General features: G+C 38.8%; 6 protein-coding genes across 6 annotated transcripts; 4 read left to right on the forward strand and 2 right to left on the reverse strand.

The window, feature by feature from the left end:
• The first annotated feature begins 7,735 nt into the window (after positions 1–7,735).
• On the forward strand, positions 7,736–34,972 carry LOC125233951 (protein ENL-like). Its single transcript, XM_048140125.1, has 3 exons — positions 7,736–7,930; positions 30,801–30,978; positions 33,009–34,972. The coding sequence occupies exons 1-3, from the start codon at positions 7,901–7,903 to the stop codon at positions 33,620–33,622; spliced, it is 822 nt and encodes a 273-aa protein (XP_047996082.1). The 5' UTR covers positions 7,736–7,900; the 3' UTR covers positions 33,623–34,972.
• Positions 34,973–38,088: 3,116 nt separating this feature from the next.
• Positions 38,089–39,170, forward strand: LOC125233963 (UPF0729 protein AAEL015238). Its single transcript, XM_048140135.1, has one exon. It carries the CDS (start codon positions 38,338–38,340, stop codon positions 38,602–38,604), a length of 267 nt encoding a protein of 88 aa, XP_047996092.1. The 5' UTR covers positions 38,089–38,337; the 3' UTR covers positions 38,605–39,170.
• Positions 39,166–55,236, reverse strand: LOC125233962 (46 kDa FK506-binding nuclear protein). The gene is made up of 8 exons (XM_048140134.1): positions 55,051–55,236; positions 54,205–54,432; positions 48,182–48,345; positions 47,596–47,747; positions 46,537–46,756; positions 45,714–45,890; positions 44,831–45,003; positions 39,166–39,870 (listed from the first exon to the last, which is right to left on the reverse strand). The coding sequence occupies exons 1-8, from the start codon at positions 55,058–55,060 to the stop codon at positions 39,789–39,791; spliced, it is 1,206 nt and encodes a 401-aa protein (XP_047996091.1). The 5' UTR covers positions 55,061–55,236; the 3' UTR covers positions 39,166–39,788.
• A 2,699-nt stretch (positions 55,237–57,935) lies between these two features.
• LOC125233973 (40S ribosomal protein S17) lies at positions 57,936–59,658 on the forward strand. Its single transcript, XM_048140153.1, has 3 exons — positions 57,936–58,087; positions 58,228–58,379; positions 59,390–59,658. Exons 1-3 carry the CDS (start codon positions 58,085–58,087, stop codon positions 59,634–59,636), a joined length of 402 nt encoding a protein of 133 aa, XP_047996110.1. The 5' UTR covers positions 57,936–58,084; the 3' UTR covers positions 59,637–59,658.
• Positions 59,659–60,617: 959 nt separating this feature from the next.
• Positions 60,618–89,715, forward strand: LOC125233855 (ubiquitin carboxyl-terminal hydrolase 3-like). The gene is made up of 11 exons (XM_048139992.1): positions 60,618–60,852; positions 61,970–62,114; positions 62,609–62,873; positions 66,949–67,114; positions 72,153–72,331; positions 76,352–76,497; positions 79,313–79,418; positions 80,082–80,204; positions 84,095–84,237; positions 84,905–85,027; positions 85,438–89,715. Exons 1-11 carry the CDS (start codon positions 60,762–60,764, stop codon positions 85,589–85,591), a joined length of 1,641 nt encoding a protein of 546 aa, XP_047995949.1. The 5' UTR covers positions 60,618–60,761; the 3' UTR covers positions 85,592–89,715.
• A 4,072-nt stretch (positions 89,716–93,787) lies between these two features.
• On the reverse strand, positions 93,788–95,584 carry LOC125234103. The gene is made up of 2 exons (XM_048140286.1): positions 95,504–95,584; positions 93,788–95,320 (listed from the first exon to the last, which is right to left on the reverse strand). Exons 1-2 carry the CDS (start codon positions 95,535–95,537, stop codon positions 93,810–93,812), a joined length of 1,545 nt encoding a protein of 514 aa, XP_047996243.1. The 5' UTR covers positions 95,538–95,584; the 3' UTR covers positions 93,788–93,809.
• Positions 95,585–140,329: the final 44,745 nt, after the last annotated feature.

The following is a 140,329-nucleotide window of genomic DNA, read 5'->3' on the forward strand; positions in this document are numbered from 1 at the left end:
TACAAAAAAGGTCCGTGGAAAATGATTCTACTTATTGTTTTCAGGATGAATTTACTGTAAAGAAATATTGTATGCATAATTGCCTATAATGTCACTGTCACTGTCACCAAATGTCACTGTTCTGGACGTAAGTGCATGCTGTACTTATAAAAATACCAAAATCACTATAAGTGTGCCGTTAAGATTTGAGGAGTTCGGTTCTGACCATCATCAGCATTTCCACTTCACCAAATGTCACTGTTCTGGACGTAAGTGCATGCTGTTCTTATAAAAATACCAAAATCACTATAAGTGTGCCGTTAAGATTTAAGAGTTAAGAGTTCGGTTCTGACCATCATCAGCAGTTCCACTGCACCAAATATCACTGTTCTAGACGTAAGTGCATGTTGTTCTTACAAAAATACCAAAGTCACTATAAGCGTGCCGTTCAGATTTGAGGAGTTCCGTTCTGACCATCATCAGCAGTTCCACTGCACCAAATGTCACTGTTCCGTACGTAAATGCTGTTCCTTAAAAAACACAAAAATCACCATATGTGTGCCTTTCAGATTTGAGGAGTTCCCTCGATTTCTCCAGGATCCCATCATCAGAACTGGGTTCTGAGAAAATGGGACCAATCTGTATGCATACACTATGTAACATAATTGCCGAAGATAAATCCTACGGCTTATACATTACCTTCTATAGTACCTTTAATTTTCATGGTGTTTATTTAAAAAAAAAAAGGAAGTGGTATTCGTAACCGCTATTCGATACCGGTTATGCTCTTAAATGGATCACCAGCATTAATGTTACACCCTGTATACATTCAATCAAAAAAAATTTTTTCAAAGTCGGTCCAGTAACGACGGAGATATTAGAGCAAACATTAAAAAAAACATACAGACGAATTGAGAACCTTCCTTCCTTGAGAGATTTGAGGCGGCGGTTAAAAAAATAAAATTAATGCTAAAACTAAATATAAAAAATCTCACCTAGAGAACTGACCTCTGGAAGTCGACCCAGGATGCTGGCGGCGTTGCCCCTTTGCACCGCTAAATTTATTTTTTGGGCAAAGAAAGACCCTGCCCTGTAGTCCCCCGAGACACCTATTAGATTTTTTGATTCTAGAAATTTTCAGTATGACCTAAGTATTATGTATTATCTACCAATCTAACTGATCTTATCATTTCAGGATTCAAAGAAAAGCTAGCTTCCGATATAATATAAGCAATTATTGATTAATTATAACGTTATTGTGTCGCTAAGGTATATATTTACTGATAAAATAAATCATGGATTCATCATCGAGTTTCATACATTATTTTAGAAAATTACTGATTATATGTATATGATAATTAATTCTACCTACACCAATACCAGCTGAAATAGTACGAAATGAGACGCCAATAAATATCATTTTTTCGGCCAAAATGTTAAAAGAACATTACAATCACTAACTTTCCTTAAATTCTTAAGGCTGATGCATGTGTTAGAAAATACTATTATGAATTGATAACCATGGTTGTCTATTGTTTGCCCGACAGTCATTTAACATAATATTCATTTGCCCGAATCTAACTTGCCTGAATTTCATTTGCCCGAATGATTTGTTTACCATAAAAATCATATGACATACTCGTTGTTTATCCGAATATTACCTTCCATAATCATACAATGCCATACTATTTGTTAGCCATATTATTAAGTGCAATAATATGGTTTCATAGAATATTCAAACGCCATAAGCAATTATTGCCATATTAATTGTTGCCCATATTATTACCTAACCTAACCTACTTTCTTATAGCAGTTTCATTTTCCAGGGGTCACAGTTCTAACCTAACCTAACCTACTTTTCCAGCAGTTTCATTCTCCAGGGGTCACAGTTCTAACCTAACCTAACCTACTTTCTGATAGCAGTTTCATTTTCCAGGGGGTCGCAGTTCTAACCTAACCTACAGTACTGTCTGATAGTATTTTCATTTTCCGGGGGGTCACAGTTCTAACCTAACCTACTTTCTGATAGCAGTTTCATTCTCTAGTCCTTCTAGTACCTATTATAGTAGTTTTCGATTCTGCCAAAGCACATTATGGAAATTGACTTTTCTGGACGTTAATTTGTATGACAAATGATGGTATGGAATGTGGTAATTACGGATTTCGATGATTCTGACAAATGACATTATGGAAACTGACTTTATGGGAAACAAAGTTTCTGACACTAGATTAATATAGTAAACAATGATTATGGCATAAGATGTTATGAGAAACAATATTATGATTGTTGAATAGGATGGCAAATAAAATTATGGCAAATGAAATTCTGGCAAATGGGGGTATCCCGATAACCATCATTGCCAGACCATTTCCGCAGATCAATGCAGACACATGGAAGCGGTCCGTCGAAAATGAGCTACGAGCGGCTGGTTTAAGCTGGAGCGAGGCCACGAGGGTCGCTGACTCAGAGCAAAAAATACTTAAATCTGTGCTTAAAACCCTTTTTCTTAAATCTGGGGTCGCTGAAGATAGGAAGGCGTGGCGCGAGCTTGTGAAGGCCCTTTGCACCTCGGGTGCCTTAGGACTTACAACAACAACAATATGCAGACATTCAATGTCGATTACTAACTCATTATTCCAAAATTTAATCATAGTCATAGTCATTTATTTTATAAAGCCAATTTACATTCACAGTCTTGCAACTCTGGGCTCTTGGTCCACTATCCACTATGCAGATAACAACTCCGATGTATATAAAACCGGCCAAGTGCGAGTTGTACTCGCGTTGCAAGGGTTCCGTACACTACAAGAAGGGCTTAAGCGCCTCCTTTTTAGTAGGAACTTAAGTCATTTTTGCGAATAATCGATATTTTGAACAAAACGAAACAGAAATGAGTTTATATGTAATATTCAAACGCGCTCACACAATTTCAAGAGATTTGGTAACTCCTTGCAGCGGCAGTGAGTGATATTCGTAATTTGAGTTTTTTTTCTTTTAAATCATGTAAGTTAGTGTTTACAACTTTACACTGCATGTTATTGCAATTACACAATACGTACCGAAAGACATCAATATAAGATATCTATCTTTAAACTGATATCATCTATAAATTGTCAATTCCGCGAAAAAGTTTGTTTTTGCCTCAAACAATCAGTGTTTTGCTAAACATGCATGGTCGAAAGAGCGAGTGAAGTTCTTGAATTCGACTTTACACGGCTGGCCAAATGTCCAAATACTTATATATCAGCAGTAAGTACCTATCAGGATCGAACCGCAATTTATGTATATGTCGCTCTTTAAGTTTAGGGTACGTATATTCAAATGCACAAACGCTTACGATAACATCGTTATCGTAGCTATCTATCTCTGTCTTTCCGTATTGGCGCGACAGAGTCAGACTGTATTTCGATAGGCGTCTATTAGCATCGACCGGGCCAGTGGGATATAACGGACCGGGACATAAAAGGTACCGAGGTAGGGAAGGTAGGGAAGGTGAAGGTACCGAGGTAGGGTGGTGGGTGGTACGCGTGTTTTCGGGTCAATTGTGAAACATTGGGCTATTAGTATGAACGTATGAGTTTATTTTTAGGGTTCCGTAGTCAACTAGGAACCCTTATAAATTCGCCATTTTATGTCCGCTCGTCTGTCCGTCCGCGGATAATGTCAGTAACCGTTAGCACTAGAAAGCTGAAATTTGGTACCAATATGTATCAAGCACACAAAGTAGTAAAATAAAAAAATTGAAAAAAATGTTTTTTAGGGTACCCCCCCCCCCCCCCCCCCTATACGTAAAGTGGGGAGTGTTTTTTTTTTGTTCATTTCAATCCTAACGTGTGATATATTGTTAGAGAGGTATTTAAAAATGAATACGGGTTTTCTAAAATCATTTGTTGAAAATGTTCATATTTTCGGAAATAAAATTTCGCTCCTAAAGTTAAAAAAATGTGTCCCCCCGTCTAACTTTTGAACCATAAATTTAAAAAATATGAAAAAAATCACAAAAGTATAACTTTATAAAGACTTTCTAGGAAAATTATTTTGAACTTGATAGGTTTGTTTTGAAAAAAATACGGGAAACTACGGAACCCTACACTGAGCGTGGCCCGACACGCTCTTAGCCGGTTTTTTTTAAATTATCAAGATCTTTTTACATGACGAAAGCAAAACGTATTACTTGCTTACTAGTGCTTACATTGCGTTTATTTTAAGCACGCAGTAGGTATGAAATAGCAGGCGACTAATAGCTCTATCGGTAACTCTTTGCCATCAGGGGCCCGTTTCTCGAAAGGTACAAGCCTTGTATTACAAGTGTGTTTCCATGACAACCCATACGATTTGACAGTTCGCGCACTTGTAATACAAGGCTTGTACCTTTCGAGAAACGGGCCCCAGGTGATCCGTAATCTTTTTTGAGACCAACGTAATGTTACAAACTTACAAATTCTCATGTTACACTCGTTGGACTTAAGACTCCGTGGTATTCTTTATACACCGTGTTATTTCTGTATCGGTTAACTTCAACGCTTCATTAACAGTTGAATGAAGGAATAAGTGTGAGAGAACCTTAAGAATAACATAAAAGTTTGTGTCAAGTATCTGACGACATATATAAATAACATTAGGAAGTAGTAAAGTGTCATACACTATTGAACCATTAAATCTACAATAATTCGATAACGATAACAATTAAAACACCTGTCAACTTGGTAACTTGTTGTGTTTCTTCGAGAAATTAATTGTACCTATTTGACCTAAAGAACCTCTCCTTAAAGTTAACGGAAATCAATAAAAACAAGTTGTATACTATAAACTATAAATAAACACTTAGTGATTGAGAACAAGCGCCTGATACAATTGTGATAGCAATAGCAGTTACCTGTGTTCTACGTTGTATGCTGATAATTAGTACAGCGTGTAAAATTGTAAATTCAATACGAGAAAAAGATGAATCCAGATATAGAAATAATTTCTATAATCATTAATTATTTTTTTAGGGTGGCTTATTAAAGATAGCCAGATCTTTAAGTTCGAATTGAAACCATTGATGTGCTGTCTTGTTGAAATATTTAACCCTTCGGCTGTCCAAAATCAAAGCCTAGCAAGTGCATTTACCGAAATTTTACAGGAGAGGCAAACAAAGATTTTGTTAAAAAAAATTAGTACCAAAGACCTTTTTCTCACAAGACTTGGTTTTATATAAAGAAGTATAACTTGCTTTACAAGACAAACTGTTGAAACTAAATGTATGTGTCTATTTAGAACTTTTATGTGCCTTACTAACAATTAATTACAAAAAAATAATAGTATTGTTTCGTCAATTACAAAACAAAAAGCTAGCAAGTGGTCTTACTAAGTATTTTAAATGGTTAATTTTCGCATTATCCCGGCATTTGCCACGGCATTTGCCACGGCTCATGAGAGCCTGGGGTCCACTTTGACAACTAATCGCAAGATTTGGCGTAGGAACTAGTTTTTACAAATGCGGCTGCCATCTTACCTTCCAACCCGAAGCGTAAGTAGGCCTTATTGGACTTAGTCCGGTTTCCTCACGTTTTTTCCTTCACCGAAAAGGGACTAGCAAATATCAAAATGTCGTTTCGTGTCTGATCACATTATAATATTTGTTTGATGGGATCATAATAACAAAAGGCAACATTATTAGACAATTAATTAAATTTTATGCATAAAACAAAAATCAGTCATCGGGTAAACAATAGGCTACTTGACCCTTTTTATAGTTTGTCTTATAGCATTACTTACTATCCAATTAACGGAAAAAAATATCACTATATTTTATTATGGCTTATAAACCGCAAAAAAATATTTTTAAAGAATACGTTTACGTAATATTTCAGGCAAAAACAACATCAGCCATGTCATCTATAAATTTTCTGTGAATGAAGTAATTCAGTGCGAAAACAACACTTTCTGACAATTTAAGTACGAGGCATAAAGGTATTATGTAATGTCAGCGATTGATTTGACATGAATTCTATGAGGTCACTACATGGCCGACAGAGTTTTCGGTGGCCAAAAAAATTTATTCACATTTTTTAATTAAAAATACGTAACATCGTACACATTTAATAGGTACCCAAAATATTACAGAAGACAATTATTTATTGTGCCAAATTAGATATGAGTCTAGTAGCCTATTCGCCTCCAGTTTAAAGATCATCCGATAGTCATTAATTGGCAATCGACTCCAAAAATCACGCCTTGTTTCTGGCATTAAGGGCACTAATTTGCAACTAGAGTGTCCTTTTTTAACACGATAGTTTCATATGTAACACACGCCATATACTGCACATCAACAACCTGTTACAAGCACTAGGTACTACTGGCAGTTATTCCTTTAGGTAGATTGGAAAGGCATAATTGTTAGAACTATTTTAAGTTGCTCCTATCGTCAAATATATATAAGTAGGTTAAGTAGGTACCTACGTAAAATAGATCGCAAAAATAATGTTAAAAAGCATTCCGAATGTTAATACCTCGATCCAAGCCCCATTAAAACATCACAAATAAAAATACGTAGACATCGTACACATATAATAGGTACCCAAAATATTACAGAAGACAATTATTTATTGTGCCAAATTAGATATGAGTCTAGTAGCCTATTCGCCTCCAGTTTAAAGATCATCCGAAAGGTCATTAATTGGCAATCGACTCCAAAAATCACGCCTTGTTTCTGGCATTAAAGGCACTAATTTTGCAACTAGAGTGTTCTTTTTTTAACACGATAGTTTCATATGTAACACACGCCATATACTGCACATCAACAACCTGTTACAAGCACTAGGTACTACTGGCAGTTATTCCTTTAGGTAGATTGGAAAGGCATAATTGTTAGAACTATTTTAAGTTGCTCCAATCGTCAAATATACATAAGTAGGTTAAGTAGGTACCTACGTAAAATAGATCGCAAAAATAATGTTAAAAAGTATTCCGAATGTTAATACCTCGATCCAAGCCCCATTAAAACATCACAAATAAAAAACCACAATTCAGCACCACAAACACTTTTGCGATCGCCACACACAATATTAAATAAGTATAATATCACGGGCTAAAACAACGAACATAATGAGAATGACTATCTAAAAGCAGCTGCTAAAATTCGTCTCCATCGATCACTTTTATTCATCATGCGTCCGCGCAGCAGCGCAAAGTACGACAAACTAGAAACTTCAGGTTGAAACTCGTTCCCTAAATTCGGATCCCGAACGGAACAAACGCGCGGCGGGGGGGCGCGGGAACGGCGACCGTTTGAATTCAAACTTCACTCATTACTGACTTGCTATGTTTTATTTATTGTTATATTTGAATTCCTTGTTCAACCCTTCGGCAATTTTTAAAATTTAAAACCTAGTATGGGACAATTCCATATTCAAAAACCTAGTATGTTCCGTTTACAAACTCAGAAACCTAGTATAGCATGCACTTACTAGGTTTTTGGACTTGAAAATGTTACTTACTAGGATTTTGATTTTGATATTTGCATGTAAGATATGCACTTGCTAGGTTTAGAGGGTTCCGTAACTTTGATTCTAATTGAGATAGAAATACAGGTGTTTTTGCATTAGACGCAGCTCAAAATTTGAGGCAGATTGATTAAAAAAACGTATTTTGACAAAAAATGTCCCTTGCTAGGTTTTGATTTTGGACAGCCGACCTGTCATGCGTCTGCGCATGTGACGTCACCCCCGCGCGCCCCGCCCCGCGCTGTCATTCAATGATTCAGTGATAAACACAACTCGAAGGTGCGCCCTCGTCCGTCGCCGCCGCTCGCAGCTCGCCCGCTCCGACCCATGAGCTCATGAGGCCCGTGTAGTGACAGTGAAGCCACGAGCATGACGGTGGCTTGCGCGCAACCGTCGCCGCAGGAACAACGGCGGTTTTACCACATTCTAGAAAATGACTGAAGGTCGTCAACATGACAAGGCGGTGAGTATGAGTATTTATGCCAAAGCAAACTTCGGCGACAATACCGGATCGCGTACGCCGTCCGTGACTGAGAATGTTAGTTATGCTGACGATTAGTAAGTAATCTAGTTTTTCGCTGTTGCTACGTTATGAGTAGGTATTTATACCGGCTTTCCGCACGTGAAGATGGTACGCATCAACATGTGCTTGTACCAGTGTACGTATACTTTCCTTATCATTCTTATCAAATAAATGGAAATTACTGATTAAGTCGGTGTAGTTTAAAATGTTTAGGTACAGTCGATTTCGCAAACATATTCTTGGACCAAGGACACAAGAAAATTATAAATGATCGTGTTTACATGACTAAGAACTTAATAAGTATAAGTAGTAACAAATAGGTGTTCCCACTTACATACTTAGGCCAGTTAGGCCTACCTAACCGACGTTTGCAAATTGCTGGTATTTTTCACTTATACCACAGCTTATACTTTAATTAAGGCGCAATTGGAATTGCCGATTTATTTATCTTATTTTTAATTAAACATTTCAAACACGTTACAAAAATATCAAGTGATAATAAATTGTAACGTATGAAAGTTATGAACAGGCCCTTAGGATGTTAAATATTAATTCTTAGTTAAGTAGATTCGTAATTTCGTTCGGAGGTCAAGATGCTGGTTTATCAATGAGGCAACCTGACCTGTAATGTAAAGGGGTCAAAATACCTAATTCTTTTATAACACCTCACACCTTTTATATGACGGTCAACCAAGTCTTGGCACAAAGAAGGCGCGAAATTCCAATTTTCTACGGGAATTAAACCTTCGCCCCTACATTTTCAATCAATTTTTAAGTGTTATGGCTCGTAATTATGATTCCGCCAACGCAACGTCAAGTTTAAGGTACCGGCCACACCAGACCGTCGCGTGTCTCGGGGGCCTCGGGGCGCGCAAGGGACGTCTCCGCCACGCCGCCTCAGTGTAATTTAACGAGGTGGCGGCGGCGCGGTGGCGGCGACGGGGCGCGGCGTCGCTTGAGGCGCGTCTTACGTCTTTCCTATACAAAATGTACTGAGGAGACGTTTTTTAAATTACACTGAAGCGGCGCGGCGCAGGCGGCGCAGGCAACTCAAGCGACGCGCCGCTAGCAGACACAACTCGAGCGTCGCCCAGCAGGCCTAGCACATGATGGCCGCGAGAGTATGTCGCCGCGAGATAGACTACCTGTCCTTATGTCATTAATACAATTAGACAAAGACGTGTCATCTATCTCGCGGCGACATACTCCCGCGGCCATCATGTGCTAGGCCTACAGGTGGCGCGCCGCTTGATATATAGGATGTATTATTTTATCAGCAACAAAAATATGTGATGATATTGAATTAAGGCAAAACAGGACATATAAACGCTCTCCATTATTTCCTCCCTGGTTTATACCTATGTACTTATTATTATTATCAATATCTGTGTCGCACGTCGCACCGTTTTGCTTTTTTGGCATGTTTGTTTTTACCAACGCAAAAACGACGGAGTGGTATAAGTTTGACGTGTCTGTCTGTCTGTATGTCTGTGTGTGTGTGTATGTCTGTGGCATCGTAGCTACCAAACGGATGAACCGATTTAGATTTAGTTTTTTTTTTTGTTTGATAGCTGAATTAGTCAGGGTCGGGAGTGTGCTTAGCCATGTTTCGTGATAATCGGTCCACTGTGTCGGGGTTTTTTTTTCTATTTTTTTATGTTGTGGTTAGGTTATTAAAGAAACAAGTTGAGCCTTTCAGTTGGTCAAAACGGCTAAATTTAATTTGCCACAAAGAAAGACGTGGTATGGTATTCAAAACTGAGATCAATTATTAGCCAAAATATCGAAACGGTCCGACACAGATTATTTCATCATTATCCTGATTGAGAGGAAGTTTTTGAGAAGGAAACAATCGGGAGCGAAATCTCGATTTTTGTATTTTTCATTAAGTACGCAGGATTTCTCGCCTGAGCAGCAATTGTCCTTATCGCATCAAATTTAGGGGCGGGGTTTTAGTGTCTAAATTCGTACACTGAAATAAAGTGATGATACTATATAATTTGATAAGAATTTATTTTTAAAACATTAAATAATTAAAACATTAAAGACATTCAATGTATAATCTAGTGAAGTGAGAAGTTATTGATATAACAGAATTTTGCACAAAATAGGTTCACCCCTTTGATGTTAAAAACGCCGCCACTCCAAAACAAACGAACCGCACACGAGCAGACGACATTGAATTCTATTGCGCGGCGCGAAGGTCGAAAGCCGCGCCCGCACCTGGCCGTGTAGGTAGCCAAGAGGCTGCACGTGCTTTTTCCTTTGAAATCGCCGACGACGCAGCTGTGAACGCAGGTGCCGCCTTCCGCTATCTCTTTTATTTATATTTCTGTTTCAACGGTTAGCCGTTTGCCAGCCGGCAATGAAGGTTGTTTTTTATAACCGAGTTCAAAAAAAGGAGGAGGTTCTCAATTCGACTGAATGTTTTTTTAGGGTTCCGTAGTCAACTAGGAACCCTTATCGTTTCGCCATCGCCATGTCTGTCTGTCCGTCCGTCCGTCCGTCCGTCCGTCCGCGGATAATCTCAGTAACCGTAAGCACTAGAAAGCTGAAATTTGGTAACAATATGTATATCAATCACGCCAACAAAGTGCAAAAATAAAAAATGAAAAAAAAATGTTTTATTAGGGTACCCCCGCCCCCTACATGTAAAGTGGGGGCTGATTTTTTCATTCCAACCCCAACGTGTGATACATTGTTGGATAGGTATTAAAAAATGAGTAAGGGTTTACTAAGATTGTTTTTTTGATAATATTAATATGTTTCCGCAACAAAATCAGCCTGTATAATGACGCATCGCGCCGTGTTTTCGCCTCTTATGTGTAATTTAGATTGCGTCCGCGCCCCGTCCGCGCCTCGTCCTCGCCACGCCCGCGCCCCGCCACGTCCGTTGTGTTTATTTTAGACGTAAGACGCGCCCCCAGGCGGCGCGGCGCGCGCCACGCCGCCGCCACGCCGCCTGGGGCGCGCCTTACGTCCTTCCTATACAAAATGTACTGAGGAGACGCTTTTTGAATTACACTCAGGTGGCGTGGCGCCGACGTCCGTTGCGCGCCCCGAGACACGCAACGGTCTGATGTGGCCGGTCCCTAAGAAGGCACGCGTTTCATGAAGTCAATAGGGAACTTTACTGTTCTTAAAATAAAATATTTTTACTATTTATTTATTAGTAATTTATTTTTAATATTATTACCTTGCACGAAATAAAGCATCAGATAATTATAAGAAAAACGTGAACAGCTCTTATTTTAAAATCCAATTTCTATTTAATAAGTCAGGTAGAAATATATAAAGTAACTGAATTGACCGTGACGTCACTCAATTCGATTTCATATTGATTCCATATTAGCGAGTCGTTCAAATTCGTTTTGACAGTTCTTAAAAAGAAGCTGATTTGACTAGGAGGCAAGTAGCTATTGGCCGCTGAGCCCTACATTTTTCAAATTTGCCGCCTTTTTTTGTGCCAAGATTTGGTTGACCTAGCTAGCTATTTATTAGCTAGTGTAAAGTGCCATTAGCTACTGATTATTAATCAATCATAAGACCATAAGTGTACACCCTATTGTACGTGTCTCTAAAACTACCCTCCTCTTAACATGTATAGCCTGTCTGTTAGTGTTAATTTTAAGGAATTTATAAATAAATAAATAAATATAAGTATAACTCCTGTAAACTGATAGTCTTCATAAACGAATACTTTGCTTAGAGCGTGCGCTGCGCTGCTGTGTCTTCAATTTTACAGAATATAATATATAATATACTAGCTTTTTCCCCGCGGCTTCGCTCGCGTTAGAAAGAGACAAAAAGTAGCCTATGGCACTCTCCATCCCTTCAAATATCTCCACTTAAAAAATCACGTCAATTCGTCGCTCCGTTTTGCCGTGAAAGACGGACAAACAAACAGACACACACACTTTCCCATTTATAATATTAGTATGGAAGTATGGATAGTACAAGTGTCAAAATTGGAGGTTGTGGGTACAAATCAAATCAGCAGATTTTCGTTTCAGTGGGAAGCTCAGACCATTACCTAGGCGGTTTTATTTGCTTGCCTTATTATTTATATGAACACTACCTACGATATTCTATAAGTAATTGATTATTACGAAACGCTTAATTAGGGACGATAATTGAGAAGAAAGAAACGCACGATATCCTAACGAGAAACAAACAATATCCTAAATAGATTTTTCTGTTGGTTAATTTGGACAATGGACAATGTTCGACCTGACGAACATCACTATTGTACCCTCTTGGTATTTTTTACTGAATCACGAATCTCCAATGATTTTGATCCACGTGTATTGAGCACCGAGAGGAGGCTTGAACTCACGACTTTGACTATTTTTCGCTAAATTAAGCGTTAAAATATTGTGTGGGTCTCACCTCACGACCGCAAAATGTATGGTTGGTATTTTGGTACCAACACGCACTTCAAACTCTGAAGATGCAGACGAGAAAGCGTTCTTCTCATAATAGTGTACCCCGACCGCAAACAATAGTTATTTGTTTTACAAGGGGTCAAAGTTATTGATGAACCGCACGTTCCAATATTAATACCCAAGCAAGCGAAATATTCTCATATTAAACCATTTGAACCGCGAGCATAGCGTTCAACCCTTTTTGAACGGAATGGAGAATGAAAGGGGTAAAGTCTAGGTAAACTTAAATGGATAATTATGATATGGTTAATTCATGTTGTTTTTTTTTCATAGCCAGTCCTTCATATCTAAAAAACATTGCCGGTTATAAAAATTACACCTTGCATATACGTTACCATAGCAAAACTGTAATTATTTTAGGTATGGAACACCATACATTTATTACAAGACTACTGACTAGTAATATAACTATTATTTACGCTGATAAAAGTATTTTCATCACATTTGCTGTTTAAAGGTATCATTGCGTCTACGTGTACTGAAGCATAATGTACTATTTTATTCCCAAGGGAATAATGGATTTAGTTTTAAAAATTAATATAATCCGTACAATTACTTCAGGCAAAGGATGTTTCAATCTGCCAAGGATTTTTATTGCACAACCAAAATTTTACTATGTATTAAGCTGTAAAATATATTATACGGTATGAAAAATGCATTTTATTTATGTTTTACAATTATTTCAGTGTGTTTTGCATTTATTTCGTAAAATTTAACTAAGATAAATTGTTATAATTTACAATCTGACAATATGCTCTCTACTCGCGCTTAACCGCGGGCGTACGCGAGGCACCCACCGTTGCCTAGCAACGGAGAGTACAACAGATCAAAATAAAGTACAATTTTAGTTCAATTATATGATTTATATGCTTTTTTGAACGTTGCATTTAATTTATATGCAGTATTTTCGTGTTTGTTTTCGTTCAAAAAGTGTTTGTTATCAAAAACAATGGATTTAATATGAATAATCTGATGTAGATCAAGATACACTACTGGTCGCGCCGCCGGTTGAAGGTTTTGCCTTATGACTGTTTCCTCTGTATTTTTCTCTCAAATGTGATGAAAAACATTGTGTGTAACTCGGGGAGTATGAATATTACTAACTCGAGTCTTTAAATCGCTCCGGCAAGCCGTCGCGATTTAACTTACTCTCGTTAGTAATGTTCAACTTCCTCCCCTTGTTGCACAATGTACTATTACCTTCTCAATAATGATACGAGTATATAAAGTACCTAATGATTGTGTATTCTTGCTGAAACGAGTATATTTAATACAAAATCAATTTGATTAATGATGTCCTTTTACTTATATCTTTCCGTGTGATTAATCTATATAGTTAATCAAGACATTCAACTTTTAGTTCCTTCTAAAAACAATTGTAATTGTTTTCTATGAAAATATTTTAATTGAATTAGCTAGGTAAAAATTTTAATCGTTTTTTTTATTAAACCGGTATCAGCTCGAGCCGGGGCAGCCGCCTTTTCTACTGTTTCATGGGGAACTATCTGCCTAGGGGCGCTAGATCTTTAAATCCGTATTTCACCTCAGTCATTTAATTGTGCTTTAAGAATACAGGAAAAATAAGATGTAATAATAAGCAGCATATAACCTGAAATTAAAGAGTGACAACATCGTAGTGTCGCTGTAGTTCCTTTCAAATCAAAATGTGTGAAAAAACCATAAAAACGTGACGAATTACGATGTTGCCACTTTTTTATGTCTACCTACTCTTTTTCGCTAAGCTGTACCTAACAACCTGCCTGTGTGGCCTGTGTGGTGACGGGTTACGAATTTCACCACCCCCTTTCTTCCCGTGGGTGTCGTAGAAGGCGACTATGGGATATGGGTTAAATTGTGGCGTAGGCGAGAGGCTGGCAACCTGTCACTGCAATGTCACAGTTTCGTTTTCTTTCAACCCCTTTTTTGCCAAGAGTGGCACTGAAGCTTTAGTAGTTTCATGTGTTCTGCCTACCCCTTTATGGGATATAGGCGTGATTGTATGTACTGTCCGCGCACGAGTTCCGTGCATTCGGGGGCTGAGGTAAAGGGAGGGTGTACCCCGCGCCCGTGCGTCGCATCGCTCCCCACGCTCGCCCGAAAACAGTGTTGGGGACGAATTGAATGCAAATTTATCGAATCTTGTCGCTACACACTCTCCCAAACTTAGTTTATTTTTGTGGTAAAAACCACATATTTTTTACTTAAGTACCTAATTCTCTAGTCGTAAAGTTTATTGTTACGCACCATCTGCAATTCTGCACGTTTGTGTTATTGATGTTAGCGTCATATTATTATCGTTACGTGTTTATTACCTCTCTTTTTCGTTTTGTCTAATACCTTTTGTCGGGTCTTTATCGGCATGAGAAAGCGATGCCATCTGCTTGCAGTATACAATTGAATAAAAAATATTTTTTTAAACACATACTAATCCGGTTATTATGATTAAATATATAACTATATTATAATTGCACTAGTTTTATTTACTTCATTATATCAATTGTACGTAAATATAGAATTAAAAGTGGATTATTAATTTTAATTTGATTAAAATAACTTAGTTCATAGTACCTAATCTGCCCTACGAAAATACGTTGCATATCATCGACAACTATATCGACAAATTCACAGCTCTCGGTCATGTCACCCAACATTCCTAACATTCCTTCCGCGTGCACGGAACTCGTGCGCGGACTGTATGTACCTAACAAATTAGTAAGCAATATTATTGTAACACAATAATTTGATTAGCAGGAACTAGCAGCACACAGCACAGCACGGGCAAGCACGTCCGATTCTAGGCTTATCTCATTCCACGAATTTTGAATTTATAACGTGACCTATACTTGGACTTTTCTAACGAAACAAAGGAAAATTACTTAAGATTAGTTTCCGGCTATTTGGAGGAAACAGTCGGTAAAAATAGCCAAGGTCATTTGCGTCACATCGGTAACGTCTGACAATATGTGCGAGTATTCATCCTGGTAGGTGTAACCATAAAAATGGTCACTCGAGCAATTTCGTCACTACTTTGAAAAAATCCTGTATCTGACACTGTTATTCAAAGTTGAATGAAACGCAGTAACTCTATTTGCATCGTACATAGTTACTACATAGTTTTTTTTTTTTTCGAAGTACAAATAGTGACGATTTAGTGCAGTGCAAATATAAATAAAACTTATTTGGCTAGCCGATATTGAAAATAATGTTGTATTCCGCTTCTTAAAAGGGGCTAGGTAGGTACACCAGAAAATTAGATGATGCGATGATTGATTGAAGCGAATGGGAAGTTGACCATGCTCTTCTTTGTCTTATATGTATGTTCTTGTGAATCAATCATTCATTTATTTTTTAGCTAGCTCCCTATCGCTCTTATGTAGTGGCACGAGTCAGACTGCGTTTCGATACTTTCGATCACCTCGTAACGTCAACGATTGTCATTTCAGTAGGCCTAGCACATGATTGCCGCTAGAGTATGTCGCCGCGAGATAGATCACACGTCTTCTTCTAATTGTATTAGATCTCGCGGCGACATACTCTCGCGGCAACCATGTGCTAACACTGCAGGTAGTTCATGCATGTACGAGTAAGCATTGTGGTATGAAAACTATGAAATGGATTGTGATTCGCTATCTTTATGGTCGGCACGTGTTGCTTACACGGACATTGTAATACATACACGACGGTTTCTTTATATTTACATGTATACATACAGGTGCTTCATGAATATACTACTGTATAGTGTATATGTTATGGACCAAGTGATAAATCGGGCATTATACATAATGCCCGGGCATTATGAATAATGCCCATTGTGAGTGGGCAGTTTGATAATAACTTTTCAAATAATTAGATTGCCCGGGCATTATGCATAATGCCCATCCTCTGTTGGGCAAAGTAATAATAACACATCGGACAGCTCAATTTTGCCCGGGCATTATACATAATGACCATCCTATGTTGGGCAAAGTGATAATAGCATATTGTATAGCTGAATTTTGCCCGGGCATTATACATAATGCCCATCCTCTGTTGGGCAATGTGATAATAACATATCGAATAGCTAAAGTTTGCCCGGGCATTATACATAATGCCCATCCTCTGTTGGGCAAAGTAATAATACAACATACAATCAACATCAACATACAATCACGCCTGTTTGCCATAAAGGGGTAGGCAGAGCACATGAAACTGCTAAAGTAATAATAACACACCAAATAACAGAATGGGATATGGGTTAAATTGTGGCGTAGGCGAGAGGCTGGCAACCTGTCACTGCAATGTCACAGTTTCGTTTTCTTTCAACCCCTTATTTGCCAAGAGTGGCACTGCAGCTTTAGTAGTTTCATGTGTTCTGCCTACCCCTTTATGGGATACAGGCGTGATTGTATGTATGTAAATAACAGAATTTTGCCCAAGAATAGACATTTTATAGATTTTTTTTTTATTTTATTTACACAAAGAAAATTACACAGTATGAGCAACCATACTAATATTATAAATGGGAAAGTAACATTACGCCCGCGGCCTGCTGAATGGATCACCGGAATCTGGCCACCGCAGTTTCCCCTTTTTAACCGACTTCAAAAAAGGAGGAGGTTCTCAATTCGACTGAATGTTTTTTTTTTTTTATTTTTTTGTATGTATGTTCCTCGATATCTCCGAGAATTGTGGACCGATTTTCAAAATTTTTTTTTTGATCGAACGGGTATAACCCCGAGATGGTCCCATTGGCACCAAGTCAGGGTCTGATGATGGGATCCTGGAGAAATCGAGGGAACTCTTCAAATGTTATAGGCACATGTAATGTTTTTAGTGTATTTTTCAAAGGTAAACCAGTATTTACGCCTGATGGTAATAATTTTATGTGGCTGAGCTGATGATGGAAGGTCAACTCCTCAATGGTTAGGAGTTAAAGGATAATTCTTTCACTAGTGTACATGTATTCGGACTGATACGTATAATATCAATAGGAACCACTAAAAATCAACAAATAAATAAACTTTTTAACAAAAAATAAAACCGCCTTCAAAAATAAGCGCGTTACAAAACACGGAGAAACTAAAAAGCAAAAAATAATAAACCTTTGAATTCAGATTTCTTGTCGTATTGCAATAATCTAAACATCCAAATTATAAACAAATCAATTATTTTTGGAGTCGGTGCCAGCCTGCGTATGGTTGGGTGGGGCAAACAGGCAATAGCAAGGCGACGAACAGGTCTGGTACCGACTGCAAAAATAATTGATTTGTTTATAATTTGGATGTTTAGATTATTGCAATACGACAAGAAATCTGAATTCAAAGGTTTATTATTTTTTGCTTTTTAGTTTCTCCGTGTTTTGTAACGCGCTTATTTTTGAAGGCGGTTTTATTTTTTTCGACAACCTTTCCGACAACCAACAGAGCCACTCTTCAAGTGTTGCTCTGTTGTCGCACCGTGTGTGCGCCCGTTTTGCAGGGCCCACAGGGGACAAGTCCGACATAGACCGCAGAGCAGAGCTCGCCTCCAGCCTTAGTGAGACATAGATGATGTCGGGGGAGGGTGAGAGCCATAAGGCAGAGCTACCGGTAAGCGCTATCATAAAAGTGTACTTTCACGAATGGCAAAGATGATGAAACATGATGTTCAAGTGTCCCTTTCTTGCTATTAATGTAATGCTTTAAGGCTTTAATGTATTTTACAATAAATTAAAAAAAATGGCTTATTGATAATGCCTTCTATGACATCAATGAATTCCTTGAAATGTAATATTTAGCGCGATAATGTATTTAAATTATATAGAACACATTTATAAATTTTATAATTTAATTCTTAGAGTAATAAGAATTACTTAGTAATAATGAATGTTTATGTTTCTGACGTGTAATGTATAAATGTGCAATATCAATAAATATGAATATGAATATTGTAGGAGAGGGATAAAATAGCACGAGGTAGTATCAAAAACCAATTGTTATTAAACTTAAATGATGAACTAGCTCTGCAGAATGCCTCCACAAACATTGTGCCGCGGTAGGCGGGGCCGGGTTATAATATTGTACCATTTGCAAATGGTGGTCAGTTGGCTTAGTCGGGTTCTGGTACTCTCGAAGCAGAAAAAGGGGGGTTAACTTATTACGGGCAGCTGCAGTATCATAATGCCCGGGCAATGTGATAAAAAATGGCGTTCAGGCAAACTTGTTAAACTTATTATCAAATTGCCCAACAATCACGTAGCAGTATCATAATGCCCGGACAATGTGATAAATGGCGTTCAGGCAAACTTGTTAAACTTATTATCGAATTGCCCAAAAATCACGTAGCATTATCATAATGCCCGGGCAATGTGATAAAAAATGGCGTTCCGGCAAACTTGTTAAACTTATTATCACATTGCCCAACAATCACGTACAGTATCATAATGCCCGGGCAATGTGATAAGAAATGGCGTTCGGGCAAACTTGTTAAACTTATTATCAATTTGCCCAATGGTCACGTAGCATTATCATAATGACCGGGCAATGTGATAAAAAATGGCGTCTAGACAATGATTAATCACTTTGCCCAATATGGCTAGGCATTATTCATAATGCCCGGGCATTATACATAATGCCCTTATTAATCACTTGGTCCATAACATATACATACAAAATGGTAGGAATTAGTAGATTGTTTAACCAAGGGGGTTCACCTGAGCTAAACACTTTTCGTGTCAAATATAAGGAAAACTACAGTAGGTATATAGGTATTTCTTGATGGCCACTCTAATTAACAATTTAGATAAAAGTATCGTTATTTATGAAATAGGGAATTAAATATCGGAATAGAAATTGCATTGAACTAAATTTAACCAATTTTAAATTCTTTATCCTGAGATAAAATATCTTGGAGGAAAAACTACAATATTTTAAAAACATACATATAGCACTTTTTATAAAAACATCAACTCACTTTCCGAGCATGAGATATGAAAAAAAAAATTACTACAATAAATCGGCAAAAGAAAACAAACGATCGACAGCCCATTGGCTATCAGTTTTGCATGATGACGTGCCAAATACAGGGACCTAAGTAAATATTGCCTGTCATAATAATTACACCCCGTATTTCGTCATGAACACGCGTTCAATTGAATCCTCAATAGCTCGGCGATGCTATCGCAGTCCGCACGTTGACCTTCCCTGATTGAAGGGCATTATGGCAGATTGGCAGTTATATATGTATCTATTCTGATATCATAACAGTCATAACATAACCACTCTGCACTAGTGCCTAGTGCAATGCAATGCTAGGATGTAGCGTAGGCGAGATGCTGGCAACCTGTCACTGCAATGCCACAATAGTTATTTAAAAAAATTGTGTTTCACTTGGCGGCATAGTTTGTTTAACCTTCGTGCCTTGAAACCCTCGCAACGCTCAAGATTCCACTTTTTGAACCACACGCTACGCTCGCGGTTCAATATTGGAATCTTTCGCTTGGTCCGGTATCAATATTAGCACGTGCGGTTAAACAACTTGGCCCCCATGTAAAACACAAATATGTTTCACCACACCGACACGCTCAAAATACTGACTATAAAACATCAAACTAAATTACATCTATCAATTTACTCAATATTTATGATTCAGAATCATCAGTTATAGGTAAATCCTACCAGCCAGCTCAAGATGTCAAGTTAAAAGTTGTATGAAATTACTTTGCACTCTTGTGGATAAAATGCAATTTTGCTATCTGTTTTCGAATAGCAAAGTGCGCCGGGCCTTTACCAGTTGGTGTGGTGAAATAGTTATTTGTTATACAAGGGGGCAAAGTTGTATTTTAACGCCGAATGTGGAATTGAAAAACCAGCAAGTGAAAGGATTCTATAGTTGAACCACGAGCGAAGCGAGTGGTTCGAGAGAATAGAATCCTGAACTTGCGAGTTTTTTAACACACGAGAAGTAAAATACATTTGCACCCGAGTGTAACACAAAACTTTTCCCCTCACTATAGCGAGGAAACTACGACGAAAAAATGCGTTTATCACTGCTTCCAGTAGTTCCACAGGTGGTAAATCATCTTTATTACTAGATTCACCTACTTTTATCAATTTTAAAGCAGTTAATTTGTCTTTATTCAAGGTCAAATTACTTTACCCACTAGTGGATAAAATGCGTTTTTACCCGCTGGTATTAAAGGACAAAACACGTGTTTCCGAGCTAGTGAGGGGAAATTCAAATTACTTTTCTTTCAACCCTTTAACTGCTAAGAGTACCCCTTTATGGGACTGAAACTTGAGTAATTTCATGTGCTCTGCGGGCTCTGCCTACCCCTTTAGCGGATACAGGCGTGATTGAATGTACTACACTAGTGCAATGCAGACATGCTAGGATAATTGATATTTTTCCCCTCACTAGCTCGGAAACACGTGTTTTGTCCTTTAATACCAGCGGGTAAAAACTAATTTTATCCACTAGTGGGTAAAGTAATTTGACCTTGAAAAAAGTCAAATTAACTGCTTTGAAATTGATAAAAGTAGGTGAATCTAGTAATAAAGATGATTTACCACCTGTGGAACTACTGGAAACAGTGATAAACGCATTTTTTGCGTTGTAGTTTCCTGGCTATAGTGAGGGGAAAAGTTTTGTGTTACACTCGGGTGCAATAGTTATTTGTTATACAAGGGGGCAAAGTTGTATTTTAACGCCGAGTGTGGAATTGAAAGACGAGCAAGTGAAAGGATTCTATAGTTAAACCACGAGCGAAGCGAGTGGTTCGTGAATAGAATCCTGAACTTGCGAGTTTTTTAACACACGAGAAGTAAAACACATTTGCACCCGAGTGTAACACAAAACTTTTCCCCTCACTATAGCCAGGAAACTACAACGCAAAAAATGCGTTTATCACTGCTTCCAGTAGTTCCACAGGTGGTAAATCATCTTTATTACTAGATTCACCTACTTTTATCAATTTTAAAGCAGTTAATTTGACTTTATTCAAGGTCAAATTACTTTACTCACTAGTGGATAAAATGCGTTTTTACCCGCTGGTATTAAAGGACAAAACACGTGTTTCCGAGCTAGTGAGGGGAAAATGTATTTTACTTCTCGTGTTTTAAAAAACTCGCAAGTTCAGGATTCTATTCTCGAACCACTCGCTTCGCTCGTGGTTCAACTATAGAATCCTTTCACTTGCTCGTTTTTCAATTCCACACTCGGCGTTAAAATACAACTTTGCCCCCTTGTATAACAAATAACTATTATCGCATGCGGAGTACATGACCTCTTCACATCAAACCATATCTTTAGTGATCCCGGATTAAGCATTAATACAGGCGTTTCATCGATAATGTAAACGAACCTATCAACCTACCCTCATCGTCATATATTGGTCCTTTTTAGTAGTGTAAACAGTATTTGAAATACCAGACAATACTTTCGTCGCAGTATAAAGTACTTAGTGATTTATATAGGATTGACAATCTTCATACTTAAATACTATTGTAACTAGTAACTACACGATGATGCCTACAAATTTATTTTATTCAAAATGTGTATTGACGTAAAATAAAAACACGTTTACTAAGATCGTTTTTTGATAATATTAATATTTTCGGAAATAATCGCTCCTAAAGGAAAAAAAGTGCGCCCCCTCCCCTCCCCCCTCTAACTTTTGAACCATATGTTTAAAAAATATGAAAAAAATCATAAAAGTAGAACTTTATAAAGACTTTCTAGGAAAATTGTTTTGAACTTGATAGGTTCAGTAGTTTTTGAGAAAAATACGGAAAACTACGGAACCCTACAGCTACACTGAGCGTGGCCCGACACGCTCTTGGCCGGTTTTTTGTATGGGCTTTGTCTGTTCCGGTAGATATCATCCTTGGTATTACGAATCATGTGTTTCGAATTAATGTAGAAGGAAGTAACGGGAGGGGAAAACCGAGGAAAAGGTGGATGGATTGTGTGACAGATGATATGAAACAAAAGCAAGTGAATGATGAGATGACGGACGATAGAGAGGTATGGAAGAAAGACATGACCCCAAATGATTGGGATAAGGGCAGGCGAATGATGATGACTTTCGACTCAGTACCAAAGTACGTAGTTACAGTAATATGAGTAACAATGTTTATTGGTTGATTGATCTCAATCTGAGTGTGAGTACAATGATCAATCATTTAGGATTAGGACAAACGCTTTGTAAATTGGCAACTTGAGACTTTCTTTGAACTTCCTTCTTAAGGCCGACGTATGAATAGTATAGCTGTAAGATGAACGCATTAAATATAATAGGGATACCTACACTGGCGGCTCGATGCGAATATAATATAGGTACTACGTTGTAGTATTTTATGCAACTGGCGTTTGAGGTCGAAAAGGCGAGTGGCGTGAGAAAAGACGCCACGAGTATTTTTTGACTCGGTTAAACACCGTTGTATTATAATGTGTCCAATGCGCGCAGCGACGTAGACGCATTGATGATTTAATTTAATTATAAATTGCGAAATCGCGCGGCCCTGCCGCTGCCGGCAAATTGACACGATGGCAGATTCTAAACAGGGTCAACCCATCGTAAACGAGTTCCTCGCTTTTCTGCAAGAGAAAAATAAACTGCTGCGGGAAGGAGCGATGGATGCGGCGACTGCTGTTCAGATGTCTTCGCGCGCGTCGAAGTTCACCGTGGAAGACATCTGTGTAGCGAAGAAAGTGTTGTGTGAGTTCCTTGGAATAGCCGGCACCTATGTACCTCACCGAAGAGGAGACGAAACTGGGAAGAAGAGCCTGGAGGACATAATGAAGATCCTCAAAGACTTCAACGACCGGATTCCGGAGTTTGTGGCGACGGATATCTCCAACATTTCGTCGTACAATCCGGACAACGTCGACGTCAGATGCTTGTTTAAGGAAATCGTGGCCCTAAGAACAAGTTTAGCCGAAATGAATACGAAGTTTGAAGCTAGCCTAATTACTATTTCTGAGTTACGTGAAGAAATAAAATGTTTGCGAATTGCCCCAACTCAGACAGCGGCTTCAAATTTCAAGTCTGATAATCGACCTGCTGACAAGTCGGTTTGTTTGCCTGTTGCCGGCGCAGTAAAATGTGTCGCACGCGCCGATCCGCCGCCCGCGCGCCCCCGCGCGTCCGGCCGCCACATGTCCCAACAAACTCGCGTCAGCGTGCATATGCTGACGTTGTCGGTGAGTCCGTCGCAACGAACCGGGTAAATGCACCTGTAAAGGTATCACGGGCTCCTATTGTGGAAAAGTCTGCCCGCACGAATGTGGATGAGGAGGGATTCACATTGGTGCAAAAGAAGAGCAAGGCGCGCAGGGCGCCTCGTAAGACTATGTGTGGCAATGCGGAACCAGTGAATTCAGGTCTACGGATTGCTACGCCGAGTAGGGCGCTCTACGTGTCGCGCTTGCACTACTCCGCCGGGGCTGATGAGGTGGTGGAGTACGTTCGCCAGAAGACTGGCTACACGCTGAGAGTGTTCCAGCTACAGTCGCGCCACTACGTGCACTTCAGTTCGTTTGTGTTGCGAGTGCCACGGCCGCTGCAGGACGCCATCGCGAGTGCAGACTTCTGGCCGAAGGGCGTGGTGTTTCGGCGGTTCCGGGGCAACCTGCCGAACCCTACGCCGTGTCAGACGACGCAACGGAGCCACGCTGTTACCACAGTATAAAGCAGTAATAACTCTTCTAACAAACTTCACTCCGCGCGGTGTGTCGAAAACTACTCTCCATATGCACCGAATACATGCGAAACTGGTAAGTATTGGGCTGGACAGTCGGGGCCGCGTTCGCGCGCTGTGTTGACGTGTTGAGTTCGGGAGAAAATGACGTCTGCACCGAAGATATATTTTCGTTACTGTAGTGTTTATGGGTGTATGGAGAACAGTTCTCAAAATGCGGAAATGTCAGAATATTATTTAGAATGCCTAGACACCCAGAAAAGTAAGTGGTTGTTATATTTTTGCAGTGTTAGGTACATTATTGCTTACGTAAATGGCGTAAAAGTGAGATTTAAAGCTAGAATGACACATTCAAATCAATAAGGATTTATCTGTAACGTCATTTAGGTAGATGCTGCGATCTATCTAGCTCGAAAGTTTGGTACCTACTTAAATATTGTGCAAACATCTATTCAAACATTTTATGTAAATACGATTTCGTCAGTATTTAAGAAACAAACATGTACTTGAATCTTTATTAGATAAAAAGGTAGAAAGAGCGTTGGTACTAGCATAGCGCCATACACAGTTACTACGAGTAGGACAGTAGCACAGGTACAACCCTGCGTGACCTTGCGCAGTAGTAACGACCGCGTCGCCGCTGCCGGAGATTAACTACTGATTTATCTTTATACTGTGCTGTTACGTCGTCGCCTAAATAGAATATTGTTTTTTTTTTGTCTGATTTTTACTGTTGTGCTATATTTATACCTATTGTTTTTATTTTTTAGTTTCACAGTGCTTTGGTTTTACTGTTATGCTGTGTAACTTATTTGAATAATAAATAAATAAATAAATAAATAAATAAATAAATAATACTTTTTCTACGACCATGCACTTACTTTTTCATAGTTTTCTAGAATAACTTTCGTGTAATTTGCATTGTTTCCTGTATTTTGACTTGTCAGCCTCCCCTCTGTTCCCACGCACCCTGTCGCTCGCACTCTCCCGCGCCGCCGCCAGCCCCCGGCGACCCGCGCCCCCGCTATATCAATTTAGTTTGGAACGTCTTACTTGGTCTTACCAAGGACGATTATAAAGGACCAGCAGAGTCCATACTAAATACCGTACCCCGTTGGCAGCCGTAAATCTATGTCACTAGATGTCACTAAGAGTGTCATTTGAATAAAAATGTCGTTTTTTTTTAAATACGCACGCGGTAGTTCAACGGCATTACAAGTGATACAGTGAAAAGTATATAGATGACGCTAGGGGCCCGTGTCATGTTTCAGTCCCTGTTTACAACGCAAGCCATCGTTCTTATTTTGAATTATGACAATCATGCAAAAGAGTACCATACCATACTGTCAAATTTTCTATCTCTTTCATTTTGAGCGTGACGTCAATGATTAGTCATATTACTTTCAATATATTTAAAATTTAGATTTTAATGAGGCCATTTCGAACGGTGTTTATGATAGATATCATATTGACAATCAATCTCCTGACCGTCTCGCTCACACCAATCCTATCCTATATTTGAACAAGTGCGACCGAAACAGTTGAGTATTATTGAAGATTTTTGAATGTCTAAAATCTTATTGGTAGAACGTTGTCGAAAACCCGCTTTTTCCATAAAGTGTTGGCGCGACGTCAAGTGGGTGATAGGCGTACGAGCAAGTACGCGTTGGATGGTCGACTACTATGCGCGGCGGTTTTTACGCGTACTTTGACCGTTTTCACATTATCCGATCCGATATCGGATGTCGGAAGGATTTCAATAGAAACAATCCAAGATGGCGCCTGTAATGTATGGATTATCGTTCCGATATCCGATATCGGATCGGATAATGTGAAAACGCACTTACGGTGACACATAATCGAAAAAGGTCGTCGAGCCATAAGTACGCATACTTGCTCGTATCGTACGTCTATCGCCCACTTCAGACTGCGTTTCGATCGGCGTTTAGCGTCAATGATTATCAGCTCGGCTTCATGGCTTTACGAACCTTAGCTCGGACCATCGAATATGAAACTTATAAACTTCTTTATACACAAGGGTATAAAGAAGTTTACAACCAGGTGCTCCATGATACCATTGCACCAATCTGTCGCCAGCACCGCTACACTTCAACGGCCAAGTCACACAACATCCATACTAATATTATAAATGGGAAAGTGTGTATGTCTGTTTGTTTGTCCATCTTTCACGGCAAAACGGAGCGACGTATTGACGTGATTTTTTAAGTGTAGATAGTTGAAGGGATGGAAAGTGACATAGACTACTTTTTGTCTCTTTTTATATCCCCCCACTTCCTTAGAATGGAGGATGGAAGTTTGTGGAGAGATTTTCGAATTTAACGCGAGCGAAGCCGCGGGCAAAGGCTAGTTAACTATAATAATAAAGAAATTGCAGTAAGGAACTTTATGTAGATTTTATTACTTTTTAGAGATAAACAAGCAGCTCCATCGAGACAGCTATTTTTTACAGAATGTTTTTGGTGGGATATACATAGGCATAGGTATATAACACTAACAAGGTATCTATTGTCTTAGTCCGTTTTCACATTATCCGATCCGATATCGGATGTCGGAAGGATTTAATTGGAAAAAATCCAAGATAGCGCCTGTAATGTATGGGGTATCAGTCCTACATCCGATATCGGATCGGATAATGTGAAAACGCATTTAGTCTCATTAATTATTACTTATGTCAGAGTTTAGGTTTATACGAGTACCAAACGAGTAGTATACGAGTAGAAAATATATTACCAAAACAATACAAACTATCATTAATTTATTATAAAAACGTAATCCAAAGTGCCACACCTAGTCGGCCAGTGCATGGCCGACGCTGCCGATGGTTAGGTTGCTCGGAGTGACATACAAGAAACGCTGAACTATCCGCGTTGTGTCCAAGACGAAGCCTGACCGACGAAGCTAGCAAGTCTCTCTACATGTTAGCTGAAGTACTGTCAAACCGTTCACTGTGATTACTCAGATTATTATAAGCAGAATGATCTTCGAATGAACTTTCTGGACAATTGAGATGCATGGGCGCAGTCGAAACCAGCTCGCCCCTTCAGCCGTGTCCCGTTGAAAATCGGAAAGATTCTTTTCTTTAGCACATTTAATGTTTACAAATTGGATTCGCCTTCTGTCACCTAAACTGGTAAATTTATGTATGCGGTCATTGGTCATACAATTATTAATTTATACAGTTATTAATTCTGTATCTCTACTCGCATTGCTGCTGCGATTCTAAAATATTTAATATCCATATTATGAATATTCAATAAATCATACAATGACATTTGTGATGTGACATGGATGTCACATCTGTTGGCACAATGATTGCGTTTTGTTGAACGTATATTTGAGCTCAACATATAGGTTTATTATCACTAAGTATATTATATTAATGAACAACGAAACGGATGTGACATTTTCCTAGTCCACCAACGTCATCTAGTCATTTTATTTGGCAATAATTAGACAACATGCGAACAAACTTAGCCAGCGAAGCGATCACAACTACGTCGAGGCCGACCAAAAAATATAATTTGTAAAAATTGTGTTTTGAGCGAATATTTTGATATTAAAATATAGTTTTTTGATAGTTATTCATAGTATAATATAAAAACAAGTAAAAATATGGGTGAAAATATGTTTTTTTCCACTCCCGGGTTACGAAACAACGCCATCTAGTTTTAAAGCAAAAACTAAGCTTTTTTCAGGGGTACGCTTTTTTGTATGGGCTATATCAGTCTAGTATTAAATGGTCCTTGGTCTTACTTAGGGCTTCTAACCTCCAAAGTAAGTTTGACGTCATATTTTTGGACATAGTATTCGGCGGTTAAATTTCAAAATTAGGTAAATGTCGAACCTGATCCATGTTGATAAAATATTACTTACCTACTTTCAGTCGTCATCAATATAAGGCCTTTCGTCTATTTTTTTTAATACTACGTCGGTGGCAAACAAACATACGGTCCGCTTGATGGAAAGCGGTCACCGTAACCTATGGACGCCTGCAACTCAAGAAGTGTCACATGCGCGTTGCCAATGCCAACCCATTAGAAACTTGTACACTCCCTTTTGCTGTGTTAAGTACACAGCAAAAAGGAATGTACACGTTCCAAGGAGGGTTCGGGTTGCCGACGACTCAAAGGACAAGAGACGGAACAAATTTAGTTCCGTAGATCCTTCCGTCACCGCACCCTCGTTGAGCTCTGGCAGCCTTACTCACCGGCAGGAACACAACACTATGAGTAGGGTCTAGTGCTATTTGGCTGCCGTCTTCTGTAAGGCGGAGGTACTTCCCCAGTTGGGCTCTGCTCTAGATCCGACCTGCCACATTTTTGGCAGAGAAATTGCGATACCCCAGAAATAAATAGGTTTAGGTACCTTGATTAATTACTCACTCAGATAGTTAAGAAGTAGGTAAGTATTGCATTCGAACAGGTACTATTATTTTGATTTGTAATTCCTAGCAAAAATTTCAGTAATTATTTTGTAGGTATAACAATCATGCCTTTATCGAACTCAGCAGTGCATTAAAAACGGTAATTTGCCTACGGATCGTAAATACTTTTCATTGGCATGAAATTGCCTAGGAATTGGTGTTTGCTTGGCTCTGTAATAACAGCCATTATTAAAATGACATTTGAATAGGTTTAGTTGTAAAGGACACGTCGGTAACATCAGTAATATCAGTATCGACTATCGAGTGACCAGTGGATGTTGTAATCGTACAGCATGGACGATGATCAAAAAGTAAGTATACCTACAGCACACCACGGACACTGGCGATCAAATATATTGAAAGAGGCGCATTACTAGCACACAGTCTTAGCTCGTGTAGGTGAACGCGTACTATGCTTGTATGAGTGAAATATGACAGGTCGACTGTTCGTGTTTTTGACAAGGTAACCGAGAGGGGGTGGGCGGCACTTTCAGCGGGGAGCGGGAGTGGCCATACTGTACGATAGTACTCTTTATTATACTGTGCCTACAGTGAGATGGACGAAGTACGACATATCATATTAAGGGTCGCACACGACACAATGACGACAACATACCTTACCTCATGTTATAGTATTGCAATAAGCATAATTATAAATTAGGCGTGTTAACCGCAGTTATATGTATTACCAAATACTAGGTAAGTATTTACCTACCTACATATAATATAAATGAAATATGACGCTCGTTGCTGATCGAGTAAACTCATTCATCACTGAAACATAATAAAATATTAAATTACAATCGGACGGAGTGCCACTCTGTAGACACCAATTTTATTCTACCCATGCAGTTTCGTAAGAGCCTTCACAGTAAATAAACAACCATGGTACGTATAAAACCTATCTTAAGAAGTGTAAAATTTACTGGCTGCTATAACGTAGGTTATAAAAAAAATACAAATATGCATTATGTCGTAAAATTGCATGTGCAGTTTAGGTACATGCTCTGTCGGTTCTTGCCTAGAGTATTTTTCCGATATTTCCACATTTGATCTGTGAATTCTGATATTTATAAAGTGAGTTTAGTAAGGTTTTAGTACTGTGAAAAAATCACCCTGCCGGACAAAGTTGTTGACAAATATTGAGTGTTGTGTGCGCCCAAAGAAACAAAACTTTTGATGTCGAATCCCTTCTATTTTCATAGCAGATAAAAACTACTAAACGCTAAAGTTGTAAGTAATTTGCACAAAGCCGTGTTTATCGCCAATTATTTACAAATCTGCGAAACCCTGTACTTAAGTGGAGAGGTTATGCATTGTCTCAAATCAAGGAAGTAGGTACTCAGCGACCTTCGTGTCTTAACACACTGCTGTGGCCTTGACCTTTCAAGATTCTAACGTAATTTAACTAGAATTAGACAAAGTAAACTCTAAATTACTTTCCCGTGTAGTGACGCTACGAATGACGGCATCCCTTTTCCTCTCCCTTGGGTGTCGTAGAAGTCGATTGTCAATAAGTTCAATTGTGTTGAGAGCGATGGGATAGCTACTTACGATTGCAGTGCAATGAACAATTTCGTTTCCTTTTAAACCTTTTATTGCTAAGAATGGTACTGAAACATGGTCAAAACTGGGCACTCGTGTTCAGTGGACACATACGGCACTGTAGTTAATAGTTAAAAACATGGAACATATTTCGATTATCTGAAATTACCCGCCAGTCGAAATGACGCCACGCATTCTTCAGAAACGTTTCATAATGCCAAGTTATCTGCCTCTTTTCTTTTCCTCATTTATTTAGGTTTGATGGATCAATTATTCACTGTTTAACAAAACTGTCCAGTAAAATGGTATTTTCTTTTAAGTACAACAAACTGTTCAAACATTATTATTACCTATACTACATCGACAAATGACGTGGTGTGGAGTCAGCCTGTAATGTAAATATACATCACCAGCTAAAATACATTCCCAAATTAAATGTAAAATAAGAAGGTATTTATTGGTGGGTCTGGGTGTGATAAAATTAATTAAAAAACGTTACGTTTCGTTTTCCATTGAACGTGTGACGTTCCACGAGTAAAGGTTGTCCTATGGTGGTCTGCGTTTACGCCGCGGTTATCAATGACGCGCAAACTAATTTTTCTTCCCGTCACATTTTTTAAACAAGTTGTGTCTACATAAAACTTCTACTACTCGTTGGATTGCACATTTATTGTAGTCAAAATAGAATTATGAATAGCAAACCATATTTCTCATTCCAGATGTGCATACGCATCTGGCTGGAGGTGGGTCACGCGTGCGAACCGCAACGGTCGTCGTCGGGCCGCGCGGACTGGCGGGTGTGGGTCCGCGGCGTCGCCGGCGCTGACATCAGCAACTTCGTGCATAAGGTGGTGTTCCATCTCCACCCGCCCACAGAGTTCGTTTACCCTAAGAGAGGTTAGTTTGTACTAAAGCTGTACAATGATCCTATTCCCGGCACCAAAATGTAACGTAATAAATACTGGAGATGAGTGTTCCGAGCCATACTTTCCTTGTTGGAAATATATCATGTCTTATCGTCAGCGACACCAGCAACTTTGTGAATAAGGTGGTGTTTCATTTACACCCGCCCACGAAGTTCGTTTACCCTAAGAGAGGTGAGTTCGTACCTACTGAAGCGACACAATGATCCTGGTTAGGGCACCAAAATGTAACGTAACATGGAGATGAGTGTTCCGAGCCATACTTTCCTTGCTGAAAATACCTCAGCAATGTCGTACATAAGGTGATGTTCCATCTCCACCCGCCTCCGGAGTTCGTTTACCCTAAGAGAGGCGAGTTCGTACTAAAGCTATACAATGATTCTTGTCAGAGCACCCAAATGTAACGTAACAAATAATAGAGCTTCTACGATCAGAGCCAATATGTACCTTGGAAATATATCGTCTCTTATCGTCAGCAACACCAGCAATCAGCATACAATGATCCTGGTCAGGGCACCAAAATGTAACGTAAGATCAGTGTTCCGAACCATACGTTCCTAATTTCATGGCCGTTCCTTACTAGAAATGGTCCAGCTCTTATCTTTAGCAACTTTAGCAACTTCGTGCATAAGGTGGTGTTCCATCTACATCCGCCTACGGAGTTCGTTTATCCTAAGAGAGGTGACTTTATACGGAAGCCGTAAAAAGATCCTGGTGAGGGCACCAAAATGTAACTCTACAAACTACAAACTTCATGTATAAAGTGTTATTCAGTAATATGAAGCTGGTTATGCAATTTAAACCTGACCCTAATGATCCTGGTCAATGCATCAATATTCAACGTCATTTTTAAAAATACTGCTAATTATGAAGAAAGTGCTTAAAATGGATCGTATTGCTCATAAAGTAAGAATATTAGATATGTCTGCTACTTTTTCTATATCTATTTTTTTTTACTTGACCGTTCCATGGCTGGCGAAAAGATATTACATTACATGCATAATGGTCATTGCATAACTTCGTGCAAAAGGTGATCTTCCACCTTCACCCGCCCATAGAGATCGTTTAGCTAGAAAATAAGACGTTCGTGTTATATTAAAAACTCGCCAGGGTGAATTAATGATGTTAGTCACGGGCGTCACGGCAACAAAATGTAATATCTACACTATGGCAAAGAAAAGAGATTAGAAGTATTAGAACCAAGTTAATTGCGTATCTTAATTATTTATATTGACAGGCGCAGCGTAGACAAAGGCCGATAATGAACATGCCATTATGACTGAGTGTTTATTATCTACACTTGTATGTCTACGTGGAAACTTCAATTTATATAATGAACAAGCTTATTTAAACCATCCTCTTCATGGCATACACAATCATGAGTACAAACTCATGCAGCCGAAAATGACATCGTGGTATGCTTAATAATCAGACCAAAGCCCAAAATTACCCAGATATACAGTCTTATCTGATTAGCTAGACAGTTCTAAACTTTAGAACATTTTATTAGGTACGAAAAATAAACACTGCTCTAATGATGATTTCATAATTAAATCTAAATTTACCTAATTTTAAGACAACTGGACAACTAGGCACCATCTAATGTTGCATGTGCGGTCATTGCTAATGTTACAGTAGTAGAGTACAAATCACTGTGACTGTTGCGATAGATTTTTATGAGGATACCAAAAACACTTATATTTTACATTAAATAAATATCTATTGTAGGCATTAAATATGTGTAATGACTGTAATGAGCGTTTGCGAAGAAGCAGTCGTCTGAGTAATATTTAATTTATTTAAAAACACTTATTTATTTATTTGATAACATATTTCAATGACATAAACATGTTTAACGGCTCATAAAGTCATATCACCTTTATCAGAATACACATTAAGCACGGCTTTAATCGCAGCCGGATGCCAACTGTATTGTTTTCTCTATAACGTGAGATAATTTCATTTATATTACTTAAATTACATCACCACTTTTCGTATTTTCAGTTCTCCAAGAGCCGCCATATGAGATTCAAGAGTCTGGCTGCGCGTCCATCGAAATCCCTATCCACGTGTACCTGAAATACAACGCCAAGCCAAAGAGGATCCGGCTAAAATACAGCCTGTTGATAGAGAACAGCGCGCGAAGCTCAGAGTCCCGGTGTATCTACTACGACTTCGGGAACCCGCCCGAGGAGCTCCGCCAGTGTCTCATGAGGGCTGGAGGCGAAGTCATCGCCAGAACGGGCGCGCTCACACACCCCGGCAGCTTGCTGGTAGTGCTCTCCGACAGCGGCGAGGAGCGACCGCGACACAGAAAACAAAAGAAGTACGAATTCGTCGAACCCATTCAGACCAAAGAGAATTACGAGAAGAAAGCGTACGACTGCACAAAGTGCGAATCGTCCGTGGATTTCAGAAGTTTGCTGAGACAGGTGTCGATGACGGAGGATGAGATAAAGCACGTATCGCAGCTGTATTTATCGTACAGTAGTTATGAGAAGTCCGGTGACGCGCTGCCGCTGCCGCCGCTATCGGACCCGATTTATCAGGTGCCGGAGCTGCCAGCCTCGCTGCGCCGCGCGCTTACCAGCGTCGAGGCCGACTATGCGATGCAGTGACCCCTGAGCTCTGTATTCACAGGCTTGCAAGAGCAGAATCACATTCATATTTCTCAACTCTCGCCCATGCATGACTGATGTGATGTGAATACAGGGCTTTACACAGAGTGAATCACTCAAGCGAAGCAGTAGGTATACGACGTATTACCTAATAATTATTATTTTGCAATCAATAATAAGTATACCTACTGGATCGCTTGAGAACCGTTCTCGGCCAAATTTTTTGCAACTAACACAATGGGTAATAGTTGCCACCGCTCAGTAAGTCAATCTCGTAGTCTACGGTGCCATTTGACACTTGCCATTACAGTTATCTTTATACCGTTCTTATTTTAATTACGTTTATAACTAGCTATAATTGTTGTTAATGTGTTTGTCCGAAGATTTATTTATTTTGTGTTATCATTATGAAGTTGTTTAAGTTACGATACGTTATAGTCATATAAAAGTTCAAGAGTAATATATTTTTTACGATAATTTAGTCTGTTACTAAGTGTGCTGTGACTAAGATCTCAGATTACTTGTTTTCACTAAGGACATCTTAGGTGATAGAGGTGCTAGAGTATTTTTAACTCAAATTCTATCTATATTTCTATACATAGTAGGTAGGTAAGCAGTTTTGCGGCGCAACATGTTTTTGGCTGGTTTATATTATTATGTTTACGTATAATTTACGTTTGTTAAATATAATGTATATAAATTATAACGGAGTTTTGTTGTCGACTGTTAGTTATGTCTGAGATGTAACTCAGACATAACTAACAGTCATCAAATATTGTGCAACTGCCAAGGGGTTGTCAACAATCATGAATTTCATTTAATAAATACCTATTATACATATAATAGCGAAGTACCCACGTCACCGCGTTCGTCTGGTCCAGAATGTGTGTTCCGATATTTGTGCGGATATTTGAGAGCCTTTAGCTTTAGCAACTCCGATATACAGGGTGAAATAAAAAAGGACCATTCAAACTTTGGATAGCAACCATATAGCATATGGGACAAATGCTGAAATCGCGTAAAAAAAATTGGCATAGAAATAAGCGGCACCATGACAGTCGAAATGTTTCATACATTTCAGCCAATTTTTTTTCGCGATTCAGCATTGGTCCCATAATAAAAGTTTTTCATTATGACCTCAAAAGTCGCTATGCAAAGTTTGAACGGTCTTTTTTATTTCATCCTGTATCTGATGGCGACTGTATGTACCTTACAGCGATGCCACACTGCTTCGTGGGTTCGTGGGTATATAAGTGTTATTTATTACCTTTAACCATCTTTCTGCTAAGAGGTACAGTAAAATAATGAAATAACGTTTTTTTTTCTCTGTTACTAATAGCAGGAAATGTTCTCAAATAAGGTAAATAAGTAGAGAATACCTGTCGAAAAGAATCGAAATTTTACGCAATATTTTTACATTTGTAGATCATTAAAATTAAGCCATCTAGCTGCTAAACGTGGCAGAGACATATAATTATATACGTAAAGCTTTCTCGGTCCTTCGTAAGAGCACTGAAGGCCCGGCGACCAGATAGATGTAATTAGGTAGTAATAAAATAAATCCTGTTTTAAACACATTTATAGTACAGTCCTGGCAACAGGTAGTCAAATATATGGTACATCATTTTAATACAGATTTAGCGTCTCGTCTGTTTTGTTAACTTGTATTATAAAAATCTAAAATAATTTGACTTAGTAAGTTACATTTCCTAAATAATTTAACTATTTTTCTAGGCATAATACCTACACCAATAGAATTTCAACCTTATGAGTCGATTATAGGGTTCTTATTTGATTGAAGTTTGTCAAGCTGAACGAATTTGAATGTTTTTATATTTGCTTTTTTGGAATAATCCCGGCGGGGCATGGAAAAGGGTTAAATATGAGACCTTTATTAATACCTTCAAGCAAATCTTGTCACTAGAAAAAGGCGCGAAATTAAAAAATATAAACTTTTTCCCTATGTTTCGCCTTTAGTGGATCTACTCGTCCCATTAAAGGATCAAGCTAGGAACACACTACGCGGACGTCCGTCGTGAATCGACCGCGGACGGGAATCTGGACAATGGAAATACACGTAGCCGTGCAAACTATCGGTCGACGGACGCGGACGTGGCCTTGAGCGCACGGACGTCCGATCGAAATCTGGCTCTCTGGATGTTTTGTTCCGTGCACACTGATAGGTCGCGGTCGCGGTCGTTTTACGACGGACGTCCGCGTAGTATGTTCCTAGCTTCAAGCTAGGAACATACTACGCGGACGTCCGTCGTAAATCGACCGCGGACGGGGATCTGGACAATGAATATACACTTAACCGTGCAAACTATCGGTCGACGGACCTGGACGTGGCCTTGAGCGCATGGACGTCCGATCGAAATCTGGCTCACTGGATGTTTTGGTGACCGTGCACACTGATCGGTCGCGGTCGCGGTCGATTTACGACGGACGTCCGCGTAATAGTATGTTCCTAGCTTAAAGCAAGGAACACACTACGCGGACGTCCGTCGTGAATCGACCGCGGACGGGGATCTGGACAATGGAAATACACATAACCGTGCAAACTATCGGTCGACGGACGCGGACGTGGCCTTGAGCGCACGGACGTCCGATCGAAATCTGGCTCTCTGGATGTTTTGTTCCGTGCACACTGATAGGTCGCGGTCGTGGTCGTTTTACGACGGACGTCCGCGTAGTATGTTCCTAGCTTTAACCGTGCAAACTATCGGTCGACGGTCGTGGACGTGGCCTTGAGCGCATGGACGTCCGATCCAAATCTGGCTCGCTGGATGTTTTGGTCCGTGCACACTGATCGGTCGCGGTGGCGGTCGATTCACGACGGACGTCCGCGTAGTATGTTCCTAGCTTTAAAGAGTGTTCATTGAGTCTGGCAAACACTTCAATCTCCCTAGTATGTAATACGAATGTATGTATCACATTACGAATTTAAAGTTATTAATTTTGAAAATGTTCTAAGTATGTTGACAAGAAATATAAAGTTGGTTGTGAAGAAATGGTGTTTACTTTTTTTTAATTATTTTACCTTTCTGTGGAAAATAATAACCAAATTCTAAGCTTCTTAAATGATATTTGGTTTGGGCCGCTTGATACCACACGTATTATACAGGTTACGTTACGTACCCTGTAGGTGGACTGTTAGAAGTCTGGTGCGTATCCATTCATCATGTTATTATAGAATTTATGGGGTTCCAAAATGTTCCAATTTTAAAACATTTCCAAAAAATTGGGCATAGGCATTTATTTATTTAAACTTTATTGCACAACCAAAGAAACATGTACAAATGCCAAAAGGAATTCTCTACCAGTCAACCAGGTACATTGTACGGGTACCAATAATATACTGTGCAATAATAGAGTGTGGCTAATGAAATATTGCCCCAACTTTTGGCGGGAAATTCAAAAAATCTAGGGCTGGTCACACTTGGTATAGTAGGAGATATAGTTTTGATACTAGAAAATATTTTTGTTTTCTGTGCACACTTATATTGAAAATCAATAGAAATTGCTAATATATGTACAGAAATTTGTCAAAATCTGTTAGCATTTTACGATGTTTATTGGCATTTAAATATTAATAATTAACGTGTATTACAAGTAGTAATGGGGAATGGATGAAAAAATTAAAAGTGCCTGTTCAAATCCTGGCTCGTACCAATGAGTTTTTCGGAACTTACGTACGAAATATCATTTAATATGTACCACTAGCTTTACGGTGAAGGAAAACATCGTGAGGAAACCTGCATACATCAGCGAAGAAATTCAAAGATTTATGTGAAGTCTCCAAACCCGCATTGGACTAGCGTGGAGACTATATAGCCCGAGCCCTCTCAGACATGAGAGGAGGCCTGTGCCCAGCCAGTGGAACGTATATAGGCTAAATTATATTATTTATTTTATTTTTTATATTTTTATATCAAATTACTACTGACCAGTCACTTCACTGATTTCTTCTAAATATTGGTTTTTCGTACGTAAGTCGTTACGTTCCAATATTTTTATTTTATTAATGCTTTCCAGAGCTTCGAGTTTCTCCTTGTCTTTACACTCTTATCCTGTTTATGAGATTTAAGTTTTATTATATTCACATACTTAATCAAAGTTATAGGCAAATGTTAGAACTAGTACTTAAAGTATCAAAATATTAATAGAGCACCAACCTACTATATTGTTTACGACTTGTAAACATTGCAGTTTTTCATTATATACCGCTTCACGTCGACTTCGCTCTTGGTTGTAATTATTTATTAGCTTAAACAGCAAATTGCGGACCTCGCTTGGTATCGTCATTGTTATAATATTTAAGATTTACCCTTAATAACCCGCGAACAATTTGAATAAGTGACATAAATTGACAGCAGACTTTTAGCCTTTTTTTTTAAACCATAGACAATTGGTGATACCACGAGGAAATATCTGTCAACAATATTTGGCTAGCCAGACTCTAAAGGGAAATGTAATGTAAATGTGATAATAAATAACTTATCCGCAACAATAAAGTGAAGAGAATTTGGAATTGCAAATTACAACTGTTATTTGAAGTCTCTAATATATGCTTATTTAACCATTCCACTCTATGAAACGGCATTGATAAAAACGACGCGGAAATCTCGAATATTCTGAATAATCAATTTACTCACGTATTTCGACGATTATTCAGATACGTAACACAGTTATACAAGTTTGAATTGTGATTCAACATGGTTTGTGTGCCTTGCTTCATTATCCCCGTGCTGCTGTTCATCTGGCACAGATTTATTCAGCCATATGTGCTGCGATTCTGGAATCCTTGGGCAGTAAAGGACGCGGACGGGAACGTAGTCAAGACGGAAACGCCCTTCAGTTGTGAAGGAGGAGTTTGTATGTTCGGAAAGAAGAAGTTAGAGAACAAAGCAGATGAAGACAAGAACAATGAAATATCAAAAGAGGAGAAAGAAAAATGCAATGAGCGACTAAAAGCAGAATAGTTTGTTGATGTTTGATTTCCATTGTTTCACAAGTTATGTATTGTTAGAGCAAATGCATTTAGCCATTTACCACGTAAATTTACATACTGTAGACTTGTTTTTGTAACATTATGTGATTCCATGTTATTTAATTCAATTTTATTCATGTTAAGGAAATAAAAAGTTTAAGTTATCTAATATTGGACATGTCAGCTAGATTAATTTGAATGTTAATTAATTGCACTTTGCTGCAGGAAGTATTTCTGTATATTTTGTTGTAAAGAAGGTGGACAAGTTTTTTTACACACAAAGTCAAAATTAAATAGGATAGTCAAATGTTTTTTGTTTAACTTCCGTAATTTTTCAAGAGTTGTCCTCTACATACTAACCCTTCAAGTGGCATATGTCATTGTCAGAATAGTAAAGTACAACCTTTGTTTCTGTGTTGATATTTGATAGATCTGTTGGGGGAAGGAAGGTCATTTTAGAGAAGATACATATTCATTACATGAACCAATTTGGATGCATTCAATAAATGAACACGATTTTTCTGCTATCTGTTGTGAAATAAAACAAAGGTAATGGAATTCGGAAATTTTATTTTTGCCATTCTATTGCCATGATTTCATAGTGACAAAAAATTGCTTGTGTGAAAGTTTGAAGTTAAAGAAAAAAATGACAGATTAAAACAAATGGCAACATAAAATACAGGTAATATTTATAATTCTATTAAATTACAAAAGGCTTTTAATTACTAAAACTGCCAAATGAATGTAGATCTTCTACTGATGATGATGATAGAAACTATTTTATTACAATTCAGTGTTTAAAATAACATATATTATTGAATTACAAGTCAATGAAAATACTCATAATTATGTCCAGCAGGGTTCTTATAATCTAACTTAAACAAGCTTACAGTCTAACGCGAGTATGAAGTTTCTGCAATGGGATTAGGGATTTATTACAAATTGTGCAATAACATTGCAGACACTTCACACAAGTACCTTAAACATAAGCAAACAATGGTCTGATAAAGCAAGGTAGTTTCATCCTAAACTAGTCAATAGAAGGAAAAATATAATAATAAAAAACCTTGCATTACCAAACCATGATCAAACAATCCTCTCATTCATGGCAACATTCAACAACCTCGGCGGATCCGAAACAAGTGTCTGTGACACTGGCAACACAGCTTCTTACACTTATTTAACATTCTTCAGTTCCACTTCGAAGACTAGGGTGGAATTTGGCGGAATCACTGGAGGGGAGCCTTTAGCACCGTACCTGAGAACAGATGGATATAAATTGAAACATGTTTATCCATACTAATATTATAAATGCGAAAGTAACTCTGTCTGTCTGTCTGTTACGCTTTCCCGCTTAAACCACGCAACCGATTTTGATGAAATTTGGAACAGACAATCTTTAGACCCTGAGACAGAACATAGGCTACTTTTTATTTCGAAAAAAAGGGATGAAGGGGTTGAAAAAGAGGTTGAAAGTTTGTATGGGATTTCTTAATTTTAAATGATAAAACCATGAAACTTTATATTTTAGCACTTGATAAGAAATCATTAAACATATATTTAAAGTCACATACAGGTCGAACGCGATTAATTAACATTATTTTTACCTTTAAAATAAACATGGTGGGAAATAAACATTAACTAAAAGCGGGTAGATTATATTTATTTGTCTACCCCGAACATTTATATAAATTAATATCGGGTAGTTTTGTGTTGTTTACATCTCCGGTGACATTTTGCTGGGACGTCAGTCTTCCGCGACCACGGCCACGTGCAACCTGGCCGAAACGTTGGGAAAAAAGGTAAAAATAATGTTAATAAAATTAATCGCGTTCGACCTGTATGTGACTTTAAATATGTGTACAAAGCGCGAGAACTTAAAGTGTTATATCATTAAACATCTTGATAAGGGATAGGGATAGGGATAGCGATAGGGATAGCGATAGGGAAAGCGATAGGGATAGCGATAGGGATAGCGATAGGGATAGCGATAAGGATAGCGATAGGGATAGCGATAGCGATAGCGATAGCGTTAGCGATAGCGATACGGATACGGATACGGATAATATGGGTATCGTTAGAGGGATACGGATAATCGGTCGGCGGTCTCTTACAATCAATGTGCTCTAAGACGATCGTTGTTTGCTTGCTTGAAGATTACGTTTGCGATAAGTATAAGCAAAATGTAAAAAATTGTAAGGGATAATAGAAAAAAGTACTTTTTACCCACCGATCATAGTGTCGAAATACGGGCTATGTGGGATGTTTATAAAGGTTCCCCCAGCGTATATAGAATTACCTACGCTGTGGTCGATGTGTAATATTTCTACAATCATTGCAAGCAAAAGTATTATGTGCAATCGAAATAATCGCAGATAAATATACCTACAGAGAAACCTACGGTCCCTACGGATCCAAATGAAAATCTTAATGAATACTTTTATTACGCGGGCGAAGCCGCGGGTAAAAGCTAGTATTTTATAAGTAGAACAGATTAATATTACTAACTATTTGTCATATATTGCAATCATTATAAAAAAATGAGTAATGACTAATATCAGTTGTATCCGATTTTAACAAAAATTTAGCAGTTTCATGTGTGTTCTGCATAGCCCAGTTATATTTTCTTCAAATTAAGCTTTATTGTATGAAAGTCGGATCATGGGTCAAATTCAATAGCCGGGTCCACACTGGCCGAGCAGCCTCAAGGGCAGAAATTTCGTGAATGCGCGCAATTTGCTCGGCAACATGGCGGCCGTCAGTCAGCTATTGAAAATAGTTATGCAAGACACACATCGTTCGCGACGCTGCTTGGTCAGTGTAGACACAGTATAAGGAATATTCAGTAGTTAATCTCCGGCAGGTAGATGCGGGCGGTCTCTACTGCGCAAGGTCACGCAGGGTTGAACAAAATTACTTTAAAGTTAATCAATCAACTTCGTACAAAGTAAGTTGTTGTTATCTAATAGGTACTATTAGGTAACTGTAAGTATTAGTGTAACAATACCACACCAGTCAATATTGAATACACAAAAAAATATTATTCATATATTAGTCTCATAAGCGCAATATACTAGATTGTGTAACGATCCCGAGCAAAATGAGATATTCACGGGGACGGCTTTTCACATCACGTATGTGGTAATTTATATGTTATACTTAGATATTATTTAAAACAAAAACGCACTTTCTACTACGTACCATTCAAGTAGGTACGTGTTTTTTTCTTAAATACTGACGAAATAGTATTTACATAAAATGTCTGAATAGATGGTTCCACAATATTTAACTGTACCAAACTTTCGAGATAAGATAGATCGCATCATCTACCTAAATAAAAAACAAGTATTTGGTTACAAAGTAATTAATGTCGTTACAGGTAAATCCTTATTGATTTTAATGCATCACTATATCTCACTTTTACCTAACGCTGCAAAAATATAAGTATAAAAATTGGCCAAGAGCGTGTCGGGCCACGCTCAGTGTAGGGTTCCGTAGTTTTCCGTATTTTTCTCAAAAACTACTGAACCTATCAAGTTCAAAACAATTTTCCTAGAAAGTCTTTATAAAGTTCTACATTTGTGATTTTTTTCATATTTTTTAAACATATGGTTCAAAAGTTAGAGGGGGGGGGGGGACGCACTTTTTTTCCTTTAGGAGCGATTATTTTAGAAAATATTAATATTATCAAAAAACGATCTTAGTAAACCCTTATTAATTTTTAAATACCTATCCAACAATATATCACACGTTGGGGTTAGAATGAAAAAAAAATATCAGCCCCCACTTTACATGTAGGGGGGGTACCCTAATAAAACATTTTTTTCCATTTTTTATTTTTGCACTTTGTTGGCGTGATTGATATACATATTTGTACTAGGGCTCCCGGTCGCGTCCGTGTTTCGTGTACCCGTTGCCGGGTATCCGTTCCCGTGTTACACGAATCCGGATTTCTGGCCCGTTTGGAACGGGTAATTAGGGACCGTGTAATTAAAGTCCGGGTACCCGTGTAGTCCGTGTGTCCGGATCGACGGACTCTAAAAACCCGCGGGTCCGATCCGTTCTCGACGTATATAGTGATGCTTGATGATCGTTCGCGTTCTTGGTTCAAGCGAATATGAAAATCAGTTTAAAGAACCAAAAATGATAAAACCTTTATAACTAAAACGAGAAATGGACAGCGGAGCAATTGTGACTGGGGGACAAATTTTAACTACTCGATTTTTTTCCATGTTTTAAATTTTAGGTATTATTATATAGGGCACGCGTTTTCAGTGGCCTAAATTATTATAATGTCAGAAAGCATGAAACTTGGTATGCACATAGCTTTGACGTTCATAAGAATATATAGAAGTAGAAACACGCCGAGGAGTCAATCTCTTCCCCCCACTATTATATCCCATTTTTAGCGTTTTAAAATTTTCACGAAAGCTATTAAAGGTTTTGATAAGTAAATATTACGAGTAGGTACTTACCAGAAATATGTCTAGGAGAAGTACCATGAAATTCTCTACAATATTTCCATTTTAAGTATATTACTAACAGTCGGTAGTGCTACCCCTACTCATCCCATTAGTAGTTAAACACAAATATTATGCGGGGGCTTAAGCATTATTTTGAAAATGATGAGTTAAAGCTATATACCTTAAAAGACAGTATTGTAGAATTTTTTTATGGAGAATATACTTTTCCTAAATATCGTGATTATAGCTTTCACGGTTTTCATGACAATATAAAAAAAAACTGAAGATAATAATATAAAAATGAGGGAAAAGAGGGGAAACATTGACACTTCGGCGTCTGCGTACTTTTATTTTTTTCTGTTAAGTGTTTGTAAGTTATCTATATACATGTCAAGTCTCATGCTTTTTGTCACACCCTATCCGACTAGCTCAAGTTAAGAACCAGGACTATGGATACATATTCACTTCAAAGTGGTTCCCTCTAAAATAACAAAAAAAAATACCATTCTTAACTAGGTATTTGTAAAACAGCGCGGCTACATCTAGAACTTTTCAAACAAAAGGTTTGTCCATGTCAAAGGGAAGCGGAGTGTGAGGTTTGAGTGTCATTATTATCAGTAAAAATCACCACGGGTATTGGTTATTGTGCCGCCCACAAGTCATTATTATTACCTTTGTCTTCTCATGCGACGTTAATTCTACTAACTTCTTAGATAAAAACGAATAACTCGATAGTTCAAATACATTTCCTTAATTTGAAAGATATTTATGAAATAAAACTGTGGAAACTGAGTGTCACCCGTTGACCAAGGACGCTGTAAAGTGTTCGAAACGTTGGGATGAATAGTAAATTCAGGATACGCGATATAACCCGTTTCCATAGTTATGTATTTATCTATTTAAGTATGTATATCGTCGCTTAGCACCCATAGTACAAGCTTTGCTTAGTTTGGGGCTAAGTCGATCTGTTACTTGTGTATAAAACCAATTCGTATTCGTTCGCTAAATTAATATAAATTTTAAATTTCACCTATTTTTTAAATACAAACCGGCACGGCAATAAGTCGATCGGTCCGCCGGCCGCCTCGTGTGTTCAATACCCGAACGGTGCCGAAGTCCGTGCGTCCGGCCGTCCGGCCCCGAACGCTGATTCGGCACTACACGCGCGAACGGCACTACACGGGAACGGACTTCGGCGGGTTCGGGTAGTTCGGACGCTTAGCACCGCCGGGGTTAAGGGGCCGGGCGCACGGATCGGCGGGTAGTAACGAATATCCAGAGCCCTAGTGCTAACGGTTACTGAGATTATCCGCGGACGGACGGACGGACGGACGGACGGACGGACGGACAGACAGACATGGCGAAACTATAAGGGTTCCTAGTTGACTACGGAACCCTAAAAACCACTTACTTTTCTGGAAGTCTAGGAATTGTGAAGAATGTTATATCCGGATTTTTAGAACTGTTCTCCATACATCCATAAACACTACAGTAACGAAATGACCTCGGCACTGACGTCATTTTCACACACTCATCAAAACAGCGCGCAAACGCGGCCCCGACTGTCCAGCCCAATAATTACCAGTTTCGCATGTTTTCGCTGCATGCGAGGGGAGGGAGGGGGACACACCGCGCGGCGTGAAGTTTGTAAGAAGAGTTATTACTGGTTTATACTGTGGTGTAGACCCGGCTGCTAAGCAAGATTAATAAAAAATCTTAATTTAATACGGAAGATTGTAAGTTAAAAAAACTTACGCCATGTTGGGTGGGCAGACAATGCGCCTCTTGCCGCCAACCTTCATGCCACTGATGCCGACGTCCCAGCCCGTGATCACCTCTTTGGCGCCCAGGCGGAACTTGAAGCCGGGCCCCTTCAGGCAGTTGTCGAACATCTTGTTGTTGGACCTTAGGCGGCCTTCGTAGTAAACCTGGATAAAGATTTTTACGTTAAATGCTATGCCCATATCTTTGATAAATACGAAAAAGAGGGGAAACAAATGGTGGTTCATTAAAACACAGTCAAAGAGTGTTTTAAATTGATACAAGTTGCAATGTACCTCTTCACACGAGCAAGTAAAATCGATACTAATATTATAAATGGGAAAGTGTGTGTGTCTGTTTGTTTGTCCGTGTTTCACGGCAAAACGGAGCGACGAATTGACGTGATTTTTTAGTGGAGATAGTTGAAGGGATGGAGAGTGACATAGGCTACTTTTTGTCTCTTTCTAAAGCGAAGCTGCGAGCAAAAGCTAGTACTTTATATTAGGGTGTTGCTTAGACTTCAATTTAAAAATGTTCTATGTGTCACCTCCTAAAAAAAAGACGAACAATTTGAGGGGATGAGACATACAATAGAACATTAAATTTTAACTTTCATAAAATAAGCAACATTCTAAGCACCAATCATATGTATTGTTAAAAATGCGTGTAAAGTGACTTTCTTAAATATTGTCCTGCCATTTCCTATCACTGTAGCACAAGCATTACGCATTACCTTTCACTTATTAGAAATAGCGATATTTAATATAGCACTGCAGAGTTAGCTTGGTCTGATTACAACCAAAAGTCTTATTGCTCTTCCCTTCTTCTTAGAATGTAAACCATTTAATAAAAGACTGTAAGAATATTTACAACTAACCATAACATTTTTTCCTGGCTTGGCAACTGGTCCGTTTCCGACTTTCAAGTCTTCGATGGCCACTCCCCCGCTGATGGTCTTCTTTTCTTTCTTTTCGACTTGTCCGTTTTGTTGGGCTTCCTTCTTGGCCTCTGGCTTCTTTTTTTCTTTCTGCTGTTGATCGCCTTTACCATCCTTCTGTAATTTATTAAAGTCATATGTAGGTATATGTAGTTTTTTTATTTTATTTGCCGATTATAAAAGATAGGGAAAGTTTGAATACGTAGACGAAAAAATTTGCTTTGTGCGCTTAGTTCATGTTCGTATTTTCTCCTGGTAACAACAGATTATGAACAGAAAATGTATATGGAGATGATGAGTTTATGGATTCAACAAGTCACTCGATCATTTCCATACATTACTCCACATTTAAATGGCGTTTCTTATTATGTCCACAGTCCACACAAAACGAGCTACCCACCTGGCACGAATGTACCCACCCGGACACACAACACGGCCACAACGCGACACGACAACGCGACGGCGCGCGGGGGGGGACAACGAGGCTTTCTTAGGGACTATCACACACAGGCGACGCATGTCCTAAGACGCGGAATGGACATCAGCGCCGCGCCGCCCGAGTGCGACGCGTCGCTTGAGGCGCGTCTTACGTCCTTATACAAAATGTACTGAGACGTTTTTTAAATTCACTCGGGCGGCGCGGCGCTGACGTCCGTTCCGCGTCTTACGACGTGCGTCGCCTGAGTGTGGGTTGCAGCTTAGTGGATCCAACTAACATTCCAATGGGTTAGGGATGTCTCAAGAACTGCACAATATTACCAACCTTAGGCTTATCAAGTCCATTGACCTGCGGCTCCTTGCCCTCCTTCTGCAGCTTCTTCTTGAGGCGCCTGCGGGCCGACTTGCTCAGCTTGGACGTGTCGACCTTGGCCTCCTCCTTGCTGGTGTCGAGGGTGGTCTCTGCCTCATCCGAGGAGTCTTCCTCTTCCTCGCCTTCCTCGTCTTCAGCTTCCTCCTCATCATCATCATCCTCTTCTTCATCGCTGTGAAAGAAATAGGTACATATAGTTAGAATGTAAGATCTTTGTGCTAGAAGTATATTTTTTTTAACAAAATCACATATTAGTTTCTATAGCAATTATATTCCACACAGAGCGCGGCAATGTGCTCATGCGGTAGATTCAGTGTTGATGTACATTGGTCCAGGTAGGCATGAAATACACACAAGCGACATAAGACATAAGACGCGGAACGGACGGACGTATAATGATAAAATGGGATTACCCACGCGCTGGTTCAGTACAATCCTGAAGGTCACACGCGTTGGGCTCCAGGAGTCCTTAAGGAAGGCAAAACATCGGCCTGAGTGGAGAGCACTGCAATGTACCGCTGTAAGTCGCTACTTATGGTGGTCACGACCCTCAGGTCATGAGGTTTCGACGAAGAAGAAGAAGAATGATAAAAAACGTCTCCTCAGTACATTTTGTATAGGAAAGATCTACAGTCAACCAATTGGAACCCTAGGCCACTGTAGAACTATGTTAGAGTGGCATTATAAATCAGATTGTATGAATCTCTTGATTGATGATGAAATTGGTTGACTGTACGCTTCATAAGTCTTGTAAAACGCCTCTTATGTCTTCCGTCTTTCCTATACAAAATGTACTGAGGAAACGTTTTTTAAATTAGACTCGAGCGAAGCGGCGCGGGCACGCAAACGCGTCTGTTCCACGGCTTACGTCGCTTGTGTGTGGATCAAACCGTAGGTTGCCCGGCCGAGGCATGTCTACATTGAACATTTGCCCAATATTTTCTACATTGAAGATTTGCTATTTGTGTGGACCCAACCATTAAATTACTAATAATTAAAGCTCTCTATTACCTATCACTATCCTCAGCAGTGGTGTTTAGCTTGAAGGACTCATCATTGTCATCTGTGTCCAGGTCTTCACCGTCAAGGATCTTCTGGAGCTGATCCTCGCCATCATCATCAGAGTCTGAGCTGTCGTCGGCTTGGGCAGCTTTCTCGTCCTTCTGTTAAGCAAAAAGCAATAGCTATTTAATGGAATAGTAACAAACGGCCGATCAGCTCTCGGCTAGTACGAGCGAGGGTTACTGTACGCCATTATGCACAATTTATCTCTCGGTCTCTCGGTGTACTACTGTACTAAATGTCATAAAAGAACGAACTAGTACACTTCGGAGATTGTACTAGTTGGGAGCGATTTTTTCAATGAACGAGCAGGCACAACTCTAATTATGGCTAGAACAGCAGTATGAAGAGTTGAATTTGCCAAATAGGAGTCATCTATTTACTTATTACTTCACAGCAATATGGGGTGTCTCACCAAGTGTGGTGATCTGATGACTCATGATAAAGAGGTAAATTTTTCCCATGAAATAGTCTTGACATATGGGAAAGTATCCAAATGAATGGATGACAACAATGTGTGACTATGGCAGTTTACCTTTTGTTTTTTGGCATTTTTCTCATTGCTGTTCTCCAGTTTCCTCTTAGCCGCAGACACCAGAGTGGGTGCCTCATCCTCTTCCTCCTCATCACCTTCAGACTCCTCCTCCTCGTCCTCAAACTCAGGGTCCAGGTAGCCGGTTAAGTGGACATTACACTTTCCTGCAAGTATTTGTTGTGATGAAGGAAGTTTTATATGTATTATGTATGCAATGCACACTTTCTAAATGCATTTTTTTTTCATCAATTTATTATTTAACATTACCAGGGACTACTCCGCGATTCATTATATCGCCGCACTATGTACACTGGTCAAAAAGAGAAATAAAAAAACAAAGTGTGATGTAAAGCTGCATTTTTGGTATGTTATTTGGGGTCCTTGGGGGAATGTAGGACTATATTTTGCAAGCAAAAAAATGGTGTGCTAACTTCGTAATTTAAAAAAAAAAGTAAAAAAATCAGACTTTTTTTGGTATTTGCCGTTTTATTAAAAAACTATGCATTTTTGGTCAAAAGTTGCTTTGTAATGTTGAAAGCGCATTAAATTCCAAACAGTTTGACATCTTTTGTATCAATGTCCGTCAAATATTTTTTGAGATATGAAGCGTCAAAAAAAGAACATTTTTCCCCTTTCTATGAAAATATTCATTTTGCTAATATTTTGAGACAGATATCAGCAAAACAACTCAGACTATTACATAAATTGTAAAATAAAAATGTAGAAAATTTCACTAGCTTTCATTTAAGACCAAAAGTGTGCCAGTTATTTAAAAAAATAGGATTATATCGTAAGTCTAGTATAACTGGATCAGAAATAATCGGTGGATGGTAATGGCCAAATGGGATAGTTTACATATATTTACAGGAGGTGTAGCGGAGAATGAATTATGATTATTTGGGGGCTGTTCAAGTATTACTCAGTCACATATTTGCGTATATCAAATCAACATTTATTTAGTTAGTTAAGTTTACGGTCAGAAAGACCTCAGGATCGACGCTTGGCGGAAAAAAATATTTACGAGTAGAAAACCCTCATTAATTGAATCAGATTGTTCCGAAATTGTTCTTGTACGGACTGGTTTTTAAAGCATATCACTGAGGGTCAATAACATCGATGCAATCTCACGAGCGTTGTCGTTTGTCGTGGACGTGCCTGAATCATAGTATTCTCCGTTTAACGAAATATCAGTACATAGACTACATAGTATGTGTTGTATTGCACGCGCAGGTCTCTCACCGCCGCGCAGGTGTAGTCGAACCATAACTCGACAGTATATACACTGAGGAACAGCTGTCTTTTTGCGCTGTCACTAGTTTTGCGTTGTCACTACATTTGGCGAATCTTCTAGCCAACAGGTTTGCCCTTACTGCGGTGGCTCGCCTCTGCCTTTCTATGTCCTCCTGGTCTTTTAAACTGGACAAGATGTGACCAAGATATCTGACTTCGTGTACTCTCCGCAATTGAACTCCATCAAGCAAAAGAGGTGGTACATGTGTGGGCATATGTGCTGCCTCCATGAGCATAAATTCAGACTTGTCCGGATTGTATCTCATGTTATGCTGGCTTGCGTATCTCTCGCATTCTGCAAGTATCTTACGCATAGCTCCCACAGATGGTGCTAGTAGGACCATATATTATCGTCTGCATATGCGATGTGATTTATCATTTGCCCATTGATGGAGCAGCCAACCTCGGTACTGGTCAAAGCCTGCGACAGCCCATCCATGTACACGCTGAAGAGAGCCGGAGACATACTGCCTCCTTGTCTCACGCCACAGTTTAGCCCGCTCAGTAATAACTCTTCTAACAAACTTCACTCCGCGCGGTGTGTCGAAAACTACTCTCCATATGCACCGAATACATGCGAAACTGGTAAGTATTGGGCTGGACAGTCGGGGCCGCGTTCGCGCGCTGTGTTGACGTGTTGAGTTCGGGAGAAAATGACGTCAGCACCGAAGACATAATTATTTTCGTTACTGTAGTGTTTATGGGTGTATGGAGAACAGTTCTCAAAATGCGGAAATGTCAGAATGTTCTTTAGAATTCCTAGACACCCAGAAAAGTAAGTGGTTGTTATATTTTTTGCAGTGTTAGGTACATTATTGCTTACGTAAATGGCGTAAAAGTGAGATTTAAAGCTAGAATGACACATTAAAATCAATAAGGATTTATCTGTAACGACATTTAGGTAGATGCTGCGATCTATCTAGCTCGAAAGTTTGGTACCTACTTTTTATTTTTTTTTATACAACGTCGGTGGCAAACAAGTATACGGTCCGCCTGATGTAAAGCGGTCACCGTAACCTATGGACGCCTGCAACTCAAACAGTGTCACATGCGCGTTGCCACCCCATTAGAAACTTGTACACTCCCTTTTGCTGTGTGCCTACTTAAATATTGTGCAAACATCTATTCAAACATTTTATGTAAATACGATTTCGTCAGTATTTAAGAAACAAACACGTACTTGAATCTTTATTAGATAAAAAGGTAGAAAGAGCGTTGGTACTAGCATAGCGCCATACACAATTACTACGAGTAGGACAGTAGCACAGGTACAACCCTGCGTGACCTTGCGCAGTAGTAACGATTTATCCGTCGCCGCTGCCGGAGATTAACTACTGATTTATCCTTATACTGTAACTGTCAGCATCGGTAAGAGGATAGTTAGTGTAGCGGCTACTCCGTCTGATTCGCAAACGTGAGGTCCCCGGTTCCAATTCCAAGAATGACATATCTTTTTGTATTTTTTCTTGTTTTACTCTGATATTTTTTTTTATTATAATATTTATAATTAAGAAAAGTAACAAATTTTTATTATAATATTTATAATAAAGAAATCTTTGCTTAAATGAACATGAGGTATAAAGAAAAAGAAAGGCACTTTGCTAAAAATAAAATTATTTATTTACTTAAACATAAATTTTCGTAACGTTTATTAATAAACTTCAAAATAATAACACGAGCTTTTTTATAGTCATACTTGTTGTGGAGAATTTCTGGCCAAAAGCTGCACTTTTGGATGGAAGCAAGCCGCTTTGCATGGTGATATTAGACATCATAGTAAACGATTTTTTCCGAAAATATTGAAATTTCATCCCTTAGGAAACCGAGCGTAGCGAGGTGTTTTATGAAAATGAAAAAATTCTATCTTTTTATTGTATCGTCCGATTTTGACAAAACGTATCTCAAATGAAAGGTATTGCTTTATGTAATTAAAAAAAAAAAAAATTATAAAAAAAGTAAGAAAAAACTTTAAAAAAGTAAATTTACGTCTCACACAGCTCACACTGAATAGCTTCAAAGAATGACAGACAAAATGTACAATGTCGATATATGAGTTTTTTTTATATCAAAGACAGATAAATTCATAGTTGAAAACTAAAGACCGCATCGAAATCGGATTAGCGTTTTTTAAGATACAAGTTGCCAAAGTTGGGAAAATTTGCTTTATATGGCCACTTTGAAATTCCTTTGCCAGAAAGTCAGAAATAGTATATTTTTCTTACACCGAAAAGTACATAGTGACAGTGCAACTCAAAATTAAATAAAAAATTCCGAGGATATCATAATTTCATGCCTTAGGTTAGGACGACGAGCGTAGCGAAAAAAAATCTTATTTTTTTGTACGTCGTCCGATTTTGACAAAACATATTTCAATTGAAAGGTATTGTTTTATGTAACTGTATATGTGTGTATGATGTCTATTACAAATGCATACTTATAACTGTAAGAAAAATATAATGTTTCTGACTTTCTAGCTAAGGAATTTATAAGCGACCATATAAACAAACTAAGCCAACTTTGACAACTCGTATCTTAAAAACTACTGATCCGATTTCGATTCGATTTTTAGTGCTGATTATAATCATGAATCTATTTTTCTTTAATAAAAAAAAACATATATCGATATTATACATCGTGTCTACCGTTTTTTGTACGAAAATTTAAGTTTTTTTTAATCTTACATTTTTCCAATTTTTTTCAATATTTTTTTTTGAGTTACATAAAGCAATACCTTTCAATTGAAATATGTTTTGTCAAAATCGGACGACGTACAAATTTTGTTTTTCGGTTTTCTTAACAGACTTCGCTACGCTCGTCGTCCTAAGAGATGAAATTATGATATATCCTCGGAATTTTTAATTTTATTTTGAGTTGTACTGTCACTATGTACTTTTTTGTGTAAGAAAAATATATTATTTCTGACTTTCTGGCAAAGGGATTTCAAAGTGGCCATATAAAGCAAATTTTCCCAACTTTGGCAACTTGTATCTTAAAAAATGCTAATCCGATTTCGATGCGGTCTTTAGTTTTCAACTATGAATTTATCTGTTTTTGATATAAAAAAACTCATATATCGACATTGTACATTTTGTCTGTCATTCTTTGAAATTATTCAGTGCGAGACGTAAATTTACTTTTTTTATACATTTTTTTTTTCAATTACATAAAGCAATACCTTTCATTTGAGATACGTTTTGTCAAAATCGGACGATACAATAAAAAGATAGAACTTTTTTCATTTTCATAAAACACCTCACTACTAGGGAATGCAGAACCGGTACCAGTCCCAGAACCGTGACTGAGATTTCCGGTACTGGGAAAGAACCGGTAAATCCCGGTTCTTCCGTAATTTTTGGTACTGAGGGTTTACTAGTACATTTGTTGAGGTTACATACCTACAATTTAATGTTCCTACTATACAACTCATGATTTAAATAATTCATATGACCTATTATTTTATTCCGTCCTCTTGACTTCGGCGGCAAGTGATTAGAGAGTCGAGTAGGTATAGGACCTATACCTATGGTTTTTATAAACAGACAACAAGTTAGGCGCGAACAATACTTAATTTTCTATGATTCAACTTCAAATCATACTTATTTTTCTAATATTCAATTATATATATAAAAAAAGTAAAAAACAACAATATAACTGTTTTTCAAACATATTAAAAAAAATCCGGACCTGGGTCTCGAACTCGGGATCATAGACGTGCAAGTCAAATACACTAACCCCTAAGCCAAAAAACAAGGAGCCGCCCGGCTCAAAATATTGAATCATATTCAGATATGGTTACTCGGCAATGTAATTAATTATTATCTCACTAGACGGCACTTTTAAACATTGAAAATAGCGCCATCTGTAAATAACTCGAAAACTAAGAGGTACCAGCGACGATAACTCGCGTTAAGTAGGCCGTGTAGCGATGTACTGAGTTACATGTCTTCCTTTATTTAGTTTAGTCTATGGTCTTACTGACCTTTATTTGCACTAAAACTAAAGCAAAATAAATTTTATACAATGTTATATTGCAATATATATCATATCATGAAGTATTTTGCAGATATTTGTCACAAAATATTGGCAAAACGCTACATTTTATAAATGCATCAAAAATTAACCTTTTTTGACGCTTCATATCTCGAAAACTATTTGACGGACATTGATAAAAAAGATGTCAAACTGTTTGAAATTTAATGCGCTTTCAACATTACAAAGCAACTTTTGACCAAAAACGCATAGTTTTTTAATAAAAAAATAAAAACCAAAAAAAGTCCGATTTTTTTACTTTTTTTTTTAAATTACGAAGTTAGCACACTTTTTTTTTGCTTGCAAAATATAGTCTTACATTACCCCAAGGACTCCAAATAACATACCAAAAATCCAGCTTTACATCACACTTTGTTTTTTTAGCCGATTTTCATGTAAGATTTGACCGATGTAATGATAATTCCAGAAAGATTGGAACGTTTCTGCGTAACTACGTCCAATTAATATAGCCTCTGTACAGTGAAGCCATTTTCATGAACAAATTGCAGATATGCATATAATTGTAAGGTAGGTATTTATTACCACTTTCTTACAAAAAAATTTTACTAGAGTAGATAAAGTAGATTAATATATTTCCTGTAATATTTAGTTAACTTATGAAATGATCATCCCTCTATCTGTTGTTCAAATTGTTAAAGCCTTTAAAAACAATTTTTATAGTATTCCTAACAATTACAACTTACCATTTGTCAAAAATGAAATGGCATCTCCTGATTTGAAGTACAGGTCCAAAGGTACTTGGATATTCTTGTTCTTCTGGAGCGTGCAGACCAGGAAGTTCTTCCCGTCCACCACTACCATAACCTGGCACGGGTCATTATCACCTGTGGAGATGTCCATCGCCGCCTGGGATATGTGGAACGGCTTTTCCACCACTTGGGTGTACCGTTTGTTCGGTTCCATAATCAGTCCTAGTAAATAATATTTAATTTAAATACAAACTTGTAATCATACCTCTTATACAGTCTATTCAGACAACAAAAAACAAGTATTTCTTTGATCATATAAAAAATTTACTACTTTAACTTTAGTACTTATACTACATAAATACATTGCCTGATTTCATTATTTAAAACACTAAGGTTATTATAACGTTTATAATGAGCGTTAACATGCCATAACTTGTATCTGTCCTCCAACAGCTGATTTTGGAAAATAGAACATGGGTTCTGTACGTTGTTCTCAAGAAAGGTTGCTTAAAATCATGTACAGGTTCAGAACTGCTAATTATTGTAATTAACTATTTCGTGAAATAACAATCGAAACATGTTTAAATGTCACAGCTTATTCAAAATCCAGCGGTTGTGGTGCACGTGCAGGTATATGCGCTTTAAAGTATGGGTAGGTAGATGTGCGATGACATGTCTCCGAGTTGAACGATTTCTAGGATTAGATTTAGTGCAGACAGATAAAGCTACAGTAATAGGCATTAAACATTGAAATATTTCGAAAACGGTATGGGTTTCCACAAGAAACATGCTATCGGGTGGAAACACGTGGTGGCGATCTTGCCGGTTAAAATTACTTACCCCAAAACATGGTGGATAAAGATTCAATGGTAACGGCGAAATAAAAACTGTAAATAGGAGTTCCAAGTTCTGGAACTGTATTGACACAAAAGTTCTGCAATAACGCTTTAAAATCACAATGCTTTCAATTTAATTTGGAACTGAACACGGCGCGAACTCGGAATGGCAGGCCGGGAACGAACATGCCACAGATAAAACAGGTTTTTGAACACAATATCATAGACAATTATTTTTCTCACTGAGTTAAGCTAGGAACATACTACGCGGACGTCCGTCGTAAATCGACCGCGGACGGGAATCTGGACAATGGAAATACACATAACCGTGCAAATTAAGCTAGGAACATACTACGCGGACGTCCGTCGTAAATCGACCGCGGACGGGGATCTGGACAATGAAGCTAGGAACATACTACGCGGACGTCCTTCGTAAATCAACCGCGGACGGGAATCTGGACAATGGAAATACACATAACCGTGCAAACTATCGGTCGACGGAGGTGGACGTGGCCTTGAGCGCATGGACGTCAGAACGAAATCTGGCTCGCTGGATGTTTTGTTCCGTGCACACTGAAGCTAGGAACATACTACGCGGACGTCCGTCGTAAAACGACCGCGACCGCGACCTATCAGTGTGCACGGAACAAAACATCCAGAGAGCCAGATTTCGATCGGACGTCCGTGCGCTCAAGGCCACGTCCGCGTCCGTCGACCGATAGTTTGCACGGTTATGTGTATTTCCATTGTCCAGATTCCCGTCCGCGGTCGATTTACGACGGACGTCCGCGTAGTGTGTTCCTAGCTTGATCGGTCGCGGTCGCGGTCGATTTACGACGGACGTCCGCGTAGTATGTTCCTAGCTTGAATATACACTTAAGCTAGGAACATACTACGCGGACGTCCGTCGTAAATCGACCGCGGACGGGAATCTGGACAATGAAATTACACATAAAGCTAGGAACATACTACGCGGACGTCCGTCGTAAAACGACCGCGACCGCGACCTATCAGTGTGCACGGAACAAAACATCCAGAGAGCCAGATTTCGATCGGACGTCCGTGCGCTCAAGGCCACGTCCGCGTCCGTCGACCGATAGTTTGCACGGTTATGTGTATTTCCATTGTCCAGATTCCCGTCCGCGGTCGATTTACGACGGACGTCCGCGTAGTGTGTTCCTAGCTTAAACGTGCAAACTATCGGTCGACGGACGTGGACGTGGCCTTGAGCGCATGGACGTCCGATCGAAATCTGGCTCGCTGGATGTTTTGTTCCGTGCACACTGATCGGTCGCGGTCGCGGTCGATTTACGACGGACGTCCGCGTAGTATGTTCCTAGCTTTAGTTAATATATGTCCCTTTGATGTTTCGATACAGGTACATAGAATCGTCCCACGATAAGTTTGCAACGATTTTCACACCCTCGCCAGTGCAGATGTTATTTTAAACGTCAAACTTTGATGAAATTGTGACGTTTACTTAACCCTTGCAGAGGCGGGGCTATTAAAATTATTCTCTTTGGATCGGACGTCCATGCGCTCAAGGCCACGGCCACGTCCGTCGACCGATAGTTTGCACGGTTAAAGCTAGGAACATACTACGCGGACGTCCGTCGTAAAACGACCGCGACCGCGACCTATCAGTGTGCACGGAACAAAACATCCAGAGAGCCAGATTTCGATCGGACGTCCGTGCGCTCAAGGCCACGTCCGCGTCCGTCGACCGATAGTTTGCACGGTTATGTGTATTTCCATTGTCCAGATTGCCGTCCGCGGTCGATTCACGACGGACGTCCGCGTAGTGTGTTCCTAGCTTAAGCTAGGAACATACTACGCGGACGTCCGTCGTAAATCGTCCGCGACCGCGACCGATCAGTGTGCACGGAACAAAACTTCCAGCGAGCCAGATTTCGATCGGACGTCCACGAGCTCAAGGCCACGTCCACGTCCGTCGACCGATAGTTTGCACGGTTATATGTATTTCCATTGTCCAGATTCCCGTCCGCGGTCGATTCACGACGGACGTCCGCGTAGTGTGTTCCTAGCTTTAAGCTAGGAACATACTACGCGGACGTCCGTCGTAAAACGACCACGACCGCGACCTATCAGTGTGCACGGAACAAAACATCCAGAGAGCCAGATTTCGATCGGACGTCCGTGCGCTCAAGGCCACGTCCGCGTCCGTCGACCGATAGTTTGCACGGTTAAGCTAGGAACATACTACGCGGACGTCCGTCGTAAATCGACCGCGGACGGGAATCTGGACAATGGAAATACACATAACCGTGCAAACTATCGGTCTACGGACGTGGACGCGGCCTTGAGCACATGGACGTCCGAACGAAATCTGGCTCGCTGGATGTTTTGTTCCGTGCACACTGTTCGGTCGCGGTCGCGGTCGTTTTACGACGGACGTCTGCGTAGTATGTTCCTAGCTTTATGTGTATTTCCATTGTCCAGATCCCCGTCCGCGGTCGATTCACGACGGACGTCCGCGTAGTGTGTTCCTTGCTTTAACGTCGAAAGAGAGAATTTGTAAAGCTAGGAACATACTACGCGGACGTCCGTCGTAAAACGACCGCGACCGCGACCTATCAGTGTGCACGGAACAAAACATCCAGAGAGCCAGATTTCGATCGGACGTCCGTGCGCTCAAGGCCACGTCCACGTCCGTCGACCGATAGTTTGCACGGTTATGTGTATTTCCATTATCCAGATTCCCGTCCGCGGTCGATTTACGACGGACGTCCGCGTAGTGTGTTCCTAGCTTAACTCGTGTCGATATAAAAAAAAAACACTATTAGGTTGTGTTTCAATTTAGCGTCACTTTTTTTAATTTGTCATTTCCGCACTCGTATCGTAATGTATTAATTATTCATTATATTACTCCATAATAATATTTAATTGAAATTAAAAGATCGTGCAAAAGTAGCTTAATCGTTTTTATTTACAATCTGTGCGGCTTTGACGTGTTAAGCGCCATAGACAATAGATTCTTTTCTGTTAACTGTCAGAGACGGCAACAGTAATTCCTAACCATGGTGACTATTTTATTTTAGTTAAATCCCGTTTTATCTTTCCAATCTCTTCAATATGTGCTATATTAGTGTACTTTACAAAATTCTGTGTGGAAACGATTCTTGCTATGTCTATATTTACCCTATAACCTGACACATTCCAGGGTCGCGTCAGGACTAAGACTGTAAAGAAGGCAGCCAAAATCATTATTGAGAAATATTACACAAGGTTGACCCTTGATTTTGACACCAACAAGAGGATATGTGAGGAAATCGCTATCATTCCTACGAAGCCCCTTCGTAACAAGATCGCCGGGTAAGTCGAGATGTCATGTTTTGATTACACTTAAGGTTATACTTTTTGTCTCATTATGATTTATTTTCTTATTCTCATTCCACTTTATTTGCCTTAAGATTTCCACGGTTATTTCCAACCTTAATACTATCCATTAGAAAATTGATGTCGAAATTGTATACTTCTGAAATTAAAAAAAAATCAAAAATGTAGGGCACTAAACAATATTCATAGAAATAGACTTAGTTACTACTTCTGATTAGTATAATTTACTGACAGGCAATGATTGCAGTTTAATAAAAATAATTAACAACATAATTTGGGTGTGGGTGTCTGTCGATTTGTTCCAGAACTTCAAGATACATTCATAACCTTAATTCATTACATTGGGCATCAGTTTTATTTTCTACACACTGATTTACAGTCAACATATGAAATATAGATATGGATAAAGTGCCAAAAATATGTTTCCACAAGCTTAACTATAAAGCAAAAGTTGTGTGTATACATATTTTTAGCACTTTGTTCGCATCCATATTTTAATACCTTGAACTGGCATTTGGTGTTGTATCACATAATGATAATACCACTAGTTTTAGATTGTACTGTATTCTGTGGAAATCTCATCCCAGTAGCACCCTTTGAGTTACGCCGTGTCTTGCGTGGGCGACGGTCGCGCGACCGTCGCCGTCGCGTCTCATACTTCCATACCGATAAGGTTTGATTTCATATGCGTCGCATCGCCGTCGCGCGACCATCGCGCGACCGTCGCCCACGCAAGCCATGGCGTTATATTGCTAGCTGATTTGTATGAAAGTTCTATTTTTGATATATGACAGGCTTTTTCATTGCCACCTATTTATTTAAGGCATTTGTAAATGAATTTAGATGAAAGTTCATTGACCTTCATATCCCTTTCTCTTTGCAAATTATTAGTTTAGTAAGACAAAGTGGCAATATGTTTTTATAAGTTTATTTTTTTGTAAGTATTTAGACCATTATTTAGTTTAATTTCTATGTTTTTTTTGTAGGTTTGCCACCCACTTGATGAGGCGTCTCAGGAACTCCCAGGTCCGCGGAATCTCCATCAAACTGCAGGAGGAGGAGCGTGAGAGACGTGACAACTACGTCCCTGAAGTCTCCGCCTTGGAGCATGACATCATTGAGGTTGATCCCGACACCAAGGAAATGTTGAAGATGCTTGATTTCAACAACATTAATGGCCTCCAGCTGACGCAGCCGGCTACCTCGGGTGGTTATGGTGGCAGACGTAATTAAGGATAATAAACATTAAAATATACCAGTTGTTTTATTTTTATTTTTCTTAATATATGCTGAAGTAAAATATGCACAAAGCAAGTTGAAGAGCAGCAAGGTTTATTATAAAGACAAAGAGGAGAATAAATTATAATTTATTGCTTGGGACTTAATACCTCCTGTTTATACTTACTTTCTATTTAACATATTGTATGTGACTCAAGTATGTGCTAGGTTCAGTAACAAACAGACAAAAGGTTAAAGCAAAAAGTTAGTGTACAAAATCGAAGCTATGTATGTGTGTGTGATGTATGTATGTAACAAGGGAGCAAACAGAGATATTTACGGCGAGGGCGATTGAATCCTGAACGAAGCAAAGGAGTCCATAATTGAGTCCTGAGCGTAGCGCCGGATTCAAAATTAGAATCCTGAGCGTAGTGAGGGATTAGAGTATTAACGCCATGAGACACAGTAGTGTGTAAAATATTTCTCATCACCTATGAGAAAATTTATTTTATATACATAATATAAATACGTTATTGAAACTTAAACAAAATGTGTCCATGAAAAGAAAAGTATCACTTTGCTCCCTCATAATTAGGGAAGAAAAGTGCCAATTTATTCACTCCAAGCAGGGTAGAAAAGACCCCTTTCCGAAATGGTAATGTCAAAATAAATATCCCCCCTTGTATGCCCCTTGTCTTGACTCTTGAACTTTGTGTCAAATTCGAAATGCTTTTTATGCTTGAAATTCCCGCCTCGGGCAGTAAGCGTGTTCTACAAAGGAGCAAAAGTAATTTTATCAACTGGCAACATGAGTATAATATTGGTTATTAAATTTGAAATTAGGTAAATAATGTAAAATTTTGTATGATTAAAGTTTAATCGAATACTTATTGATAAATACAGTCAAACATGTACGTTTGCCAATACATAGGAATTATTCTTTCATATCTTGATATCTTCAAACTAAAAACGTTGCATATGGCAACCCACTTTAATTGTTGTGTTTGCTTTTGCTCCCTAGCTCGATCTCATTCGTTTTGTGAGCTCGAGAGAGTTGTGATAGAAATCTATTTCATTTCCATGAGTTCTAAATTAAGCTTATATTATTTTTATTCGGTTAGATCATACCTATTATGAAGAATGGAATGTTCCCATTTGTTAGATAACGTCAAGGTGGACAGCGACCTCATCACAGAAGACACCTCAGTCACAAAGAACTGGGATTGTTCAGGTAATGACTTAATTTGTTAACAAACTATGACTTGGGTTTCATGTTTTGAAATATGCGTTGTGGTTGAGACGCCACGTCGCATTTATTAGGGTTAGTTTGAAAAATCAATACAGCGAAGTTTTATTAATCAGCTGTTATCATGGGACGCAGAGGGGTAGGGGAAGTGGGAGGCACGGGGCGGGGCGCGGGGTACTCGAATGACCGTGAATGATGAGAATGTCGCGTTACCTGCCGCGATATGTTAAAAATATTGCTATTTTATGCTGAAATGTTATGATAATAGCATGCGTTCGATTATGGTATGAAACTAATCCTAGACATGGATATGCTATGTTGCGCATTTAGGGTTTTTCCTCAAACATTTGCTTTATAGACAAATATCGTTTTCCGTAAACTCCAAATGGAATGAGTCAGAATCGCAATACAATATGTGATCAGCCAAATATATTATGATGTTTAGTTAATTTCGTATTGCGCAGTGTGTTGATCTAGAAATTCTAGAAAACACTCCAATAGCTTCACAAGGAGATAGTACGAACTTTACAAGTAGATGTCAAGATAACTTATAAAACGTAGCATTACAAAAATCTATTTTTTTTCTACCATTTCCTGTATAAGAAATCAGTACCTATTACAGCACTTCTGTAAAGGATGGTATTCTGCAAGTCTTATTACTTGGTACAAAGTGCATTGCAATATTTGCAATAGAACACATTTCCACTCTGTGCAAAAACTGTGTGTTTTTTATATTTTATTAAATAAATTGAAATTGAAATTGAAATTGAAAAACACATGGTATCAGGATTTTGGACAGGTGGAATATCCTGATTTCAGTATGACAGTGTAATGTAGCCTAAAGTGGTCTTATAAATAAATAAACATTGGGGGACACCTTACACAGATCAACCTAGCCCCAAACTATAAGCATAGCTTGTATTATAGGTGCTAGAGGACAATAAAATTTTTATTCTAATTGCATGTATTACAATTTTTTTTCTTTCTTTCTTTCTTTCTTAAAGTTTTTAAGATCAAGTACCTACTATGGCATACTCCGCATACTTGTCTTGTTCTTAGCAAAGGAAACAGATTATACATTTATTTTTGTTTTTTTTTTCAGAATGTGCTGCAAAGGATCAGAATTGGTTGTGCCTGCAGTGTGGGGTGGTAAACTGTGGCCGGTATGTGAATGGACATGCGAAGATACATGCCGAGACTTCGGGCCACCAACTGTGCATGAATAGTGATGTGTTCTCGGTTTATTGGTAAGTTAAATTATGTTCAAGTGGCTTACTAGTGTAAGTTAATAATTATTTAGTTAGTAAAATAAAAATGGATAATTCAAATCCCTGTTTTTAACTTAATCTTTGAACATTTTTTTTTGGTTCTTTTGCATTCCTGTTTGTCATATTGGTCAGTATCAGTTGTTTAGTGATAAGATAAGGTACAGCGGGGCAAATCTCGACTGGGGGGCAAATGTAACTGGTCCATTTTTTCCATATTTTACAATGTTTGCATTAATAAATAGAGTGTCCTCCGGTTATATATGGTAGGCATTTTCAGTGGATATATGTAGAACTCAACATCATAGTGTAAGTGTAATAATGAAAAAAATGGTTTAGTTATAATTGCCCCCCAGTCGAGATTTGCTCGCTGTACCTTTTTCATAAATTAAATCTCACCTTGTAAAATGATTACTTGAAATAATAATAACATAAAATTTTATGTTTTTTATATATTTTTTTTTCTATAATTTCAGCTACAAATGTGATGACTATGTATCAAATGATACTGAAACACAGTCAATAGACAAAATAAGGCAAAGTATTATGCAAATAAGAAATGTGACAGACACAAATAGTAACCTAGGAAACGAGGAAAACAGTAAAGATGGCAGCGAGCCCAACAGTTGTTCGTCCGCCTCCTCGGCACAGGAGCCCTCATCTAGCAAGGAAGGCAAGGGTGCTGATACAACAGAAGCACATGAGAGCTCCGATACAGATAAACGGACTAAAAATACTAAGGTAAAAATACTACTATGTACTTACTGATATTTACATACATACAATCATGCCTGTATTCCCATAAAGGGGTAGGCAGAACACATGAAACTACTCAAGTCTCAGTGCCACTCTTGGCAACTAAGGGGTTGAAAAAAAAAACGAAATTGTGACATTGCAGTGACAGGTTGCCAGCCTCTAGCCTACGCCACAATTTAACCCATATGGTGAAATTCTTAACCCGTCACCACACATACTGATATTGTTGAAGCCATGTAGGTATTTTCATAATTCTGATTAATCCATTTTTAAGGTATACTAGTAATATTTACTCAAGGACTTTATATTTTATAGAATACTTGTAATTTTAACTTATTGAAACTTATATTTCTCCCTAGTATGGATAGATCTAATTAATAATATTTTTTGGCAATACTCATTAGGGGTACTTTACACCAATAAAATTCCTGCAAATAATATTTGCTCCAAATCCAAAACTCTCTAAAGTACATAAGTCATTTTTTTTTGTAAACTTTGCTTATAAAACCTAGTGATTCTTATTTAATTGTAAGTTGGTAAACATTATGATTGGAGAAACTCATTGGTATTTATAGTATGATAAGTTTTATATGAATTATACAGTTGTTTACTGTACACTGTTTGAACACTGAAACAAGGATGATTCTAGAATATGAATAGGTGAAGCATAGGTACAAGTACATTCAAACTTCATCTTACTTAAAATTTCATGAATATGGTGATCTGAAATACATTTGAATCGAACCTTGAGGTCCTTGTGGTAATATAGAAAACATGAACATGAAAACCTTAAATGGTAATATAGAAAACAAAATTTCAAAATATTCCAAAGCATATATTCAATTCTGAATAATGCTTGAATAATATAGTGGTTGAAATAAATAAAATAAATAAATATTGGGGACACCTTACACAGATCAACTAAGCCCCAAACTAAGCAAAGCTTGTGATATGGGTGCTAAGCGACGATATACATACTTAAATAGATAGAAACATACATACTTATATACATAGAAAACATCCATGACTCAGGAGCAAATATCTGTGCTCATCACACAAATATGCCCTTACCGGGATCACAGTATAATAAAGAGTACTATCGTACAGTATGGCCACTCCCGCTCCCCGCTGAAAGTGCCGCCCACCCCGTCTCGGTTACCTCACAGTTACCGCTTGTCAAAAACACGAACAGTCGACCTGTCATATTTCACTCATACAAGCATAGTACGCGTTCACCTACACGAGCTAAGACTGTGTGCTAGGAATGCGCCTCTTTCAATATATTTGATCGCCAGTGTCCGAGGTGTGCCAGGATACGAACCCAGGTCCCAGGACCGCGGCTCAGCAGGCAGGGTCACTACCGACCGGTTGTCAAAAAAGAAATAAGTTGGAACATTTTGAATTATTTATTTAGTTCGCCACGTCTACTGGACTGGACTGATTATGATTAGTGTATTATGAAACTTCTACAACCTGCTAGGGCCCATGTCATAAATATATGTATTACATGGAGTTTGGAATACACATTATACACTCACTACACACAGTGCTAATGTTAAAATTTGTCTTATAAACATGGCGTCACCTAGTAGAGAATACCCTTTATGCATTAAGTCTAGGCTTGTGTCGTTCACGAACTATGAACTGTTAGGAATAAAATCCCATCAATGACCGAAATGAACTGAATCATTCCGTGGTCTGAGAATCGGTCTTTGCTCATTTAGTTCAGTATAGGATCGGCGAGCGCGAGCGGTTTGGATCGAGAACGAATGTGTGACTGCGCCGACCGAGAGCGAGAGCTACTTAGCAGAGCAACAAAAAAAGTCATATTTTCATATTAAACTTCGGTTACTTACAACCTTTCGGCCCGGAATGTTACTATCTGTGGACTATTCGTATCATTTTGACACTATTCGGTCCCATTCGTTCTGATCTTTCCGAGCGCAGTGGTCGCTGGTCTGGCTGAACTAAATGAGCAAAAGACCTAAAAGAGCGAACTAGTTCATGGGAGCGATTGAACGAGATCGGAGCGCTCCGATCAACGAACGAAACGGCACAAGCCTAATTAAGTCCGCCATTTGTACAATTTTATGTCCTGCAGTAAAGTTTAAATAAATAAATAAACTTTAACAGTGACTTGTGCCTAAGGTGGTTTGGGGCAATTGGTGCAACCAGCACTTAAGAAAGCGCACTTCCATGTCTACACTAGCTGCGTCTGATTCAGATTCAGATTCAATGGTTTATTCGTGGTAAACACATAATTAAGTACATAAGTATTTTACAATAGCAAAAATAAGATTAAAACAAAACAAGTGCGAGTTGTACTCGCGTTGCAAGGGTTCCGTACACTACAAGAAGGGCTTTAGCGCCTCCTTTTTAGTAGGATCTTAAGTCATTTTTGCGAATAATCGATATTTTGAACAAAACGAAACAGAAATGAGTTCATATGTAAAGACTGTATCGTTAAGTATGAGGACAACTTTGAGTAGCCGTATTTATTTGCTATTATATTTTTTTCTTAAAACAAGACATAGACTTAATAAGGCACATAATAAGGTTCACATTTTGTCCTAGAAACTCGACGTAAAGCAAGTGGTTTAGACAGTATTGACTTAATCCTCCCGAGTAACAATTACGATTCCGGACAAATGCTACTAGAAAATTCACAAAGTGCGTAAAAAACGATACGATTGCGAAAAAAAATTGTACTGTGTGAACCTCAACTACATATGATCCACAAAGCAGAATATCTGGACATAGTCTAGCCATAGTTATTTTTAAGAAATAAAGTTCAGGATCTGTGTATGGCGGCCATTTAGAGAATGTGGCATGGTGCTTCCTCTAACTCCGACTTTGATGTCGAATTTAACTATCATACACTGTTTATATCGATTTGGTTTAGGCACTGTTCAAACACCGTGAATGTCAATTAGACTTTGGCCTATGGCTAATTTTTTTATCTGTTTCTCTCATCCTGCTTGCATCAAAAATTTACGACAATCCGGAACGTTGCTCAAAATAGCGTTTTTTTTAATTATATAAATTCACCGCATTTATTCTGCAAGTACCCAATTGAAAAACCATGAAGAGGACTCTTAAAGAATATATTTTGGCAGCATATTAACCTTTGTTTGTTGAAATCGTGCAAACAGTCATTGAAATATTCTCAAATTAAGCCAGATAGGGGTTGTCCGAAATTTATTTGCTAGACCTTAATGAAAGTACCATAAAGTCTCTAAAATAAAATAAAAATTAGACCTTATATCAAATAGTGCTTACCAATACCTTCAGATCATACTCTCGGAACATAATAATATAAAATTATGCACATGTCAACATTTAGACGAGGTTTGTTTTGTCCTTATACTTATCGATACAGTCCTTAATATTCAAATGCGCACACACAATTTCAAGAGATTTGGTAACTCCTTGCAGCGGCAGTGAGTGAAATTCTTAATTTGATTTTTTTTCATTTAAGTCCGACTTACGCTTTACTGTAGATTTCTAATAGGTTTTCCTGTAATCTATAATGGAAAACTATCTCGTGTGTATTTTTTTGAAAATTTTACGCTTAGTAGTTTCGGAGATAAGGGAGGGGGGGGGGGGAATGGTCATTTTTTGCCTATTTCCTTAAATTACTTGAAAATTACTTTACTAAAAATTATTAAAAAAAAATATTTGAAATACTTATAAAAAGCTCTTTCATTTGATATGAATTTTCTTAATTTAAATTACATGTCCGTCTTCGGGTCACAGGTTTACATATGTGTGCCAAATTTCAAGTTAATCGGTTCGGTAGTTTCGGAGAAAATTGGCTGTGACGACGGACAGACAGACACACGAGTGATCCTATAAGGGTTCCGTTTTTCCTTTTTGAGGTACGGAACCCTAAAAAAATATGTCGGGTTTACCACGAAATGGTCCAAATGCTGACCCAGGGGTCAGCGCTGATCTTCTGAATGAGTTCGACTTAACAGTATTGAACATTTCACTTTCGCCTCGCGGTGTTGATCGCTATGTGTGGACTGTGGACTCACATTCACTATCATTTGTTTTTCAGACGCCAGAAGAGACAGTGCGAAGCCTAAGGCCGCGGTCGCGTAAGAGGTCTCACTCGGACGACAGCAGCTCGGCGGAAAACGGAGTTAAGAGCAAGGAGAAGAAAGGCTCGCCCTGTAACGGCAAGACTCTGAGGGAGAAGAAAGTCGTAGGATTAAAAAATTTAGGTAAGTCAATTAGTTAGATTGTACTTCATAAAGACGGGCCTTTAACGCTGGGTAACCAATTATTTTATGATTTCAATTCAGTTCAAACATATTTATTTCTCTAAGATTAGAAACAGACATTTTAGTAATTAGACGACCGGTCTGGTTCAGTCGGTAGTGACCCTGCCTGCTGAGCCGCGGTCCTGGGTTCGAATCCCGGTAAGGGCATTTATTTGTGTGATGAGCACAGATATTTGTTCCTGAGTCATGGATGTTTTCTATGTATATAAGTATGTATTTATCTATTTAAGTATATCGTATATCGTCGCTTAAGCACCCATAGTACAAGCTTTGCTTAGTTTGGGGCTAAGTTGATCTGTGTAAGGTGTCCCCAATATTTATTTATTTAATTACATAAATTACAAGTAAGCCTCCCCCCCGCGCCTTCGCCGCGAACACGCGTACCTACGAACTCTCGTCTATTTTTTTATAAATTTTCGAGCTAACATGGCTAAAGTAACGTTACAAGCCATTGAAACGTTAATTCAAAAAGCGTTCCAACCGTTTGAATTAAAAATATCCGAAATTCACTTCAAGATTGACGCGATTTTAGCAAAATTAGAGCCGGCGAATATAAAAACTCAAACGAATAACAGCAAAGATGGCGATAAGTCAACACAACAAGAGCCACTTCATACTCCGAAGACCGACGAACCAGTGCCGAAGCCGACGAAAACAAGCCGAACAGCAGGTACGTCACCAGCAATAACTGCAACAACATCAGCTCGGACCGCGCGTGCGAACGCGAGATCGCTACTCACCCATGCCGTGAGCACCGCGCCTCAAGCACCTCGGAAATCTCTCTCACACCCAGCGCCCCCGACCGCAGCGCCCGTCTCCGTTGCTCCTGCCAGTAAGCATGTAGCCGTACCAACACTGAACCCGCCGCCGAATAACACCGAGTGCTCATCGGCGATTATCGATGACGCGCAGCGACCGCTTGTGGCCACTAAACCCGCTGATCTCAATGTACGATCGACCATGAAACCTGCCGAAGTTTCCGACGCGGATGATTTTGAAAACGACAACGAATGGAAATCTGCTTCTCGAAAACGTAACAGAAAGAAAATTGTGGTAGGTACGGGCTCCAACCATACTAAAATTAAAGGGGTTGAACGGCTAAAATATTTACAAGCATGGTCATTTAGACCTGATACGACACGTGAAGACGTATTAAGTTTTCTGAAAGAACAAGCAAGCTCCGACGAATATTATGTGGAAAAGAGGATTATAAAAACAGAAAGACATGCGTCGTTCTTAATTGGCATTCCCGAAAATATTTATGACATTTTCAACTCGCCTACTGTGTGGCCCGCGCGCGTGCGATTCACAGAGTGGTTTCGAAGCGGCCCCCGCGCAGCGCGCGCGGGGTCACCAACGTCATCACTCCGGCGCAGATCTACCGACCGCCGCTGCCGAAGCCGGCGCCAGAGCATAGCGATAGCAAACGACCCGCACCAAACGCAACTCGTAAACCTGATTCACCGCGCAAACTCGTTGTTTGTCATCAAAACATTCGCGCACTTGACAATAAGACCCAGAAGATGGAAATATTGTTACGTAATGAACTGCAATGCGACGTGCTTGCAATCACAGAACATTGGTTAACCGACGATAAATTAAAATGTGTATGTCTAGATGAGTTTAGATTAATTTCATGTTTTTGCCGCTCGAGTTACGAACACGGTGGCTCGGCTCAAATTTAAAGGCTGTTGAAAATGTTTATTTAACTTCATTATCAGAGGAACGATACTGTGAAATATCGGCAGTCGATTTAATAGACTTTAACGTCACCATTGTTTGTATTTACAGGTCTAACTGTGGAATAAGTAGTAACGAATTCCTTTGGTACTTAGAACGTCTGCTCGATAAAATAAGTACTGTGAATCGAGATTGCATAATATTAGGTGATACGAACATAGACGATACGGAGAGCAATGTTAGACCAGAATTAAAAAAATTATATGATCTACTTGCGACTCATGACTTTAGGAACTTGGTGAACTTTCCGACTAGGGTGACGGCTACCACATCCACCAGCCTCGACCATGTGTACTGGAACGGTGACCGCTCGACGCTGCGCGCCGCGCCCGTCGTCACGCACCTCAGCGACCACCTCGCCGTGCGCGCCGAGCTGCTGCGCCCGCGCGCCCCGCCCCGCCCCCTCACCCGCCGCGCAAGGCTTATCTCGCCGCGATCCTACCTCGAATTTAGACGGGCTATCCAAAGCGTAGATTGGGATGAAATTTTGCACCGTAACAATGAATCCGTAAACCGATTAACTATGTCCTTAATTACTGTTCTCAAAAATAAATTTGAAATCTGCTTCCCTCTCAAAACTATTAATAACAGAAAATCAGATTCATGGGTAACGACTGAAATGTATAATATTAAAACATTAATGTTCGAAATAACTGATTTAGCAAACCGCTTACCGGATAACGTACATATAAAAAATCTTATCGCTAGTATGAGCTTAAAATATAATAGTCTACTTCATTCAAGAAAGGCAGTGTTTTACGAAAATAAAATTGTTAACAGTTCAAACACAATCAAAACAATGTGGGCGGTAATCAACAAAGAAAAAGGTAAGGCACCCCATGACCCTGTGGATTTTACTGACATCATTTTGGACTCAAATGGACATAAATTTACAACAAAAAAAGCGGTAGCAGATGCCATGAACAATAGACTCGCGAGCGCAGCTGCGACGTGCGGGGCGCCCCCCGCGGACGTGTCGCGCGCGCGCGCCCTGCTGCGCGCCGCCCGCCCGCCCTCGGACCGATGCATTAGACTGAAGCCATTCACACCTGACGAAGTATACCGCATCATCATTTCTAATTTAGCCAAAAAACCAACACGCGATATTTATGACCTCTCCGTGACGCTGATTAACTCCTCTGCAGCTGAACTGTCCCCTATTCTCACCGTCATATACAACAGGTGCCTCCGAGAAGGCGTCTTCCCTGATCCACTAAAGGAAAGCCACATCTGTCCGCTTTATAAGGGTAAGGGAAGGAGGGACGACCTCGACGGCTACAGACCTGTCGCGATTATACCCGTACTAGCAAAGATCTTTGAGTACGGTCTAAGTTCAAGATTAACTGAATTTTTGAAATCAACTGACGCATTATCCGAGAGGCAATTCGCATACCGAAAAGGCCTGTCAACCACCACACTGACACGAGTGGTGGTTCGGCAAATTATGGAAGCACGCGAGCGCAAGACCCAGGTAGCTGTATTGTGTTGCGACTTGTCGAAGGCCTTCGACGTCGCGGATCGCGAAGTCCTAATCGACAAGCTGCAGCACTACGGTTTTGGAGGCTCTGCACTTGCACTAATAGCTGACTTACTACATAACAGGTCTCAAGTTGTGGTGGCTGATAGTGGTCGAGTACGATCGGACACAGTCTCAACGAGTATGGGAGTTGCCCAAGGATCGTCCGTCTCCAATATCCTCTTCACGCTACTGCTAAACGATCTTCCTAACGCCATCGATACCGGAGAGACGTTTATGTACGCTGATGATGTAGCTGTGGTGGTTGACGCCTTGACCTATGATGAACTCGAACACAAATTAAACTTAACCGCTGCATCTGTGTCAAAGTGGTTTATGGCTAACGGACTTATATTAAACACCAAAAAGACTCAGTTTATCCACTTTGACCTCTCAAGCCGACAAACAAGACCACTGTCAGTAACGGTTAACGGTAAGCGCATAGAACAAGTAATGAATGCCACGTTTCTTGGGTTCGAGTTGAACAGCAGTCTCACGTGGAGTTGTCATATTGATAAAGTCTGCAGTAAACTGGCTACATCGTGCTTTGCACTTAAACGATTAGCGAGACTACTTCCGAAAGAAATGGTTCGGTCGTGCTATTTTGCGTCCATACACTCACACCTTCAGTATGGGGTCGAACTGTGGGCGGGAGCTGCTGATTGGGAAAGGGTGTTTCGTTTACAAAAACGGGCAGTAAGAGCTATAGTGCGGATCTCTCAAACCGAAACTGCCAAACCTCACTTTAAGTCACTCGGTATTATGACGCTACCATCTCTCCTTATTTTTAAAATGGCAGTGACCACACGAGAAGAAGTAGACGCAACGCCCAACTGTAACACGGCCCCGCGCAGGTATGAGACCCGTAGCGCGCGCGCTGGAAAGCTGCCCTGCGTGTCACATAGACTCGCTAAGTCAAGGAAACTCACACACGTCATGGGTCGCAAGATCTATAATAACCTCCCGAATGCAATAATCGCTACACCTAATATAGCAACATTTAAAACCAAACTGAAAAATTGGCTTATAGAGCAGACGTTCTATGATTATAGGGAATTCTTTCTTTACAATAATAGTTCCTAGTCTTGTACTAATAATTTTTATTTATTACGATTGTATTTCAAATATTGACATGTAATTTATCTATTACCAATAAAATGATTATGATTATGATTATGATTTTAAGCCATAAGCGAGCAAAACACTAATACTAAAATTAAAATTTAAGATTTCATCATTTTGTGTATTTAATAATAATGGATGTCGGTGTTTTAAATTCAATTTTAAATGATTGAAAATGATTTACGAGTTTAAGGAATATTTATAATTTAGAGCCTATGTACACCGTGCTTTTTAACGCGCCGTCGACTCGCGTTTGTTTAACAAACAAGATTCGTCCGCAAGTCAGATGGGACTTGAAGTCTGCTCACCTAAATCGAGGCATGCATTTGTAGCGGTACACCATATCGCCATTGACGCTCGGCTTGTGTATTTTATCGATGACAACATAGCGTATTTATCAGGCCCTTATAACAGGTTTAAAAGTAAAGGTGCTGTTACATCACGGGCAACACAATTAATTGCCAACAATTCACATACCATTGCCGCGTTTGCTCCATTGGTAATTGGTGCGTATTGAACAAACGTGGGAATGGTATGTGAATTGCTGGCAATTTTGTTGTCCGTGTAACAGCACCGTAATGCCCACGCTTGTGATTCCAGGCAACACATGTTTCATGAACGCGGTGCTCCAAAGCCTGAGCAACATCCAAGAGTTCAGCTGTTACTTCAGCAGTCTGCCGGTCCTCGAACCCAAGACCAACGGCCGCAAGGTGTACCACTCGCGCAGCTACACGCGGCAGGAGATGACGGACGTCGTCATGGCTGAGGAGTTGAGGAAGGTAACCATCTACTACGAGTTGCAATGCTTACACACCACGTCATGCATACGCGTACGCAGGCGGTGTGTCAGGCCTTTTGAAAATTCCTATTTTAGAACTCAGTGGTACGCTTGCACGTCTCTGCATATGCATCCGATACGGCCAGCCGGCAGCCGGCCTAGCCGAAATGACTACAGTAGAACCCGGTTAAAACGATCACGTTTAATACGATTTCCCGCATATTACGCCATTTTACGTCGGTCCCTACAAATTGAGACTTGATTTCAGATATTTTTTCACGGTTAATACGACTCGCGTGCCCGCTTAATACACCATCTAAAACTACCCACCTTGCATTACTTTACAACTTTATTTATACGGGTGACAAAAATCGGAACTAATTATACTGTACTAATTACGCGATTCTGGCGACACCGCCACCCGTAAATATAAATTTGTAATTTGTCGTCCTAACTCAGCGGTTAGTGCGATAGTTCGTACCTACCTACATACACTTCGCTCATTATCACTGCTGCGGTGTTGAGTTTCTGAATTCTTTGTCCCATGTTTGGTTCAGTGATGTCAAAAATAAGAAGAAAAGCATTATCACTTCAAGAAAAAATAACCATATTAAAAGTTTACGATTAAAAATCTCTATTTTTTCACGTTTAATACGATTTCCCGTATAATACGCTTTTTTGGCTGGGTCCCCTCAGAATCGTTTTAAGCGGGTTCTACTGTATTTGATGATGCTGATCGAAACTCAGTCTGACGCTGTCGCGCCAATAGGGAATAGCGATTACAGATGTAGTGCGAAAAAGGTTTCGTTTCCTTCGTATTTTTTCGGAAACATTCGTATTTGTCATGCTAGTTCAGTCAATGTCAGTAGGTACATCTTATACTGAGACTGACTGAAATAAATAGTATGACACGTTCGCACATAGCTAGCTACAATTACGATATTATCGTAAGCGTTTGTGCGGTTGGCTACATACTCTGGCCTTTAATTTAGAACAACTTCGTTCGCCCGCCTACAGATGTGCCGACGGAAAGTTTCCAAAATTCTAAAATATTCACATAGGAAAACTTCGGAAACTTTCCATACTTTGTATGGATGGAAACTTTCTATATCATAAATTTAAATTCCCTTTATTTTTTGTGAAAGTTTCGTGAATTTTTCAAGAAATTAGATTTTCTTTTGTATTAGTTTCCGCAACTTGCCCATCACTACGCCCGCCCGGTAGTAAAACAGCCCCTGGCTGACGTCTTTTATGGTTTAATGGTTAAAGTATTTTATACAATCGTGATATAATAGAGCTTTTCAGTCGAATACCGTGTCTAATAGTACGGTACGAGAGTGAAAAGCTTGATTAATATCATTTGTATACAATAAATAGGTGTCTATTTTTTATTTCAAAGTTGTCCACCTCACTTTTTTGTAACATGGGTATTTTTTACGTGATTAATACTCAGAATCGCGAGGTCTTTCGATCCTGATAGGAGAATAAAAATGTCCCAATCATTGATGTATCATTAGTACTAGATACACAGTCAGGCGAAAAAAATGGCTACAGTCAAACTCTAGATCTTACGAAAAAGTACAGAGTTGGTGACTTAGTCATTCGCCGACCGGCGTCGAATGACAATGTCGTCGTGCTCGGTTAAGAATTGTAAAAATAGCACAAAAAAACACAAGAAAGACAGTGGGATGAGTTTTTTTACGTAAGTAATTCAAATGTTTTGACAAATTATGTATAAACTCGATGCAATTTCGTGTTTTAGAATAAATTTAATTAATTGCAAAAATAAAGGATTTTCATGGTACAAAAAGGTACGGAGTCGCTATTATTTTATTTACATCTACTTACATGCGTTTTCTTATACATGTGCCTATTGACGAAAAAGTAGGTAGGCAGTGTACAGTAGCCATCAGATATATGGCAACGAACGAGATGTTCAAAAATATCTGAACATACACTCACACTTTTCTGATATCTTTGAGTAACTCTTACGTTGCGATATAATATATCTGACTGTATATTTTTAAAATACGTGTAGCAAACTTGAAATGGCAGATTTCATCACTTTGTCTCGTATGTACTTTAATAGCGTTATATTTTAATTCAAGATTCCCTCGGGATCCCAAGGTGGTGACAACACCGTCCGTCTACATTACTAATTAAAACTTTTTAACCAATATTTGGTTAAAAATATATTTGGTTACTCAAAATAAACTAAGAAATGCCATCAGCATCCTCGGTTAAGTGGCTCTTAATATAGGCCTATATTAGAATTAAGTTTTTAGTTTCATTTATACTGTAATTACTCTGTATATATTTTGTTAGGAAGTATTCAAGTTTCAAGACTCATGTCTACTTGCTATCCCGAATCCCTTCATTATCGTAATTGGAAGAAAGTATACCTACCAGTGCACAAATTACTTATTCACATCACCTTCCGTCCTTAAATGGACTTTTTCTTCCCCGCTAGGAGAGATCAAAGTGGTACTTTTCTTCCCTGCTAGGAGGGATCAAAGTGGCACTTTTCTGTTCAAGGACATTTATTTGCCGGTATAAAATATATTTTTTTGATAAACTTGTTGATCTGTTGAGTTATTATCTCATCATCCCCCTAGCGTTTTCCCTGCCTATGCCTCGGCTCAGGGAGAGCCTAGGGGTCCGCTTTGCTGAGTTATTATCTAATAGTATTAAATAAATCTGTTTCATCTCTATGTTCCTTCATTTTTCTCTTAGGTGGTGTGAAAAGCAGTATGTGTCACACGGTAGCAAAATTATTTTCACCTTGGGCGTTAACACTTGAATCCCTCATTAAGCTCAGGATTCCGTTTTAGAATCCCTCGCTACGCTCCGGATTCTATTATATAATCCTCCGCTACCTTTAGGATTCAATGTACGCCCTCGCCGTAAATTTATCATTTTGCTCCCCTGAGACACAATCTATTATTTGGGTTGTATTTATCGAAATAAATATTGTTGCCGGTTTTACAGGTGGTTAAAGGTTTTCACGATTGTTGTATGGGAGCCCCCTTAAAAACATATTTTATTTTGTTTTTAGTATTTGTTGTTATAGCGGCAACAGAAATACATAATCTGTGAAAATATCAACTCTCTAGCTATCACGATTCTTGAGATAGAGCCTGGTGACAGACAGACAGGCAGACGGACGGCTAGACGGAAAGTCTTAGTAATAGGGTACCGTTTTTACCCATTGGGTACGAAACCATAAAAAAAGATTATATTTACAATGAAAACCTAGGTATACTGCCAATTTGGCAAACAAGTGAATTTGTTTATTATAATAGATGTCTTAAGTCAAACCTTGTATATAAAATGTAAAAAGTGTAAATAAACTTATTTTGTTATAAGAGGTTTTTTATTACTCAACGTGCCTAATATTATTTATGCGACTCCATGCATCCGATATTCTGATGACTTGTAGTTTTGACATTGATTGTTTTTCTAATGACGTTTCAGTAGTTGCCAGTATCGTGGTGATCGGACGAAAACGGTTTATATGTTACTTATTTGAAAACTCGTATCGAGCGGTTCACGAATTTGATTCTTACGGCTTACATAACAAATTCGGTTTTCAAAAAACAGATATATTTTGATTTTAGGTTTAAGTTAGCGTTATTTGCACCTATCTGAATAAAGTTGGAATGTCATTTGAGGCCATTTTTTTCGACTTTTTTGTTCGGGAATGTGCGTCTATAGATATTTAGTCTAAGGTCCCAAGATTTCCATACATTTTTTCGAACCTTCCATTCCGTTACCGCCATACAAAATGTATGAAAGATTGGTAGCGGAATGGGAAAAAAACCTTGGGGCACTTTTTTTCTCCTATTGGAATTGAAAGAGCTCGCGATTCTGAGTGGAATCCACATACAAATTTTCAAATCCAAAAAAGTGGTGGACAACCTTGAAAAAAATGGCCCAGGTACTTTTTCTATGAGAACATCATCATCTTCGTCATCAATGGACGAACAATATCATCATGCAAGTATTTTTTATTATCCTGCAGGTGCTAATAAACCTGAACAGCGGGTGCGGCGGCAAAGGGGCCATATCACCCGAGTGCCTATTCCTGGTGATTTGGAAGGTGGTGCCCCGCTTCCGCGGCTACCAGCAGCAGGACGCGCACGAGTTCCTGCGATACATGCTGGACAGGTATAGTTTCAAATCAAATACAAGCCTTGGCTTACAAACGTATAATGATAAAACATATGGCTTATACACGGTGTAAAATGAGGAAACCGAAAGATTTTCACTGCGCATTTCTGAGGGCAAAATAAAGATAAGTCAAGCAAATTTCGCCAAAAAATATATATATTTGTATATCTTTTTTTAGTTTTATTTGATGTATTTTCACATTAAAAGTCAATGTTATACCTAAAAGTAGCAGTTAAAATAGAAATTTAATTTTTTTTTGCAATGAGTCACTAGTTTTAGTCACTACTTTTTGATATCTATCAATGAGCATAGTAGTCATAGTCATAGTAGTCATAGTCATAGTAGTCATAGTATTTTTATTCAATAACAATATACATTGTGTTTGAACATACATAGGTACATGAAATGAGAGAGAAGAAAAAAAAAACCGGCCAAGTGCGAGTCGGACTCGCGCACCGAGGGTTCCGTACAAACCTGCATTTGATATGAATTTCAACTTGATAGCTCTACGCGTTCATGAGGAAAAAAGTAATAAGTTTATATTTATTAAAAAATATATATTTTGTAATGTAACTAAAAATTTAAGGTTTTCGGAATTTTTCCTTTATGTGTGCTATAAAACGTTGCTTCATGCCAAATTTCAAGATTCTAGGTCGACTGGAAGTACCCTTTAGGTTTTGATTCCCTTGCGAGTACTTGCGAGTTTCAAAATATGCAGCTTAAATTGCTGTTTCTTTTGATTGCGTTGACATAGAAGTTTGATTTTGTTACAGCTTAAAGGTATTATAGACCTGAGTATTTGGTATGAATTTCAATTTAATACCTCTACGCGTTTATGAGGAAATGGGTAGTAAGGTTAAAATTATTAAAAAAAAAATATTATGTGATGTAACTAAAAATTTATGGTTTTCGTAATTTTTCCTTTATCTATGCTATAAGACGTTGCTTCGTACCAAATTTCAAGATTCTGAGTTCACGGGAAGCACCCTGTAGGTTTTGATTCCCTTGCAAGTGTCGAAAATTTGCGGCATAAACGGCTGAATCTTTTGATTGCGTTGGCTTAGAAGTTTGATTTTTTCACAGCTTCAAGGGACAGTAGACCTGAGTAATTGATATAAATTTCAGCTTCATACCTCCACGCGTTCCTGAGAAAAAGGGTCTTGACAGACGGACGGACGGACAGACGGACAACAAAGTGATCCTATAAGGGTTCCGTTTTTTCCCTTTGAGGTACGGAACCCTAAAAACAACAGTAGTTGATTATGTCCGATAACAGCATCATCGCCATCGAAACAGCATTTTGTTCTGAGAAATAATAAGTAATTGTTATTTTTTTAAATGCTTGTAACTCCGAAAGCAGGCGAAATACAGAAAAGTTTAGATGACATTTTACGCTTCTAACATGATGAGGAATACGCTGTTAAAATTATTCGGTTTGCTTATGTTACACCGTGTATAGTTTACCACGAAAACCTCTGCATAATGCTAATCCCAAAGTCGGCGCTGATCTTCCGACGAGGTCAATTTGTGTGTCTAGGTTGGTCAAGGGCATGTTACGACATTGCAAATATTGACATTGATAATCTTACTGTCTTTGTCTTACGCTAAAAAGCCAAAATTATTCAAAAGCCAAAATAATTATTCTATTTTCTTACTCATTTACATGTCTTGTCTGTCTGTTATACCTTTTCATGATTAAACTGTTGCACCAGTTTAGATTTGAGGAAATTTGTTATGGAGATAGTTTGAGATCCATTCAAGTCTATACAATTTGAATAATTTCATCGTGCTGCGCGGCACACCACCGTCTCTGGCCCTCGAGTGTTCATAATTTTTGTGTTCTAATTAAATATTACATACCTTTTATGTTTTCCTTGACTTTCACCTGCAAAATTGACACACTAACCCCCTTATTCATAAACGTACTCTAGAGTTATCAAGCCGATAAAGTTCGTTTGTCGTTTTCTATCACACCAATACGTAGGAAAGGGACAAGCGAACTTTATCGGCTTGATAACTTTAAGAGTACGTTTATGAATAAGGGGTTAAAACTGTGAATAGGGACGTACTACCAATACGTTTACTAAGGCCGATAGTCCACTATCATATGCAGGGCCCGTAACTTTCATGCCGATGACATCAATTTGACGTCACGCTGCATATGGGTGATTCAAGAGTTTTATTGAATAGTTAATCATTATTCATCCATCAATCATTTTAACCATGACTTCAAAACTAATCTATTTATACGTGAAATAATTAATACCTACTTGATACGTGAAAATTAAATTATTTGTTTACTTTTTAAATTCATTTTACTAAATGTTTGTTACCATATTTCAATAAATTATTAAAATAAAACAAATTGTTTCCTTTTCGTTTCACGTATCAAGTAGGTATTAATTATTCCACGTATGAATAGCTTACTTTTGAAGTGATTTGTACATGATAAAAAATTGATTAATGATTAATTATTACAATCAAAATATTTGAACCATCCTATATGCAGCGTGACGTCAAATTGACGTCATCGGCATGAAAGTTACGGGCCGTGATCATTTATGTTTATCACAGAAATATGACCATAGTTGGCCTCCTTTTTTCTCCAACATGAAGAAAAAGGATAGCATGTTGCCTATGATCATATTTCTATGATAAACATATGATAGTGGACTATCGGCTTAAGTAGATGCGTTTGCTTGATCTATGGTATATGCAATCTGTGGTAAGACAGTATGTTGATTTGTATATGAATAATTACATATATGGGTGTATATGATTATATATAATTATTGATTATGTTTGTGTGTAGACTGCACACGGAGCTCCTTCAGCTGTTGCCGCCGGCGCGAGTAGAAGTTGGTCTGCCAGCCGCCTCCATTGTCACCGCCGTCTTTGGCGGCACCTTACAGAGCGAGGTATTTTAAATATGCCTATTATTAACTAATTAAATTTTACAATTAAAACACCAGCCATCATCCTCCTTGCGTTATCCCGGCATTTTGTCACGGCTCATGGGAGCATGGGTCCGCTTTGACAACTAATCCCAAGATTTGGCGTAGGCACTAGTTTTTACAGAAGCGATTGCCATTTGACCTTCTAACTAGGCCTTATTGGGATTAGTCCGGTTTCCTCACGATGTTTTTCTTCACCGAAAAGCGCCTGGCAAATATCGCACATAAGTTCCGAAAGATTCATTGGTACGAGTCGGGGTTCGAACCCGCGACCTCCACATTTATTATTCGTGTGTCGTACATGTGCACGTTTGGATGCAGACAGGTAGAAAAAAATATCTATACGTTTCTCGCCTTTTGGAATAAATTATCTTTTTTAGGGTTCCGTTAGTTCCGTGCCAAAAAGGCTTTTTTTGTATAGGCTTCAGCAGCGGCTGATCCATACGAGCCGATTCCAGCAGGCTTGCCTAAAATTGATTACTAGTAAAGTACCTAATGTAAAGGTAGGTTTCTTTTTGCTCAGTGTCGCCTAGCAGAAATTTTCACCAGCCGCCACTGATAGGCTTCGTCTGTCCCGTATTATATCGTCCTCGGTTTCCAGTAATAACTGTCGGTATGTGTTTCCAGGTGCGCTGCCTGGCGTGCGGCGCGGAGAGCAAGAAGCTGGACCCCTTCCTCGACCTCTCGCTCGAGCTGCCCGACGCCGCCGCGCCCGTGCCGCTGCTCGACTGCCTCGCCAGCTTCGTGCAGGTGACTAACAGCTCAGTGTGTGGAGCGAGACACAGCGATGGGACTTTTCATTCGCACGTATGGTTGCCGCTCGCCGCTGTCGCGCTTTGCAAACTGAATAGGCCTCCGAACGAGAGATCGCTACCTGTCCCGATCCGCCTCGGCGCAGCCTTCTACCTTTCGCTGACTTGATGCTGACGCAGATCCGCCGCCACACTGTCCTCCCAGCGATACAAGTAGCGGCACGTAAGTTTAGCGCTGACCGTTATTGCGCAGAAGTCAAAAACGGGTCTCAGGGGATCACAGGGGGCGAAGGGTATGCGTCCCCATGCGCAGCTATCCCCTCCACATTTCACTCGGCGCTATACTTACGTGCTACTTGCACCTGGGTCGACCCACCAGACGGCTACCGGCCACCAGACCCAAGAACGCTCTCGTCACAGCCCAATAGGGAACTTGACTGTAGTTAATAGTACATTACGATACAAGTGCGTAAAAAAGGAAGTTCGAAACGAGTAGCGATAAATTAAAACACGACCGAAGGGAGTGTTTTAAATCGACACGAGTTACGAATTTACTTTCCGCACGTGTATCGTACGACGTTTTTCAGTACAGATGAGCCTCCGAAGTTTCGACCTGGCATATAATAAACCACTTCTCGCACTAGTGCGTAAAAAAAAGACCATCTGTACTGAAAAAATATTTTATACCACGAAATAAAGCATCCGATAATTATAAGAAAAACATGGACAGCAGTTATTTTTAAATCAATATTCTATTTAATAAGTCAGGTAGAAATATATAAAGTAACTAAGTTGACCGTGACGTCACTCAATTCGATTTCATATGATGATGATGATGTATTCCTGTTATCCCTCACTAGGGACATAGGGCTCTTAGAAGAATCTTCCACTTTTCACGATCCTGGGCGACTGCTTCCAAATCCTTCCAGCCTAGTCCACTTGCGCCAGCCTCCTTCTCCACTGACCGCCTCCACGTGGTACAAGGCCGTCCTGACCGTCTACTGCCAGGTGATTGCCAGCACAGACCCTGCTTGGACAGGTGGTTATCGGCTCTGCGTAGCACGTGCCCTATCCATCGCCACTTCCGTGCGCGTATTTCCTGGCCTACAGGCTTTTGTCCCGTCAGCTGCCACAATCTAGCGTTTGAAATAGTTGTCGGCCAGTAAATACCCAAGATGCGCCGGAGACACTTGTTAATAAACACCTGCAACCGATTGGTGATGTCCTTCCTCACAAGCCATGTTTCGCAACCGTACAAGAGGACCGACTTGACGTTAGAGTTGAACATTCTAATTTTAGTACCACGAGTTATTACGGTGGACGTCCAAACAGGCTTCAGCTGGGCATACGCTGCTCTCGCTTTGTTGATGCGCGTCTCAACATCGCTCTCCGCTCCCCCTGAAGGATCGACCACGCTCCCTAGGTACGTAAAACAATTGACCTGTTCCACTGCTTCACCCCTTATATTTATTGGAGCTGCATCCAAGGTATTAAGACGCATATCCTTCGTCTTCGAACAATTTATGCGTAAGCCTTCTTCTGCAGCGAAACGGGTAAGGTCATCGGTCTTGGACTGTAGGTGTTCGCGTGATGTTGCGAAAAGACATAGGTCGTCGGCAAAGTCAATGTCTTGGAGGCTTTTTCCATTGACCCATGGCAGCCCTCTACTCTCTTGGCTCGTTACTCTGCGCATCACGTCATCCAAAACAACGAGGAACAGCAACGGAGACAGTAAACATCCCTGTTTCACACCGGCCGTTACAGGTATACGTTCTGACAGCTGTCCTTTGTGCAGCACTCTACAAGAGGAACCCCTATAAAGATTGTGTATAATTGTTATGATCTTGTCTGGTATACCCCTTCTTCTAAGTATGCGCCATATACTTGTCCACTTGACCCTGTCGAACGCTTTCTCGAAGTCTACAAACAGAGTGAAGAGTTCGCTACGCATTTCGTTGCATTGTTCCAAAATCATACGTAGAACGTTAATTTGGTCGATGCAAGACCGCCCTGCTCTAAAACCACTCTGTTCGTCTCTTAGTGTTCCATCGACAGCACCCATCATTCTGTGTAACAGTATCTTGCAGAGGACCTTGGAACACACGGGCAACAGGTTTATTCCTCTCCAGTTGGAACATTGGGACAAGTTACCTTTTTTGGGCAGCTTTATTAGTAAGCCTTCCTTCCACTCTTCCGGTACTTCTTCAGCTTCCCATATAGCTGAGACTAAGGGATATAATATATCAGCCACAACTTCAGCGTTAGATTGCAAAGCTTCCACTGGGATGCCGTCGTTACCTGGTCCTTTTCCACTTCTGAGCGCTCTTATAGCCTTCGATATCTCGGCTTTGCTTGGTATCTCGACACTAATGTCTAGAACAGCCGCTACGCCTTCGTCAGCTGCGTTCTCGCTGCCGTCACCTTCGACTGCATTATGGAAGACTTCGGCGAAATGTTCATGCCACCGACGCATTTGGTCTTCCTGCGTGGTAAGGAGCTTCCCCGTTTTGTCCTCTATGGGCCGGTTTGTTGGTGGCTTGTTACATAATTCCTTACCAGCACGGTATAGCTCCCGTATATTTCCCGTTTTAGCTGCATGTTCTGCTCGTTGGGCTATCTCCGCTGCCCTTACCCTACGATCTCTTCTAGCACTGCGCTTTACATTGCCCTCGCAAACAAAGTATTGGTAAGCTAGAGTTTCCTTGGTGTCTTGATCTTTTGCACAGTTTAACTTCTCTTTAAGGTTTTTCCTATACAAAATCTTGTCCCAAGTTGCGCTCTTTGTTCTTGTAGCCCAAATGCTTTGCGCAGCACTCTTGGAATGTAGCTTTAATACCACTCCATTCCTCTTCCACCGAAGGGTCTTGGGAGGGCTTGCGGGTTCGTGAATAGTGTAGTTTATGCAACTCCGCGCTAAGTTTCTGCTTGACCTCTTGATCCCGTAAGCTGGAGACATCAAATCGTCGAGATAATGTGGTCGCCTTTTTCTGCACCTTTGCTATCTTCAGACTGATTTTGGCAACAATGAGGTGATGGTCACTGTTCACGTCGGCTCCTCTTCTATTCCGAACATCGAGCAGTGAATGTCGCCAATTCGATTTCATATAAATTCTATAATATTAGAAAGTCGTTCAAATTCGTTTTGACAGTTCTTAAAAAGAAGCTGATTTGACTAGAAGGCAAGTAGCCTATAGCTTCGTGCAGGTAACATATCAAATTTGTCTGAACACTGCAAGATAAGGATAGTTTTATATTTTGTGAGCGCACTGAACAACTTTTGATACAAAACTACTTTTAAACTACAGAATATCCTGTTCTTTAAAACGAGTGACTGCGACATTTTTTGCAATTTAAAGCAATGGTTAGACTAGCGAGAACTGGCATGAAATTTACGTTACATAAGCGGCTATTAAAACTTAAATCAGGTTCGGCAATGTATTGAAATTTGCTTGCGAGTTCTTACTCATTTAAACCTTGCCCGATACAACATCGACCTGTATATTTAAGACAATTATTTCTAGCATGCATTAGTACGTTAGTTATTTAGGTTAAGTTAGTTTTATCATGTTTTTATTTGTTTGATGTATTTAATAAGTACGTGACTTGTCAAGCTTATTATCCGCCCAAATTACGTAGGTTGTTTATGGTAAACTGTCAGCCACTTTAAAAGTACTTCTTAAATTCGCTCCATTATTCTATATCTGTCCACTTAGAAAAACATGACAAAGTTTTAACAATGTAAGAAGAGAGAATAAAATTAATAACTTAAAAAACATCACTACATATTTGACTGCTTCAATAGTGCCATAGTGCTCCCATAGCAAAGGTGATCGATCTCGTCATAGATTTTTTTGAAATTAATTAAACAAATTTAAATATTACCTACAGGTGGAAGAACTAGCGGACACAGAGCGTTACTTCTGTAGCGGCTGTGGCAGTAAACAGAAGTCCACCAAACAGTTCCGGGTGCGGCGTCTGCCGCAAGTGCTCTGCCTACACCTGAAGCGGTTTCGCTGGCACAACTACTTTAGGTATGTATTTTAACAGGCAACGCGGCTTTTCTTCCGCCGAAGAAGCTGCCTCAGCCGAGGCACGTGTGTGACATTATTGCCTTTGTAAGTTGACGTTGTTACTGCACATGATAATACGATAATACTAGCTTTTGCTTGCGGCTTCGCTCGCGTTAGAAAGAGACAAAAAGTAGCCCATGTCACTCTCTAGTCTCCAGCCCTTCAACTATCTCCACTTAAAAAAACACGTCAATTTGTCGCTCCGTTTTGCCGTGAAAGACGGACAAACAAACACACACACACTTTCCCATTTATAATATTAGTATAGATGTTCAATTTCGTATATTACTGGGGACACTTAGTAAGCGACATGGTTGCTTGCTAGAAAAACACAGTACTTACCTGAAAAACTCTCTGTTATATCAGAAATGTATACAATTTACTATTTATTTTTACTTGGAATACTTTTTGGGTTAGGTCTTGAAATTTAAAGACTTACCTCCTTATTCAAACGTTCACTAAAGTTAACAAGCCGATAAAACCGTTTGTCCCTTTCTATCACACCAATACGTCGGAAAGGGACAAACGAACTTTATCGGCTTGATAACTTTAGAGTACGTTTATATATAAGGGGGTTAATGAACATACCTACATTGATTGTGCAACTATAATATGTATGTCTGTGCAGGACGAAGGTGGACACAGGCATTTCGTTCCCGCTTCGCGCGCTGGACATGTCCCGCTTCGTGCTGGAGCGGCGCCGCGCCATGCTGTACGACCTGGCCGCCGTCATCGTGCACCACGGCTCCGGGTAACTATACCTGTCTCTCTCTCACACCACGAGCGCTGCGGGATACACCCGTCTCGCTCCCACTGCGCGCGCTGGACATGTCCCGCTTCGTGCTGGAGCGGCGCCGCGCCATGCTGTACGACCTGGCCGCCGTCATCGTGCACCACGGCTCCGGGTAACTATACCTGTCTCTCTCTCACACCACGAGCGCTGCGGGATACACCCGTCTCGCTCCCACTGCGCGCGCTGGACATGTCCCGCTTCGTGCTGGAGCGGCGCCGCGCCATGCTGTACGACCTGGCCGCCGTCATCGTGCACCACGGCTCCGGGTAACTATACCTGTCTCTCTCTCACACCACGAGCGCTGCGGGATACACCCGTCTCGCTCCCACAAGAAAACAAATATATCTAACAATAACGTTTCATTCCAGCGCGGGTTCCGGCCACTACACAGCGTTCGCGCACAACTCAGGCCAGTGGTTCCACTTCAACGACCAGACAGTGCGCGCGGCCGACGCCGCCGCCGTACAAGCCTGCAAGCCTTACATACTGTTCTACATACGACAGGACCAGGAGCTCTCCTGACTCGTGCCTACTAGGAAGTGCCCGAGACGGTGCCGTGAGTTGAAACTTGTATAAATACATCCTCAAGAAAGATACCCTCTGTTAAGGCATTCTCACGCCGTGCAAGCCTTACAGTGTTCTACATAAGACGAGATCAGGAACTTTCCTGACTGACACCAGCTAGGAATAAGTGCCTCAGACGGTACCGTGAGTTGAAACTTGTATAAATACATCCTCAAGAAAGATACCCTCTGTTAAGGCATTCTCACGCCGTGCAAGCCTTACAGTGTTCTACATAAGACGAGATCAGGAACTTTCCTGACTGACACCAGCTAGGAATAAGTGCCTCAGACGGTACCGTGAGTTGAAACTTGTATAAATACATCCTCAAGAAAGATACCCTCTGTTAAGGCATTCTCACGCCCTGCAAGCCTTACAGTGTTCTACATAAGACGAGATCAGGAACTTTCCTGTCTGACACCAGCTAGGAATAAGTGCCTCAGACGGTACCGTGAGTTGAAACTTGTATAAATACATCCTCAAGAAAGATACCCTCTGTTAAGGCATTCTCACGCCCTGCAAGCCTTACAGTGTTCTACATAAGACGAGATCAGGAACTTCCCTGACTGACACCAGCTAGGAATAAGTGCCTCAGACGGTACCGTGAGTTGAAACTTGTATAAATACATTTTAAAGAAATATACGCTCTTTTAAGGCATTTTCACGCCCCGCATGCCATACATACTGTTCTATGTACATACACCAGGTCCACGAGCTCTCTTTACTCGTACCATCTAGGAAGTGCCCGAGACGGTGCCGCAAGTTGAAACATGTATAAAAGCAACCTAGAGACATGTATTAAGGTAACCTTACGCTGTGCAAACCTTATATATTGTTCTACCCTCAGTTAAGAGATATCTTGACAACACCAGCAAAAATAAGTGTCTTCGAAGGTGCCGTTAATTCGACGTTTAATCATGGCTCGACTCAACACGTATAAGCGATAGAAGCGCAGTAAGATTCCGTGCAATAGAGAACGAGCTCGAACAAGGAGCCTCGACACGGCCTTGAACAGAGTGTAAATCGACGTATCGTACAACTGATGTCAAGTGAACTTTTGATATTAGCTCACCTGTAGTGACTATTTACTTGATTATGAGGATTTGAATGATGGACTGTAGAAAGTTTTGAAATGATATTGGAAAAATAAATATCGTGCCTACAAAATAGCATTCACTAGTTCACCGTGTTGTGGTATCACGTCTATTATATCGTCTTAACTTTGACAAATATAAGCGAAATCTTTAGTAGGAAATGTTGATAGGTCTAAAATTAAAACTACATACCAGACATTACATAACTGAATGAAACGTATTTTAAAAAAAATGGTTCAAATGTATGTACGCAAGTATTTTGTAGCTAGCTTTGAAATAAATTATTTCTACTTATGTAAAACTAATTCACGCAAGTAAATGAAATAGTAAGGTTGTAAGATAATTTGAGATGTTTGGGACGAGTCTTAAAGTGTCTCCAGACGCTGCCCCGCGTCAAGAGCAGAAGAAAGTTACACATCATGGCGCAGCCGCATGCGTAACAACACAGAGAGAACCATCGGCTAAATAATAAAGAACGGATAAAGAAAGGAATAAGAAACTGATACTTTTATCAGCCTCCGATATATATATTTACTAGCTTTTGCCCGCGGCTTCGCTCGCGTTAGAAAGAGACAAAAAGTAGCCTATGTCACTCTCCATCACTTCAACTTTCTCCACTTAAAAAATCACGTCAATTCGTCGTGACAGACGAACAAACAAACAGACACACACACTCCCATTTATAATATTAGTATGGATAGCTGACGCGGATTACCCGGAACGAACGCCCGTCTAAAAAGAAATTGTATGAACAGCGCTAAATGACGCGGGCGCGTGCGACGGACTTTACATATTGGCGAGCGTGCGCACGCGGCGGGCTTCCGCGCCTGCTAGCGGAGGCCCAAAGAATGTATTCCATTGTCTGGGACATTGTTGTACTTATAGCCCGGTCAAGGCTTTGGCCATGATTTATACGTGTTACATTGTATAATATCACTCGCGACATTGGTTCAGTGTGATAGTCAGTTACGGATAAGTACTGATACTAACTTCACATGAAAAGGGCGTGAATATGTGAGAGTCTAGATACTAAAGAAAACATTTAGTGAAATTTAATTGAGGATTAGGATCGTTGCAAAATATCAACGAACTGCAAACATAGGTATAGGCCAGTCCCTGGCTAGGACAGATCAAGAATTGTAGTTAATTTTCAACAGGTTTAACGTCACGCATACCTTCATCGTGAACCTTGTCCTAATGCACGAAGGTTGATATTAGGCTGTAACTGCGCGCGTCAGTAAAGCCTGACCAGCAATATATGACTACGCGCCATCTTGCGGAATTTCATTAGAACCATTTTCTTCATACTAAACTGAACTGTCACGCCATACATCAGAATAACAGCGCCCTCCTGACAAGTCATATATTTCTGGTCACGCTTTACACCTCTGGTTGTCAAAGTGCGAACCATTAATGAAATAATGTTATAATTTGAGAATAAAGTCGATTATTTTCTACATTTACCAGTAATCGAACGTTTCCCAGTCGTAACCTATGAAATTTTATCAGAATCACCAAAATGTAAAAAAATATAAACATGTTACTTACAAGAGGTATGTTTTTTGTAAAAAAAATATCTTATTAAAAAATATATTGGATTTTAAACGACCTTTAAGCAAATATAAATACGCCACCTACAAGTGCTATGCAAGCATTTACGGTCAAGATCTAATGTATAATATGTTAAGTTGTAGTTATAGTTAGAGACAAATACTCAAATAAAAATAGTCTATGCAGTTGTTTGAAAGTCGACTTTATAATAATTATGAATTTGGAGCTTATGTATTATAATTATGTACACAAATTAAGATCCATCGGATTCATATTGTGATTTCTCTTTATACATACGAGGGCTGATTGGAAAGTTCGCGGCCTGACCATTAAAAAAAAAACTTAGTTTCTTTTTCCTGCCGTCATTTTGAACTGTCATTATTTAGTTGTCATCCCGCGAAATTTTAATTAAATGCAATATTTTAAAATAAGTTTTTCCTCTCATTTAAAAATACGTGTAAGCAGTTTTTTCACAATGGTCAATTTGGAGCAACGTGATGTAATTAAATATCTTCATAGAAAAGGATTGACTGCGAAACAAATTTATGAAGATATGCAGTGTACATTAGGGCAATCCGGTCCATCATATACGATGGTAAAAAAGTCGGCAGCTGAATTCAAGCGGGGACGAGTCAGTATCGCAGATGACCCTCGCTCCGGGAGGCCAACTACTGCGACCAATCCAAATAATGTGGCAACTGTATGCAAAATGATAATCCAAGACCGACGGTTAAAAGTGAGAGAAATAGCCGACATCGTAGGCATCTCCTGTGAAAAAACTCAAAATATTATAGTTAACGAATTAGGGTTTTCCAAGGTGTCGGCGAGATGGGTTCCAAAGCTCCTTTCAGTGGAACAAAAAATCACTCGTCTAACAATTTCACGCGACTGTCTAGACCTGTATGAAGCTGACCCTCAAGACTATTTGGACAGATATGTTACTATGGATGAGACATGGGTCTACCACTATACGCCCTATAGACTAAACAGCAATCAAAACAGTGGGTTCGTGCTGGATCTCCGCCACCCAAAAAGGCAAAGGCCATTTTGTCGGCAAATAAAGTTATGGCATCAGTGTTCTGGGACGCAAAGGGTGTAATAATGGTTGACTATCTCCAAAAAGGTACGACTATAAACTCGGACTATTATTGCGAACTTTTACGTCGACTTTGAAAGTAAAAACACCTGGTGTGCTGACAAAGAAAGTTCTTTTCCACCAGGACAATGCACGCGTGCATACGTCACTAAAGTCAATGGCAGAAATTCATAATTGCGGGTTTGAATTATTGCCGCATCTGCCTTATTCACCCGATTTGGCACCATCGGACTTCCATTTATTTCCAAACTTAAAAAAAACACATGGGTGGTAAGAAATTTTTGACCAACGACGAGGTCCAAGCTGAAGTGGATACCTATTTTGAAGGCCTGGAGGATTTTTTTTTTTAAAGTGGTATAATGGCTTTGGAATCCAGATGGAATAAGTGCAAAGACCTTAACGGGGACTACGTAGAGAAATAAAAATATTATAAAAAAACTTTGGTTTTGATTTCATACTTAAGCCGCGAACTTTTCAATCAGCCCTCGTATAATGTGATGCCATGAGTGCATTTTGCGATATCAGAGATAAGTGAATTATAAAAACTGTTAATCTTCCCCCAATACAAATCTTTTGTAAACACACAGACTTTATATGTCACTGATCTCGCCGGAATACCTCCTAGAGATTTTGTATGAAGATAAGTAGTCTTTATAATATACTTGTCTCTGATAGTATAATAAGTTTTTGTATGAATACCAGCGGTATTAAGTTTAGTTAGGGGCTGTGGCCGTGGATTCAGTTTTACAGATGGATTTTACATTCCTGTGACATTAGCTATACGCAGGTACTGTCAAATAATTTGAATTCTGTACAGTCATAAATATTAGGTACGGATGTAGTGTGAAAGGGGCTTCCTTATTGAAATTCTGCTTCGTATTTTTCCGGAAACGTTCGTACGTTTCCGTAACAATACGAAGGCAATTCTTTTCGCACTACATACTACATCTGTAAGTAAATTGGTAAATTTGGCAAGTTGATCGGTAAATTTCATCCATTCTGATGTGATTGCTTCTGGAACATCATCGTCCCATTGCACCCCAGATGACCACAAGACCTGCATTAAATATTTAGCGTGAAACGTGACAGGACATAAGAATCCTAGCGGGTCATATATAACCATAACCATAACATACTCATAGTGTTGACTACTTGATGAAACAGACAATGCAATCAGATCTGGCTTAAAAAAAGCTAGTAGGTAGGAAATTTATCCTTTAGATTTAGAAGATGGGTTTAGTCCAAGTAAATATGGCTGTGCATGATGTGTGCATGCTTATACAATACAATACATTCTAAATTGCACACCTCACCTACTTTACAACAGTAAATGTGAGAATAACAGGCGGTCTTATCGTTTAAGGGCGAATACTAAAAACTGTTTAAAGTACAATCAACTGCTAGACAATGTCCTCGAAATCCTCGACTCGAACATACGAGTACATGTAGAGGAAGACTAATCTACCTATTATAGACTCATATGTCACGGAAGTGTTTCGCTAATTAAAACCGTAATAGACTAGCGTACCACGCCGCAACCTTGGTTCAGTATTTTTTTTTCTCGCTGTCACTTAAAAGCTAACTGGCGGTGTGCTACTCTGCGGCGGCGCCACCATAATGAAATTCAACTAATTATATGTTAAAATGATGTTCGTAAGACGTACAGTATGTACGTATAATGTTATGACTGTACCTATAGCGGGAAACGAAATAATGGGCTTTTATTGTGGCGCCGCCAGGGAGCATACTCTGCAGCGGCGCCACTCAGTTCTCATAGATAGAAATGACATCATCTCCTTTTTTCTCATGGGAATTGATGTACCAATGCTGTTTATTATGTACGTATTGAAAAAATCACTATAACTTAGTAAATGTATGTACTTTCAGTAATTCCGCATTCCGCCTGAACGGTATGAGCTAGTATGTAAGGAGGTGTACCTACGGGTAAGCGAGAGGGAGATATGTTCCTTCCCGCTCGCTCCGCGCTCGGCGCGTTTCGTTCTAGGTTTTAATAATTATTATTAAATTTATGCCCCTGTTGTACACTTTGCTTTTCACTTCGATTGCGAGGAATTAATTATATTTTTCTCGGCAATTTACACCACGAAATTATCGTGAAGCGAAAGAACATAATAGGTACATAAGATAACCAATTCCCGCCAACTTTTTTTCAACATGTGATCAGAGTTTCAGACGCTTGGTTTTTTGCCAAGTCAAACATTTTTTAAACGGGAAGTAATCGAATCCTATTTTATTTTATTTACTTAATTTAATGACAGAAAATACGGAATTCTAATAAATTATAGCAAAAATAAAATAACCTATCAAAGTTTTGTCACCTACACAATTTTATTGCTCAATAAAATTGTGCATCCTTTTCTATTGCTATAGAAAAGGATGCAAATAGTTTTCTTTGTTCTTATTTACTGACAGATTTTAATGGTTTGACAGTGTTTACATAATGTAATTTTTTTTAAAGAGAGTATTATTTTAGTAATCATAGTATATAAATATAGTATCGTTGGCAGGCATTTCTGTATAAGTATAACAAAAAAAATTCGTTTTCACTCATGCTCGAAAAGTGCACCTTTATGTAGTGCGAAGACGACATAAAATCGCATTTTACATTCTAGAGCATGAAGTAGGTACAATTTTCTTCTAAGGCCGGCAACAGACAGTCTTAAAATTCATAGTCTTAAAAAACAAGAGTGTGTGTGGACAGTCGCGAAATTATATGTAACTCCGTGCACTCGATCTGATTTTTGTACTGATTATGACTTTATCGAATTATGAATTTTAAGACTGTCTGTTGCCGTGCCGACCTAAGACTAAGGTAATCGGTCTCAAGAGACAAACAGTTAAAACATATTGCAAAATTAAAATTGTGTAGGTGACAAAACTTTGATAGGTTATTTTAGTTTTGCTATAATTTGTTAGAATTCCGTATTTTCTGTCATTAAATTAAGTAAATAAAATAAAATAGGATTCGATTACTTATCGTTTAAAAAATGTTTGACTTGGCAAAAACCAAGCGTCTGAAACCCTGATCACATGTTGAAAAAAAAGTTGGCGGGAATTGGTTATCTTATGTACCTATTATGTTCTTTCACTTTACGACAATTTCGTGGTGTAAATTGCCGAGAAAAATATATAATAATAATTCCTCGCAATCGAAGTGAAAAGCAAAGTGGGGCATAAATTTAATAATAATTATTGAAACCTAGAACGAAACGCGCAAAGCGCGGGAGCGAGCGGGAAGGAACATATCTCCCTCTCGCTTACCCGTAGGTACACCTCCTTTAACATACTAGCTCATACCGTTCAGGCGGAATGCGGAATTACTGAAAGTACATACATTTACTAAGTTATAGTGATTTTTTCAATACGTACATAATAAACAGCATTGGTACATCAATTTCCATGAGAAAAAAGTAGATGATGTCATTTCTATCTATGAGAACTGAGTGGCGCCGCTGCAGAGTATGCTCCCTGGCGGCGCCACAATAAAAGCCCAATATTTCGTTTCCCGCTATAGGTACAATCATAACATTATACGTACATACTGTACGTCTTACGAACATCATTTTAACATATAATTAGTTGAATTTCATTATGGTGGCGCCGCCGCAGAGTAGCACACAACTGGCGTCCTTCACGCGATCTAACAGACCTCGGTCCGGTACGCCCGTCTGTTACAGCTATAACTGCTAACGCGTCCATATCTAGTTTTATTCACTTTGGATTTCATATTCGTTGTGATTGTGATACAGAATTCAAATTATGACCTTGGAAAGATATAGTTTATGAAATCATGTGTGCCGTGTTCGAGCAATTCCTTTTGATGAATAATTTTGCCGGGTACCTTATGAGTATAAAGTTTAAGGTTTATTTTAATGTAAGTACTTCAATTGCTGGAAGTTGATAGGGATTGAATTTAATAAATTCACCAATGAAACGACTTCGTTGTTTAATTTTAATTGTAAAAGTTAACCCTTAAAATAACCAAAAAAAAACTCTTAAGCGACGCGAGTTGCCTTAAGGTCTGTAAGAACTTACACTAACATAAGAAAATTATCGAAATAACGACTATAGTATTTTTAGTAAGTGTCACAGAACTAATCCCAGTTCAAAAATACTCTTAACCTTTTGAACGCCGTGAATTTTTCATCGAGCGTGCCCGGAGCGCCACCAATACCAAATTTCACCACGCAGATCAGAGCTTGCATTTGGATGGGACCACTTTATACACTATAAAACAAAATCAGACCTTTGTCTTATATATCAGACTCCGGCGAGGTTTGATTGTCTGATATATCAGACTACGGCGGTCAAAAGGATAACTACCACTCACTCACGCCAATACAGTTACAGACAAGTTCAAAATGCACAGAATAAGTGCCCCATGAATAAATACAACACTTCAATATTATTATACCTTTTATTTACAACATCTAAAGCAGCTGACACAGCTTTCAAGCAGCGTTTTGTTCGCATCTACCACTGGTCCCTGTTGTACAGACCGCCTGCTTCCAGGTATAGATAAATATGTTCCCCATTCCTTGAGGTTGGGTAAGTACAAGTTGTTTATCGTAGATGTATCTCCAGCGCTTTTTACTTTTCGCTCTAGACGCCGTTGTCGTTCGTATTTCGTCATGGAATTGTGCTTCTCGAGATTTTCTATTGACTTTAAAATGGGAGAATTAAAGAGTTGGTCGACTGCATCAAGCTTTTCGACTTGGTGGTCTTCAGATGCACTTGAAGTTTCATATTTAAGAGTCGGTGTAGTTTCCTTTTCCGTAAATGGATTAAGATCACCACGTCGTACAAATGGTGAAATTAAATAGGTAGCATTATCAACGAACGGTTCCCCCTTCGAACTAGTCGCAGATCTATGGGAATTCACTTGTGAAGGTGTCTTGACGTTTTCATCTGATTTGTCATGATTATCATCGCGATTTGATTTCGCTTCGAAAATTGCGGGATCTGGAATATTTGTTTCAGAAACTTGTACTTCGTCTTGAGGAATTTCAGCAACTGTTTGAAGTTGTATTTGCGCGTTAATGTGTCTCGGGTGACGTTTTTCTCTTGGCGAAAGTGCCATCCAGTTAACAATGTTGGTAACATTATTCTCAGTCTTATCAGAATTGTCAACACACCAGTTGTTAGTTGGCTTCTGTTTTATAGGGACGTATTTTCGGTTTAAAGATTCCGAAGACTTGGGTTCGGTCACTTCTGTTACGTTGGGTAAAGTGGCACCGAGCGAGAGATCCAGTCTCGGAATATGTGTAGCAGGGACAGGGCTTGGCACTCTAGTCGACTTGCTCGTGTTCAGCTCTTTGTCGTTTTCAGAGGAATCGTTGGAAGAAATAGTCTCGTGACTTGGGATGTTGACGAGTTCATAACTGTCCTCTGATAGCATCCGCCTATTTTTATACGAATAAATCCATATGGTGCGTTTGTCCGGGTCTAAATCAGACCTGAAGACGAGTTCTTCGTTATCCTTGCCGTTCCATCGGGCTTCCATGTCGCCATCTCGTGCCTCGTCGGAATCAAAATCTTCAAGAGAACCGTCCATTTGTAGCGCTGAAAGCTTGTCGAGTATGTTGAAGCATGTTTGGTTGAATGCCTCAATTTCGGCTGTATCTGGGGTTCCACAGTTGTTAAAGTAAAAAGAGCCGTCGAATTCGTTTTGGAGGCCGTTATTTTCTGCCAACCCGTTTGTGTTTGTGTGTCCGGCTTGTGGCTCGCTTTCCTCCTTATTTAGCTTAGTGGCATAACTCCATGGGTGTTGTTTGGTGTTTTCACTGCCTTCAATCGACGATTGAGAAGATTCTGCAGAATTGATCTCGACTATTTCCACTCCGTGCGCTTGCATGTCGTTTTCCAACTGGTTCATCCATATCTGACTAGTTAGAAATCGGGGTTCTCGTCTTGTTGCATGATGGATATCTGTAAAATCGTAAGATAAGTACGTACATAGTTCATAATACAGTTATACAAAATAATATATTACTGTGACCTACTTCAGTTGACTTATACAAGGAAAGCTTCAATAGTACCCAATAGGAGATCTGATGTAGAGATATAGGTAGGTACATAGGTAATTACATATTTATTGTATAGTTAACTTACTATTGGTCGAAGGCCAATTAATATTTCTGTTCATCTGAAATTATTATTATAAAGCCAAATTCTCTATATTTTGTGTGTAAATCCAACAGTAAGTTTTGTCAGTAACATGACATTGTCAATATTGACAATGTCGTTTACATGTCACAGCGACACTGTAGTTGACAAACCTCTTCCGTGATAAAAAGAATAACAGCCTTTTTAGTTTCAGATAAAAAAAAAATACCACACCTCGGACAATGGCGATCAATTAATATGTAAGTACCTATATGAAAGAAGCGTGTTCCTACGCACATCATCTAAGCTTGTGTAGATAATCGCGTACCGTGCTTGTATGAGTTAGATATAACAGGACGACTGGTCGCGTTTCTGACAGGCGGTAACTGTTAGGTAACCGAGAGCGGGTGAGCGGCACTTTCAGCAGGGAGCGGGAAGCGGGCGGGAGTGGCCATACTGTACGATAGTACCTACTCTTTATTATACTGTGCTAGCTATACTTAAAACTAGGACCCAATTTTATTCTCTCATCTCATGTAGGACACATGATGTAGCTGGGCAATGTAAAAAAATCCAACATTGGTTTTAAAATTACGGTTGTCCTAAAAAGAGGCCAGTGGGTTTTGTGAGATTTACCATCACAAGGAAACACTCTCCACAGTGTTTATGAATAAAGTCGGGGCCGACAAGGCTTAATTGCGAACAAAGTGCAATAGATAAATAGACAAAACACGCTAGTGGCACAATGGAACTACTTGCAGCAGTATTTTGACTACGGTGCCTCCATACCTATACAGGTACTAAAATACCCCATAATGGACGGTGATGCCATTATGGACAAAAAAACACAAATCCTTAAAAATAAGTATCTAAAATAAGTTTCTAAAAACTGACGGCTATGTACCATAAACTAGAGTTGTAGAGCTGTTTCATTTTGAAGTTTAGTGTTGTGTTCCTGTCGGTGAGTAAGGTTGCCAGAGCTCAACGAGGGTGCGGTGTGCTGATGGCGGGAGGACTTACGGAACTAACTTGTTCCGTTTATTGTCCTTTGAGTCGTCGGCAACCCGAACCCTCCTTGAAACTTGTACACTCCTTTTTGCTGTGTACTTAACACAGCAAAAGGGAATGTACAGGTTTCTAATGGGGTGGCAACGCGCATGTGACACTGTTTGAGTTGCAGGCGTCCATAGGTTACGGTGACCGCTTTACATCAGGCGGGCCGTATACTTGTTTGCCACCGACGTAGTATAAAAAAAAAAAAAAAAAAAATTAATTCGGTTATTTCTGACTCTTGGAGACGCTATACATCTCCATGGATTATTTGATTAAGTATAATATTTTTACTTGTAATATTCAGTCTTTTACAACTATTGAAGTATTATAGATTTCTTTTATCTTTGTATCTGTTTGCACTTTCTTTATGTATTGATTATAGTTAGTAATAATATGACATTTAGAGACTTTATACATCTCTAATTCTATATCAGTGTATAGCTACTTTGCTTATGATTAATATTTTTAGTTAATATTTCTATTAATTTCATTTGTTTAACTTTAATGAATACTCTGTAATGTTGACATGTAAAAGTGCCCCCGTGGCCTATTTGCTGAATAAATGATTTTGTATTTTGTATTTTTGTATTTTGTATTTGGCGACAAGATAAAATTCACTAGTTTACTGAAAAAAATATCAAGACGAATTCTTGGTAATGTTGCTAAGAGAGTTGAGTGCATGTATAAAAAAATAATACACAGTGTAAACTTGAATGCGTTTTACTTACTGCATTAAGCATGAGATAAGGTATAAAACACTAGTTTGTTGCTCCAAAGATATAAAGAAATGGCGTTATTTTGCGAGTGTCCATTACTGGACCCGAAAAACTGCGTACCTCCTATGATGGACAAGGAACAATTTACAAAACCAAAATTTACAAGAAACAATCCTATGTTAAAATAACCCAAACTAATTGTATTTATGGTGTATAAAATTGACTCATGAGTATCAGTTGGCTTTAAAAGTAAAAATTTTAAACTTATTTCACTGTCCATAATGGGGGATCCATTACTGGAGAACTGCCGTCCATAATTGGAGAAAAAACACCTAGTTTTAATTTGTTAACTATGAAGAAACCAATAGGAGTATCTATTCTGCAATACGCTTGAAATGTAAAAGACATTCAAGATTTATCACGCTTAGCGGTAGAACTTTTACATTTATCAGTGAAATATCAAAAACAGGCGATTTTTTTTCTTAAACTGTCCATGATTGGGTCCGTTACCTTATATATTTTTAATTTTATTTATTAAGAAGCCAAGTATAAAAGATTCCTTAGTTAAAAAAAATACATGGACTCATGGAAATGTCCTCATCTGGGCCCGTAGCCAATAGTAAAATTGTTCACGCTCTGTGGTGAACGACGATACGCAACTGTCTGCATGTGCCGCCCCAATCGGAAGAGCGATTATATATATATATATATAGAGAGAGAGAGAGAGAACTACGATACGCTACGGCTTGGCTACGGGATCTGTAAAGAAATAAGAAGTACTAAAAATATATGTGGGTATACCATACCTTTCTACATTTTTACTGAGCATGTAGGTAGTTTCCGCGTTTTTGGGGAAATTAGAGGAGTTTTCATCAACAAGTGAAAGTACTGGCTATAAATGCAATAAATGCTACTGTGGTGGTAGCGCGAATAAGAGCCCGCTTTGTCGCAACGATAATTAGCGCCGCGGCACTCGGGCGCAATAATCGCATTAATTAGACGCAAGCGTGTCGCAACGCGCGTTTGTCGCCCGGCTCTAGCGCGGAGGGATGCTAGGGAACTGTTTAAAAGCTGCTGGTTATAAGGTTAAACTGAGAACCAACATGTTTTTGTACCTTTTAATGACGTTAACTGTAGGGCCGAAAAGGCAACCGATTTTTGCATTTTGACCGATCGTTCACTCGAAAATTTGTGACAAATGGCAAATCATATTATCAAAATACGAGTGATAAAAATTAAGGTAGGAGAGATAGAGAGAGTAAGAGAAGATACTCGAGATATTGCTTTCTATACATTTTACTTCAGCTGTCCGCATTCAAAATCTACAGTACCTAAAGTAAAAGGATCTACGAAATCGCGCTGTAAAAATTAAAAAATTATCACCTAGATCCCGCTAGCAAGTGGAGCTAGTTTTTCAAACATTTTATTGTTCATCCAGGCAACCCTAATAAGTATGCGATGCGAGGTGAAAACTTTATTTTTATTGTGGGGATTTAGTAGAACCTTCTATACGGAATCTGAAAATGTGATGGTATAAAACATTTAAATTAAAACACTATTACGAAAATATTTCAAGATCTTTATAAGTTTTCAGATTGATCGCGCCTGGTAGGTATCTACGTCTTGCTGGTGCCGCATTTTTAAAGAAGCGAATGGCATCATAAGCAACCAAAGCACAAGGCATTGGTCTACCCTTGTCGTAGCCTAGCGTCCACTAGGCTCGCCGAGTCGAGTCTCATTAATTCGCCTTCTGCATTTCTTATGTAACGGCGTCGCGTCGAATCGCAATCAATTGTATGAGGACTCTATTCGGTGCGGCTCGATTAAGTGGACGCCACGCTACGTTTAAGAGGCTGCCACTGGGTAGACACGAGTAGGTACGGTCAGGAGATTCATAACAATGGGCGGTGAACGCCACGCCCCGTTACTACCAACGTATGAACTTACTCGCAAATATAGCATGGGTGAATGTACTTAGGTAGAGGTTTATTTTTGAATACTGATGTGCAAGTTGCGGAAACAATCCAAAAAAATGGAGGTTCTTGGGAATTTCATGACAGTTTCACAAGAAATACCTATCTAGGAAATTTTAATTTGTGAAGAAAGTTTAAACCTCCATACAAAAATGAGGAAAGATTCAGAATTATTATCCTATGTCCTAAGATTCTAAAACCTACTCAGCAAGCGTGTGCGTGCGTAGGTAGGTACTAGGTAGGTACTGATATGGACACGACCATCGCCGAACAATAGTAGGTATGGTAAATGTACTTCACTGTTTGTAGATATCAATATCACGTCAAAGCGCCCTTTGTCCCACACCGCACTAGGTAACGACATTGTGACGTGTAATGGAGTAAGTGCTTTGCGAAATGGCCGGAGACTCGGCTTTTAATGCAATTTCGCTCCCTTTGTGACTGGAAATTGGCGCAATCAATCCATTTGCACTTTGTTTCGTAACAGTGCCGGTAGGACGCTTTTAGAGACAACTAAATTGTTCCTTTTTCTCGTATTGGACATTTTTATTTGTGACTTTGTTCCGTTGGATTTAGTCCTGTAGCTTCAACAGGGATTACTTATAGAACTAGGTAAATTTTACAGTAACATATTCGAAATACACATCTTTTGTTAATGAATAAAACAACATAAGTATATTTACCTTTCTAGGTTTATTAGACAAGCAAAGAATAAAGCCATAAAGACATAGAGAATACTGTAGGGTACCAATATCAAAATTAGAAACCCGCAACTCTAACGTGCGTAGACGCAGACCTGACAACCAGCCGAGAGGTTATGGGCCGTCCACACCTTTGATTTCGAGCATCTGAAATAAACAAATGTAATTATTGAGTTATCATTTGAACGACTCCCACAAAGGCGGGATTCGCCAACATTCAACAGAATATAAAATATTATAGGCTAACCCTCTTATTCATAAACGTACTCTAAACTCTAAATTATCAAGCCGATAAAGTTCGTTTGTCCTTTTCTATCACACCAACACGTCGGAAAGGGACATACGAACTTTATCTATGATAACTTTAGAGTACGTTTATGAATAAGGGGGTAAATATGGGGCCCTTTACGAATTTTGGCTTAACATTATTCACTAGGATAGGTCCCGGTCCGTTGCTTAGATAAAGGCTTTTAGCTTCACATATTCTACACAGAAAAACTGGACGCGTAGGCCTACAGTTTTATTAGTTTGTTTTATTTCGTTTGAAGACCTCTTTCAATCAATATTTTCGAATAAGTCAATTAATATCTACTTTCGTAAAACGTCTATTCAATTCATTTTCAATGTCTTTACTTCACACAGTCGAACAACACGAAGTTTTCAAATAAAACCAAACGCTTATATTTAGTTTTAGATACTTACAACAGTGTATAATTATTATTTAGTAGGTATACCTTAGGTACCTATTCCGCGCAGCAACGCACAAGTTAGCGTTGTACATAATGTTAGCGTTGAAATATAGTTATTTGTTATACAAGGGGGCAAAGTTGTATTTTAACGCCGAGTGTGGAATTGAAAAACGAGCAAGTGAAAGGATCCTATAAGTGAACCACGAGCGAAGCGAGTGGTTCGAGAATAGAATCCTGAACTTGCAAGTTTTTTAACACACGAGAAGTAAAATACATTTGCACCCGAGTGTAACACAAAACTTTTCCCCTCACTGTAGCGAGGAAACTACAACGTAAAAATGCGTTTATCACTGCTTCCAGTAGTTACACAGGTGGTAAAATATGAACTTTATTACTAGATTCACCTACTTTTATCAATTTTAAAGCAGTTACTTGGACTTTATTCAAGGTCAAATTACTTTACCCACTAGTGGATAAAATGCGTTTTTACCCGCTGGTATTAAAGGACAAAACACGTGTTTCCGAGCTAGTGAGGGGAAAAATATGTTACCTATCGTTTGATAATAACCACATTATTTATAACGCGCTTAAATTCGTTATATTGCCTCTTAATAAGGCCTCGTGTCTAATTGCAGAAACAACTGTGCCAATAAAAATATAATTAAAAGTGCATTAAATAAATGGAGGACTGTCCGTTAAATTAAAACTCGGACACAGCATTAAATGCACGTAATTCGCAATTAAAGGGCGATAGGGCATCATTAAGTTTTCGCCTTACTGAATATTTATAAAGCAATTTCACTAAAAGCAATATGATTACCTGTTAGGGGAGCACTTGAGTGCTATTTCTATTTCACACATCACAGGCCAATTCAGAAATCGGAGTAGAATATGTTCGCTATCAATTTGATATGCCTAGATACCTAAGTATATCAAGCATGACCTACTGCAGCTACCCAGCTGTACGCACTTATCCATAATGGCCATGCGAGTTATGCGTCACAAATATCTGTAGGCAACTAAATATAAACTTACCGAAGTCATAGGTATGAAAATGAAGGAAATTAATGAAAACCTATTGATAGAAGGCTCACAACGTTTGGGTTTAAAAGTGTATTATTGCTACAGGTAGGTAATTTGGTATTAGATTGGAATTACATTTTTATTTCGTAATTCATAATCTGTTGTTTTGACGTGAACATTTTACGTGCATGTAATGTAATGATTTAAGCAAGTTGATTTTCTCTTGCGTCGGAAAACAGGAATAAGTTGAAAGAAAAAGAAAGTGGGGATTTTAACTGTTTATTTTTAAAGGGGATTGTTTTATTTTATTAAGTACGTAGAATCACGAATCCATCCATCCACCAGAAAAAAATATGCGCGCTTTTCTTACGCTAACGGAAAGCGGATCAGGCGAACGAATTTCATCTAGACATGAACAAAGTCGCAGGTAAAACCTAGTGTAACATAAAGTAGTGTATAAACATATTTCGAACATGACAAGCCAATGTCTCCGAAGTGTAGTTTTAAGTGGCTCGCGGAGGAAGAGGCAGCCCCTCTAATTACCAGATCCGCCCGATAGCGCGCGCTTTTATCTCTGTCCATTAAGCAAATATACAGCTTTGTAGCCCGCTAATCATACATTACAGTATTCCGACGCGTAAACTGAATTAAAATATTTTGATAGACAAAATTGTAATTACACGTTCGGAGTGCCGCTGCCGCCATCTTGTTTTGTTCTCACGTGTAAAGCTGCGGGTTAATTCATGTTTGAATTGTCGAATTGTCTATTCTTGCCCTGTAAGGAAAAGAGAAGTGTTACTGTGGTTTCCTTTTAATCAAAATTTTCTTTTCCACACAGACTTTTAAGTTTGTTTCTTCAGAATGATACGGGGAAAGTGATTCATACTCGGATTATCTTTTGATTGTTTACATATATATCTTTTTGTCTTTTGGGTCAAGATCAATCATAAGAACTCATCAGAAAATGTTATGAACTAGGTAACAACTTAATTACCTTCCTACTTAAATGTAGAATTCTTATTTAGGTACCTATATATCACATGGCGTGTAATTTGAAACACGAAGTCAGACAAGAAAGTGCGTTTGCCAGACTGTTGCACATTTAACATTACCCAGGTGTCACGTGTAGTGTAGTGGTGGGTAACGGAACATGCAACAACTCATCCCCTATTTAAATCGCTTAGGTATAAAATCATGAGCACTACGCCTAATGCTATTTTAATTTAGAAACAACCCAATTTACCAATTAAATACGAACGCGCTAATGAACGCGTTTTATCTCAAGTTTTCATTTTTAATTTATGCAAGAGGCCATTGTTGTGGTTTGAGGCGGAAACAAACAAAAACTTAACAATATGGCTGAATGGGGCGAAACAGAATGTTATCTGGGCGCCATAATCACCGCACTATATCTATTGTTTACTTTTAGTGCGTATTCATCTGAATGCCAAAGTCATGATGTATGACTACGTCAATAAGTAAGCTTGGGGGAACAAAGGTTATGTACCTGCTTTTTAATCCTGTTTTTACCCGATTTCATATTTGATTTACTTTCGAGGGAACTTCCTTAGAGATTATGACGTGTTCTTTTTCTTTCCTTTTCGATCACTTTATTATTGTAATTTCTTTAATCTTTAAAAGTATAATAACAAGGTATTCTGTTTTTATACAACTTAATCAAAGGGGATAAATGGCTATTACGGGAATGCACACAATAAATATCTCACGAACTCATGACGTCTCAAACAGTTAAAAATCGTCGCCCAATACTGTAAAACCCGGGGAAGTTTGTATGCCTCTCTTTTTCTCCAATGTGAAGAAAAAGGAGGGCATGATGCCTATGATCATATTTCTATGATAAACATATGATAGTGGACTATCGGCCTACGAGAGTTTAAAACTCGAATGTCATTTTTTTGTAGGTACTTTTAGGGTTCCGTACCAAAAAGGTACAACAGGAACCCTTATGGTGCGACTCTGTCCGTCTGTCTGTCCGTCTGTCACATTCCTAAATATCTCGAGAACTACTAATGCTATCAACTTGAAATTTGGAATAGTTGTGAACATTATAAACCTCTACAAATAGAAAGTATATTTTTTTTAAATATATTAATTTTAATTGTAGAAAATGGCCAAAATGAAAGGGGGGCAAACTGTAAATATCAAGTTACTAGGTCAAGTGGGGTATCGTTGGAAAGAGCTCAAATTGAACGTAAATAAGCTATTTTTTATCATTTTTTTGTTGAGGAAAAAAAAAGAATTTTGAAGGAAAATGTAAAAAAAAATACCGTTCCCCCCCTTATCTATTATCTCCGAAGATTACCAACGAAAACTTATGAAAATTTTTTACTAGTACGCCGGGACACGTAAGACTATAAAATGTGCGTCACGATTTTTCCAAACTATTCCCAGTTTACCAGTCATTCGTGTTTAGCCGCGGTCACTTAAGGCCCCGTAGTCCTATTGAGGTGTCGTCGTGTGATTGTGTTGTGTGAAAGATAAAATCAGCCACTACGTGTGGCGGCAAACAACCAAACAGAGTAGGCGCCAGCTGCGCAGGAGTTCACAACTGTTAGGTTAGACAATTAAGATTAAAATTAAGGTATATGTTTCTAGTATTGTGAAAACGTCGTTTAGTCTTGCAAGGCATGCTGTTTATAATTCAAAGTGAGGCTTACCAAAATGTTTACGTTACGTCACGTTTTCGAATGAAAACATAAGAGGTACTGAATAGTGTAAACAATTAATATTATCTAATACCTAATTTATTTATTTGTCGCCCGTGTGGTGACGGGTTAAGAATTTCACCACCCCCTTTCTTCCCGTCGGTGTCGTAAAAGTCGACTGAGGGATATGGCATATGGCTTAAATTGTGGCGTAGGCGAGAGGCTGACAACCTGTCACTGCAATGTCACAATTTCGTTTTCATTTAATCCATATTCAACCCCTTATTTGCCAAGAGTGGCACTGAAACTTGAGTAGTTTTATGTGCTCTGTCTACCCCTTTATGGGATACAGCGTGATTGTATGTATGTAATTTATTTTAAAAGTTAGTTCACAGAGCTCTTATGGGGTCACTTCGGTCTTATATAAAGATTATTGATACTGGAAGGAACTGTTAAGGAATCGGGGGTACCTAATTATATCTACCTATAGGTACCTACATGAAACATATAAAAAAAACAAACATAAAACAAATTTAACATATAAAAAAGCACATTAGTCATTAACATATCATATGTATCATCACACATGATGCAGGTAAGTAGAGATAAGTAGGTAACTCGTACCTATGTAGGTACTATGCAGAGACACCTAGGAGTAGTTTCAATTCTCATAATTTGTTTTGCAGGCACTTTAATACAAGGTTAATTCTACCACTCGAACTGTTTTGAAGTGGAACCAACGATGCCCAACTCCTGCCCAAACATAGTGGTGTAAATGGAAGCCATGATTTGACACTTTTGTCCACCGAATGTTTTAGTTTTTGGAAACGCGGCGGTTATCCAACCGACCAATACACATTACACACACACCGCGTATAATTGACACGTTTTGACACAAAATCAGACTTAATTTCACACTTTCTATAATAACCCAAATAATACTTAGTTGAAACCTTTCGTGGCGGCGAGGTGAAAGGAAGTTAGCGGAACATGTTGGAGTGCTTTGTTTTTTATAAGAATTAGGTAAAAATGTGGCAGTGTAGTTACATTTGGTACTTATTGCTTGTTCTTCTAATTTTCAATATAATTCATATGTAGGTGTTTTTAAAGTGTAAGACCTATGTTCTCCACTCCCTCACATACCTACGTAAGTAGGTAGGTAAGTACAATGAGCCGCGAAATTGCGTGGAGAAATGATGACTGAATTCATTGATAAATTCGCCATGCACTTTTCGGCTCACTGTAGAAGGAATTACTTCGGTTTTAACTGAAAATGACTCTTCCCGCTTCACACAAGTAGTTTTTACCGCAACAAACAATATCTTATAAGATTCAATTAAAACCACTTTAATTATACTAAGTAGTTGAATTGAATCCTACGACAGAGTGGGTAGGTACTAGACTAATAGAGAAACTCTGTCTGGCAGTGTGATACAGGGGTCATGGGTATTAAGCATACTGTCGGTGGTCGGTTTTTTATACGTCTGAACTTTACGTTTATGTTTTCCGCAATAAAATAACTATTTGAATTCTATACTTCTCATAGATATTGAACCCTTAAAAACAAGATTAAAATACAGTAAAAATTTAATGTCATTACCTAATTGTTTAGCCCTTAAACAAGTACCCATTCTATAAAATAAAATAGCAATCGAAATGTGACTGTTATAAAGATAGCAATCGAATAAAAGTAAGTTTTATAATTGTCTACAAATAATGAATGCTCGTGTTTATAGTCTAGAAGCCTCTAATTAGGTACCTACCTTTATTACTTGTGGATATAACGACTATCAACAAAAACAGAAATGCGAGACAATTAAATAGTTTTATGCAGTTAAACACGAGTGTTAGGTAGATGGGAACTATATCTAAGTAATATGCAAAGATAATATAAAATATTTCCATAAGTATTATGTTGTTTCATTTTACGATTACATTACCTGTTAGTTTAAGATAGTGTTATATCTACCTAAGTAGCTAGGTACCTTATTAGCATTAATTCTTAAGAGACTTAATAACATTTATTTGCCCATAATTACGTGTATTCATTATTGTTCCTTTATTCTGTGGATCCAGAGTTTAATTATTTATGTGACAGTATTACTTTTGTTATATAAATAAAATTTAATGATTAAATTAAAATCAACCTTTTCATATGTGTAGGTAATTTTTACTTCAAGTTGTCAGAAAGTTAGGTTACTATAATACTAAAAATACGCAAAAGCAAGAAAGCTCAAAAGGCTTTCTTGTTCTTATTAAATCTGTGGCTACACAAGTTTTTGTAGTGTTTTTTTGTTCGTATGGAGTGGCAATCATTTAATAAGGAGATGTGAGGCGCCGCCGAGATGCTATCGATATTAACACGTCAACGTCATCCTCAATACACGTTCGTTTATTTCCAATGTGTTTATGTTTCATAATAGACTTGGGAAAGATTTACAACTTAAGTATATGAATACGCGAAACAGTCTCAGATCAGCTACAAAACACTCAAAAACCTACCTACATAACCTAACAAATCTCTTTTGGTATATACATTATTTGACTGGTAAAAGTAGATGTCTTGAATGCATTATGCCTGACACACGTACGTACTTATTCTTTTATGCACAAAACACAATTTTGATTAAAATACAATCTATTTTGTTACATGACCTATAAAAATAGTTGAAGATTAGGTTGAGACTAAACTTTGAAGTCTTTAAACACACTCAAACGAACCAGGTGGGTTTTTAATACTCCTGGCCCGGAAATATCAATGTTATAATATAAGTAAAATTGTTTTTCTCAAACATGCAATGAAATATTGTCTTTACATTCCTTAAAATGGGCTGGGAAGTATCGCTTTTTGGGCGCAACAACTCGAGAGGACTGTAAAGGGATTTCATATTATTTTTTAGGCCTAGGCCTGCAAAGTAACTTTTTTTTATAAAATATTGTCCTGTAGAGCATTTTTTTTAATTTCATTGTATGTTTGAGAAAAGCACTATACATGCCTCGGCGTGAAAACGGATTCCCGGCCTCGTATCCCTATCCGGCCTCGCTCGCACGCTCGCTCGGCCGTATATACCCACTTGGCCGGAAATCTTCATTTTCCCGGCCTCTGATGTAATGTACTATTAAGTAACGTCTACTACGAAAGAAGCCACTTTTTCAGGGCTTTTAAACATTAACCACGAGCTTTATACAGCTCCAAACGTAGATGCTGCCATTACTTTTTATCATCATTTTCTAGCTCCAAATATTTTGTATGTGGCTGCTGAAACTCTTACCCCCTTATTCATAAACGTACGCTAAAGTTATCAAGCCGATAAAGTTCGTTTGTCCCTTTCCGACGTATTAGTGTGATAGAAAGGGACAAACGAACTTTATCGGCTTGATAACTTTAGTGTACGTTTATGAATAAGGGGGTTAAAGTATTAACCAACTATCTTTTTTGTCGTTTTGTTCGTTAAATTTAGGTCAGAAGTGCCAGACCGCCTAGGTAATTACAATCTATGCTAGCGAGGCTAGTATAGGTACCTACGCTAGAAGGCATGAAAAAGTAAATAAATATAAAATAAACTATAGAAACGAAACAAACGTCACATTAGGGTTCTCCCGAACTTCTGAAAATTCAATATTTTTCGATTCAGTAATTTGTAAGGATAAATATTGTGGTTGTAGGTTATTTCTCCAAGCTTTATCTTACCCAAATGAAGAGGCACACTGACATTTAATCCCGCCAGGCAGCGCCTGTGCAAGTGCGAGAGAGAAAAAATATACCATCGCGAGAGAGAAAAAATATACCACCTTCTCGCTCTCACGTATGAAATTCTTTATCTCTGCAATGGATTAATAAGATGGCGCCATCTATCAAAACCTTTGAGTGTGATTCCTCATACCTCCGACATCGGGTCCTGGCAGGCAATTATGGTCGCGCGATAAGTGATAAAATAGCTATTTATAAGTGCGATAGGGACGGCCTGATATTTTATCGTCTATCGCGCGACCATGCTTCCCGTGCAGATCGGATAGTGTATAAAACGCGTTACCGCCGTTCCATGTGATTTGTCTATGCTTTTACCTTTTACCACAGATGACACAGCCGGCGGCGCGGCGGCGCGTGATTACAGGCGCGCTAATGCACCACGCCTGATATAATTAGACGTCACTTCCGTTGGATCGGGATATTCTGTGTGTATGTGTATAAAGACAATGTAACCAAAGACATATGTAACTCCGTATAGACAAAGTCTAAGAAAAAAACGTACCTCGGAACCATAGAGAAAAAGGTACGATGGGCTAGATGGCATTACACCTTTGGGGTGAGCTCAGCTAGACGGCGCTTATATTAATATTTGACATTTTAACACATATCAAGCTAAGAATATGGGCCCAATTGTCAAAACTTAGGTTCAAAAGTTTTAAGCCTGTGTCAAGAGATGGCAGTCTATACACTGTGATTACACATTTTACTTCGACAGTAACTCTCTATAATACTCGATCCTCTTTGATACTACTATGCGTATAATATGTGTATGTGTGTTGGTAGGGGTGTACTTAATTTACTACTACTAGTACCAATTATATGCTACTACAAATATGCTTCGGTACTTACAGCACAGCATCGCCCAAAAAAGTCGAAACTCATCTAAGAATTGCTTTTCCCGTTCTCTGTAATTTAATACTAATATTGGGATGATTTTATGCGATTATTTAAAAATAAAATTAAAGCATGAATTAATTAATCACACAAGTTACACGGCATTCGGAATTCTCGTGTGAACAAAACAATACTTGTAGATAGGTAGCTCAAAGCATGCCATACAAAGAATGTTGAATGGAAACATCTGAAACATGTCGTACGTAGCCAAGTGCAAAAATATCTATCACGCTCTTACTACACCGTACTCAGATGGTACGGGACGTATTTTTGAGTGCGATGTGTCCACCCATATTTTTACACTTGACTGTACAGTCAACCAATTATTAGATTCCTAGGCCACTCTAGAACCCTGTCGTATTGACACCGTGCTTTATTTGCTATAGAAGTCAGTTTGGCTTTTACTGCGAAAGGGTTCTACAGTGGCCTAGGATTCAGATTGGTTAACTGTACAATACAATAGGGATGACGACTACATAAAAAATGGCATTCTGTTTAGTCCCGTCAGTTAGATCGTCCAAAAATACTGAACACATATTTTTCGCTTTTTCTAATTAATGAAAAAATACAAAGATATAGAGCATCAAAGTTCTGGAGTGGGGTCTTGTGACGTCACTTCTAAGTAAAAATTGTACGTGACGTCACGCGAAACTTCAACGCGCTGTACCGTCGTCATTTTTCGTTTACGAGAAAAAAGAAAAAATACGTGTCTAAAATTCTTTGATAATCTAATTGACGGGCTAATTAGTTTATTTTAGTGCGTTTTCACATTATCCGATCCGATATCGGATGTCGGACCGATATCCCATACATTACAGGCGCCATCTTGGATTTTTTTCTATTGAAATCCTTCCGACATCCGATATCGAATCGGATAATGTGAAAACGCGCTTAGTAGTCTCACCTATTTACAATACTCATGAAGTGAGAGTCTTTAATTGTAATTATCAATTAGGATGACTAAACTATAGCCACAGAACTATAGTCTAGATTTCTTTGTAAAACCAGAAGCTTTAGTTAAAAGTGAGTGGGAGTAGCGTCAAAGACAATTGGCGTAGAAAGTGCTACGAAGTTCGTAGCGACTGGCTACGACCCACTTAGTTGCAGCGCGAACTAATTGTTTGTGGTGCAGTGCTAGTTTTCTACTGCCGTTGCACAATAAAGGATCAGAGTTCGTATAAAAACTGTGCTTAGTAATGTTTAAAATTTGATCAAAATACACTTTTTCTAGGCACCTAATAATTAAGGTCAACATTATAACAAACGGAATTTAAAGCCAAATTTTCTGTCTATAAATCTTAACACTTTCGAAACCGGGCTCTACGCGGCGCTACGACATTTTCGCTACATACGGGGAAACCCATGTAATCGGCTACGCTTCTACGAGCGGTGTGCCCGACAGTCGGGTTCTTGGTAGCGAAAGTGTTAAATATGCTTTTCAGTACAGATGGTGTTTTTTTTACGCACTAGTGCGAGAAGTGGTTCATTATTTGTCAGGTCGAAACTACTGAGGGCCATCTGTACTGAAAAACGTCGTACGATACACGTGCGAAAAGGAAATTCGTAACTCGTGTCGATTTAAAACACTCCCTTCGGTCGTGTTTTAATTTATCGCCACTCGTTTCGAGCTTCCTTTTTTACGCACTTGTATCGTAATGTACTATTTCAGTAGAGATGGTGTTTTTTTTTACGCACTAGTGCGAAAAGTAGTTCATTATATGCCAGGTCGAAACTTCGGATGACCATCTGTACTGAAAAACGTCGTACGATACACGTGCGAAAAGGAAATTCGTAACGTGGTGGTAAAGTAACGGGTTTAGAATTTCACCCCTTTCTTTCCGTGGGTGTCGTAGAAGTCGACTGTGGGACATGGGTTAAATTGTGACGTAGGCGAGAGGCTGGCAACCTGTCACTACAATGTCACAATTTCGTTTTCCCCTCACTAGCTCGGAAACACGTGTTTTGTCCTTCAATACCAGCGGGTAAAAACGCATTTTATCCACTAGTGGGTAAAGTAATTTGACCTTGAATAAAGTCAAATTAACTGCTTTAAAGTTGATAAGAGTAGGTGAATCTAGTAATAAAGATGATTTACCACCTGTGGAACTACTGGAAGCAGTGATAAACGCATTTTTTGCGTAGTAGTTTCCTCCCTACAGTGAGGGGAAAAGTTTTGTGTTTCACTCGGGTGCAAATGTATTTTACTTCTCGTGTGTTAAAAAACTCGCAAGTTCAGGATTCTAATATTCTCGAACTCTTCAACTATAGAATCCTTTCACTTGCTCGTTTTTCAATTCCACACTCGGCGTTAAAATACAACTTTGCCCCCTTGTATAACAAATAACTATTTCTTTCAACCCCTTTTTGCCAAGAGTGGCACTAAACCTTTATGGCTCAATGAAAGCATTACCTTATTTAAATATGTAATCGGGCCGTGTAAATATGACTTTACAATCCCTTAACAAAATGACGCACTGAACTTATTTTCACATACACTGATTTACAAACGTGTTGGCACATTCATTGTTTTCCCCAAGCCTTTATATAAATATCGTAGTCATAGTCAATAATCAAATCTTCAGCGAAGCTGTCAGTCCAGTCTATTGTCGGTGTTAGTTCTTACAGAAAGCGATATGCATTGTTTGGCGCGTTTTACATAACGAGGCACACGTAGTGGGCATTGTGGGGGAGTATCCAAACGTTTGAGATGTGGATTGAAAGGCGCCGCGGGATGACGAGGCGCGAGCCGGGCGGGGCGCGAGGCATGAGAGTCAGTCTGCAACACGGATTCAAATTCGAACGCAGTTTATATTGAAGAGGGTAAAATTCCATCCTTGTTAATTTACTTATCGGACAGATAGGATTAATTACTAAATTAGGATCCGTTGAGCGCTGACAGTCACCGCCACCGCTCTAAAGATGTAACATCGCAAGTAGATAACTGTTTGTCCTATTAATATTTAATATCCTTGCACAGTAAAAATAATCTTTATTCAAATAACATTAAATATTTTACAACCAAATATCTACAACGCAGGCTTCGTCAAGAGGGTACAACCATAAATTGAGTTTAGCCGTATAGGCGTATACTCAGCAGCTGACCCAGCAGACTTAATTGGTTACAACAGAGGGACAACAGAGGTTAAGGTGGGTCGGTGCAAAAGTACTCACACACGTGGCGTCCTACAACCCGACCCTTCTGCCATGGAACCAATGTAAGTCCATCTGGCCTTTTGCCGTCCGTGCGAGATAACCCTCTAACACGCAGGGAATGTTGACCGCTACCAGAGCCCGGCACAGTTGCACAGTTGTAAGTACATTAGGTAATAAGTTAACTATTAAGTTCATAAATAATAAGTTAACTATGCTGTGGGTCAGTAGATGTACCTTAAAATTCATCTTGTGAGTAGTGATGTGCAAGTTGCGGAAACTTTCCAAAAAAATCTTAAATTTCATGAAAAATTTACGAAACTTTCACGAAAAATAAAGGGAATTTAAATTTATGAAATGGATAGTTTCCATCCATACAATTGTCCATACAAAGTATGGAAAGTTTCCGAAGTTTTCCTATGTGAAAATTTCAGAATTTTGGAAACTTTCCGTCGGCACATCAGTACTTGTGAGGATAGATCGCCCGCCCCAATGACTTGTTCCACCAGCCATGATTGCGTTGCCGGCGCTCTTTGAGCTGTCCAAATGATTGTTTTATATTTGTAAAGCGGCGAACAGTGCCCCTATTCCGACGCTGACGTAATGTAGCATTTCAATTAGATCCACTATTGTGCCGTTTTATTAGGGTTCCGTAGCCAAAATGGCAAAAACGGAACCCTTATAGTTTCGTCATGTCTGTCTGTCCGTCTGTCCGTCTGTCCGTCTGTCCGTCTGTCACAGCCGATTTACTCGGAAACTATAAGTACTACAGTGATGAAATTTGATGGGAATATGTGTTGTATGAACCGCTACAAAATTATGACACTAAATAGTAAAAAAAAGAATTGGGGGTGGGGCCCCCCATACATGTAACTGAGGGATGAAAATTTTTTTTTCGATGTACATACCCGTGTGGGGTATCAATGGAAAGGTCTTTTAAAATGATATAAAGTTTTCTAAAAAACATTTTTCTTAAAGTGAACGGTTTTTGAGATATCAGCTCTCAAAGTCGTAAAAAGTATGTCCCCCCCCCTCTATTTTTTTTTATAACTACGGGGTATAAAATTCTAAAAAAAATAGAGGTGATGCATGCTAATTAACTCTTTCAACGATTTTTGGTTTGATCAAAGTATCTCTTATAGTTTTTGAGATAGGTTGATTTAACTGTAATTTTGGTTAAGTTATTGGTTTATTATATTTGCTGCTACGGAACCCTTTGTGCGCGAGCCCGACTCGCACTTGGCCGGTTTTATTTTTATAACAATGGTTTGTTGAACGTTGATTTCTGAACGCGCCGCGAAAGAAATCGTTGAGCGGTGCCTTATTGTGGGACTCGGTAATTGACAAGGAGTGAGATAAACGTCGGATAATTATTGTGTTTGAGGGCAATTATTGTTAAACTCTTTTGAAAATGTAATAGTTTATGCATATGTATCTAATGGGGTTTTGATTTTGAATATTAAGTTTGTTTGTGATGCTGATGTTGCGTATTTAAACTGTAGGTACAGATATGTACCTATACGTTGATATCGGATGTGAACTCATGTGATTTTAGGGTCGCACACATGTGTATTTCACATAAGTACATGGATAAAAAATAAAATTTAGAGTAATGTTATATACTCGAATGAATACCTAATTTCCAGATGTTATCGATAAAAAATAAATAAGTACTAAAGGTAATAAATAAATAAATATTGGGGACACCTTACACAGATCAACTTAGCCCCAAACTAAGCAAGCTTGTACTATGGGTGCTAAGCGACGATATACATACTTCTAAATATATAAAAGAAGAAGCTGACTGACTGACTGACTGACTGACTGACTGACTGACTGACATATCAACGCACAGCCGAAACCGCTGGTCCTAGAGATTTCAAATTTGGCACGTAGGTTTCTTATATAGTGTAGAGGAGCACTAAGAAAGGATTTCCCAAAATTCACCTCCTAAGGGGGTCAAATGGGGGTTCAAAGTTTGTATGGGGAAACAAGATTAGTTTGACTATTTTATTCGAAACTTCACAGGAAGATTCCTTACGACATATGACTGAATACGTGTTTCAGGTTTTTTGAAAATTTAACCCCTAAAAGGGTGAAAAGGGGGTGATAAAGTAAAAAAATCAATATGGGTATCGTTTTTATAGTTTATCGGGTCGCTGATCACGATAAATACAACGTTTTTAAAATCTAACGAGGCGGAAGTGAAATACCTTCTCCCCTGTTGTGGTGCAATGGGGTTTAAATATCAAAAAAATATATAAATAAAAGAAGATATTGACTGACTGACTGACATATCAACGCACAGCCGAAACCGCTGGTCCTAGAGATGTCGAATTTGGCACGTAGGTTCCTTATATAGTGTAGAGGAGCACTAAGAAAGGATTTTTCAAAATTCGTCTCCTAAGGGGGTTAAATGGGGGTTCAAAGTTTGTATGGGGAAACAATGTTAGTTTCACTGTTTTATTCGAAACTTCACAAGAGGGATCCTAAAAACATATGACTAAAGACGTGTTTCAGGTTTTTTGAAATCTAACCCCTGAAAGGGTGAAAAGGGGTGATAAAGTCCAAAAACTAATATGGGTATCGTTTTTACGGTTTATTGGGTCGCTGATCACGATAAATACAACGTTTTTAAAATCTAACGAAGCGGAAGTGAAATACCTTCTCCCCTGTTGTAGTGCAATGGGGTTTAAATATCAAAAAATATATAAAAGAAGAAACTGACTGCCTGACTAACTGACATAATATATCAACACACAGCCGAAACATAGGTTCCTTATATGGCGTAGAGAAGCACTAAGAAAGGATTTTTCAAAATTCTCCTCTTAAAAGGGTGAAATGGGGGTTCAAAGTTTGTATGGGGAAACAAGATTAGTTTGACTATTTTATTCGAAACTTCATAGGAGGATTCCTAAAGACATATGACTAAATACATTTTTCAGGTTTTTTGAAAATTTTACCCCTAAAGGGGTGAAAAGGGGGTAAAGTCAAAAACACAATATGGGTATCGTTTTTATGGTTTATCGGGTCGCTGAACACGATAAATAGGTACAACGATTTTAAAATCTAATGAGGTGGAAAAGAAATTTTCTCCCCTGTTGTTGTGCAATGGGGTTAAAATATCCAAAATAGCCATTAGTTGCATATATGTATATTATGTATATATCTTTATAATTATTAAGTTGACTTAGTTTAATTTAGATTAGTTTTTAATTTAATTGTATTTTATTTGTCTTAAGTTAACTACTAATATGTACTTTTTATGTTAATTTTGTTAATAAGTTATAGAATAAAATAAAATATGGTACTTACTTAAATAAAATATAACATAATCCAAAATAGCCATAAGTATAGGTTTAGTTTTTATCTTTACTTCTGGTTCAAGAGATTTCAAATTGACACGGAAGTTCCTTAGAGGACCACTAAGAAAGGATTTTTCAAAGTTCACCTCCTAGCATGTAGCAGGGGAAATTAGCTAAAATTACGGCATAATTAATGGAAGGTTTTCTTAAATTGAAATATGTACGTTATAGACCGAAGTTATTTTTCATCAACTCTCCCCACTCCTCCCTCCTCTGCGTCACCCTCTACCCTCCCTTAAAGTGCCGAAAATGCGGTTTTTCTCGATTTCTGACAAAACTGTTGAAGATACAGAAAAAGCGCGTAGGAACGAAGTAATCCTTAATAAATTTACTACAAATCATTCATTAACACTTTGGTTCTAGCACTTATAGTTTACGCGTGATCCGTCACGAAAGTTGGTCCTTTGCTGCAATCTTCTTTAGTGAATGTTAAGTTTTCGCCCAAAATGCATACGAAATCGTCGAAATTTGTTTGATATAACTAAAATATTGTAACTTATGACTAAAATAAAATTAAGGGGGAAAAATCACTACCATGGGTGGAATTTCCAATATGTCTTGGAATTCCAGTATTTATTTAAGACGTAATATTTTCACGGTAGTAGTCGCTAGGAGTACCATTGATCTATATAGTGTATCTATGACTGGGGATGAGCTTTTGGTAGCTGTTGGTAGAGCCCTGGAGTATCAATCCAGCAGCCGTGAGTTCAAGTCCCACCCATGGTAGTGATTTTTCCCCCTGAAATTCATTTTCAGTTTATAATATTTTAGTAATATCAAACAGATTTCGTAAGCAATTTGGGAGAAAACTTAACATTCACTAAAGAAAATTGCAGTAAAGGACCAACTTTCGTGATGGATCACGCGAAACCTATAAGTGCTAGAACCAAAGTGTCAATAAACGATTTGTAGTAAATTTATCAAGGATTACTTTTTTCCTACACGCTTTTTCTGTATCTACAACGGTTTTGTCAGAAATCGCGAAAAACCGCATTTTCGGCTATTTAAGGGGGGGAAGAGGGGTGACGCAGAGGGGGGAGGGACGGGGAGGGTTGATGAAAAATAACTTCGGCCTGTAATGTACATATCCCAATCAAAAAAAATCTTCCATTAATTATGCCAACATTTTCATACATAACTTTCCAGAAGCAACGGACTAATGATAATTTGACAGGGACAGGGACAGGGACAGGTACAGGGACAGGAACGGGATAGGGTTAGGGTTAGGGTTAGGGTTAGGGTTAGGGTTAGGGTTAGGGTTAGGGTTAGGGTTAGGGTTAGGGTTAGGGTTAGGGATAGGGATAGGGATAGGGATAGGGATAGGGATAGGGATAGGGATAGGGATAGGGATAGGGATAGGGATAGGGATAGGGATAGGGATAGGGATAGGGATAGGGATAGGGATAGGGATAGGGATAGGGATAGGGATAGGGATAGGGATAGGGATAGGGATAGGGATAGGGATAGGGATAGGGATAGGGATAGGGATAGGGATAGGGATAGGGATAGGGATAGGGATAGGGATAGGGATAGGGATAGGGATAGGGATAGGGATAGGGATAGGGATAGGGATAGGGATAGGGATAGGGATAGGGATAGGGATAGGGATAGGGATAGGATAGGGATAGGGATAGGGATAGGGATAGGGATAGGGATAGGGATAGGGATAGGGATAGGGATAGGGATAGGGATAGGGATAGGGATAGGGATAGGGATAGGGATAGGGATAGGGATAGGGATAGGGATAGGGATAGGGATAGGGATGGGATAGGGATTGGGATTGGGATTGGGATTGGGATTGGGATTGGGATTGGGATTGGGATTGGGATTGGGATTGGGATTGGGATTGGGATTGGGATTGGGATTGGGATTGGGATTGGGATTGGGATTGGGATTGGGATTGGGATTGGGATTGGGATTGGGATTGGGATTGGGATAGGGATAGGGATAGGGATAGGGATAGGGATAGGGATAGGGATAGGGATAGGGATAGGGATAGGGATAGGGATAGGGATAGGGATAGGGATAGGGATAGGGATAGGGATAGGGATAGGGATTGGGATTGGGATTGGGATTGGGATTGGGATTGGGATTGGGATTGGGATTGGGATTGGGATTGGGATTGGGATTGGGATTGGGATTGGGATTGGGATTGGGATTGGGATTGGGATTGGGATTGGGATTGGGATTGGGATTGGGATTGGGATTGGGATTGGGATTGGGATTGGGATAGGGATTGGGATAGGGATAGGGATTGGGATAGGGATAGGGATAGCCTGCGTATGGTTGGGTGGGGCAAACAGGAAATAGCAAGGCGACGAACAGGTCTGGTACCGACTACAAAAATAATTGATTTTTTTATAATTTGGATGTTTAGATTATTGCAATCCGATAAGAAATCTGAATTCGAAGGTTTATTATTTTTGGCTTTTTAGTTTCTCCGTGTTTTGTAACACGCTTTTTTTGAAGGCGGTTTTATTTTTTATATGTTTACGTTTGCAATAAGTACCTATAAGCAAAATGGAAAAAATTGTAAGCGATAATGCAAGGAAGTACTTTTTACCCTACCGACTATGGTCGAGATACTGGTTATGTGGGTTGTATGAAGTTTCCCCAGTATATTTACCTATATAAATATTTATTTATATAGGTAAAATACAAACATATTCGTACCTACTACCTACGCTGTGGCCGCTGTGTAACAATTCTACAATAATTGCAAGAATTTCTTTTAAAACAATAGTAATATGTGTAAGGTACAGTCAGCCAAAAAAGTGGTTTACCACTTTTCGATCAATAGAGTCGAAAAGTGGTAAACCACTTTCTTGGCTGACCGTACAGCAAATAGATCAGTTACAATGGCCCCCAGTCGAGAATTGCCCCGCTTACCTACAAAGAAACCTACGGATCCAAATGAAAATCTTATTTTTGTAAACGTTTCAATAAGAATACTTTTATTACGCGGGCGAAGCCGCGGGTAAAAGCTAGTAAATAGATAAATAACCTACCTTAACATTAGGTACTTTACTAGTAATCAATTTTAGGCAAGCCGGTGGGAATCGGCTTGTATGGACCAGCCGCTGCTGTAATAAGTATATACAGAGAAAACATCCATGACAGGAACAAATATCTGTGCTCGTCACACAAATAAATGCCCTTACCGGGATTCGAACCCAGGACCGCGGCTTAGCAGGCAGGGTCACTACCGCCTGAGCCAGACCGGTCGTCAAATCTCAAATAATCTACCGGGAAGACCTAAAAAGAACGAGGTAATGGAAGTGGACAGGATGTGAGGTTTTTATCCAACACGAAATTTGCTCCTGAAAATAAAAATTACGAGAGGTACTAGACAAATTAGACATGCGTAATAACAATACTACCGATACAACAAATTATTTTTAGGCAAAATGCTATAGTTTAATCAAAAAGATACGTAAAAAATCTTTTAAATAATTGTAACACGGAGTAATTCCCACCACAATTCAAAAGCTCAGCATCCGTACAATCATGAAGTAGCACGTCCTGTTCTGTTAGACTTAGTTCAAATTGGGAGAATGCACCTCAAAAGCATTTCAAACAAAGGCTCCTGACGGCAAAGCGGTGGGCACCGTCTCGTTTGTTTTCTCCACAAAGAGAACAACCAACAAAATGCTCTTACAATATTTGATCGAATTTCAACGAACGTTAGCGGTTAATTTAGGAGGTTATATTAGCCCTTGCTAAAAAGGAGCCCTAATGCCTATAATTGCGATATAGTAGACATAGTCATCAAGTTCTTCTCAGAAGGTAAAATGTAAGCGAACTCATTCTAACACGTGGAGTTCTTCTAATTCGTAAAGTGGATATGTAATTTTAAATTATTATGAAATTTATGAATTATGAAAAAGTCTTCTGCCGTCGTTTATTTTGACATCTTCTTCCTCCTAAGTACCCTTATGCCACGTTATGTGGGGTCGGTACAACATGTCTTCCTCTTCCATTCTCCTCTATCTTTCGTGATCTCAACACTCACATATTTCTATTGTCACATCTTGTCTTATTTTAACACATCGTATTTGCAAATTTCTTCCCACATATTCCAGACATAACTGCAGACTACGCAACATAACACGTACGCAAAGTCCGCACCACACAAACAGGGCGCCCGGGGCTACATTAGCATACGGCTCCACTTCAGGCTAACCTAATCCGCGTCACACTTGTACGTGGCTACTCCTACTGCTGGGTACTGCTCTTGTTGATTGGAGAGAGTAACTATGTGTTTGTGGAAATATTTTACTTCTTGTGCATTTGGTAAAAAAAACCCTACGGAATAATGGAAACATACGGAGACAAAAAAGTATAAGTATTACAATATTTTATGCCTAACCAAGACATCGCGTATTTCACCAGTTATGAAAAATGAGAGTACAGCAGCAACATTTGCAAAAATTGCTAGAAGTTTAGAGATAAATAAAAGTAGAAAAAAAAAACACTGAAAAATACTATAAAGCAACACGTCCGTTGGTGTGTAAAGTCCGCACCACACAAACAGGGCGCCCGGGGCTACATTAGCAATTTAGCATAATACGGCTCCACTTCAGGCTAACCTAATCCGCGTCACACTTTTACGTGGCTACTGCTGGCTACTGCTTGCGTGTTGATTGGAGACAGTAACCATACAGTAACTATGTGTTTGTGGAAATATTTTGTTTCTTGTGGGTTTGTTTTAGAAAAAAGACACTGCAGATAATTTAAATTTTAATGTTTGTAGATTAAATTTTGTTTAAAATTTCAGATTATTTACGCTGACAGTACGTCGACAGCCGAACCACGGCCGCGGAAAAGACATACCCGTGTATGTATTTTCAGTGTCAGTACGTCGACAGACGGCGGATTTCACTGTCAGCGAAAGGGTTAAGTAAGATTTTTAGGGTTCCGTAGTCAACCCTTATAGTTTCGCCATGTCTGATGTCTGTCCGTCCGTCCGTCCGTCCGCGGATAATCTCAGTAACCGTTAGCACTAGAAAGCTGAAATTTAGTACCAATATGTATATCAATCACGCCAACAAACTAAATAACCCCCTCTAACTTTTGAACCATATGTTCAAAAAATATGAAAAAATCACAAAAGTAGAACTTTATAAAGACTTTCTAGGAAAAATATTTTGAACTTGATAGGTTTAGTAGTTTTTGAGAAAAATACGGAAAACTACGGAACCCTACACTGAGCGTGGCCCGACACGCTCTTGGCCCGTTTTTTTTTAAATTATCACATACGAGCAATGTAATAAAATAATTGCAGGTAATGCGTAGGTACTTATGTAACTATGTATTACTTACTTAATAATGTTAGAATTCAGAAATGTACTTTGTATATAGGTACATATCTGTCTTAGCTGCATATTTCGATATTGAGTTCATGTTCATATCACATTGTGTTAGGTGTCGGTGGTAGCGGCTAGTCGCCGAGACTCGTTAACCAACAGTCGTGGTAACAGCGCGTCGTGTGTTCAAAGCTGGCTGGTTAAACGGCGCTCTACTTACTTGTACACAATTGTTTTACTTTGTGAGTGCTCTACAAGACGCGTATGATTTCAGATCGTCATGAATTTTTGACGTCATGAGTCTTTTCCAGTTAAGTAACCTTGTAAAATGAACATCAAACATGTTGCACTGTGCTGAACCTTTATATTTACTTATGTACTTGGGTACTATATGGGTGAATTAACTTTTTCCTGCCTGTTATTGCCATGGTTACGGTCCCCTGAGTCACGCTGGTTTTATCCAAAATTATGCTACTGAAATTATGCAAGCATGCATGTAGTCCATGTTTGTTGGTGGTAAATTAAGGAAAGGGCTTGTTAACACCAGAAAAATGCAGGTTTGCATAGTTTAAGTAGCATAATTTTGCATAAAACCGGCGTGACTCAGGGGACCGTAACCATGGCAATAACAGGCAAGAAAAAGTTGATTCACCCATATATTAATGTTCAATTCTATCGTCACTACTGAAAAAACCTCGTATCTTCTTCTGCTAGTGAAAAGACTAATGTAGTAACTATGTAGGGGGTGCATACGGAGTTATTGCGTCTCAACATTGAGTAGCAGTACGAGATGTTTAGTAGTGACGATATCTTCTTTTGACTCAGGAATCTACAGAGTGAAGTGCGTAGAAAGAGTATATTATATGTTGATCGAAATGCTGTTAATTCTGTTGTGTTGTTGTGATAACTAGCAGACGACCAACAGTTTTAAGCCATTACAGTCGCTCAAGGATACAGGCATTCTAAAAGTTGAATAAGATAAGTAGGTACTTAGATAAAAACTCGTAATAAATATACCCAAACATCCAGAGGTTAGAATGTGACCCACGAATCATATGAATAAAGCACACTCATGGGCACGAGACCACTTACGAGACGACTGTTTCCAACACCCATCAACAATGTAACAGTACCTACATCGTAGTTATCTCTCACTATCGCTCTTTCGTATTGGTGCGACCAACGATCTCATGGTGCGACAGTCATTTGTGGTTCGTTCACCACGACCACAGTATAATAAAGAGTACTATGGTACAGTATGGCCACTCCCGCTCCCCGCTGAAAGTGCCGCCCACCCCCTCGCGGTTACCTCACAGTTACCGCCTCTCAAAAACGCGAACAGTCGACCTGTCATATTTCACTCATACACGCGTAGTACACGTTCACCTACACGAGCTCAGACTGTGTGCTAGGAACGCGCTTCTTCCATATATTTGATCGCCAGTGTCCGAGGTGTGCCATGACTGTGGTTAGGCCGGCAAGCCATCTATCCAGTCAAGATTACAAGCTTCAACGCTCCGTGGCAAACGAAATGCAACTGGCTCTGTCGCGCTAACGCAGAAGAGTTGTAAGGATAACTAAGTACGATACTATATACGGAGCGTCAACAATTGTAGTCTTGGCTACAGCTTGCTTGCGGCTTGACAATTGTTGATGTTGAGGCTAGACGTCGATAGAAAAGCAGTCTGGCTCTGTCGCGCAATACGCAAGAGCGATAGAGATAGATAGCTACGAAACAGATATTATCGTGAGCGTTTGTACATTTGGCTACGTGCTTTAAACATACCATAAAGCAGACTTCAAGAGCGTCGTGGGCTGTCGAGGGGTCACGCGGGTCGCGATGAAGAATGTTCATGTAAACATCGGTCAAGTGGGACAAACAGAGACACAGACAAACATACATGATTTTTTAGACAGCATCAATATACGACACTTAGCTTCTAAAGTAACTAAATGCATGGACGTCTCGATAGGTAGGTATATAAACAAAACAACTATGAGTAATTAAAATTAAATAAAAATAGGTACATAGTTACTCGTATTAGTCGTATTACAAATAAAATATACTCTTCTCGTCGTATCGTACCTACTAAGTTAACAGCGGAGAAAAATATTTTAGAAAACTTTTTCAAAATATGGATAACTTTTAATACTTAGTTTACTATTTGTGTTCAGCCATTGTGTCAAATAATCTGGGATATTTGGGGAAAAAAGATAGTTTTACTATCTAATTCATATTTATTCCGGTGCAGTCCAATAACTTTTTTTTTTTTATACTACGTCGGTGGCAAACAAGTATACGGCCCGCCTGATGTAAAGCGGTCACCGTAACCTAAGGACGCCTGCAACTCAAACAGTGTCACATGCGCGTTGCCACCCCATTAGAAACTTGTACATTCCCTTTTGCTGTGTTAAGTACACAGTAAAAAGGAGTGTACAAGTTCTAAGGAGGGTTCGGGTTGCCGACGACTCAAAGGACAATAAACGGAACAAGTTAGTTCCGTAAGTCCTCCCGTCATCAGCACACCGCACCCTCGTTGAGCTCTGGCAGCCTTACTCACCGACAGGAACACAACACTATGAGTAGGGTCTAGTGCTATTTGGCTGCGGTCTTCTGTAAGGCGGAGGTACTACCCCAGTTGGGCTCTGCTCTAGATTCGAGCGAGACAATATCCGCTGTGCTGTGCCCTACCACACAAAGCGGAATATCATTCGCTATGCCCTACCTCCTATTATTAACTTATCGATAATTGGTAGATTAAGGAGGGTATTAGGGAAAATTATTCGTAGTAGGTACCGTGAAAGTAGGTAGGTACCAGTGGCGTAGCGTCGATACAACTCGATTCCCCACGGGTTCCCTAAAATTGTCCAGTTTCTTTAGAAGTGTATACAAAACAGTTCCCAAAAACCCCTCCGGCTTTACTTACAAAAATTTTCACGCCCTGCCACTGGACTAGGTACTTAAAGGTCTTGTCATTATTTATGTTTAGGCTATTGTTTTCCAATTTAATTAAAAGCCCGCAGGGCAGCTTGTGGCGAGCTGTTGGGGAGTGACGACCCCACGGACCCGAGTGTTCCCGAGAGTCGGTCAGGGTCTCCGTCTCCGGCGTGTCTTCGCCGGCCGGAGTGGAACCCCAAGGGGACCCGCAGGACTCTCAGCTCTGGCTTGCCTTCATTGACCGTCCAGAGAGGAACGTCTGAGCTGTAGCTCCAGGGGTGGAAGTGTTAAAGGGCATAACGCCGCGAGTAACTACGGAGAAAGCGCAGCACCACCTCTCGACACTCCTGAGCCACTCATGCTGGTGTTGCGCCTGGCCGTCTCTACGATGGCGAATCAGGTGCCCATCTACCGAGTGGCGAGTCACCACCTGCCTCGATAACTTGTGCCAACAATGTTATGGCAGGTGTCCGATTTCTTTTTGCAATAGCCCAGTCTTTTTTTCACCCAAACTTAAACCATAGACCAGTATTCTATCCATATTATTTACAATAGTTTCCAATGCCTGTTCAAACCGATTCACGGGTATCTATTCATGTACCCGTGAATGGGTTCCAGCAGGCGTTCTACATGACATCAAACATCTCCTAACGGCCTCTACGTGTTGGATCTATATCCCCACGCACGCCTTATAAATGACCGGGCTCGAAAGACCCGAGAGTTTTAAAACGGAGTAACAATTAAATAATAATAATAATATTGTCAGTTTCCATTCCCTCGTCCAACAATGCTTGAAAACATCTCCTGCAATAAACTGTGCGTGGTCAAGCCGGTTTGTTTGCCGTATCGGATGATACCCGAGCGTGTTGTCTCTGCTCTTCGGTGCACTTGTCCATGGGCTATACTATAGGCTATAGAGTCCAAGGGACAGTTATCGTACATTAGCCATAGTTACGTAAGAGAGCGAGATATTGCCTATAAAGTGTGGCCAACAAAAAGGTCGATATAAGTTATAGACTGACGTCTAACAAAGGGTTTGCGGTGCGGTCTACTCTTACAATAGTATTTTATGCAACTGGCGTTTAAGTGAGGTCAAAAAAGACGAGTGGCGTGAGTAACAATTTGAGGCGAAGCCGAAAATTGTTAATAAAGACGCCACAAGTATTTTTTGACTCAGTTAAACGCCGTTGCATACAATACTTTTTCTACGACCGTGCACTTACTTTTTAATAGTTTTCTAGAATAAGTTTCGCGAAATTCGCACTATTTCCTGTATTTTGACTTGTCGGCCTCGGCGCCCCGCGCCCCCGCTACATCCCTTAAAGGCTTCCTAACAATGCTTTAAAAAGAGCTATATCGTAAGCGTGGGTGCGCGGGGCGCCGGGCGGGGGCGGGCATCTTTTATGTAGGGTTTTAACGATCTATGCACGACACTGTAAATGACGAATAACAACACGGGAGTAGAAAAAATTACTTATATGCATTACTTACTTAGCCCTAATCGTAAATTCAAAACATTGTCTTATTAATCAGTAATGGTTCGATTGGTTAGCGGTATGAATGTTTACGTTCCGTCCAAGAGGCAATGAAAGATAATATAGATAGGTACGCCGCGAATACCTACTAAGTAGGCACCTGTGCGCTATGTCAAGACACTTGGGGCAGTGGGAAGCCTACCTCGAAAACGGATTATCTCGAAATTGCGGTTATATTAATTATGAATATTTTCTATGAAATAATTTAATTTATTAGTGGACAAAAAGTTTGTTCAGAATTGTGGTTCTAAACTAAAGGCGCCGTATTTTATAGTGTTTATTTGAAACAAACAGCTCAATTTAAATTTGAATCACGTCCGATAAACTGTTTAGTGAGCGCGCATCGACCGCTCGAGATGTTTGAGCGCGCGTTTTGTCCGCCCGTATTTATTTACACATGTTGCCCGATGTGTTTCTAATGAGCTCCTCTTCCTCGATACCCGGCCCTCTAACCAAGAGTACAACAGTTGACACTCCGTAGCGTATTGTAGTTATCTCTCTCTATCGCTCTCCGTATTGGTCCGACACAGACAGTTGATTATCGTGCGCCGCGGACCGTCTAAGATTGCGCGTTTGGCTAGAGGCCCGGTTATACCAACTACCAGTCTTTGTGCGATTGACCGACGGTAATTACGATACGCCCGGTAACCTCAAATATTTACCTCAAACTTTCAACCGGTAAAGACTGAGATAATGAGCTACCGATATCATCCATGGGAGAAGTTTTCATTTCCACTGTTTACCCAATAACCAAATAGAAAACGTGTCCCACCAAGTAATTAAAAAAAAAAGTTAACAATAATCCTGTTTGCCGTGTTTACCCAAATCAAACAGAGAAATCATGTTTGTTATTGCAAGCCAGAATTTACCTGGAAATTTTGAGAATTCAACTACAATAATATTGCTGGGAAAGTAAATAGTAGTGGATATTAGTTTTTGTGTAAATTCTACTGTAAAGCGAGGTAAATATTTAAATTAAATACTGCCAAGGCACTTGAAATGTTTGACGGTATTGTGAGGCTATAGTGGACAAAATACGGACGTGTAAATAAGATGTGGGCTTGTTATTGTTATGGTAATTACTCACCCACTGGCGGAGAGTCTTCAGCAAGGCATATTACCTTTTCCCCTTGTTTCGTTTTCCTTATCATCTATTATTGTTGGGTCGTGACTCTCCGATCCGAGATTCTGAAGCAGTAAAGATAATAATATATATGTAAATAAAGAGCAAAATACACGAATACACTAGCCAGTGTTAAATGGGATACATTTTTAACTGTATAAAAAGGAAATCATTTCATCAAATACCTCACCTACTTACTAATTTCAAGGTTCAGCAACTCGAAGTGAATATCGACATTCATACATTAGATTTTGCCATGAATTTCTGATATTCCTATCCTGTGCGATCTGACGCCTGCTTTCTGCTCCTCGACGATCAGTTGGTATCTAGGTTCGCCGAGGTGCCGTAGCCGAATGGCATTTCTGCGACGCGAAAGGAAAACGAAACGCCGCGAAAGGTAGTCTGGCTCTGTCGCGCCAATACGCAAGAGCGATAGAGATAGATATCTACGAGCGTTTCGTTTCGTGAGCGTTTGTGCCATTCGGCTACGTACCCTGGGGCCCATTTCTCGAAGCTACAAGTTACAATTTACAAGCGGTAGTCAATGTCTAGTATGACAAATTGGAAAGAGACTTCCGCTTTGTAACTTTTAACTTTCAGTTTTGAGAAATGGGCCCCTGCCATCCCCCTGTTAGTCACTCCAGATAAGCTTTCTTGCTCGCACTATTCTCTTCCATCCTCACCACATGACAGACCACACGAATTTCATATAACAACTATCAACGATATATTACGATTCTGTAGGTACCTATTGTTTTTTCCTGATTTGTTACCACGTCCATTACATTCCAATTATTAAACTTAGCTGCCTCTAAGTCTTATCGACTCAACTCCAGTACAAGACTTAATTAGGTAAAAGACTAGAAGAAATCGGTAAAAGACATTCCTGGATTACCGATATGGCTGAATAATGGAACCTAAACTTGTATAAAAACTCTTACGATATAGTTACGCATCGCAACTTTCCCACATTCATTTAATTTTTATGTCCCACTAATCCAACCTGCAAACAAACCCTCATATTTGCATGTGCGCTCAAAATCATGCACCTGAATTAATTTATCGACACGAAAAGCATTTTTTATTAATCCCAATATGTCAGAGTCATCTCGACAAACTTGGGTCACCTTTCAAAATAATCCGTAGGACAGAGTTTGCCTCCATTGTGGGCCAATGTCAACACTCCAGGAATCTTCCCCGAACCTCTTTGTGGCCGTGTCCATTTCAAAACTTCACGGTGTGGTTGACAGCACACAAACGAACGTCGATACGTTTGCTTTTTGGAATAGGTTAAATTGGGTTTGGAAGACGTATCAAAATGTTCATAGGGAACTTGACTGTAGTAGTTAAAATAAAATATTTGTTTAAATCCAATTTCTATTTAATAAGTCAGGTAGAAATATATAAAGTAACTGAGTTGACCATGACGTCACTCAATTCGATTTCATATAAATACCATATTAAATAGAAAATCGTTTAAATCCGTTATGACAGTTCTTAAAAAGAAGCTGATTTGACTAGGAATTGAGGTGCATAGTTTCAAAACTTAAAGATATTCAGGCAGGCACTTTGATTAAAGTAAAATAGCGGAAGATAGGTGACGCGCCACTCAAATGTGGCCCTCAAAAATCAAGCTCCCGTCGCTTGATTGCTTTCAGTTGCAATCGGCACTGCGTGCGCATCGGATGTCGTGAGACGTGTAACGTGAGGAAATTATAAATTATTTTTTATTGGTAAAACGTAACCAAAATGCTTTCGTGTGCTTTTATGCGTTGCACAAACCATTCTAAAAGGAAAAACAAATCGCAGGGAATCACATTTCACTCGTAAGTACATGAAAAAATTTATTTTCTAAGATAATTTATAAATTCAGTCTTTGTTTTGACGGCCATTTTGCAGAGCGGGATAGAAATATAAGTTTCATTGACGTGCGACCAAATACGCATGATACATTAATGACGCTCAAAGATTGCCTTTTGAGATTGGCCTTCGCGGTAGCGTCAGCATAAAATGTTGATCATAATAATAAATGATTGATTATATTATTTTTTTGTTAAATGATATTTGACCTCATTTTTGCAACAAACTTTAGTAGTACATTATTTTGTTATTTTTATTTACAAATAATAAAATGATGATCAACTAAAGTTTGTTGCAAAAATGCTTGCCTTATCAACAAGATTTTTTTTAATTCACTCGCACCAAATATGTTTATTTGTTTTCTAGTTTTCCTGGAGATGAACTTGTCAGACACAAAAGGCGTATTGTAGTGCGTAAACAACGACAAGAGCCAGACTGGACGCCTCGACTTTTCTCGCTATAGTGAGGGGAAAAGTTTTGTAAATAACTATTATTCTAAGTATAGGAAAGTACCCTATCGTAAGCAATTTTAATAAAGTTTGTCTTAAAGAAAAAATATGAGGTCACTATTTTAGTTCCATCAATTTCTGCCATCTATTCTATTTTCAAAAAGTAATAGTGTGTTGTGAGTGAGATTAGGGTTGCAAATAGAAAAAAAAACCAAATGTTTTTTTTTTTCAGAATTATGAAAAAAAAAACCGAGCATTATGATTTTTTTTTTCTAAATATGTTTTTTTTTCACATTATTTATTTATTATTATTTATTTATTTTAGGTAATTACAAACATAAATCTCTAATTAATTTACGTACATACATTTACATGAACAAATAATTCGACAATAACGGTTTTTCAAGACTTGTAACGTGTTTCAATAACAATAACGTACATTCTAATACGATTAACATTCAGTATACAAACGTTTATTGGGGAATCCCCGATGCTACGTGCAGCGTGGAGAGGCGGTCGTGTTGCCAACAGTAAATAGTGATAACTACCAACTACAGATTTCGTAAATGTTATTTTATAAGACCAGAACTTAAAGTAATTTGATTGAATTCGTTTAATAGTTAACATTAAGTCTAAAAAAACGTATAAAAGTATTAACTGCTTTGCAAATTTTGAGATTTCGTACTTTAGAAAAAAAATACTCCAGAAAAAAAAACTTTTTTTTTCACGGTTTTTTTTATTCATGTTATTTTAAGCCAGAAAAAACCGTATTTTTTGCAACCCTAAGTGAGATACATGTCATCAAGCTCTTATATTTTCATTTCAATTTTACGAAGTTTCATTTCTTTCACGCGGAGGAACTCCACGCGCTTTTTTCTAATGTCTGTATCAAATAAGATATTGTTGACAGTTGTGGCAAAAAGTGCCTCATCTAAATTTTGGTGAATAAGTTCATAATTTAGTTTAAAAATAAGACGTAATAAATATTAAAAAATATACTTATAATTATGTTTTTTTTTTTGGTAACCCTAGGTACTTACACCAAACCAAACATCGCTCCACAGTGCAAAATAGTAAAGTAATAAATAATAAGTAATTTATTTTGTTTTCATAAAAATATGTTGCATAAGTCTTATACTCCAATTTGTCTGCTGACGCTTCTTGATTCTTTGCAATGACATTTTTTTTAAATCTTTATTAAAGAGTTTTGACATGACACTTGGAAAGAGGCTCATCTCGATGCGCGCGTTTGTCTCGTTCGCACTACCGTCGTAATAAATCGGTGTGTCCCTGTCGTTCAATAGCGTAAATTTACATAGCTGTGTCGGTCTTTTTGTATGTAGTAGTGTGTAGTGCCATTTATTAGCTGACAATTAGTATTGACGTGCCGTATCTTCCGCTATTTTACTTTAATCAAAGGGCAGGCATAAATAAGTTTTGATTTCTGTACCTTGGCACTTTAACGTCGTGTTTGAAATGTCATACGAAATTGTCAAATAATTAAAAGCGACATGGTACAGAAATCATCACTAATTTATGCCGGTGACTGTATGACCGGTGTCGGACCGATATTCCATACATTACAGGCTTGGATTTTTTCCATTAAAATCCTTCCAACATCCGATATCGGATCAGATACTTAATGTGAAAACGGACTAACAGGTAACCTAATAAGTCTTTGTATCTCTATAACTTCTGTAGGTACTTTGGTTAAATATCTTGAGTGCTGTGAGGCCTGGAAGTTTGTTTCTTCTGAGGTAGTCTCCTGAAACTTAATTAATTGAGAGGGAGGCCGTTACTTGCCGAGCTATCGCGTATGGGCACGGCAGTATCTCTAATGACTTCGACTTCAACCCTTGGAAATACTTACGACATTTATAAATCTTAGAAAACCTTCGATAAGTAGCTAACATTTGAAAACACCTAAATACGAGTAGATACTGATTTAAAAGCAATTAATGAACAATAGGTATGTTTGTATAAGTACCTAACAGTTCTTATTATTTAACCCTTAAATGTATGAATTTTTCTTTTAACGAGATATTAATATATGTGATAGACAATGGTTTTCTGACTCTGGGAAAAATATTAAAAAAAATATTTAAGATCGATTTTTATACTAAATCAGTGTTAGAAGTTAAATAGGCCAAATCTTATTTATATAAATATATCGTAATTGGTAAGTTTTATTTAAAAAAAATTACTACTATTAAAAAGGTACACTATTTGTGAAACCTTTATGATAAAATGTTTAAACATAAACTAATTACATAACTCCGAAAAAATCAGCCTAAATCACATACTAAAAATCGCCATCGTCCTGTTTTTTCACACTTCGCCATTTCATCTTAATCCTTAAATAATAAATAGTAAATCATTATATTATTTAATTTATTTAATTGTATATTAAATAATAATAAATAATGAATAATAATTAAGCAATAAATGTGATTTTGGATAGCTACATATCGAGCCACGGGCCATCAAATATATGATGCATATATATGTCGCAGTAAGATAGATAAAGCCGTTATATAGTTATAACCCTAGGAATATAATTATACGTCGTAACATAGTTAAACGAAAGCGATTAATTGCTATCTTACTAGGAATGTAACTATAATACTAAACTAGTTTAGTCATATAGTTATATGACTGGATCCAGTTTAGTGAAATGATTGTAGGCAGGAGTGCGGCGGTGCGGCGGAGGTATAGTTATAACCCTAGGGATATAATTATATGCCGTAACATAGCTAAACGAAAGCGATTCCTTACCATCTTACTAGGAATATAATTATAATACGTTACTAGTTTAGTTATATAATTATATCACTGGATTAAACTTAGTCTAGGGATATAATTATAATACGTCTCTAGTTAAGTAATATAGTTATACACCGTGTTTCACTTAACACTAAAAACCTGAAATCAGTTTGTTCAGAATCGAGAGTAGAATCGATTGAGCTATATCTTGAAGGGGATAATATTTTTTGTTTAATTTGTATTATTAGTTATTTTTTACGTGCCCATTCTATTGTATTCGTAATGCGACATTGTGTATATCGCATTGCTAGAGGTTGCTTACCTTTTTCAGTATTTAGGGGTATTAATACTGGCTGGTTACTTGGAAGATACTTTTTCCGTTACGAGTTTGACGTTGTTTGTCAGTTTAATCTTAATGTTTATCATAAGTCATAACAAATTGAACTCGTACCTAATTACAACCTTGTCATTTTGAATGTTGGGTTTAAATTTGCTTACCGCGATTAAATTACCGGGATTTCCCGGGAAATCAAGAACCGGGAAATACCGGGAGCATGCCCTAACTGTTACGTTTTAACTAATATAGCTTGGATTCGTTTGTTTAGTAACCAAACCTTGTGTACTATGTTCGGATCGATACAAAATAAACTTTGTTCTAACGTCAGTGACGGTGTTGTTATTCCAAATCGTCCCGCTATACGTATTATAATTATATTCCTAGTAAGATGGTTCTGAATCGCTCCCTTATATCCCTAGGGTTATAACTATACCTCCGCCGCACCGCTGCACTCCTGCCTACAATCATTTCACTAAACTGAATCCAGTCATATAACTATATGACTAAACTAGTTTAGTATTATAGTTATATTCCTAGTAAGATAGCAATTAATCGCTTTCGTTTAACTATGTTACGACGTATAATTATATTCCTAGGGTTATAACTATATAACGGCTTTATCTATCTTACTGCGACATATACATCACCATGCATTTAAGGGTTAACACTCCTGCCACCAAACATTATGTTGCTTTAAATGTGTTGTAAACAGATTCATTCCACTAGAAACCTTATTGGGAATTCAAAAGCCACCATGAGTCAGCCATGCCTGCTCTATAACAGTACCAAAAGGTCATAACGTCCCATATATTATCACTAAGTTGTACCTTTTTTCAAGCAGGCAAGTATATAAGTAGGTATTTTATTTCCACGCGTGGGTTTATTGACAGAGTTCGTAATAAAACAAACAATATCGGGCATGTGACCGCTCGAAAGGATTGATTCTCGAATAATGGCCATCTTGTTTAACTAAATAACAGTGTTGTCATAGAAACCCATAGAAACTGGCCCATTGGAGACGTGCTTTCCTTTTGAGTGCTACGCGGTGGTCCGGTCACAGATTATCCAATAATTTAACCCTTTAAATACCGTAGCCAAATGGCTACAACTGAAATGGCATATCACTCATGCCAGTCCTACTATGTTTATTCAGTATTTTTTTAATACCACGTCGGTGGCAAACGGTCCGCCTGATGGAAAGCGGTCACCGTAACCTTTGAACGCCTGCAACTCTGCTTCAACAATTTTACGTTCTACGTATTATTTGGAATTTTACAGGACAGAAAAATGATATAATATGATATAATTTTTGTATTGTACTTCAGCTGTTTTCGATTAATTCTAATCTGTAATTTTTCATTCTCTTTGCACCATTTTTACTTGTCTCTTTTGGCCCGATGGTTGACTGGTAGAGAATGCCATTAGGCATTAAGTCCGCCATTTGTACATTTTTTTTATTTATGTGCAATAAAGTTTAAATAAATAAAATCTATTTGAGATTTTATTTATTTATTTATTTAAACTTAATATTAATGAAAATTAAGGTATTTTATTTTAAACGCATATCTGCATAGGGAGTATTTAATCTGTGTGTCCGTGTTGTGGGTAAACACTCGGTTTGTAATGCAGTGCTTATATTTTCGAATATTGTGGGTATACATTTAATATATTTTGATTACGGGTTACCTGGTTACGTGCAAGTGAACCACCTACGTGAATATTCGAACATAAACAGAAGAAACGCAATATACTTAGTTACAACATTTGCAATCGGATGCAAAAGTATTTCAACTAGAGGAACATGCTTATAAAATGTGCCTACATTTTCCATATGCATTATATTTCCATTTCCATGTGTTTTTTTTTAATCTAAAGAATTTCGGTAGGTAAATGAAATATTGAACCAATAATATCTACATTCACCAAGAGAATTGAATTAAGATTGTTTGGACAACAGACCGCTCCACCTGTCCTTAGTTTTAATTTCCGATTAAAAGGAATCAAATGGACCTAACACAATACATTAAATATAACACGTTGCAAAAACCTCACGTACACTACGTATCGAATAAACAAAAATCTCGTTAAAATCGCGCAAGTCGCAAATAATCCCGCAAAATTCACGATCCACCGATCCCGGAACATAAATATCGAGTTGAATAACAAATCGCCGTGAATGGCGAGAGCGGCCATGCGTGCTGCATTGAGAGTTGGCGGGGTGGACACATTTAATTGTGGCGTGACACGCGGTGCGGGGATGGTGGCATTGGTGGCGTTGCAGAAGGGAGTCCGAGGCGAGGCTTGGGTGAACCAGCGTAAAGGTTCGATCAAGTTGGCAAAAAACGTACATATTTATTACCAGCTTGATAGACATTATGATCTCTATATGAGTCTGAAACTCGGGTCAAAAGGTGCAAAAAAAGTCACATAATATACTTATGATATCTCGATAGCTCGATACTATGATAGGTGGCGCTGGCGTTGCGCACCAGGGAGTCCTGGTAAGGAAAGGGTTAAGGACTGGTAGGATCAAGATGGCAAAGAGGTACATCAAAAATCGGCTTGGTAATTTTAAATTACCTTTTTGAAAAAATCTGACCCATCCACCAAAATTTCGGTTAAAAAATTACGGAGCCGCTAACAGTATAATGTTGTATGACAAAGTTATAAATTGAAATAGATTATCAATTTATCATACACGAAAGAAAAACGACAAGGCTCACTGGTGGCCAAACCGGGAATCGAACCCGGGTCTTCTGCTTACGCGGCTAACGTCTTTACCACTAGACCACCCGCCAAAAAAAATAATCAATAAAATAATTTGATTTGTTCCCTAGTTGTTGTATACAAAGGTTAAATAAAATAAACAGACACACAACTCACTCAACTCATAACTTGGTTAGGGGATAGTGTTAGTAAACGTAGGTACTTATAGTAAACGAACTCAATAAAGATGCACACCTTATTCTCTGAGATCAGCTTAAACTGGTTGGTTTCTTAACTAGACTCTAATACGTGATCAATGGGACTGACACAACTGTGTCTGGAGTCTATCACAATGTTCTATTACTCGCAAACCGGCATAAAGTGGCCTCCGATTCCAAACAACTACACAACTAAAGATTATATACTTAAAGTGGTTATGTTAGTCTAATGTATCAAGAAGAATCAGTTCAGGAAGTTCGCTACGTCCAGACTCCGCATTGCAAATTGGCCGCACTCGCTCTGGGCTTGACAATTCATTTCCTCGTTCTTACTTCCTTGTCAAGTTGGTGTTTTGTGTTTGTGTAATCTGGGTGAATTGGGGGTGTTGTCTGTGGGCTTGTTTTATTCAAAAGTATTTACTAATCACAATCAGCATAGGTACTACGAGTTTGAGATTTTTTGAGGTCAGTCAAAGACGCGCGTTATGAGAAATATGTAACTATCTAAAGATGAATTAATGTCATTTAAACAAATAAATCAGCAATATTACGAGAAATTCAAAAAAATTAGGTTTAAAAAATATCGAATGGAAACTTATGTTAATTAAAAATATTAAAAAAAAAATAGTTGTCCTACCAATTCCTATAAATTTTTAAAGAAGATTTATGACCAAAAAGGTCACATTCACACATGTTTCGTTTTCTATAAAAAAGAAAAGTATCGTTTTCCCAACCAGTTAGTTAAGTGTCATGTAATGTGAGTAAAATTGCTTTGTTCCTCCACTTCAGTTCTGAAGAACTGCAAACACGCACGCCTTGTCCAAAAACGCCTAACTTTCCTTCGTGTTCTGTAGTTATGTGACATTATTGTAGTGAGGGTGTTGAGTTGACATTCGCACCAATTAGGGCAGCTGCCTAGTGATGTTGTTCCACTCGCTCACGAGAAAAGGGAGAGGCCTATTCCTGAACATATATCAAAATTGACGCGAACACACCTGTATTACTCATCAAAACTGCCGGAGGCCAATTCTAACTTAGATCAAGAATCAGAATTGGCCTTGTTTCCAAAAGTTAGTATATTAACTTTTTAGTATTTATAAAGGTTATCTCAATAATCACAAATATTACTACTCAATTATTCTTGTGATATTGTCACACAAAAAATTAGCTCGAAAATTACACTTTGTTCAAATGTACACTACCTATGAGTCATACGACTGCTTAATACAGAGACAAAGAGTACGAGTAGATATTTCCATTTACGCAAAGCTCCGAATCTCAAGATTCTCAAGGTCACTTTACACTGGCGTCGAACTAATCCGAGCTCGGGAAGTCATAGGAACAAAGACCGGGCCTGAAGGTCTGAAGTGCGAACCACGGGAGGTCCACTTCAGTAGTGTTTGTTTTGCCAGTGTTTGAACTGCTGGGGTGTGGCGGTTGTTTGCTGTTGCATAATTTTACAGGGATCGCTATTAACTAGTGCAGATTGTGTTACAGATTTTGTACATAAGTGGAAGTGGCTTTAGATAACTGTTTTTCATGAAAATGAAAAATGAGATATTTATAATATTTATTAAAACTTTATTGCAGAATTAAACAAAAATGTACTAATTATGGTGGACTTAACTTTTAGTTCATGGATAACTTTAGTAATGGCATCAAGTATGTAGTCAATATTTAGCTAACTTTGTTTTATCAGCAAAATTTGTATTGGTACCTACAAATCCTAATTACAATGTTTTATTACAATGTCAGAATTAAGATGACTTGCGTACCTACAATAGTTATACGAGAACGCACAACATTGTTGTAAAGCTTGTACGTTATTCGTTTTCAGAGTTAATTAAGTGCGCCAAATAATCCCCGACAAGCAAATATAATAACAATTACGAAGTCACAATCACAATACGCGTGAAAGACGCGTCGCGGGGCGTTCGCGTTCATTCCAGTCAGCGAGCACCGACGCCGATTGCCACCGCCTTTTGTGAACGCGCAAAACGCTACACTTTCCTTTTTACTGTTTATTGTTATCGTTTGTTTCGACTCGCAAACCGTTCGGCGACAAAGCGTTAACCGGTGCGATTCGATGGGCGCTTTCAAGTGTGTAAAGGCGGTAATTTGCTTCATTCAGTCATTGTGGGGCTAAAAGTCGGCCTTTGTCGACACTTGGAATTGGGAGCGTTTAGATTCGGGAGGGCAATCGCGGAGAGTGGACGGGACTGGTGTCTAATTCACGAAACCTGGTGCCCTTCACTGGTATAACTTGACTCTGAGACTCATAACAGCTATTCGCCATCGGAGATCACATTTACTCCGTTTATTTTGAACAGATACGATATTTTTTGTGAACATCCTGCCGGACGCTCGTACGTTGATGGGATCTAATGGATTTGGGTTAGAAGACATTTGAGCACTCTTGTGGGTGCGAACTATTTTGGCATAGTCATCGAGGCGTAACATATCCAAAGCGCAAAAAACTTGCCAGAATAAGCAGACGTTGTCCAATTTCTCCATATTTTGACTTCAAAATACATCTCATTCATTTTACAGTGCTTCATAATATGCCAACAAAAAAGCATGATTGCTTTGTTGTTGGCATATTGACTTACATAGATTTGAAAATTGTAACTTGTATGTGTACCTAATTTTAAGACGCTACGATACCCCTCATTTCTCCATACAAACGCTCTCGCCTGTTTCCTCTCTGGTTTTTGAAGCTAGATCAATGGTTTTTTCAACACAGACTTTTATTATCAATATCTGTGTCGGACCGTTTTGCTTTTTTTGATATTTTTGTTTTAAAAGGAATTAGAGCCTCTCAAAGTTGGCCAAAACGGCTTAATTGAATTTGCCAGAAAGAAAGGCGTGGTATTCAAAACTGAGATCAATTATCCAAAAAAACGAAACGGTCCGACACAGATAATTTCCTTGTCATTCTGATTTCCAAATTTCGTAACGATTGGTTAAGTTTTGGAGGAGGAAACAGTCGAGAGCGGAACCTCGATTTTTGCAGTTTTTACGCGGGATTTCGCGCCTGAGCTGCAGTTGTCCCTATCGCACCAAATTTAGGGGCGGGGCTAAGTTTTTATATACGTACACTGAAATAAAGTGATGGGAAATACTCGACATCTAATGTCGATAATCTAGTGATGTGAAAAGTTATCGATATACTACGTCGAAATATCGACATACCGTGTTTGACGAACTTTTTAGTTAGAAATACGTACTATTATATGTTCATATTTAAAATTGGTGGTCCAAAAAGACCAGTCTGCTCCGAGACCACGGGGACAATGCCGTCCTTGAAACGTCGGAGGTTAGTGTTTAAAACATAGTAAATACGCGATTAAGTCCCGTTTGCAATTTTAAATATGTGTAAAAATCGTGAAAGTTTGAATCTGTATTATATATTCTGTGGAAATACTAAGTCCATATTTTTATAAGTATAGGTACGTAACAATTGCATACAGGTATAGGTTTATTTTATACATGCATAACTTTTCTCGTCATTGGTTTACTAGTAACAATTATAAAGTTATGCTGTATTTTACGATAGATTCCACGAATATTAGGCAACTATTTGGTATTCGGTCTTTTCAGCCATTTTGCCGAAAATTTGGTATTCGGTCATCATTGTTTATTTATTACTATTCTGCCGAACACCAATTAGGTAAGTAGTTATATTAGTCATATTATATGTACTTATTTACACACAATAAAAACAGACATAATATTAATAATTTAAGTCATGTTTTAAAATATTTAAAAAAACGATGGGCCTTATTTAGTAATACATAGTTTGTTCAGGTTGGTACCAGTACCTGCCCTTAATAAGGCCCAGTGCTTATATTTCTTCTAAGTTTTATCAATCATGCCGTTTTGTATATTTTCTTCGCAGACATAGAATCAAAAAATGCCCTAAATAGTTACTTCTCTAAATAAGGCCCATCGCTCGCTTCTTAAGTTTTATAACTTTGTGTAAACATTGTGTTCATGAATTCAATCATCAATTTTTGTGATAAGTATTTATACTACGGTCTGTCGTCTAAAACACATTTATTCAGGACTATGCATTTAGGATATGGTACTCTAAATTAGAGGGGTTCAAGTCTTAACAAACAGTGCGTCAAGGTCAATGTGGTCAAGATAGGCAGACTTTATTTCATATTAAGTTTAAAGGGACAAAATTAGGTACTTAATTAAAGTAGTGTGGGGTAGCCTGCTGTCCTACGGGGCAATAAATATTATAATGTATTGTGTTTATGTGTATTGTGTATCATAAGTACTGGGCGTTTGCGGGGTCGCCTTCCACTCTGAGGCCACCACTCAAATACTGGCGCTGTTGATAGCTCATCTTTGAAGATTATATCCGATCCATCTCTATTTCCGCAGCGCTACTTCTTGGGTATCGAAGGTTGTGAACATGTGGACACATGGGCGGCATGGGCCTTATTTCATACCTGCATCAAATAAGACCCATAGTTTTTCTGTTTAATAATACTTACTTTTTACTTTTTTACTTACTGCACGAAATTTTTGAACCATTTACACTTATCAAGTTATAAAATGTACATAACATTTCGAAACTTAATAGCCGGGCCTTGTTTGCATTGACATTACATATGCCCTTAGTAGGTAGATGAAATGAGTATTACCAACGTTTTAATTCTGCGGTAACAAAAATGCTTTGCCGAAAAGTATAAATAAGATCTAAATAATAAAAGTATATAAAGTATCTATACGTTTAAATAGCCTAGGTTTAAATTTAGCTGGCAAATTAGTTAAGCATTTTTATGGTTGGTATGCATGTTGGTAACCACGAAAAAATGCACATTTTATTACATTATGGTAAGTAATTAAATAATTAAATAAATATTGGGGACACCTTACACAGATCAACTTAGCCCCAAACTAAGCAAAGCTTGTACTATGGGTGCTAGGCGACGATATAGCGCAGGACACCATCGCGAGCGCAGACTTCTGGCCGAAAGGTGTGGTTTTTCGGCGATTCCGGGGCAACTTGCCGAATCCTACACCGGGGCAAACGACGCAACGGAGCCACGCTGTTACGTCATCGCCCAAATAAATTGTTTAGTTTTAAACTTTATTGTTTGTTTTTTTTTTCATGTTCTTACTTACTGTTTTTTTTTCTTTTTTGTTATCTAAGTTTCGTGACGCATTGGTTTTACTGTAATGTCATGTAAACATGTTTTTACTAATAAATAAATAAATAATACATACTTAAATAGATAACATACATACATACAATCACGCCTGTATCCCATAAAGGGGTAGGCAGAACACATGAAACTACTAAAGCTTCAGTGCCACTCTTGGCAAATAAGGGGTTGAAAGAAAACGAAACTGTGACATTGCAGTGACAGGTTGCCAGCCTCTCGCCTACGCCACAATTTAACCCATATCCCATAGATAAATACAAAACCATACTTAAATGGACCCAACTTTTTTTGACCCATTTACACTTATCTAATTATAAAATGTACATAACATTTCGAGACTTTTAACCGGGCCTTATTTGTATGTAGATTACAGATGCCTTTAGTTGGTAGATGAAATGAGTGTTATATACGTTTTAATTCTATGGTAACAGAAATG

Source organism: Leguminivora glycinivorella, chromosome 15 (genome assembly GCF_023078275.1).
Source record: "Leguminivora glycinivorella isolate SPB_JAAS2020 chromosome 15, LegGlyc_1.1, whole genome shotgun sequence".
NCBI classification, from domain to species: domain Eukaryota; kingdom Metazoa; phylum Arthropoda; class Insecta; order Lepidoptera; family Tortricidae; genus Leguminivora; species Leguminivora glycinivorella.

What these genes read in the sequence shown, in the direction of transcription:
- LOC125233951 (XM_048140125.1), top strand. Translation starts at nt 7,901, where the DNA reads ATGACTGAAGGTCGTCAACATGACAAGGCG. An exon ending in GTCGTCAACATGACAAGGCG is followed by an intron (nt 7,931 to 30,800) that starts GTGAGTATGAGT and finishes TTCTCATTCCAG; the next exon opens with ATGTGCATACGCATCTGGCT. An exon ending in GTTCGTTTACCCTAAGAGAG is followed by an intron (nt 30,979 to 33,008) that starts GTTAGTTTGTAC and finishes TCGTATTTTCAG; the next exon opens with TTCTCCAAGAGCCGCCATAT.
- LOC125233963 (XM_048140135.1), top strand. Translation starts at nt 38,338, where the DNA reads ATGGTTTGTGTGCCTTGCTTCATTATCCCCGTGCTGCTGTTCATCTGG.
- LOC125233962 (XM_048140134.1), bottom strand. An exon ending in CATTTCATTTTTGACAAATG is followed by an intron (nt 48,346 to 54,204) that starts GTAAGTTGTAAT and finishes AAATACTTGCAG; the next exon opens with GAAAGTGTAATGTCCACTTA. An exon ending in ACTGCTGAGGATAGTGATAG is followed by an intron (nt 46,757 to 47,595) that starts GTAATAGAGAGC and finishes TTTCTTTCACAG; the next exon opens with CGATGAAGAAGAGGATGATG.
- LOC125233973 (XM_048140153.1), top strand. An exon ending in CTTCGTAACAAGATCGCCGG is followed by an intron (nt 58,380 to 59,389) that starts GTAAGTCGAGAT and finishes TTTTTTTTGTAG; the next exon opens with GTTTGCCACCCACTTGATGA.
- LOC125233855 (XM_048139992.1), top strand. Translation starts at nt 60,762, where the DNA reads ATGGAATGTTCCCATTTGTTAGATAACGTCAAGGTGGACAGCGACCTC. An exon ending in AAAGAACTGGGATTGTTCAG is followed by an intron (nt 60,853 to 61,969) that starts GTAATGACTTAA and finishes TTTTTTTTTCAG; the next exon opens with AATGTGCTGCAAAGGATCAG. An exon ending in AACGGACTAAAAATACTAAG is followed by an intron (nt 62,874 to 66,948) that starts GTAAAAATACTA and finishes TTTGTTTTTCAG; the next exon opens with ACGCCAGAAGAGACAGTGCG.
- LOC125234103 (XM_048140286.1), bottom strand. Translation starts at nt 95,537, where the DNA reads ATGAACAGAAATATTAATTGGCCTTCGACCAATA. An exon ending in TAATTGGCCTTCGACCAATA is followed by an intron (nt 95,321 to 95,503) that starts GTAAGTTAACTA and finishes ACGATTTTACAG; the next exon opens with ATATCCATCATGCAACAAGA.